Here is a 144,179-nt window from a genome sequence, read left to right as displayed (position 1 = left end):
CTCAATGTTCGACGTTCCACTCTCCAAGCGTTTTCTCCCATACCCTGGAAGTGAATTGGGTACCGTTATCTGTTAACAGGATACCCATAACGAGTAAAGATCTTTGCTTTTAAAATTGACAGAATTCTTCTGACGTTGCTTCTAGGATAGCGCAAGCTTCTAACCAATGGATGAACACATTGTTTCACAGTTACCATCAGGATATTTCTTTTGCCTGATGAACTCTCCATAATGTCAAGTGCGGCTATTTTTGAAGGTTGATAGTATCGACTCGCTCGCATGGATTGGTTAGCTTTCTGACTACTGGGTTTCGTGGGTGTTCCTAGTTACATACTGCACGTACTACTACTTCTAATACACTATTTACTTAGCTATGTCTCAGAAATAAACGCCGTCACATGGCCTGGTATATCTCCGTGATTCCTGAATGATCAGATTCTAGATCGTAATGGTATTTCTGAATTACTTCTTTAGTGTAAAATGTTACAATTACTGCAACAGAAGGAGTGTTTTTCAGACGAGACGAATATTTAAAACTTCGTTCTCTACTCGAAAAACTTTGTAAGAAATTCGAAAGTGTTTTACAACTCCTTCAATATTTGTCGTTCGTTTATCCATGCAAGCTTTCAATTGTATACAGTTTTGATCATTCTCTTGACATGTTTTTATTTTATCGATATTTGATGCATTAAGAGATATCAATATCGGGTCTTTTGTACTCGTATTTCATAAACGAGGAGGAATTTATCATTAGGTAATTCTTTCTCTGCTCGCTTTGTCTCACTAGTTCAATTCCTTGATAGACTGTCTGCTGCTTGATTGGAAGTACCAGGTACAACAGCAACGCCCAACGTGTCAATTTCGACTTAGTACATTGAACACTGTGAAGCTATTGAAGGGCGGAGTAATCAGTGTACAACTTGAACTTCCAAATACCCTTGATATTTCTCACAGCTTAAATCACAGACAAGACCTCCTTCTCAACAGTGGAGTAGCGACTTTCTGCTGGTTGAAATTTCCGGCTGAAATATTCTATTATATATTTCCGCTGTCACTCTCTTCCTGAAACACAATCGCTCCTAATCAGATATCGCTTGCATCAGTTTGAAGGCAAAGTTTTCTTTTTGGATCAATATAGATTAATAGTGATGCCTGATAGATTGCCTCCTTTAAGTCGGTTTAAGGAGCGGCTTGAGGGCGCGCGCGCACGTACACACACAAACAAATACATACACGCGCGCATGCACTAAACTTCACACATGTACATATGTATTATTGTAAACTAAAAAAATATATATATATATATATACATATATATATATTTCATATATTTTAGTTTATACCTGTACATGTTTTTTCCACGCTTCTCTATCCACTTATGTTCCATCCAGTTTCTTCCAGGTCTTTCCCTTTTCTCCTAAATTTACATTCCCATTTCCTAAAATGTTGGGGAATTGGGTTTCAGGCATTCTTCTAATATATACAAAATTAATTCTTTACTCTCTATGAAGTTAGTGAGAATGGTTTGATTGCGGTTTTTCTGTCTTAAATTGCCATTTTCATCGCGTTCAGTATCATATGTTTACAAAATATTCTTCCAAATATAACTTTCGTGTTAATTATTTTTTCTTTCAGATTTTTTGTGTTAAAAGTCACAGATTGATATCGGTTTACTTTCTCTTTGTGGAGAGTACTTTCTTTTTCATAATTGTAATTGTCACGTAATTTTATATGGAGTGTTTCAAAATAAAGTAAAGTTTGTTTGTTTGATATAGGTCACATATGCATAAGAAAGCTGCGAGAGAGAAAATAATACTTCGATATATATATCGTATGGGGACAAAGGCAGCTATCCATAAATAAATAAATTAAAAATTACAATTATTAAAAAGTACGTAAGAACAAAGTTCTTGAGTCATAAATTAAAAATAATATTAAGATCTCCCGTCGCAAAGCTAAATCAAAATTACTGAGCCAGTTTAGAGACCCATCCTCTAAACCACTCAGACCAGCCAGACCACCAGAAAACAATCGCAAAGGGCAGTCGTTTCAATGTGCTCCATTGTCTGAGAGTTTGCGCCACAATCACACGTCTGGTCGTCAGTAATGCCCCACTTAAATTTCCAGTGATTGCTTCTCCCAACCCCAGTACGAAAACGATTCAATAAAACCCATTCCTTTCGAGGAATTTCCAAGCCACCCGCTGCTTTCGTAGGATCGGATATCAAGAACTTGTTCCGTCCATCGAATGATTCCCGTATCGAATACTTCGATACCACGATACTACGTTGAGGTAGAAATTAGCTTATTTATTTTAGTTTATTTCCCTAAAAAACATACAAAAATATAAAGTAAAAGTAAAATAAAGATGTCTTATTTCACCTAAGAAGCCCTTTCTAACAATTAACCTGACTATATACAAATATATATATATATATATATATATATATATATATATATATATATAAATAAATATATGCAAATAAAATATGTGAAAATATAAGTACGATATTGCAACATAAAACGTGTTAACATTACAATGCAGTGTAATTAGTTGGTTGATATTATGTAAAGAGTACAACTAACTTATAAACAAATAAACTTATTTGAAGTCCGTTAAAATTTGAAATATTAGCATGTTAGGTAGTATCCACATGGGCCAAGGGAATATTAGTAATATCTAGTTAGAATATAAAATATGTCTGGCGTCTAATGATTACAAGGGGGAAATATTATAATTATAAGTAAAAATACAAGTTTTATATATATATATATATATATATATATATACATATTTACATTCATTAAATTTGTATAAGTGGCAATAGTATATATATATATATATATATATATGTGTGTGTGTGTGTGTGTGTGTGTGTGTGTGTGTGTGCGCGCGCGCGCGCGTGTGTGTGTGTGTGTGTGTGTGTGTGTGTGTGTGTGTGTAAAATTTAAATTTCAAGATTATAGAATTTTTTAATCGGATGGAGAGCAATAATGATGGTAAGCTCTAAAATACATTTATCAACTGATCAGTTATAATTATCAATAATCAATCAATGCTAAAAAGTAAATGTAAATGACTATTGTTATGCCATTGCTCATTAAACCATTTATCTATAGACTTTTAACGTCCTGTACTTGAATAAAATTCTCAATTAAAAAAGCGTTAATGGTCACAATTATTTCCGTAGTGAAGTTACAATTTATTTAGTCATACACGATTTTAAATGCGCTAATGTTTTATGAGCAAATGCTTTCTCTAAACGACAGCTATTACTGGTTTCTAGGTGCTTTTATATTCTCTTTATGCTATATATGATATTTAAAATCTTATAATTTAAATACTAATAGCCATTGTATTTTATTTTTGACATTGATAACCTTTATTTTATTGCAATGCATTGTACCGACAGTATAAATATTAGGTAAAAGTGTCCCAAGTTAGCGAAACCAGGCTTCACCGGAAGTCTCCTCAACCGCAACAGGAGGACTCGGGAGCGCGCCCCTCCCAAACTCGGAGCAACGCATAAAAAAAAAACAATCACATGCCACTAATAGGAAGAGACACAAAGAGAGGCAAAATTTCCAGTACATAATATAATTAATTAGGTGGCAAACATTTTCACACAAAAATACAATAAAATAAATCCCCTTGCCAACAAAGTAAATTAAATATTTAAACTGCAGCACCACGGTGCACCGAGTACCTTACAAACTAAATAACACAAATAAATAGAATTCAAATATTGAAAATAACCTAATAAATAGAAATTTGACATATAAATAACATAATAAATAGAAATTTGACATATAAATAACATAGTTTCAGGTACGGCATGTAGTAAATATAAATTTTGAACTGTTAATTATTATGAACTGAGGGGAGGGAAAAGGTTGTAGAATTTCTAGGCCCACTATTTTTTAAAAAGTAATTTTGTTTCAAGTTTGTAGCCAAAAAAAAAATATATTTAAAGCCGATTTTCGAAGGAGGCGGGGGCTTAGTTGCCTCCACGAATCTGAATTAAAGATGAAATCCTCCCCTACAGATCATGTCACTAAACTAAATAAATACTAGGTAATCTTAACACTGGCCCTCCTCCAGATATAATATCTGGCAGTGCTCCACAAAACTCAATCCTCTCAAGTCCAGTAAAAGAAGAAGAAGAAAAACATTCTAGCTCCAACCTTGTTCAAGACGAATTGAAGCACAGACAGTCCAGTTGGATGACGGTTACAATAGCGCTGGCAGGGCGCGGGCATACAATTTTGGGTTTAACAGTGCTGTTTCCATAGGGCAGGACTCGCCGCACCAGTCATGTTGACGGCACTCACGGGGATCCTGCAGAAAGTCGGAGAACTAGCCAGCCATGGGCATCAGGACGACCAGTAGACAGCACGAGATTCACGTCGCCTCTGCCGAACGTGTCCGACCGCACCGATCAGTAGCCGCTGCCGGCAAGCTGGTCGGTAATTAGTCAAGGTCAACCACCTGACTTCGACCAGTCAGTCCATCCAGGCAGAAAATAATCAATACGGTGATGGAATCACTCCCTCACCGACTGAAAAAAGTGGCTGAGGTGGGAAAAATAATAGACAAAATTATCCAAACTGAGCCCAGGCTCAAAAGTATGAAAATAACAAAATTAAAGGTGTGTTTAATTAATAAAGTAACCTGTACGAACGTAAAGGTATGTCCTTGTCCTAAACAGCCTGAATTAAATTATTGCTAAAAATTATAATTATAAAAGTAAAATTATAGATATTAACAACTTAATTAATGTTATGTATACCATAAACTTTATCATTGCTTTTCATTCAGTTAGTGATAAATACAGTCATGAAAATCAATCCATGATTTACGGTAAAATTGGTAAACCTACATAATGAAAAGACATACAAAATTCTCTAAGACACTTCTTTTTTCGCTAAAAAAGTAAAACATAAAGTAAAGGTCTTCACGATCGAAACCAAAGAAATGTACTTTTCTGCTAATAAATTACATAGTTAACTACCGCGTGCCCATTACGTGTCTTAAAAAATTTGACTAGGCACAGTAGACGAATTTATACTGCAATAGATCAGTTTAATAATTATTAAGCTAACTTGTTATATACTTATTAAGGTTACCATAAAATAACAAACAAATGACAAATAATTTCAATAAATAATAATTTTTTTAAATTTCATTTATATTTTTATAAATGAAAAAAAAATATAAATAAAAAAAATGAAATGAAATGAAATATTTTTTATTTATTTTTTTGTGCTGTTTAAAGTATTTTTCGAAGTTAAAGGTAACGGGTAAAAAATGTTTGTGAAAACCACTAGGCTATGCGGAACACAATCAGCTAAGTTCCGTTGCATGACAAACAAAACTGTTATTGTCTTATCTCTTAATGTAAATGATTTAAATACTGGGCAATGTTTTTATTGGCACGTAATATTCTTACACTTACCTTATATATACTTCAAGTATAATACGATTTTTATTACAGTGATAGGTTCACTGAGCATAAAACCTCTATTTATAAAAACATAATTAAATAATAAACATTTATAATATTTGTAAAATAAATCTTGTAATTGTAATGAAATATAAATTATCTAAAACTTCACTCAACGTAGGCGGATTTCGTCTAGTTTTAATAGAATATAAAATTGAATCTGTTAGAAAATAAAAAGCTGCATATTGAAAGAAAGAAATTAAAACACATCACAGAAAAGAACAGATAATTAAATTAACTTTTCAACTTGAGCGTAAAATATAATTAATTTGAGACAGATACTGCTTTGTGAATTCAAATTGGTCAACACTGCTCTTTAATAATTTGGAGGTATTATTTAGTTACACCGTTATTGTAAACTACACTTTTTCTTTAAAAAGTAATTAATTAAAATGTAATTTAAATATGAACATATACATTTTCATATTTAAATTCTATACATAGTAATCATAAAGTTTTCCTGATTATGTATAACAAAAATATCTTCCTTCCACCAAATAATTGTAAAAAAATAGTACACAGTTTCAGTTATATTTTCTCTGTAATATTTTAAGTTTAGTACAATATTAAAAATAGCTCTATTGGAATAATTGTTACATATTAATGATAACTGGAAGATTGTATTTAAATATCAATAAATAAATGTAATAATAAAAAATTGATAAGCTTGAGTTAGTGATTTTGTATTTGTGTAATTCTGTTTTCGTAAATGTACGAACACTCAAAATGCGTTTCGATGCAGATACTAATATTACAAAGGCAGATTTCCTAAATGGACAGTAAGGGTAGATGTACTGCACATCCAAAGTGTGAACTCGATATAGAATACCTAAATTACATTTTAAAACACCTATGGCTACTATAACGTTTAATCGGGTCAGGGATAGTTTTATAAAAATATATAACCCTAAGACACCGATAGAACAGTCGAAGAGGGGTAAAATCCAGGGTTCGAAAGGGAGAGGTAGTTTCCAAGTTCAGCTCAGAACCGAATTAATGTGAAACCAAAAGCCGAAGCAAATACAGCACCGATGATCAACGGATCAACATGCTTTCATCATCGCAGACTCGGAAACGAAAGGGAATAAAGGGAAGGCGTCAGCATTTGCTTTAGGATGACTGTTCCACTACCTAAACGTCCCCTAATACGACAGTTGTTAGTTCAACTGAAGCTCGAAAACGAGGAACGCTGGAGCCAACTTTACGACAAGCGACCCAGCGGCCAAAAAAAAAAGAAAATGCTAGCTAAATAAATCTAAATGCGACCACTAGTTCGCTCGAAATCACACATAGCTCGACTAGTGCTCGAAAGTAAAGAACGCTGGTGCCAACGTACGTCAAGCGACCCAGCGGCCTCGAAAAGAAACGATAAACAAAATATAAACTAAATGTAAACACTTGCTAGCTCAAAATCGCGCCCTAGCTCGCCTAGAGCTCGAAACTAAGGAACGCTATTGCCAACGTACGTCAAGCAACCCAGCGGCCTCGAAAAGAAATCGATGAACTAAATAAAAACTAAATGCGAACACTAATTCACTCAAATTCGCGCCTAGCTCGACTAGAACTCGAAACTAAGGAACACTGGTGCCAACGTACGTCAAGCGACCCAGCGGCCTCGAAAAAGAAACGATAAACTAAATAAAAACTAAATGTAAACACTAGCTCGCTCGAAATCACGCCTAGCTCGCCTAGAGCTCGAAAAAACTAAGGAACGCTGGTGCCAACGTACGTCAAGCGACCCAGCGGCCTTGCAAAGAAACGATAAACTAAATAAAAACTAAATGCAAACACTAGCTCGCTCGAAATCGCGCCTAGCTCGCCTAGAGCTCGAAACTAAGGAACGCTGGTGCCAACGTACGTCAAGCGACCCGGCGGCTTCGAACAGAATCGATGAACTAAATAAAAAATTAAATGCGAACACTAGTTCACTCAAATTCGCGCCTAGCTCGACTCGAGCTCGAAACTAAGGAACGCTGGTGCCAACGTACGTCAAGCGACCCAGCGGCCTCGAAAAGAAACGATAAACTAAGTAAAACTAAATTAAATTAGCCTAGCCCGAACTCAGGAACGCTGGTGCCAACGTACGTCAAGCGACCCAGCGGCCCTCGAAAAGAAACGATTAAACTAAGTAAAATTAAATTAAATTACGCCTAGCCCGAAGTTCAGGAACACTGGTGCCAACGTACGTCAAGCGACCCAGCGGCCTCGAAAAGAAACGATAAACTAAATTAAATTAAATATAAACACTAAACTACGTTCAATCCTAGTCCAAAATTCAGGAACGCTGGTGCCAACGTACGTACGTCAAGCGAACCCAGCGGCCTTGAAAAGAAACGATAAATTAAGTAAAACTTAATTCAAACTCTTTTTTACTAGTGATAGAATCTAATCCTATTCGTACTGATCTATTTTCTTGCTACACTTTATATCTATAATTATATTCCTGTTAGCAGCTTAAGTACGTAATGTCATGTACTTATCCTATCGTTAGTGGACTAGGCAAGTTCAGGTAAAAGCGTGTTTTGGCAGGTAAATAAGTACCTACTTACTTGCACCTTATCGTGGCGTGTGTGGGGGCGGCGACTCCGACTCGACGACTTCGACTGCTAGACACCGACCGAAAGACAGCGACCGAGAGACAGCGACCGAGAGAGCGAGGAAGCCAGGCACAGCGTACTTACGTACTGTAGTACTGGAGTCGTCCGCTGTAAGGCGCTTCAGCCCTTGAAGCGAACTCCGGCGGATGTATCCTGAAACTCCGCTTTACCCGGTCGAGCCGGACCCCGCCAGCTGACGTCTCCTACGTTCATGTTGGGCTACTGGAGAATGATTGTAGGTGGAAGAAATAAAAATCATAACATGTCATTAACTAAAAAATATTCTCCTCTCAAAAAACTAATAAATGCCTTATTTAAACCCCCTGTAAAAATGACATGTTACACTACTTGTATACAATTACACCGCGAACAGGGTTTACACCACTAGCTACTTAGAACAACAACGCTGCGGATCTGGATTAAAGACTGTATCAAACGACACACCCTGTACAACAGTAATACCAGGGGACGGTCAGCAATCATTGATACTGCATAGTTTATCACCGACCTCAACATTGATTTGGTTTCTCTCAACAAAGACTTATTCGGTTCTGTTCCTGCCTCCAAAGTGTTTGGTTTATTTTATGTTATACGCATTAATGGTTGCGACACAATACAAGTGTGTGCACTTTACTTTCTTGAAATAATGTTACTAATTATAGTATGTTTATATTCATGTTTAAGTGATATGTTTAGATTTTTTAAGCCGATATATAACTATAATAAAGCTTTTAAACAATTTAATCCACTCCAAGTTTATATTTTTGAAATATAAAAAGCATTTATTTACTGTAAGTATTAAAATCCTCGCTAAGTGGCCAGTGAGTTCGGGCAGAATAAACTTGAAAAGAATTCGGTTTTTTCATTCAAAAAATTAAAAAGTTGTGAATGAATATGAAGTATACACTTCTCTCTAAATTTATTATTGACCTATTACTTTAAGTTGATGAATATAGAACTATTTTTTATGTACATCAATAAAATCTGTTTATAACATTTCCTGTTTTTGAATATTTGCCTATATTGTTACTATGAACATCAGAATAATTAAAATGTAGCAGCTGTGTATTTCAAAAGTTAACAAATTTATGAGATTTTGTAAACATTATTCCCGACATCAAGTGTATGATAAGTATCTCTTTTAGTATATGATTCTAAACCTTTATATCAAGCAAAAGCTTGACAGAGTGGGTGTGCGTGGCTTGGCAAATCAATGGCTGTCATCTTTCTTGAGTCATCGTAGATAAGTTGTGGAAATTCCATACGTTGACGTAAATACTAGGAAAAGATGCTTTTCTGACGAGCAGATTGTCAAGACGGGTGTGCCACAGGGTTCCATACTTGGATCCTTCCTCTTTATTTTGTATGTGAATGACCTCAGCAGTTGTGTTTCGAGGGGCTTGTTGTGTTTGTTTGCTGACGACACATCACTTGTAATTGATGAGTCTTGTCGTTTTAATATGGAGATAAATACGTTTGTTCAGTGTAATTCAATAGTCCAGTGGTTTCAGAGTAATGGTTTGGCCGTGAATACTGATAAAACTACATTGCTAGACTTTTCAATTTCATCAAGACGCAATGACTCTTTGAGTGTTTGGGTTGGCAGTACAGAGGTTTGTTCTGAGCAAATGGTCAAGTTTTTAGGCCTAATTGTCGATAGGAATCTTAGCTTCTCCTTTCATGTAAATCATGTCGCACGTAAAGTCTGTGGTGGTATTTTTGTTCTTCGTAGACTTTCATCTTTCACGGGTACCGATGTGCTTCTGAATTCATATTTTGCATTAGTTTATCCCTACCTTTCATACGCTGTTGAAATTTGGGGTTTTGAAAATTGCAGAACAAACCATGTCTTTCTTTTGCAGAAGAAAGCGGTGAGAGCTATTGCTGGCATCCGTCAATCAGAATCTTGCAAATCACACTTTAAGAAGTTCAATCTGCTTACTTTTCCAAGTATATATATTTACCACACATTAGTCTTTTTAAGCAAAACCAGGGCATTTTCGAGTCACTAATTACGCAGTCCGGACACTATCTCAGGAATAGCGACAAATTAAATATTCCCCCCCGTGCAAACCTCTTTTTTCAAACATCACTGTTTTTATAATACCGTAATTTTTTATAATTCTCTTCCTGTGGACCTAAAGAATGTAAATGATATAATGGTCTTTAAGAGAACACTGAAGGCTTTTTTAATAGAAAGATGTTTCTACACCCTCAGTGAATTTATTGGAAATAAATAGTCCTTATGATGTAAAATTAATTAGTTTTAATAATTGATTAATTATAATATATAAATATTAATAATTGATTAATAATAATTTTATAGATATAAAAACTGTACATGTATTTTTTTAAATATTTATGACGCAATCCAATTCATGTTACATGTCTGATGGAAATGCAGGATATTTGATTTGATTTGATATAAGAGTGAAAAGATCATTAAATAAGTTATCTCGCAATGTTTTACACAAACCTTCGAAGGTTAAGAAAGCGTTTTGATCATATGTTTAATGTTTGTATAGTTTATTAAAATGAAGGTGAATTAAGTAGTTATACCTAAAGTATTGATTCAAACTTACTGTAATAAATAAGTATTTCATAACGGTACCTATATGATATTTACTTAAGTTAATTTTTTTAAACAGACATATTTTGTTTAGATGCTAAGATCTGGAAATGAAAATATACAAAATAACAAAACCATATAAACGAATAATAAATCTTTGTTTCCCAACAGGTTAGTACCGAAGATGGAAATACAATTTAACAGGATTTTTTCCGGACATTTGCCATCATTCAGTGAAACAAAAAATCAGTAACACCGTAAAAAAATAGTTTTGTTTCTATGAACGATGGCAAATGTCCAGAAAAATCCTGTTTCCTTCACAATCTCTCCATCGTCATAAATGAAATTCAAACAAAGAAACAATTTAACATCTTTAAAATCACTTAATGGAAGAGTTAAACTTAGATATACTGTAATAGTTTTTCGTATTTCCGAAAAAAAATTAGCTATCTATTTAAATATTTGGCTTACTTTTAGTTATAAAACAACGATAGAGTAATAAAAGAAGCAGAATTTTCCGGGCATTGGCCATCGTCCTGTGAAAAAAGACATCTTTAACACTACGTTTCGGTATCTTCAATCTGATATCTTCCTCAGATGAATAGCTAACCTAACTCATAACTGCAATTTACTTTAAAATAAACAAATCATATCGGAACAATTTGACACGAAAAAGTCATGAATAACAATAATGTTGTATTATGTATCAAATCCATGTACAAAATATTGTTTTTGTGATTCTTGACTTTTTAATGCTCCGGTATGGTTGGGTAATTTAAACCTAGATTGTTGTTATGTGTTAGGATAGCTATCACCTGAGGAAGAGTTTAGATTACTAATCCCAAAATGTAGTATTCATGATTTATTGTGTCACTAAACGATAGCAAATGTCCGGAGAATCCTATTTCCTTCACATCCTTTCATAATCAAAAAAACTTGTTTTTTGTAAACAAAGATTACAGTAATACAACAACCTTAGGTGTAAATGGTCTTGAAAATGTTTTAAAATGGCGAGATCGGTGTTTGTAAGTTTAGTAGAATAACTTGATACTGTAGACCATTATGACGAAGGTGAAATTTAATGAAAGTTTTAATTCAGGATACATGCAAGACTAAATCACAGTAATGATTAAAAGCCAAAAGGAGACTTTTAAAGATAAAAGGAGTCACGATAATGAACGTGATGTGGTTAAAGGTTTATATAAAAGGAGTTTTTTGGTCGTAATCTGTTTGTGATATTGCATATCAAATATCGTGTAATATATTCACAATCTATTCTCCATTAAATTAAGATCCCAGATTTTTGTTCTTGCTGACGATCTTCAATATGTTCAACCACAAATTATAATATTAGAATGATAAGGAGTTATATTTGATACCAAATTTGCATAAGAAGTATTAAATTGTTATTAAACATAAAAAAACTTAAATGCTTTCATATTTCCACAGAAGTTCTCAATAGTCAAGATTGAGTCAAAGTCAAAGAAAACACAACTATAATGTAACTCACATTCATGTTTTTTACTGCACCTCTGAGGACTTGCAATTTATATTTCAATGCTGAAAAGACTTCGATTTATATTTTGACTAAGACTTGTAGTGGAATAGATATAATGTTTACTTACTTAAAAACGTAGACATATAAACTATAATATGTGTATCATGAGGTAGTATTTGACTATATTGGGTTTACGAATACTTTATATATCATGGTTAGAATCTACAGTGGGGTATGGGTCTATTTAATAGCGAAGTATTTGTCATATTGCTGCAAAATAAATTGGTATTGTACATAAAGTGACTACAGATTGTCCCGTAATTCTCTGGGCAAAGGTTACCACGTTATTGCTAAGGTCAAGACAAACATATTTCACTATATGAACATGGGTCTCCGTTGTTTATTTTCTCATTTGTCTGTCTGTATGTGTTTTTTATAAAAACAATAATATCTTACAAACTAATTAATTAAATTATACCAAATTTTGCTCAAATGTTTATAATGACAATGCTAGATACTGAAAAATATATTATTAAATTATCTATAGTATTTTCAAAATTGCGGCCATCAAACTTATGATAAGAATAAGAATATGATAAGAACCTGCATTTTCAACAATTACAAGAATAACAGTTTTTAGAGGATTTTATCACAAATATAAAGACACAAAAGTGATTTAAATCGCATAGAAAATGACTGATTCAGAGTAGATTTACTGCGACGAGATATGGCTCATATTGGGAACTGGTGTTTATTTTGTGTTTGTAATGTTGGCTATTCACTTAGAACCGTGGTATAATTTTGTCCAAGGAGTTGTGGCTCACTCTGTATATCACAGTTTACAGCATTGGAAATCCCTAAATAAACTGCCAGTTCTAATGTTTGAATAATTAAATATTATAAGAATTAGACATATTTATGAATATTAGCTTCTTTTTTTACAAAATAAATCCTATATTTAAACCTCATAAATACATAATTAAAACATAAAAATAGCTAAATTTGAAAAGTATGGAAAAATAGTCACTAGATAATTTTTTTTCATTTAGAACAATTATACTATTTACTTTATTTTGTTTAATAAATTGTTTCATAACTATTGTTATCCTTGTAAATATGTTTTAATGATATGTTTGAAATGAATTTTTTAAAGTTGATTGTATTTTATAACTAGTATAATCCGATTTTAATATCAGGGAATTAACAAAAACACAGACACACACAAATTATTACTTTGTATTATTATTATTTTATGTTATTATTATTATTATTTTATATATATCAAATTATTACTAGTTCAATCTTACTGGTAATGTGTTAGAAAGGGATACACATGTCTTTTCCGAAAGTTAAACCAGATGTGTGCGAGATCGTAAGTTCCGCTCTGTTGATTTCCGGGTTTGATGTAGTAACATTCAAAGTTAGAATTTTCTTTACTTAATGGGACATTTCCGTCACTGAGATAATTTTAGATCAATATTTTGAAGTTAGATTGATTTCCCTACTGTCGAAGCAGAAACATTATACGGCTGTGCTACGGGGACGATTATTGTCTACGAGCCTTGCCGAAGTTCTTAGCTCACTCACTCTGAAGGAGTGTTGGGAACTCTAGAAATTTTTAACGCCTATTTTTAGATACTATAGTACGATATATTGAAGGATGTATTTATTTTTTCCGCTAGAGGAGTGGGCCACCGATTTCCTCACTAATGGACAGATCCGTTTTTGATTTTTTTACTTTTCTGTGCTTAAATCCCCCTTTAATAACTTTTTAATTTAATGATCACAAATACCCCTAGCTATCAGTTGCGGAATTCGAGTGCCCGCTCTTTTTGGTGAAAAAATAAATCAATCCCCTTTTATTAAGTGCATGTTTATAGAGTTAGTGGAGTTGACAAACAACATGTAGATTGTGATTCCTGACTTAGGCGTGCCACAACGCTTTGGTAAGATTTGTTTATTTGAACCTAGTTTGTAATTATGTATTAGGTTAGTTCTTTACCTGAGGAAGAGATCAGATTGCAGATCTCGAAACGTAGTGTTACTGATTTCTTGTTTCACTGAACGATGGCAAATGTCCGGAAAAATTCTGTTTCCTTCACAATCCCTCAAGAAGTAAAAAAAGTTCAAGCTCAGACCACGTTAGTCCAGCCTCGATGTGTATTGCATTAATTAATTATTAATGTAAGGTTAAACTATAACTTATAACTTAAGGACATACAATATATAGCTTCCTATATGGCGTAAACTTTTAATATTTGTGTAGTAAAAGTCAAAAAAAATTCTCAAGGATTACTTTTCGTTCATAATTTTGGATAAATATATTATTTTATTTTGTTTTCCAGAACCTTTAAATTAATACATTTTGTTTTGCAGAACCTTAATTTTGTCATGAATTTAAATACAAAAATTCATGCAAGCAGATGGAGTGACAGTAAACAATTGCTGGTATACTTTTACAGTTAATTTTTATCTCAATTAGAATATATAATACTAAGTACGTAAGTTTTGCAGTGCAAGCATCAAAGTCATGGGTCCTAGTTTTATTTGTAATAATTGTTCGCGTATGAAGATATGAGATGTAAGTCAATTTGTTTTGTTATTCAAGATAAATCTGTCTTAAGGTGTCTTGGCATACACTGGTTTGTTAAGAAAAAATAACAGTCTATACTTTTATTTGAACTGTACAAATTACAACATAAGATGAATTCTCAAAATATTAAAAATAACTATGAATTAATAGTAAACAACATATGTTTACTTTATAATTACCGTTTGATTTGATCTAATTATACTAAAAACGTTTAATTTAAATTTCATTAAAGTTATAATTAATCCAGATATGTTTTAATAAATAAAATATCTGATGTGACAGATATTATCTCAAAGATTATGTCGGTAAAACTCGTTGGCTGTAAAATTTGTTACTACTAACAGGTTGTTTGTTAAATAAAAACAATAACCAAGATTCACCGCGATAGCTTGATATTTAACACAAAATTAATTGCGTCCACAGTATTTAATTAAAACTTTCTTTAACTTTCTAAATGGTACGGAAACGCAGAGTTCAAACGGTTGGTAACTTTTTAACAGCCTAACGTTTTTGTAACGAGAAAAACAAATTATTTCTATAAAAATAGACATATTATGCTATTGAAATGCAGTATAATGCCTTAACGTGAATTTCTTTACGTTTATTAAATATATCCTTTACTATTTATGTAGTTTTGTTGTAAGCATAGAGGTTAACATTGTATTAGAATTACATATTTTTATACCAAATATTAAAAGCTAATTTTCAGTGTCTATATTTTTTATATACAGGGCGTCACGTAATTACGGACAAAACTTTACCAAGCCATAATGCAGGTGAAAACAAAAGAGATTAATCCTACAATGTATAGTCCTATCATGCTTAGTTTTTTTGTTTAGCTTGCTCTGTAGGGTTTTATAAAATAATTTGTACCTATAAACTTGTTTGTACCTATAACATTGTTGTACCTATAAAATTAAAATATATCAATTTTAAACTGTTGAAATTAAGTTACATTTTTAGTTTAAAACTTAAATACAATTTTGAAAATAATGTCATATACAGAAATAAAACAGTGGCCACTTAAAATTGTCAACCACACTGACACACTATTTCAGTGGACTGCGGCTAACACTTATTTGACCCCATTTGGTGTCTGATATGGACACGCATGCTTGCATGTTGAAATTCAGCTTGCAGCCTCAACAATAATAATAATACCTACCTGTAATATTTACCTATGAGTAACTGTAAATGTAGATGTATATATTATCTATAAGTGTAATATTTATCCACTCAATTGGTATTAAAAAAAACACTATGACAATCCAGTGCAGGTGTGTTTTTATTATATTACATTTTAAACTTCAATACAGCAGTTCTAAACATGCTGTAGATGGAGCTTATATTGGTCACTGTTTAAATTACATTAAAAAACATAAAACCAATATTTAATACATTTTATTGTTTTGTGAGGCCTTTCGATATCCAAGATATCTTCTTCAGACACGTCACAAAATAAATACAAAAAGTAAATTTGATAATTAATAATAGTTAACATATGTGATTTAATATTCATTTGTCCTGTGTGGCGTAGTGTGTAAATATAATTAAATTATTACTGGTATTATACTATATAAATTTTGAATGTTTATTTTTGTAGTCTTCGTTTAAGTAATATTGAATTTTGAATTGGTTCATCTTCTTGATTTAATAGATCATCTGTATTGTTTGATTTATGTAATATGACTCCCATGCATTTAAATATTTTGGAGTGTTAACATGTTTCAATAGTTTTAAGTTTTTCTGTGATATAGTGTGTCCAGTATTGATGCAGTGGTGTGCGACGGCAGATTTTTCTTTTCTGTTGAATTTAATGTGGGAGCAATTTTCTTTATATCGTGTATGAATTTTTTCTTTTCTTGTTTGTCCAATGTATTTTTTGTTGCAGTCATCACATTTAATTTGGTATATACCATGATTTATTAATAATTTCTTCTTCATCTTTTGGATTTTTTCAATTTATTCTTCAATTGACTTGTTGTTTTATATGTGACGTTTTTATTTGTATGTTTTTTGAATGATTTTTGTACATCTCTAGATATACTTGTCCATGTAGTCCTTATCCAATTTGTGTTTGTATCTTTAATAGGTAAAAGTGTTTGTCTTTGACTTTTTGTCATGTTTCTTTTTTGCTTCTTTAAATATATGTTCGACTAAATCTGTTTTATATCCATTAAAAACGGCAAACATCTTTTATATATTCAAGTTCTTTTTTGAATTTTTCTTGTGATAGAGGAGTGTTTAATAATCTATATATCAATGAATGGAAGACTGCTCGTTTTTGCGTTGGTGGATGATTTGAGTCATTTGTTATTAACGATCAGTGTGTGTTGGTTTTACGATATATATCGAATTCTAATCGCTTTGAAATTGTGTTTTTTATTACTAAAATATCAAAAAATGGGAGTGAGTTGTTGGATTTAAATTTCATGAGTAAATTTAATGCTGGAGTAAAATGAATTTAGGTGATTTATACAGTTAGTAAGGTTTTCATTTTTGTTGAACACTGCAAATATATCATCAACATATCGAATCCAAATTCTTGGAAAGTATGGCAGAGACTCTTTCACTAAAATTTCAAAGTGACTCATGAAAATATTTGCAATGAAGCATGACAAAGGATTTCCCATTGCTGTTCCATTAGTTTGAAAATAAAATAAGTTTTTGAATTGAAAAACAATTTTGATTCATACATAGATTAATTAGAAGCATGAACTCTTCAACTTCTTTGCTTGATAAATGTATAGACTGAAGCCAATCTTGTATTAAGAGAATCGTAGTGTTCATAGGTACGTTAGGATATAGAGGAAGTAACATCAAAAGATACTAAGTACTCATCATCTTCAATTTCAATATTTTTTACTAAATTTAAAAATTCATATCGGTTTTTTATTGCTATTGAAGGAAATTGTGGTAGCTCTTTAAGTCTGGTTTGCTACCATTTAGATAGTAAATATGTTGGAGAATTTATTGACGACACTATAGGTCTCATTTCCTTTCCAGGTTTGTGAACTTTCGGTAAACAGTATAATCGAGGTAGAATGGGGTTTGATATTGTAAGCTTTCTACATATTTCACTATTGATTACTATTTTACATTGTCTCATAGACTCTAAAGTTGAATGGGTAAATTTTGTAAGTGGATTTTTGTTGAAAGTTTGTATGGGTCCTTTACTTAACATACTGTTTACTCTTTCATAATAATCATCTTGATTCAAGATTAACTATTGAATTTCCTTTGTCTGATTTTAAATAAAACACATTTTTAATTTGTTACTTGTGTAATGCGTCTTTATTTTTCTTATCTTCGTTGTGGAATGTTATTTTTTTTGAACTATTTAAGCTATTAGTTATAAGCTGAGTAAAACATCAGATCTAATTAATGTTTTTTGATTTGAGTTTAAATTTTGAATGTTTGTTTTCAATATCAGTTACTAATGACTCATTGTCTTTTGAATCGCGGAAGTTGAAGTTGAAACCTTTATTCAAAAGAGATATTTCATCGTCTGAAAATGATGTAGAAGATAAATTTTTAACTAAGCGCTGATTTGGGATACATTTTTATTATTTTCAGGTTTAATTTGATTTTTTATTAAATTATCAAACTTCTTTTCAAGTGTTTTACTTTTTCTATTACATTTTAAACTCAATACTCTGAAGTAGTTTTTGGTATCGTTCTTCAAATATGTCATAATACACTGGTGACAATTTTTTGGTAATTTTTAAATGCTGTTCCATAGCTTCTAATTCCAAAGAAGCTTGTTTTGAATACATATTTTTCATTTCCAAACTAAGCCAATTCAATTTTGCATCATGAAGTACCTTATTAGTTGTCGTGTTTTTTAATAGGTATGTTTTATTTTGATAAATTTAGGAAATACTTTTGTTACGTTTGCAATTTTTTCAAAAAACGAATATCATAATCAATTAATCTTACTTTTTTGTTTCAATTTGTGAAGTTTGTTAAGCTCTGCAGACTTGAGGGTCATGTTGAAATGCTGTAGATGGAGCTTATATTGGTCACTGTTAAATTACATTAAAAAACATAAAACCAATATTTAATACATTTTATTGTTTTGTGAGGCCTTTCGATATCCAAGATATCTTCTTCCAGACACGTCACAAAATAAATACAAAAAGTAAATTTGATAATTAATAATAGTTAAACATATGTGATTTAATATTCATTTGTCCTGTGTGGCGTAGTGTGTAAATATAATTAAATTATTACTGGTATTATACTATATAAATTTTGAATGTTATTTTTGTAGTCTTCGTTTAAGTAATATTGCATTTTGAATTGGTTCATCTTCTTGATTTAATAGATCATCTGTATTTGTTTGATTTATGTAATATGACTCCCATGCATTTAAATATTTTGGAGTGTTAACATGTTTTTAATAGTTTTAAGTTTTTCTGTGATATAGTGTGTCCAGTATTGATTTGCAGTGGTGTGCGACGGCAGATTTTTCTTTTCTGTTGAATTTAATGTGGGAGCAATTTTCATTATATCGTGTATGAATTTTTCTTCTTGTTTGTCCAATGTATTTTTTGTTGCAGTCATCACATTTAATTTGGTATATACATGATTTATTAATAATTTCTTCTTCATCTTTTGGATTTTTCAATTTATTCTTCAATTGACTTGTTGTTTTATATGTAAACGTTTTTATTTGTATGTTTTTGAATGATTTTTGTACTAAACACCCACACCTTCCAAGCTAGCCCGCTTCATTAATCTGTTGATAATTTATTAGTCGAGAAGATAAATAATTCAAATCTATTTTCTTGTTTAATGCAATCATCAATAATACCTATTTCACTGTGATCCTATCTACTAAATATTAGTTATTATTATAAGCAGCCTGTATGCAATATATAAAGGTTGGCTAGTCCAAAACACACATTCAACAAGTAATTTCTATTAATTTAATTTCAGTGGTTTTATATTTTAATCCTAAAATATTTAAGCCTTATACATCTTGTAGATTTGAAAAACACAATTTGCTTCTGTTTTAACGAAATCACAAAATTCTACTGATCAATTAGCTTATCGTAAAAACTTTAAGACAATAAAACAGTATATTTCCATGATGATGTGTTATATAAAAGGGTCCAGGTAATTTTTTAGTAGCGGCTCTTTGACATGGCTTTAGGTCAAATATTTTCTCATAGATGTATATTAAGCTGAGTTGTAAAGGAGATTCAATATCATTAACTACTCATCATTAATAGTCATTTTTCATTTCATTTCATATACGGCAAAGTGGAATTTTCTGTGGAATTTCTCATACTAACAGTTATCTCAAATACATGTTAATAAATCTATTTCCGTATAAAACGGGGAGATGTACGTGAACATGCATCATCAACTAGTGATATATAGTCTTCTAATCTGAGGTTAGCGGCATGTACAATGAATCAGAAATAGTGCAGTGAGGGAAAGTGAAATATAATGAATTATAATAATTTATCATTTACATAGTCACAACAAAGTTAAACAGAGAGTGTTAATTAGTGCTTCTGTCTTTTCATTTAGTCATATAAACACAGCAAGATAAGCACTGTAAAAGTTTGTAGTCCGGGTAGACCGCACTTGGATTAACACATATATCTAGGTCAGGCTTATGTGATCCTGGGCTTTATGTTGGTTACTGGGATTCTAAGTCTTGACTCGCTACATCATTTAAGTTGCCCATATTATTACTTTAACTTTTGCTTGAAGCATAGTAAATACCCTTCACGCCAATTTATTCTCACATAATGGAATATATACAGCCGTCATAATAATGTGACCAATCTGAAAACAGTATTTACCGTCGAATCTCAACATTTATATTGGATACATAGACATTATACTAAGAATTGAATATGAATGAAAAATTTCTTTATTGTTGTCAGTTGTACATTTTACATACAGTAGATCTTAAACTAAAATCAACAATAAAGCCCGAGGTAACAAAATACCTGTTCGGGAATTACACTAGTACACATAAAGAAACAGCAACTCGAAAAAAAAGGACTGCCCTACCAGATCCTCGTAATGATACACTCTATAACAACTATAACTAGATTAACTTCTAAAAAAAGTAACATAAAACGGAAATATATGTGAAATGTTGATCAGATTTTCAAGTAAATTATAATATAAAGTTACATTATATATTGAAGGTAATGTAATCCAGTTTGCTATATTTCATTGAAATCTGTTTATTGCAATCATTCTCCACATGGAATTTCTATGATTTGCTACAGAACCAGGATCCAGAGTTCGTTATCCAGTTTTAACCTATAAAAAGTTTATATTTGGTGGATATTCTCATTTGCGCAAATATTTGACCTCGCCTAATTCCCAAAATAGCACCTACGTGACAAATAAAACGTAACTGGTAATTACAAACAGCTTTTATTATTTCACTTTTCATGATGTATGGTTTCAAGTGGCTATAAAAGTTTGGAAAAAGAATGGATTGTATCTCAGTTGTTATGAATTGTAGAGTAAAAAAGGTTTTAGAATTCTCAGATAATTAAAGCAAGGTGCAAGGACGCCAAATTACCTGTCGCGTAACAGGCTGCCCTGTCGTTGGTTACAAAAGTTCATATCTATAAAAATCTATAGCTCATTTCACTCGAGATGACCTGCTTACAGACAGGCAGACAGATAGATAATTATAAAGAAAAGAAATTTTGGTCTGTCCCAGACAGACGAAAGAGAAATTATGTCAGCATACTGAGTGATCGACTTTTATTGATGTTCAGACAAATCCCATCCGTGGACATGCACCGTAAAGAACTCATTATTGTTTATGTAAATATTAAGTTTCATGCTACACTTAAGTCGAGATGAAATATTTTTCGTGAGATTATCTTGACACATTATGCATTAAAATTGTTTTTCAATAAATTTTGTAGCAATATTCAAATAAGAATTGATCTGGTGAGCTTGTTTACTACTAGTGCTGATTTAAAATCTTGCCACCGCCTTTGAGTATTTAACTTCAACTCTGTTATGTTCTTTTTATTCTATTAATAAAATGTTAAATTTCATATGATTGACCTCAGTTTGTTTACAAAATATTTATTCTGCAATTTTCACTCTGCCATCAAGGTTACCCATAATACTAATAAAAGATCACTTAGCTAAATCACATAGGACATGCACCCATCTCAGTGCATGAATATAGCAATCATCTCTCATTCAATCTACAGGTTAGATTAATTTTGAACCATTTGTCCGGACAAGCAGGCCGAGATATGCATAGACGCGGACATGCCATTTTTAATCCTATCAATTGATAAGTTTTGCTAGTGGCACAAAATTATATTTGTTCTTATTTGTTTATATCTGGTCAAATTCCATGTACAAAGTTTTGAATAGTTAACGTTTGAATAATTTTTTACACGATAACATGCGTTATTCCTAATAGATTAAGGCTAAACTTATTACAGACACCGAATTTGAAAATATTTTATATGAGTTAGTTAGCTAGTTTTAACCAATAAAATGCTTCACGATTGCGGCAGTTTGCATTTGCAGAAAGATTAAAAATTAACTATTTTGCAGTATTACCTCGAAAAGACAAACGAGTTAAAATATTGTATGAATATAAAAGCCTTGTATTTATGCTCATCGCTTGATTATCTCTCAAGGTTTCAAGATAGCTGTTGTTTGTATTTTTGAAAAAGATGCTTATACCTCAAATGTTATGCATACTGTAGTACAGAAAAATAGTATTTTAGAATTCACAGGTCATTTCAATTAATGTTTATCCTTAAGTGTCTTTTTGTATCTTGGATCTAAGGATTTTAGATAGCGATCGTCCATTTTTTGTAAGTATTATAATTTTTTTTTAATAATGGTAAACTGAAATTGCCCAAAAATTAGAATAAAATTAAACTTCAAACTAAGTATTTACATATTGTTTGAAGGACTTATGTGAAAAATATGTTCCAACTTTGGTTTTGACCATGCGATTCCATTAACTCGTTATTTACAAAATTCGGTTATTTAGTTATAGAATTGCTTATGACAGTTTAAGGTTGAGGTAAGATTTTAAGGATGCATCATTTCTGATTCATTGCACATGCCGCTAACCTCAGGTTAGAAGACTATATATCCCGATTTCAATCAAGGTCCTTAGATTGAGTATTACAGAGTAGACCAAATCACTTTTTTGACTAGTGGTAAACTTGGGCTTTTAGCAAACAAGTTATGCTTATTAGCAATGCTGTTCTTTTGAAACTATTAATATCCTGTGCAGAGGTTACTTTACCACTATTGCTTTATGTTGTATATCAACTTACTACTAAACAGTTTTAATCAAATGACCAATTCGTTGTTTGAAGGTTATTTTTGACGATGGAAGGATTGTGAAGGAAACAGGATTTTTCCGGACATTTGCCATCGTTAAGTGAAACAAGAAATCAGTAACACTAGCTACAAAACACTAAATAACACAGTGCTACTGATTTATTGTTTCATTGAACGATGGCAAATGTCCGGAAAAATCCTGTTTCCTTCAAATGACCAATGTACTTAAAAGTCAAATTTGGTTGAATTGGAAATTAAGATTTACAAGTTGGCATGCTGTGATTAGTGGACGTGTGAACGGAGAAGTTACAAGCGTAAATACTGACCAAACGGAGTCTCGTATGGGGGTTATCAAATCGGATATTGCTATTATATTTAATACTCATAACTTAAGGAATAAAATTAGTAATAAAATCCATCATTATTTGATCTTTTCATTGTGTATTTTCTATAAAGATGTATTAACAAAATTTTACCTTTGAAATGGTTGATAAATTAAAATTTGAGATCTAAGTTTCCCGTGTTGTCTAAGGAAAATGATTCAAAAAGTGTTTTTGTATTACATTTAATACGTATGTGAAACCTATAGTCATGTTTATAAATCGCCATGAACAAGTTTAATAGAAATAAATATTATTGATCAAAAAGTACTTGTCCTGTCGAAACTGGAACTTGAATCTTTGTCAAGCTTCGGGATAAAATCTTATACCACAGAGCTCTTTCTTTTTATTCATAAATTATTTTGTACTTGTTTGTTTCTGTCACACAATTATTTTAATAACCAAGTGCAAACAAAGACAAATACTTCTTAAAAGAATTTTCACATTAATAAAATTGACATAATTTGTAATAGAGCAATTTTATAGCACTAAAGAATAATGAACGAAAATAATCGCTTCGTCGCGGCGGGAGTGTATTAAAATCTCCCTAATCATTATTAATAATATTAAATCCGTACTAATTAATGTTTAGCTAACACATATGCTCTTAGCAGGAAATTGATGAATTAATTTTCTATAGGATTTGAAAGTATTAATGCAACCGTAAATTGGCAACTAAATACATAATTGGTTATTTGCATTACAGAAGCGATTATATTGAACTAATAACTATTATACATGAACTGAACATTGTTAAAATACTATTGTGTTGTAAACGTAACGTGCAAACAACTCTCAGTAATAGCAATCAACTCAGCCATATTGTAAGTAGATACAGTTTAATATTTGCATTTATCAAGGGAGGCTTTTAACTGTGTGAAAATCCGGTTATTTCGCATTTTAAACAATCTCTACACGCATCTGGGAGCTTGAATATACTTGTAAGTGTAGTTTGAAAACGAAATAGCAATTCAAAATTTAGTAATTTAAACTAATTCTCTGATATCGCTGAATAGTTATTATTATTTATATTTATTAAAAAAAATTTGGTCACTGTCCACAATGTTGATATTGCTTTTCATAAAACATGCTGTTATTGACACGGATAGTGCATCACCTGCTATCTGAATGCTTCTGGAATTTACATCAACACAGACACACTCTAATTTTCCGGCCCCTAGGAACTTGTAGACCTTGACAGCCCCATACTTTGGGAAACTTCTAGCTTCTTAGAGATTACAGATTCCGAGAGCTTTCTTTGGAAGTGCCCGGCCGCTAGCAGGTTTATGCTACAAGGTGGTCAAAGACCAGAAGAGCTGTCGCGATAACAGAGGATATCTAATATGTTTACTGGTATCCTGGTCTGCTATCAAATTTCTCTGCGTTATCATTACAAGGAACTCACAGGCATCCTTTGACAAAATGCCATCCAAAGTATTTGTGAGATCTATGTTGTTTCTTAAAAAAGCCTCCATATACGAACATACGAGAATCAATGACTGATTTTAAAAGATAACTGGGAGTTCTTCAGAACTCTCAGTTGACACTTGGTCAAAAATTCTATGAGTTCGACGGTGTTAAAATGGCAGTTTATTATTTCTTCTTTGTGGAAGTTTCGATCATAGCTTTAGAGATAATCGCTAAGTCTTCGACTTTTGACTACTATCTCTCTGAAGGAAAGGCTTCAAGATATTACAATAATCTTTATCTGATGTCAGTAGAAACCATAGGGGATAGATATTTTGGTTCCTAGGCAGCATTTTTAATGGAAGGTTTACTGCACGGAAGGAATATTAAAGATGAGATACATGAAGATTTAAACACGCGCAACACACTCTCTGTGAGCTAAGGTTTACTGCACTGAATTTTGAGAGAAAAAGAGAGAGTGTGAGTGGGAGTGACCGCCGAGTTCAACGACACTTGATACATTGCGGCTCCGTGAGATGCGAACGACGCTTCCAACTCTGTTGTCCGTATAGTTATTTTGTAGAACCCGGTGGGAGAGAAATTTGTACATTTTGTTAGATCGTCCCACACGTACGTATTTTGTAATTGATTATTAGTGCAAATAGTATGGTATTTACTGTGTGAAATAGTAACACGCGTGATTAACTATTCGTAGTTTATTGGATTAGTTGGTGAGACATTTCGTTATATTTGTCAGTTTTTTAGTTCTTTGTTGGATCGGTTTATTTAGTTTTGTATGATATTCGTAATGGTTTAAATTGAATGAGCTTTTAAGTTTAAATTCAATGTTAAAACGAATAACGGTTAGTTCACCTTGAATTGTTTAAAATAGGCTAGGACATTGGAGGGAACTGCACACAGGAGGTGGGAAACGGAAGATTTAGGTTTTTGGTTTTTTATATTACATTTAAAGCTTAGATTTTAATATCACAGGGAATATGTGTTCTCCAGAATGTATAATACATATAAAGTATACCTTCGGTCCAATCTTTACTTCAGGTTGATTAAAAACCTCACCATTTTAGTATGAAGTTAAATTTAAATTATAGGATATATTTGTTATACAGTTTCATTTTTAAAACCTTTTTCTTAATATATACAAATGATTTTATTCCATTCCTTCTCAAAATTGGTTTTGTGATGATATTTTATAAAATTTTATATTTTGATTCTTTTCCATATAGCAAATATTTTTTTAAATATAGAAATATCTACTTATTGATACATCCACTGTGGTAATGCGTAAAGGTAGCTGGTACGATGTACTAGTAATTAGGAAAGAAATACTAAACGTTGGTGTGGACGCTTGAACAAGTTTTGTGTTTCAGAAATTTCATGCTTTCCCTCAAATAGCACTGAAGACGTTATTTAATTAACATTATTAACATAATTTTAATTTTATTAACACTCAATGTCATCTTTTGAACTTTTATCACTTATGGTAAAAGTTTACCATTAGACAAGACGAGGTAAAAAGTGTGCAAAAGCCATTTGCTGTATTCATAACGATAATGAGATTTATTTACAATATAAAATAAACATATCTAACTATATAAGTTATAAGTTACAATGCCATACGTTTAGAAAATTATAAAACTTAATACAATATAACCATTAATAATGAATGTGTTAAAACAGTAGTTAATACGTTTACTATTTGCCAGATTGTGTAACAACCACTGCAACGCGTGACAGTATCAAATCACGATGTCACTGATAGAACCGTGAATAGGCGTAGATACGAAGAATGAGCATTATTGTTGAATAGAACACGTGTTCATTATTACATAGAAAAAGGCAGCATTAACACGCTGAATATATTCGCATCCCCAGAATAGACCCAAAACCGCGTGGCCTGAACATTGCTAGTGGCTGAGTGTGTATGATTAGCTGCTCGAAATATTTACATTATAGTTTCTAGTTTTTAATTTGTTCTGTTTTTTATTGAAACATTCTAAATTAACTCTGATTAATTTTTCAAACATATTATCAGCAGCATCAAGAGGTCAGAAAAACTAAGACACCTAGTTTCGGTGGGCACCGTTGAGTATTGTTAGAAATTCCCATTCCCGTAAATCTGGGGACCACCGCACTACAATGAACACCTGAAATACTACCTTTAATTTTTTTGCAAACCAAGCACGTTATTGATTGTTTCCCATTGCTTTTTAAAATGAAATATATTTTCTTTAATGTTATGGTAATAATAAATTTTTTCTTAAAAATATTTTGTTTCAAACTTTCTATTAAAATTTAAAAACATGTTAAAATTTGAATCGTTTAAGCTATTTTTTAAAAACTTTTATTAGTCATTTAATAAACCGCAGATGCTTACAAATATCATATTCACTAACGGTTATAGCAGCTTATATTATGGGGTATAGCAGTTTGTCCTAATGTATCCACAAACAATAAAAACGAGACATTTGTATTTTTTCTTCATAAATAATGTACCAGCTATGCGTGCTAATAAATAGTAATTTTGACATGTTTATTTTAGTTTAATATTCTGGAAATAAATTATCCTTATTTTTTGGAAGATTAGGAAATGCAATTACAAATATTAGTAATATTACAAATTACTACATTATGATCTTGCCTAAAATAAATTAATACATCAGAATCAAAGATATATTAATCTCTTGGTCTAAAATTAATATTTTCTAAACATTTATTTTCCATAGCGGGTAAGTCAATCACGTGCTCAAGGCAATTGACATACTGCTTAACACCTGAGCAGTTGTCGCTTAAGCATGCATAAGTTTATGCCTCCAGTAAGAACTAAATTTCGATCTTTGTTTTTAGACAGTGATATATTTAATTCATCTAAAAATGAGACAATGGAATGAGAATGCAGCTTGTATACCGCCATGAATGCTACAAAAAGCCCAACGACTCAATGTCAACATTGACCTTGAGCACGTCAGCTCACTGCATAGAGACGCCTGCTGAACATCTGGCCTCGTATCGTTTACTCACTCTACCTGATCTGTAGCTGTCATTACAGTTTGAATTCTGGATGTAAGCTCTAAATACAAACTTATTTCACAATCTGTCAGAAATATTACTTCTGGTAAAGGAAAGATTATTAGATAAATTAAAAAGATTCAAAGTTTTCCTTCAGACTAGAAATATTATAATCAAATATAAACAAATTCAAGTTTGTCGGAAGCAACTGATTCTTAGTGTTTATAACTTTCTGCTGAATAAGTGCTCTCTTATAGTTTTTCAGTTTTTTCTATTGAAAAGGGATTACCTTCAGTCTTCCAAGGAATTTTCGGTGTCTGAAGTACTCTTCTTATTTACAATTTATACCTTTTTACAAATTTGTTTTTAAAACCATCCAATTTATAGTAAATGTTGTTGAAATTTTATTTTGGTCATTCGATACGGATATTAATTATTTTTTATGATATCATTATTTTGTTTTACTTACTTTAAGTAAAACTAATAATGGTTATACGTTTTGTATTAGTTTTAAATTTATATCCTTGGTCTACCACTGATTGATTTTACGCAATAAAAATTTTGTTCCTGTGTTATTTGATCATCCCATGTCAGTCCATCATTATTCCGTTGTAGATTTTCTCCCTTACAGTTACACACATAGACATGATGATACCTGGTATATGTATATTAATTATTACGATCTAGATATTTAAGTTTGGATTCGTAAACAAACCACTTAAATTAAAAACCCATACTTTTATGTTTGAATTAATAAATATTTGATTTCAGAGTCTGAAAGATAAAATAGTGTTACCATGCATAAGGTGAATTATAACCCAGGTATAGCTCAAAGATGGAATCCTCAAACTTACAGATAGCCTGGGGATAGATGTCACAGTAGAGTAGAACAGCGTCTTGGGCACAAGTTCTTGTGTTGGGCCTCCTACAAGGCGCAGGTCTCATTAGTTTTGTTAATTTCCTAAGTCTTTTGGTCCCAAGATAAAGCTAGAGTTGTTGGGCTGAGTAATGAGTTGATTGCACCAAACTGAGTCTAATTTGTTTAATTAATTATGGGTCTCCGAAGCATTTTATATTAACATTTTAATTTTGCCGGCCATTTTTCGACGAGGCGGAAGTCATAAAATAAATTACATTGTGTCAACGCGACTATCGTGTAAGACTACATAACTAAATTGAGTTCTTTATTATCTGTATCATATCGTATAGTAAGTGAATGAGTCACATATGTAGTTTTATAGTAAACTATATTTAATATAAGCGATATTTAAAATATCTCATTCTTAAAATGTTTCTCCGATTAGATAGTACGTGTGTATTGACTGACACAATTTCGCCAAATCGTAGTCGAGCCAGTAAAGCGTCTGGCAACTCCAGCATGTCAATTGATGTCAGGTGCAAGCAAACACTTTGTTACCGTTGTGGCTGTCTGACACGGGATGTTTCTGTATTCTCCACACAACGTGTCTCTTATGTTGTTGACTGGTGACATTTGAATGGTGAACAATTTCAGATTGCATTGCTGTGACGTTTTCTAAAGAATTACGTTTGCATAGTTTTTGAGGATGCTTTGTTCATAAACGCGTTTAAATGTGAATGTTGTAAATAATGATTAAAATACGATACGCATTGTACTTATATAACTGGAGTTCATTTAGAGATTCAGTTAATGAATATTTAACGAAACATTGTAAAATATCATTACAACGGATATAATATAATACTATCACGATAATGTAGATCATATAAACTCCATTCTACATATTTGCTGACTATAAACATCAGACCACAAAACCGATATATTTAGAATATATCCGTTTATGTAAATATTGGCCTTTGACTCAGTTAATCAGGGGTTATAATTTACGCAAGAAATTATTTACCCATACCAGGAAATTCCCGTACTGGAGGGAGAGTGAGGTAATTTACCGGTGGTTAAAATATACGTGTTATTTTTTTTGAGAGCGTTTTGTTTTTGATATCAAAAAGAGTAGTATTATTTATCATCACAATAAGTTCATAAGGGTTTAATTTACGCTAGAGATTATCTGACTATATTATAAAAATCAGGGGGGTTAATGTTACTGGTGGTTAAATAACAAAGGCTTATTTTACAGATATGTCTGTTATGAGATATCTCTGTTATTAAACAACTAGGGGGGCAGTTATTTTGTAAGAACTGGCTCATCAAACGGTTGTTTATAAAGGGTTGAATATAACAGGGGAAGGCTAAGTCATTACAATAGGAATTAGTATACCGGAAGTTATTTGAGTGAGAAGTTTATTTTATGAAGTTTTATTTTATGTGAACTGGTTAAAAGGGAACCACTGTGGATTAATATTCTCTACTCTTATTTACTAATTTCTCATTCATCAAGTTTTGACCATGCAGTTATGTTCATTAGTGGATATGGATTAGGAAAATGTTTTGATCAACCAAATTCAATTTTCTCCTCCCCTTATTTATTAATATTGACACCAAATATTGAGCAAGGAACACGTTCAAAAAGAGAGAGAACCACTATTTGGTGAAATAAAAAAAATAATAATAAAAAATAATAATTAATAAAAACACACTATGTCCCTATCTACTGTTGACGCTTATCTAGCAGCCAATCCCTGGGAAGTGTATCTATGGTCATTTAACTAAGTATTGTTTACGGGAAAACAAAGTAACCTGAAATTTGTATGTCCATAGCTTAACTCATTTTCGAAATACTGTAGGGCAGTAAACTTCGTTGAATTAAAGCCTAATTCTGGGAGTGACATGTCCCCTCATGAAACCCTTCCTTGCTTGCGTGGACACGAAGGTACTTGCCAAATTTCATGTCCATGATGGTATTAATTAATGAGATGTCGTACAAGTAGTAATGCTTCACTGCAGCTCAGCCAAATCCCATGGAGGGAGGTATACCTTATCTGAAATATATTTTCAAAGTATTAAACATGTAACGTGAAAAGTTTCAAGTTCACAACGCATTTTGTTCTCAAGATATTGCACGGGGAACATATACATATGGACAAAAACTCAGATGGCTTACTACGACATGGAATAGCTCAGACAAGTCTCTTGTTTACGTTGCAATACAAGCTCAATCTGGAACCGAATCGATTCGCACAGATTATAGTCGCAAAAAAATTTGAATTTCCTAAAATTGTCAATACATGACATGATTTTGCCACTGAAAGCGTATTTCAGGCTTAATTAAGGAGTTACGACCAAAAATCAGGATCTTTTTTGTAGATCACATTAGTTCGTAGTTGCCTCAAAAGTTTATATGCAAGCCAACCAACGGTTTTGTCACTATCGAGCCCAGAGACAAAATTCTCACGTAAAAATTACAAAACGTTTGCATTTAAACACGTTTGAGGATATGAAAAACATGTTTGGCAATGAAAATATGGCGAAAGGTTACTAAAAGTTTTTTAGACCACGTCATTCTCTAAATTTCATGAAAACTATATTATAGCTGTAACCAACGGTTCGGCCGCTATCGGGTCCGGAAATACATTTTCACGTGAAAATAGCAAAACTTCATTTAAACGTCTCTTGCGGCCAAATCGTTGGAGATAGTGCATAAAGTCACTAGACCTTTTTCATACATAAATTCATTCCCTACAGCGAATTTTAGAGTTAATTCTAACGGTTAACCTGCTTTTGGCCTTTAAAGAAAGGACCGGAAGGTGTCTAAGTGTATCTGCGATGCTGTTAATAATTTCTTTACCTAATTAGGTCTGGGGTTGGTTATGGCACGTCTCCCCAGAGTTCCGCAGAGTTGGGCGACGCTGATCATGCTGCAAATAAACTGCTGAGTTCATTTTGCATTCACTTTCTGGTCAGGAAAATATGAATCTGGTGACAGGTTAAAAGAAAATTCTTTTCCGGGTTGAAGTTCCATTCCAAGTAACTAATGCGGATTGTACTCAATCTCGTTTGGGAGTTTCCCATTCCCTTATAGGGGTACCCGAATTTAATCCCATATATACATCAGTTGTAAAACTTAGTAACGAGCAGTTTCATACCGAACTCGGTACTCAATTTTGTATCTAAGCTATTAGAAAATGGGTAAAATTTACATTGATACACTACTTGAATAGCGGAAATATCAATTAAATTAATAAGTACGGTTTTAGGAGGAAGATCAGATTCTCTTACTTATATGTAACAAAATTTAAGAACTGAGAAGTTTGTTTCGAGTGTCCTTGGGCCAACGTAATTCCAGCAACGTAACTCCAGCTCTACATCAATAATATAACTAATATCGATTTAATTAGTTTCTGATAGCTAAACTACACTGCGTTGGTATCCTATTTCACGTGGAAGGAGGCGTATAACACATGCAAATTGAAGACGTAAAAATCAGTGGAGAGATATTGCCATGTAAAGTAGTTTTAATCTCTGCCAACATGGCCATCTCATACAGAAACTTTACTGGAATACCTATATGAGATATAGATAAATTCAGAGGCTCGAAAAGACTTAATGCAGCATATTCAGTACCAAAATGAGGACAAAGTCATACTAATACACCTAAAGCGTCATGAGTAGCTAAGCTAGCCAATGAAATATAAACATCAAGTAGAGGAAGCGGGTCTGAAGGACGGACCTCCGCCTTCACCAATCAAATATATCCGTATTATTAGAAATAGTGTTGACGAAGAACATTGGTTTATATTTGATCGTGTTTTGCCAGACTATAGATAGAATACCATTAGTTTTATTTGTAGAATATTACAATTTATAACAGTTATAGAAGTAAAGTGGAACAAAGACATTGTACTGAGCTTCGACCTCCCTTATCGGCGACTAGAACAGGAAATACAGTGTGATATCAGTAAACTTCCTGTCAACTTTGCTGAAACAGACCAAACCCATATCGCTTGGCGCCGGGTAGATCAACCATAAGACGCGACGTGATGTGATCCCACTCTTTTGAGACAAATAAAACCCATATATCTCTTTTTGAATATACAGTAGATACTTTTAGATACACCAATACAAATTCTAAAATTTGTATGAAATAAAAAATTGCATGCTGTAGAACAGGTTATTAAAATATGTTTTAGGCGATAATCAAACGCCAATGGCATTTTAATTTATTAAATTAAACGACTTTAAGGAAGAAATGCTTAAATCAATTTCTTACCTTCGGTTTAATTTCCCGGAAATTGTCCCAAAATTATTTTGTTTGAATAGTTACTGCCTTATCCATAACTTACTGTACAGATTGATTAAAAATATTTATTACAATAACAATCTGTAAATATTTCGTAACATATGATCCAAAATCCAACCATATATAAAGTTAAACTAAAATGGCGTCTCAAGAACAAGTTAATTTGTCATAAACAACGGAATGAAATGGTTTTAAACCGTAAAAATAGGAATATTTGTAATTTTAAACTACTCAACTACAAAATTATATTTATAATATAGTTATATATTGCGTCTACTGTGGCAATGCTCAAAAATAAGCCATTATATTATTGAATATAGCGCGATTAAATATAAGTGAAAGAAAATGAGGACACTGACTGGCCGAAAACATTTCAAGCTAATCTTTCCTCTCCTCAGCCACTGTTTGATACAAAGAGCTCTTTCTCAGAATGAAAACCCTTTAGAAAACTGAAGAGAACTCAAAATCCTCAAAACATTATTCCACGAACCAGTAACAACTCAAAGATACGGAAATAGAAGTATGCCACTCTTAGAACATACCAAGAAGCGAAACAGAACAAACACCGCAATGCTAATATATAAGTTGTTGAACCTCTTACACAGGAGATCAATATTCGAAACTCATTTCAGACTTGGTTTCATCAGTGGTTTAAAAATGTTTAAAAATTCACGGGTACATTTGACTTTAATTACTGAAGTTTTGTTTAAGTACGATACTGTTTGTGATTTTCATTTGATCTTAGGTTTGTGTAGCGATGTTTTCTACTGACATCTATGCTTTGCATTTCAGATCATACCGTAACAACGTGACTCAGTCAACATTCTTGGAATAGTTTAGCCTTACTGTGGAGAGCTATCTTCAGTCAACAGAAATGTTGTCAACAGAAATGTTGCCAATACTGCTAGCAATATGCATCAGCCAGGACAGGTGCGTTGAAGAGCGTGTAGCTTTATCGAGATTGGTTCAATTTTAACTTAATTATCGATCAAGTGACAAAGAGTGATTATATTGGCTTCTTAATCACAGGTTGTAAGCTACCTTCTTTAAAGAAGATATTTTCATTTTGTATTTTTAAACGGCTTTAAAAATTATAATTGGATAACAGTATGGAAATTTCTACAGTTTTCAGTTGTTTCTCAAATTCTGATTTTGTAACTAAGTTTAGCTACGGTCGAGTTTTCGGTTTTCTGACATTTCTTGTGCACAATGTTTTCCCTGCCTCTTGCAAATATTAAACGTTTTCAGGCTCAGTCTCAGATTGAGCGTGGTGTGAATCAGAAAACCAGTTGATAAATTGAATAGCGTTTTTTACAGATACATTTCAAAACAATCCATAGACATAACACCATCTCTTGAGTTTTTAAAATAATGTATAACAATAAAAACAATATTTCAATTTATATTAAGGAATATAGTACATGTGCTTTTAGTTATAAAGGAACGGTTACATTATTATAAGTCTAGTAAGAAATCAATCAATTAATTCCTATCAATATTATAAATAATAAACATACTGAACCTTGATGAACGCTTTTAGCATAACTTAAGCAGCATCATAACATAATGTGGAGCTATTTTAAGTAATAAAAAGATTTCTTCAAAGATGAGCTTCACGTATCATAATTTGAATTTGTTTACTATAATTCGATATTTAACAACGCCAAGGGCTTCAATTCGATTATAAAACAAACCTAGCAGTGCTAGCTGGTTTTAAAGGCATATAGCATTCTATAATGGATATAATTCATGTCAAATTTGTTTTTATCTTTAGGTGTTAAAATACTTATTGTGAATATAAAGTTGGTTGCTGCATATTCCTATGAAAAGAATTGTTAAAACGTTTAGTTAACAAGTTAAATTATATTCTTTTTTAATGAAAAGTCTAATGTGAGGCTATTTCAGGAATTGAACTAAATGTGTCGTCTCTAAAATATGATTGATATACTTGTAACATAATAGTATCCAAAAAGGGGAGCACGATTTCTAAAAATTAAATTTGAGTGCAATTGCATGAAAGTGTGTCTTCGTTACTTTTAAAGTGTAATATTGGTAAATTTATTAGTAAATACGAGTAAAATCCATATAAGGTCTTGTATTATATTTCAGCTCCCCCTCCTTGATTTCGGATAAACAACCCCTCTCCTTGTTAATTGATAATCTTTCACATTCATACTTGATTATATTTACATCTGAGTCTTGAGTTAGTAACTGAGAATACAGTAACTTGGCACACAGTACCCAATATACAACATTAATGGCAAGTCTATTGTGTAACTACGCTATAGGTCAAGAGTAACTTGAAAGTTTGCCAGTTTCCAAGTGTGACATTTAAGTCTAGCTGAGTTATGGTTTGAGAGAACAATACCTTCTGTTTCTGATATTTTTCTTCATACTATAGAGGATTGAACCAGATTTCTTTTATTTACAAAATACAGTATCGATTTATATCCAATTCATTATTTTACTTAAACATATAACTAAAAATACTTCAATAAAGTCTGTATCCAAAGTAGTCCTCATACTCATTGTTTTCATCAAATTTAACAACGATATGAAGTTTAAAATATTCCCTTACTTAGGGCCAGAAGCTGAGGAAATTCCTTATTGAGCAACGAACTCCTAAAAGTAACTTTGCGTTAAATTCTGAAAGACAGAATTTTGAGGATGTTACGGTTGTTGGTAGGAGCCCTTTATTCTATTAGAAGGGGTAGCAGGCATTTAAGAATTAATATCTCTGTAATGTAAACCTTGGGAAAAGGGTAGGCTAGCTATGCTCTTCCAGAAGTTTTCAGTCAAAGAGGGTTGAGGATGTTACTCCCTCATGTTGAGGCTAGGAACAACCTTTAACACTAAGACAGGTTCCAGTAGACAATATTGATAACGGTCCAAAACACGCTTTTGGGTGTTTGAAGATTAGGGAATATTTAGGACTATAGAGTTTCTTTGTTCTATTGGTGATGGTATTATAGTTAGTCACCACTCAAATTAGAGAAGATCGGCCAGCACTCATGTACTGTTTTATAAAAGTAACAGTGATCGATTTTTTTATTCACAATCAGACAACATTTAGTATTAATTAAATGTATAGGATAGAAAAACTTTAAAAAGAGGGTAACTGCTCAAAGTCCCTAGTGACTCTAGCTAGATTTTCTTATAACTGAAACAAAAGTTTTTAATTTAATAAAAAGTAACAGTTAACCGGGTTAACCAAAGAGTTTAAAGAAGAGCCTTTAAATTTAATTATCTCATCTGTCAATTAAATATTAACCTTACAAGACGGCAGAAAAATAGGAGAATAATTTGATTTTTCAGGAGCTCTCTCAGTATATTTAGTTTGATACTATTAACTTCAGATGTAACATTAAGGTAAATAATAGTAAATTTGAGTTACTTAAACAATTAAGTTGTATAAATTAGAGTACTTATTGTGATTATTTAATACATATTTAAACTAACCAAAGAGCGTCCTTGCTCACCTCAAATGTTGATGTCTTAGGCTCTTGTTACATTACCTTGAGCATGGTAAACTTTATTAAGTACAATATTCATACAATATTTATAAAATTTAATATTTTCAAGGTGGAAATTACTTTGGTTCATAGACTTTTGAGTTGAAGCAGCTAATCTAACAATGGACTGAATAAATATAACTCCACTTAAATAAACCGCTGCTTTTACGTGTACACTTTATTAAATGAGGAAGTAAAATTGCTAACTAACCAAAGAGCATCCTTGCTCACTTCGATTGCTGATGTCTTAGGATCTTGTTACATTACTTTGAGCATGGTAAACTGTATTAAGTATAATATTCATCAAATATTTATGATATTTAATATTTTCAAGATGGAAATTACTTCGATTCATAGACTTTTGAGTTGAAGCAGCTAATTTAACAATGGCCTAATAAGTATAAACCTAAGTAAATAAAACGCAGCTTTTACGTACATACTTTATTAAATGAGGAAGTAAAATTGTGCTCCCTCATTTTTTAAATGTAACGCAACGCTGCGCTGTTTATTGCCTGAGCTTTAGCAAAGCCTATTGCCCGCGAGGCTGGAAATATTTCATTTCTCTCTGTCAGCTTGACAACACGTTATCTCGAAAAGGAATTGACCTATAGACTTGTTTGAAACTTAACTTCTACACTAGCGATACTAAATTCGATAATGGTATGTGACACTTCAGGGGATTTGAATGAGCGTTAGTGAATACCCTTGCATTGGTCTTATGGGTAAACACGATGGCACACAAAAATAACGAAATAAATAAATTTGTAAACAAATTCGGGTGGCTGTAATTTTTGACCCGAGAGTAGCAGGGCGGTAGGCGCGACAGATTCTCACAATATCTGTTGATTTACACAAACAAATGTAGCCTAAGTAACGGTAATACTCATATAACATATTATAGGTATGTAACACTCATATACTTATTATAATTATTTTCATGCTTTGTAAATATTTCACTGCCTCTCAAATCTTGCCGTCCTGTGCATGGGCACCGAGAAATGTAAAATGTGATACCACATGCCGCACCTTTATATAAAAAAAATCTGAAAAACAACTCCCTTCCGCCCAAAAATACCCCTTACAGGTTTTTTTCTGTTAAAAATAATTTATAATATTCCTTGACCACAAAATGGGGAGGGGAATAATATTTGAAACATAGTTTCTATATTCACTTGTTATACCACTACGAGCAGTACCCTAGGTGATCTTCTTCGCCCTGTATATGATAGTCCAACGTTATCCTAATTGCATATAGATATTTATATATCCCAATGTTTATGAAGATTAAATACTGTGTCTTCTTTTGTGAATGATGTTATTTAAGGGCGTGAATCATGTAGTATTATGATGCCTGCTGGGATAAGGGGCACGCTTTAAGGTTCGGCTAATCACCATACAGTTCCTCCACCTACAACTCACATGTGAAGGCTGATGTGATTTATTGGTAGCTTTGGTTTAATATCTATTGATTAAAGATGGGTTTTAACAACGAGGCCAAACTATTTCAGTGACTATTTGCTTATCTAGGTTTCGACGCAATGTGAATTATATAATATCATAATATTCTTAGGTCATTTTCCTTCAAAATTAGATGTTTTTGAAGCGTACTGTAACCAATATTCATCTAAATTATCATAAGGAAAATATACCCAAAGACGTATGTGATAATATTTAAAAAATGTTTTAGTACAAGTTATTTACAGCAACTGTCGGGAACCGGAAGGAAAATAAGACTAAGCTGTTGGAGTATAATTTGTCATACATTCTTGGTTCCGCAGACAAAAAGCTTACTTTGCATGTAGACAAAGTGTGCAAGACATGGCTATGTTCTCAACCGTATAGACGAGGTTTTCGTACTGGAAACCGTTGTTAATTATTCCACGTCCAGAGAGATGTACTATATATTTTATATATATATATATCTATATATATATATATATATATATATATATACTCGTATATACGAGTATATATAAAATAAAATTCTAGTTTAGATTAAATATAATAAATGTTAGAATAATGAATCGTGAACTAAAACTCTTTCTGAAAATTATTTAATGTAAATAAATGCTATTTATAGAATAATACATAAAAGAATAAATGTAGGAGTTCACTTGATGTTTAGAAATGTTAAGTACACATTCAAATTTATTTTGTTATATTTAGTTAGTTTAACATCACTTAATATGTTTTAATCAAATTATAATTATAATATATATATATATATATATATATATATATATATATGTATAATTTTACAAAAAGAATTCTTAACATTTATATTAGGGATATTTAAGTTTCAACGAAGCGAGATAGGTCATATGTTGTTCATATGAAATTTTTTGTTTGTTTTTTGCCTGGTAAACAGATTCCTACAGTACACATTCATGTTTTACACACCCTCTGGGCTACGCCCCACTGGTTGGAAAACTTCCTTAACACTCCATTACGCATGGCATTTATGGGCTTGTATTAATCGCAGATAGGTTATAATTCCTTTCAACGTCAACAATAACAAAGTTAATAATTTATACATATTTAAACAGGTGATTGAAAACATTTTTGTTATTCATATATCAGTTTCACTCTACAAATATCATGGTGCAAGCAGAAGCTTTTTTTTGGCTGGGTTTGTTTTTATTGAGATTTTAATCAATTAAAGTATAATACCAACATGTATTATATCATAAGTGTGTTGACTGAAAAGTTAAAGAATTTGAATTTAGTCTTATTTTAGATTTATGATTATAATTAAATACAAGACAGTAGTTCTAGAAATGAGAGGTATTTATAAATACAAATTTCACTCTTCCACTGCAAAGATCCATCTTTAAAATTTAATATAAAATAAAACAAGAGATTAGGATATCTTTCAGTGCTTAATCTTATTTCCGTTTTTAAACGAAATTGCGTTCAATGCCTGTAACTGAAGAACTGTAGTCAATTTTAACATGCAATTTAGATTCGCCCTTGGCTAAGAAACAATGTCTTAAGGGGAGTCGGGTGTCCCTATCCTTACAATGTTAAATTGACTGTATTTGATGTACCTTTTTGAAATAAGTACAAATACCATAATTCTAATTTTTATTTTAAATGAAAGCCTACTCCTTTCTCTATCATTTACATGGATGGTTTACTGTTTAAGTTAATATTGGTATTTTTATGATTTTTTTAAATTGACTTTTTAATCTTATGTAAATTAGTTTTTAATTCTCTAAAAAATAAAATAAAATAGTTGCAAAAAATATTCTCCATACAAATTAAAGAGGACAATGAGCTAAACAAAATTAAAAAAAATCATTCGGATATCTCATGTGGTTCCTGAGAAAAGGTACATTAAAGCTGAAAAATGTTAACTTCCGGAAAATGCAAAAAAAACGCGTAGGGCTAGAAATACTAGGTTCACAATTAGGTATGCTAGGCCTACGACTAACTTCACAAGTAGAGTTGTTTATACTGTCCTCCACTTCTTCTAGTCTAACTACATGACATTTTGGTGTACCAATAAACACCCTTTTACGCTTCTTGAATACTTTACCGACTGCTCTAGGAATTTTTGAACTAAAAGAACTGTAAAAATAATTCAATACTTGTTGGTAAGCAAATCACAATATGAAATGCAACAGACACACTTCAGTGAACAAATGTCAAATGAAAACAGCTGGGAATATTACAGGCAAAGGCATCCAAATGATAAATCAAGTAACTATAGCAACTAAGAATACAACTGTACTATAACAAAAGATACTGCTGGGAGTTGAGTGAACATGCGAAACTTGTTGAGCAAGCGCAACTTCAAAAATGTATAACTAAAAAAGTAATGGTCATAAATGAATGAAGTTTTCAGTAAAATACACAGTAATAATTCGGGAATATAAAAATAAAAATAATCTGGAAAATGATTTTTTTTTAAATTTTTAGTCACCTTTAAAAAGTTCCTTTAAACTATCATTATTGAGTTTATTTATACACAGGAGAATCAGGAATGAAAGGTGGCAGACGCATAGTTCCTCTGTACATGGTTTAATAAATCTTCAACGATTTTCTTTGCGCCTTCAAACATTGAATCGCAATATGTCTATCAGCTTTGTGCGTATGCTATCTAAGAGTCATTGGAGGGAAACTAGCTTTACGGCCATAAATAAAATAAATAAAAATGACTGAGTGAGAAATTTTAAGTGACAATTACCTTCATAACATCATGGAAAATTAGTTTACTACATACATGTTTCCTATATGAAAACATCATGTTTTATATATGGAAACAAACATGTTTTCTATAGCAAAAACCACAAGTACTCCCTTGATAAAAAATGAACTTTGGAAAATATTCGAAATCTACTCAGTGCCCAGTTTTCTCTCATTTTAAAATATGCAGCGTTACACAATGTTCTTGTAAAAGAAGATATATATATGTCCTACGTAACAAAAATATAATTTTATCCTAAAATAACTATTAATTATTATAAACAATAAATATTTTCTCGCAAGACCCATGAGTTACAAATACATAAGAGTATACGATAATATCGCAGTGATGTGAACTAATACTTGTATAAACATAATTTATAACAGACTGTAGTTAAAAATCTGGGTTATTTTACGATATTGACATTGTTTTAAATTATATGAAACAATATGCTTGTATATTCACACAATCTTTCTTGATCATTTCACGATATAAATGTTAATTAAAATTGTCTAAATGCTTTAAACTAAGTTACATTAAAAAATCATTTTGGTTATGATACCATATAAACTGTCTACAAAATCAAAATCTTAGACACTATTTACTTATGGAATCTTGTAAAGACGGCGAAGTTTTAAAGTAAAAATTTTAAAGCAATATATTGGCGTTCAAAATATTAAAAAGTTTTCATGCCATAAGTGTTATGAAAGGAAATATGCAAAGCTTTTATATACGTTAGTTTTATTTTATAAATGGTCTATTTGTAGACAGCAGTTTTTTTATAACTGACGGCACGAAGTTTTTGTTGTAGTCAATTCATAAATGACCATAGAGAAGTAAACTAGCAGAAAATCTTATTATAATTGAGGAGTCATTTTTTACTAACCGTTAAAAATGGATACTTGTAAACATTAGATATCTCAGTGAAAATTTAAACTACTCGTCTAAAAATATAGTATAGAGTGTTATGATTTTTCTCTTCCATCTCAAGAATATAGAAGATGCTTCAGTCCAAGTTGCAAAATTACCCGCAGTCGATGTAGGAATTCCGAGCAGAGAGACGGGTTTTGAGGCATGCGATCATCAGGAACAAGAACAATAAGTCGGAAATAGAGAACATGAACAACGATCATTAGGGACTGGGTTCCTTTCTTTTGGATATATAGCGCATGCCTTGTTTCCAATCCAGGTCAGAGGATACGAGAACTTCCCAGTCGATACTGGGATACTCCCTTCTTTACTTCCGTCCGTCAACATGGTTTCCGGGCAGGCCACTCATTAATATTTAAATAATATTTCAAGTAAGAGACTTGTAATACGCATTATGAATTACAAAATTTCTTATAGTGACAACTCTAATTACTCGAAACTAAAGACAGGTGCTACTAAAAAGTTCTTCCGTTTATATCGAGCAATACTAAAGATGGAACGCGTCCGTTACGAGGGAAAACGGAATTTCTGAAGTAAGTTTTTTTATGAGCGTTATCGTCCTTTCAGTAGTAGTAGTAGTATGCGAAAAAGTATTGTAGATGTTTTAAAGAAAGAAAATAACATGATTTTTAATACAAAGTTATATTATGTATTTATCATACTTTAAAATAATTCAACGAATCTTCGCATTTTCATGCATACAACCTATCGTTGGCTGTGATATATTCCAAGTAATGCACTGTAACATGAATATAAAGACTCTTTTTTTAGGTAAGTTAATCATTTTGCTTTACATAATGATCTTGTATGGACAATTAAAAGTAACAGACGCCAGGGTAAATATTACGCTGAACATAGGTACAGTATCGCTCTCAAAAAGTACAAGGAAAAATTTTAATAAGCCAATCAATTGTAGCAACTATATATTCCTACCTACCGGGTGGTTTATTAAGTTTGCAATGCAAAACAATCCTTTCTAAAAGATATTTATAACATGTTTTAAGCAATTAGTTATACTTTTTACTTCATTAAACATATTTTGATTAAGTAGCCTAAATCTGTCGAAAACAAAGCAAAAGAAGGTAGAATAAAGGACCAAATATTTTTCCAAGCTTCGAATGTCTTATCGTTGACGAGAAAAGGAAATGACGACGAGATATGAGACAACTTCCTGTCAACTTTTCTGAAACAAACCAAACCAGTCTAGCTTGGGATCTTGTACTCTACAGACATAGACAGGAGTTTCTTAGCTCATAGATTTTAAGCGATGATGGTTGTCTTAACTACATCCACATTTTACATTTTTTTGATCAGATAAGAGAAGCTTACATTTTTTGCTTAACTTTAATTCTCTGGTTGAAATATCTTTACGGATTAAACTGCACGCACTTTAAGTACCAATTTTATCATACGTTGGGAAGTCAAGAAAATCTCGAGTTTGGAAACAAATCTAATTTTAGAGAGTTGCGTAATTTCAGCAACATGCCTCCTTTTGAAACGTTGCTCCATATCAAAATATAACTCTGACAAGAATATGTATTCTAAAGCAGGACCAGAGAGCCAATTTCCGTTAGTTTTTATTCAAGTAGATAGATTAATTTTCACTGAGAAAAAAATTAACCATAGCCACGTTAGTTTTCTTGAAATTCAAAATGAGAGGGAACCAACAGGTTGATATATAGAAAGGCAAATTTTATCTCCGGTCATATCTTTTTAGATTGGCGCATTATTCCAGAAAATCCTAATGAGCGTTTCATATTAATCCTAATGATAATATTCCATTTCAATCTTCACGAAAATTAATGTGGCTGACGATTGATTTCTTTCATAGATTTAAAAAACTGGCTAATTGCTTATACAAACCAAGTCGTCCTCGGCTAGTAGATTATTAACACAATTACAGTTACCCTGAGTAGCTGGAAGTCAGTAAAATGTTTTTTTTGTTTCATTTTAACATACTTTCATTGAACATGGCTCTCCAGAGTGAGACCGAAAACTCTTAATAATTTAATCGTGTGAACTTTAAAACCTCGTCAGAATCCTATTTTGATATGAAACACAATTTTCTAATAAATATAAAACGGGTCGTTTCTTATTCATTCGTTTAGTAACAATTGGGGCATGTTTGTCATACACCTGTCATATGAAAAAATTTAAAGAGTCAACCATCTCATCAACAGTCTTTCTATTTTGCACGCGTATGAGTTCCATGGGTATGAATAAACATCCGCAAATAGTGCAATTTCATTCATATTTCTGAAAGTTATATTTTATGGGATTTAAAATCATTTATTATAAAAATCGTCTAGACAACATAATTATGTATACATAGTAGAGTTATGCTTCATCACGAGTTTTAACATACTTCGCTGAAATTGTGTGCAACATTTCTAATCTATAGTGTTTGATAAATACAAAATTATACACTAAGGGACTCGTTATTGTAAAAATGAAGTTACATAAAGTCTCCATATGAAATCTTTCTCGATATATCTTGCAACATAATACATTCACATATTTTTAAGTAGGGTTTCATACAAGTTTTTAAATAATAAACATATACTCACACAAGTCACTATAAAATTATGTATATTTAGGGATAGTTTGAATTGAATAACATAAATAGAAACACTTCTTTATTAAGGCGAAATTAGGATTACATTGTTCGATCTTACATTTAACTTATTAAATAAAAAATAATATTAATAGTACAAAAAAGGCTTATCTAACTAAACTTTACTAACACAATATTCCATTCACTCGTTCATTCACACAACCACTATTCCATGAGTAGCCCCGCCGCCCCCCACGATCATCCGGTCCAGGTATCTACGTCTCAGCTCCGCCACAAACCGTTCCCGGCTCTCAACTTTTTTGCCAGGATCTGGTAAGGAGTTCCATAATATACATGCAATGACGATGAAGGATTGGTTATAGGTCGTTATAGGTTGTGGTTCTGTGTATTGGAATTCTGAGCCTTAGTGCACCAGACCAATTTTTTCTTGCGCCACTCCTTGCAAAAAACTAAAAGATTTTAGATAAATATTTTGGTGAATTTGTATTATTAATACAGTACAACAATAGCAAACTAGGAATCCATCTTAAATCGGCAAATTTTAAAATTGGTAACCGGTTAATGCTATATGTGTTTATGTGTTACATGTTTTATTCTCTTATTGTGTATTGAGTTTTTTTACAAATGTATTTTGTTATTTTCTCGCTGCTATCATAGTTACCCATAATACCAATGGAAAAATAATTGCTAACGCTCGGCCAGATTGCATAGAGTGAAATGAACGACAATGAACTCATCGTTCCTTTTATACAAGTGAAACGTTATGCACAATTTCGTTTTTGAGGTATAGTGCGGACAAAGAGACAATAGAAATGAAATTTGTCTAAAAATATGACCTACTTAATATTTTAATATTTAATACAAACTTTTTAATAAAAAAAACAAATCTATGGCAAAAAGTTCAACATAGTTCTTTTAGGCTAAAACACAATGTCGTTTTACTACAGCCGGCTCTTAAGGTATCGCTAGAAGACAAATAAATGTCCTTGTGGTCAACTAAGAGACGAGGTGACCGTGGCTGGAGAGGCGCCAAGCACCAGGCAGGGCTGCCAACATAAATTTTGTTAGTTACTAACTAATGGTTACAGAACCGCTCCAAACAAAGTACCACGAGAAAAGCTGATTTATATTGAGCGTTTGCATTTTCAACTGTTCAAAAATATATGATTATATTCAGAATGCAACTTTTAATCCGTAATGAGAAAGTAGTCAGGCTAAAGTGTCCTTAAAAAGCAAATGAAACAATGGAAGTATATTTTGAATCATGTTGACTTTTTATATGCGTCGGAACCACAAGACTAAGAATTATACTTTTGTGAAAAGAAATTACTTGAAGAATTTTAATTTAAAATTTTTGTTTTATTATTATTATTATTGTAAAATGATTTGCGATTTTTTTTACTGTATGACTTTAAAATATTTTATGCAATGCAACCTTCTTATTGGTTGATACGCTAAAAGTACGAGTTCTATATTTTTGTTTTAAATAGTATATATAATAAATATATAAAATCAATAGAGATGTTCAATGTAGGAGATGAAGGGTTTATTATTTTAACGGGAAATTAATTTACTTCATCAAAAAGAATAAAAAATGTGACTTACGGTAATTTAGAAGAACGATAACGCTGACATTGCTTTTGCTCAAGGATAATTGCCGTGCATTGCGAGTTATTGTACTGATGCAAGTAAACATTTCATATAAGGTCTCAGCTCTTTGTAGTTTTTAAATTATGAGAACTCGCAATCTTATGGCAATCCCTGCCTTTAAGGGCTTTGGTTCTCTAAACTCTTTTAGCCTGAACAGATATTTAATTTTCTGAACTTTGGGAGTATACTTTAAAATTTGTAATTATATAGATACTATCTGTCTACAAATCCCAGACTTGTGGGATTTTCTGTTACTTGAATATATGTGCATCTAGGGGTTTCCAATCATAGCTGTAAACTATTTTGCCTTTATGAGCTTGTATGCTTGAACATTTCCTGAATAATTCCGGATTGAAGAAGATTTTTGGTCTCTAGAATTTAAGACTTTAGAAACTTCCAGACTGCAAAATAATTTGGTATATAGAGACTGGTAATACCCACCGATCGGAGCTTCGAACAATTTACGTGTGTAAAATTTTAAACAAAATATAACAATTTTTTATCTCAAAGTATTTATGCACAAAATAATATGTATATAACTTTTTCGAAGAAACATCAAAACATATAAAAAAATATAATAACCATCCAATTATTCTAATTGCCTCGTTTACATTGGGTGACCTTCTTAATTCTTGTGCCTATTAAATTTAAACCAAATTAGGCACATAAATTTATAGTTTCGTATTCTGCTGTTGAAATGAACATTAATAGTGGTTTTTATTTTCTTGGTCAAGTGGGATAATAAGGCAAAAAGGTGACGTATCTTTGTCCAGAGAGTGGATTCTGCTCAGTTGGCGTGCCCTAAGAAGACCTGTCAGCACCAGAGTGTGTCGGCTCTTGGATTGGAACAGTGCCAGTCACCACTGTTACCAACATAATCTTGCTGGAAAAAAATTGGCATCAAGCGAAAACAAAAATATATTCATTAAAAGGATGACTTTATGGCTTTATGGCTCCATACAGACAAATACATATTTAACAGTTGATCTCTACTATCACAAGTACGTTTCCTGTTAACGTAGTTTGTACCATAGCAATTACAACCTTATTTGAATAATAGACGCTTAAACACAGTTGTCAATGTGTGGATTATATCAATATGCAATGAGCAGTACAATTGCTACAATAAATAGTTTAACCCTTAGTAGCCTAGATTTTAAAGTACTACATTACAGTGTAAATACAGTGCATACTAATATGTCTATATAGCTATACACAGGTATTTAGGAAGAGTTATATTAACTGCCTGTCAGGTGGTGCGATTCTTCTTTTCAAATTTTACACACAGATAGACACAATTAGATATATATATATATATAGATGTCACAATTGTGACATTTACCATGCTTATTTGGTAGTAGGATATATCGGTGACAATCCTCTCTGGGTGATTTAACAAATTAACGTTTGGATAAATTTTCAGACTAGATTAAATGTTCTTGAAAACTATTAAATGGATGAGTCAGCATTTAAGAGTACAGATTCAAGATCTTTATTATATCAATAAAGCGTGGGAATCAGTTATTTTATAAAAGTGGCCGCTTTTTAACTCAAACAATATGCTCAGGCTAATGATAATGTCTTTAATTTATTCGTATGTTTATAATAGCTTTCTTATTATACGCTTATATTCAAGAAGCGCGCATTTAATTATGCACATATTTTAAAATTTTTACGAAAATACCTCATTAGTAGACGTTTAATTATTATTAAAATGCTTTATACTATGAATAAGTAATCAGGTGATAGTTTTTTAGTGGATTGAGAATAACTCACTGAGCTACATACGTTGTTTTGTAATCAACTGTCTTAAATATTTAAAAAAAATTTAATTACAACAAAAATACTTTTATAAGATTGACATTTGAACTTTAGAAGCCCGTGGGGCAGAACCTTGCCACTCAGCATCCAGTGCTAAAATATGTTATCACTTGAAACTTTGCAGTTTTACTCTAGCTAGCTGCAAAAGTGATTGTAAATGCATTACAGAAAAGTATTAATCATGCTGTAAAACAGTAAACCCTGACAAAAATAAAAAATACTCAAAATTTAAATATTTAGTTGTTAAGATTACGGTTGTTACTAAAATATTATAATGGATTAAAATTCAAAACAAAAGATTTGCCATATTAGCGCTACTTATTCTTTACGGAATACAATTCACTAAGTGGAACAAAATTTCAGACACACAAGCCCCATATGGATGCATGTTTAAAACCATCTGGGAAGTCAATACCTATAGCAAGACGTATTAGAAATCCACTAAAGACACATCTTGGCTGTAAGAGCTTATTGATACAAATTATGCACACAATACAATAGTGTTCCATACTAATATTGACAAAATATTTTAATTTACTAAGATTTAGCGAAGCATATCACTTGAACGGCTGGAAAAATATAATTTTTCTTTAACTCTCCAGATGATCAATATCAAAATTAAACAGACAATTTTCTAAACATACTGACCTCGTCCATGATGAATTTGTAGCATGTGATATTTAGTGGATTGGTTACGGTAATACTTTATTGACATTATCATTAATATTTTTTTATTTATATAATATATATTTATATATATATATATATATATATATATATATATATATATATATACATATACTTTGTTTTATAATATCATTTTATAATTTGAAATTTTATTTACTTGATTATAATTTTATCTTCCATTATATCAGTTTAGTTGTATTTATACAATTTAGAATTCGATTATGATGCATCACTCTCCATGGGATTTAAGAGAGCGTAATGAAAACCTATAATTCAGGGTGATATCTGAATTATTTAAGCACTAAACTTGAACGTCTGTCTAACCTGCTTAGCTAAGGGTTCTGGTTAAATATTCCTCTTCTGCATGTGTCTGTTTTCTGCCAGATATCTCAATAAATAATGAGCGATGGAGTTGAAATATTGCACGTCCTTTCTGCATAGGTAACGTCGTGCTTGATGATGGGTATGTAGCTGAATTGTTACCCAGATATCCGAAGGATATATCTAGAAGGATTTAATTTTCAGACTTCAAAACATAAATTAAACTTAATTTATTAATAAACAAGAATTAGTTCGATGAAGGTTATCTATATCTATGGGATTTTACTGTCATTAAATATATCTCTCAGCAGGCCTGTAGATTTTTTCATCTGTATACCTGGCGTCTCGAAAGTTCCAATTTTGCCTTATTGCCTGTCAAACTTCTCTTCACAGAATATCTAAATAATAAATAGACTCAAGCGGAGCTTGTTATGTGGCACGTGGTGTGGCGTAGTTCTACCTTGTAAAAGTAAAGTGAAATAAAAATGTCTTTTATTACCAGGCAAAGTTAGAGCTAAGAAGATGTGAAATATATCAGGTAACTGTGGAGGAAGATTATATTGTACACTTCGATTCCAATTACATCATATTGATCCTCTAGAAAGCTAAAACCGACATCGTAATTCAGGCAATCAGAAGTCGCTTGTCATGCAAATCAAGCTTTGCCATGAAACCAATTATTAACATGTAACTGTATTCTGTCGTAGTTAAGAACATTGCTATCAGATTTAATCCTATTATAAAGAAGGTGTTATATTACTGAGGAGCATATATTTCTTCGTGTCTTTGATATATACTCTAAATGTATCTTTTTTAAGTACTGTCTCATATTTTTAAGAACTTGTAGCGAGGTCTATCATCTTTCACAGGTGATTCTAATATAACTGATAGCTGCTTTATAACCCCTTAATATGTAACTCTTAATAATTATAGTAATTATCTTTCAAACATTTATAAATCTTTTACGGTAAGATAATAATATTGTTATAATTACAAATTTAACATCTTTATCAGTAATTTATTTAAAATCTATAGTCATTGACGTCCGAATCTGTATTTTAATATCTCACGATTCATAGGCATACTATTTCAACTGTGTTTGAAAATAATAATGCATGAATAGTACTAAAAATTGGATTTCACTAATGGTAGTATATTCATTATTACTTCCTTGTCTCAACGACAGTTATAAAATAGTATAAAGTGAAGGGAACAAATCAGTGAAAAATCCATTTTCATTTTGGAGAAAATGAAAAATTAATAATTTCCTTACTTACACCATTAGTCGCAGAGAAAGATTTGTGTTAGCTCGTTATGTGAGTATCACTCTCAAGAAATTTGCCTAATAACAGTGTTTGGAACAAGAACTTCCTAATAATCTACAGCAGTTTTTTTATCCCTTTCCATCATCAAGACATCTTTGTGGCTATGAGGATATTATTTTTACGAAAAGTATTTCAATACTAATAAATACTAAGACAAATATTGTAGATTAAAAAAATTCTAATTAAATAAAACTTAATATTATTTTTAATTTGAGGTATTAACCCTTATAAGTTTAAATCTTAATAAAGTATTTTATCAGATTATAAATAACTAGCCCTTGCACTACTTTGTTGTGTTAAGGATGACCGTATCCCTTACTGCTTATGCTTTAAAAAGACTTCAACCTTCATGGTGAATGGGGGAATAAAATGTTATTTATGTACGGATCGTTCAATTTAGTGTTCTTTGAGGGAAATTGACGAAAGTTTAATCCAAATATCTCTGCCAGGTACTTGGTTTGAAATGAGGAGAAGACAATGCATTGTCCTAAAAATATTTCATACATACATTGGTGGAAATGAGTGATAGAGATATCCTAGTAAATGTGTATTAGGTACCACTTCATATACTAATGTGTTAATTTGTTTCCAACATAAACGACATTATCATCTTACCATTTTGTTCGGAGTGGATCTGTAACTATTATTTAGCACTAACGCGATATACGATCGTACGAGTTTCTTGGCTCACATCCAGCTTTGTCTTCAGGATACCACAGACGTTTGCCTTTTTTCATCAACATTCTAGTTATTTTTATTCTGGATGAAGTAGCCCGCCAAAAGCTGACTGTCAATATAAGATACATTACTTCTTTCTACACAAATTTAGTCTGCAACATATTTAACATATAAGGTTTTAACTTAAGTTTTTTGAAATTAAATTTTATTAATTACATTTTAATAAGAAGTGAGGTAAAATTTGTAATGAAAAGTTCCATTATTTCTTTAGATAAATTTATGTAATTTAAATCAACAGTTACAAAAAAAGTCTGATATAAAATTCCAAATCCAAGGAATGTAAAACATTAAACTATGACTCAGTAATTCAGACTTTAAAGTTAAATTTATAAACGAACAAAAAGTTTATCGAAAATATCAAGTAAAAAAATCTTAAAATTGGACGAATTAAAAATATCTACTTATAGAAATAAGATAAATACTAAACGTATATTAAAAATGTCTATCACTGCCATTAAATGTCTATGTATATTCACTATACTAAATACTATACAGTTTGAAATGTCTCTACAATGTACAAGTATATTTCAATTAATATAATTTAAATTCATCTATTATATAAGTAGAAGTTAAAATAAGTAAAATGTAACATTCAGGGTTTTAGAAAAGAATTCACTTTTCAGATATACCAATAAAATTGGTCTTTCAAGTTTCTACAAATACCCAATTAAATCATGCTAATGTTCCAGTAGATTTTAGAACTATTAGTTAATTTTGTTCAAATTTCAAATAAATCTTTATACATCAACCCGGATTACCAATCATAAATCCTTTAGAAACAAATTGGATTTGCAAGAAAACACTAATATTAAATCTGAAAAAAACTAGATTATTATATTCTTATACGAAATCTCTCACGGTCCACGATTTCCAAACTTACTCAATCTTAGTACATTTTAAAACACAATATAAATCCTATTGCTATTGCTATTGGGACTATCCTATTGCTGGATCGATAAACTCAATCCTAATTACTTTCCAGAATACGTAATACTGAGCCCTCTCATGGGTCCAGGACCCAATCTTTCTGACAAGCCATCGCATGGCAATTGTTGGCGAACCAAAGTTTAATAACAGCCGAGGTAGAACATTCAAAGTAATTGTATGTCGCGGATGTTGATCAGTCTAAGTCAACGTTTTATTTAAACATTGCACTCCAGTTATTGCTTTAGGAATTCAATAACGTGTTTTACACATATCCATATACGACCTGTTATTACTTACACTATAGTAACTTATTCAAAATTCCATTCTTTCGATACTCTTTCATTTTAAAATGTAAAACATTATTTAGTCTTAAATAACCTAAGTAACAGAATGCTGCCTTACTCGCTCCCCATTTCCCTCAAAAATTTGAAAGACCAAACTAATATAGCTTGAAATAAACTTAAAAAAACTATGTGTTAAAATGACTGCAGGACATCTTTGGCCCATTTTCAACATGGCCCTTTCACACAATAGCACAGAGAAGTATTTAGATATAGGTAAACTATCGTTTTTTAATTAAATAAAAACAAAGAGGCATATGGAGCTATTGGGATATTACTTAAAAGAATTGAATTATCTCTGATATACTAGGGCAGTTTTACCATGTTTCCATTTGGCGCTCCTCTTGGCGGTCCGCTTTCACCAGAAGATTTCATATAGTTTTCAAACAGATTTAACCTTAATTCTTAATATTTAACATTTAAATAATAAACACCTTCTACCTATTTGTAATGTGGACATAAGCTATGACATCAACATAAATTTTTGTTAATTATAATTAAAGGTGGCAGCAACAACGAGATCGAGAGGAAATTAAATTTTTCAATGTATTTTAAGAAGCAATTAAACTAATAACATCCTATAAATTTGGGTGCATAATTCAAACATTAGCCGGATTTACTTGAGGTTAGGCCTACATATTTTTGAGAAGAACCTTGAATAATCCTACATAGTACAATTTATGTGATGTATTTTAAAGTAAGTAGAAAAGAAGGAATAAAAAACAGTTGTAGTGTGAATAACTTGAGAGGTTTATTTAACACGCATAAAGTTATTTGAGGACATATAACTAATATTAAAATGGTGGGACATTCACCATGCCTCATTTGCATGGTTTTATGACCCTTTGAAATAACATTTCATAATTAAGTGTCGGAGTAAAAGAATTTGAGATGCAAACTCCAATTGTAAAAAAATTCTCACTGACCCAAAATAATACGTCATTGAATGTTGTAGGAAAAATTTTTATTTTCTAAACTGAAAAACCTCTCTTCTAAACAGAATTAGGGATTATTTCATGTAAATCTAGATTTTTAGGAATGCCTTCTTCTTGTGGACAAAACTTTAAACAATAATGACACAAACGCATAATGAATTTTTGAATTACTTAGACAGCACTTGGAGGAAAATGTTATCCCTGTCGTACAATGTTATTAGTATAATTAGAGGCAAATAAAGGTTTAATATTAATGACGATATACAAGTAATAACAACTATCATTCAAAAATCTTTTTAACGATTATATCTTCCAACGGTATAATGCTTTATTAAGGTATATTAAATTCAACCATGGCGGTGGATACTGTAGTAAGTTGAACATTAGAAATCTTATCTTCCTTAAAGTTTGAAAGATTTAGTGTAATATACGCTTAGAAAAGATATAGAATGAAAGTAATTCCAGAGAACGAAATAAAATTGTAGAGTAGCCAACCCCTTTCTCCGAGGAGTCTTTGCCAAGTCCGCGTTCTCGAACTACAGTGCTTAGCTTGTGCAAACTTTCCAACAGTTGCTTCGACGCCTCTTACTTGTCTCACATTCAGAACTTTTACATTTCAAATAAAAATTAGTCACACAAACTACATTGTTTAGCAAGTAAAGCGAATTGGTTAAAAAAACAGACGTGGTGATATCGTATCTGTATAATAATTACAAGATAGTTCGGTCATAATATAAGGTTTATTTCTTATTAAGATTAATATTAAGTTCATGTGTAGGTTTACTAGTAAATATATTTCTCAACGAGTAAGTAGGAGCTGGCTGCATAATCTGTAATTGCTCGTCAATATAATATGCTTTATACTTTATAATTATCTCAGCGTGTTGTTCCTTCGCGGCGGACTTAGTTCTGAGTCGCTCTAGTTAATCTCGTGCGTTGAATTGCTGTTTTTTAGAGATATGACCTAGTTTCGCTTGCCCCCCCTCTCTGAAAATGTTTAAATTAAGTTTAGTTGGTCATTGAGGTAAGCGGTTTCGTCCCCTTGTTACTGCGCTAAAATGTAGTCGTTTCGTAGAAATTCCAAGTTTTCCCTCCTCCTCCTCAATGCCAAACGACTCAAGTTTTGTAAACTGTGGTTGTACTCCATTTTTTGTACTCTACAACTCTTAGATGCCCAAACAGTGTATCGATAATTTAACAATCCGTTGGTATGGAGGTGAACCTTTCCTTGTTCTGTGCTGTATAGCACATGAAGAGTTTGGCAATCAATCCTTAAATCTTGAACCTCTCACCATTTGCATACCTTCCCTCCTCCAACCCATAAGATTTTAATACACTCATTATACTTACGTACATAATGTTTTTATACACTAAGTCTCTAGTTTATCCGTTTTGCTCATTACTAGCCGGATTATTATTTGTACTTATTGTAATATTCTTTACATAATTAATTTTTGTTCTCTTCTTATAGCAGAAAATTATATTTTACTAGTGCAGATGTTCAATTCTGACTTTTGCAGGACAAGTAATAGCACAATTGCTATAAGTTCAAATTTAAGAAATCAATATTGAATGATTGGTTTGGCTGAAAACAATAAAATGATTTTACATTCTCGCCGATTGTATTTCAAAAGATTTAAAACACCAATCTAATAACAAAACTATCATTATTCAACAAATTCGTTAGTATAAATTAAATGTTAATCACTATATTTTCAATAATTAATTTTATTGAATCCCAGAGCAGGGGATAACTATCACAGAAGTTGGGATTGTATCAAACGGACTCTAAGCAGCCTATTTCTTAACAAATGTATTATACAGAAAATTCTTTAGAAAATCATTTCTAGGAATTTTATTGTTTACTGATAGTCTTAATAAAAATATTTAATAGTGTCCTACATACTTTTGAGTACAGTTAATTGACTGTGAGAACTATTACCAAGCGTAACGTGTTTCAGATATGCAACAATTACATGCAGGGCTGTCAATGTATTTTAAAGAAGATAGATTCAGATTCCGGAGATAAGGAAGTGATTGTAGTAGTGGTTGTACTTATGATATTCCTTAATAGTCTATTAACAAAAATTCATTTTGAATGTTTAACTGGATATGAACTGGAATTTTATGCTACGTGAAAGTCCACATTGTATAAGATTTGTGTAATAGTCTTTAGTTCCATTTAATGTACAACATTTGTCCAAAATTCAAAGCAAGTTCTATATATTGCGTCAATTTTAGTATGTTTTAGGACGTTAAAACTGTTTAGCTGGAATTTTAAAACAGTTAGTTATTTCTAATTCCTAAATCCTTTACTCCAGTAAAATAAAATTACTAGATTAGAGCATTATACGGGAATTTAAATTACCCAATGTGACAAATAAAAGTTTATTTGCCAAATCAAAATAAAACAATACAATTAGGTGCTACTATTATCTAATTACCTTAATCATAAATTAATGAATAAACTTATTAACTAATAATATCAACATGTTTACAGATATATGTAATAACACAATAAGACAATTAATTACACAGTCATACAGAATCTTACTATTTTAAGTACACAACCGGTACATTTATGTTAACAATATAATTATTTCCTAACAATTCAACAATTTAAAAGTTTTAGAAAAAAAACAAATAAATGTGACTTTTATTAAATGTTATATTGATTGCATTACATTAAAAAAACAATACTATTATGTTGTTATTGTTAATACAACAATAATATTAGTAATATATTGCATACCTATTATGTATAGGTGTAAAAAACTATTTTGATTCATGGCTTTCACAATTATTAGTAACTAATCATTATTAATACGCCTCAGAATTTCAATTCATTGTAGGAACTCCATTGAATAGCTAGTATGGTATTCACTCAATAAGTAAAAAGCAGAGTTATAGACTAGAGTACATCTGAAAACTCACAAACATTTAGCTGTTGGATTTCACAGGAAGTATGACATAATAATTCAAACCGACGTATTCAAAATGTTGGTGCGCTTAAGTAATAAAGTAATATTTAAAAATAAACACTAAAGAGTATTGAGTAGGCTTTAGGTATAGTTTTTGATTCTACAAAAATAAAGAGTACGTTATTAAAGCGGAAGAGTCACAGGATAATCTGTTCTAATTTTGGAATCGATAACTATTTCTGCTGATAACTTTAGTTGATGTGAATGAGAGAAAAAAGGAGTCAGTTTTCCAAAATGGTAAAGTCGTTGGTTGCATGACTGGGACAAAGCTATGTTGTTGGGAGGGTATGTGGGCAAAGACTGCTAAGGTTGGGTAGTGATATGTTAGGCACACGGTGTGTGGCTGTAACTATGGGAGGGAGGGTATATGAGGGAGGAATCCTGCATTTGCTAGGCAGAGATTAGGTTTGGCGCCTGGTGGAAGAAGACAGTAGTTGTGGCTGCGACTGGGTTATGTGAGAGTAGACAGCTAATATTGCTGAGTAATGAAAAAGTTACGCGACTTGCTGGAGGATGTTTGTGTCTGTGGTTAGACAGGAATGGGAAAGGCTAAGGTAGTTTGGATAATTAAAAAGGGCACCTGGTGGGGGATGGTTGTGGCTGATATTGGGAGGGTATGAGGAAGGAAGACTGTTAAGGTTGTTGGGTAATGACAACGTTAGGCGCCTGGCGGGGGTTAGTTGTGGCTGAGATTTGTGAGGGTACGAGGAAGGAAGACTACTAAGGTTTTTGGGTAATGACAACGTTAGCCGCCTGGCGGGGGATGGTTGTGGCTGATATTGGGAGGGTATGAGGAAGGAAGACTACTAAGGTTTTTGGGTAATGACAACGTTAGCCGCCTGGCGGGGGATGGTTGTGGCTGATATTGGGAGGGTATGAGGAAGGAAGACTGCTAAGGTTTTTGGGTAATAACAACGTTAGGCGCCTGGCGGGGGATGGTTGTGGCTGATATTGTGAGGGTATGAGGAAGGAAGACTGCTAAGGTTGTTGGGTAATGACAACGTTAGGCGCCTGGCGGGGGTTGGTTGTGGCTGATATTGGGAGGGTATGAGGAAGGAAGACTGTTAAGGTTGTTGGGTAATGACAACGTTAGGCGTCTGGCGGGGAGAAGGTTGTGGCTGCGGTTGTAAAGGTGGGCGAGGATGAGAGTTCCTAGACCCCCTGGAGCCTCTGGAACCCCTCCTCTCGATGTCGTCGGACTCATTACCCTCGTCGATGACGGTGATATCGCGGAGTGAGGGGCGTGAGCTGTGCCGCCATCCTGAAGGTGGTCCGGGAATCGTCTTGGTTAACATGCGTGGACCTGCGAGTGTGATGACTATGGCTCCCAGTGGTGCGGTCATTGCGATACTTAGCACACATGTAACCAGCAGATGCTCAGCGTAGGACTTTTCGATGCCATGATCACGCCCCAACTTGCGAAGAGTATCTAATGCCACGGGACACAGAGCGGCCTGTGTGCATACAGTACGTGAGAAAATAAGGCTCAAAATTGCAATATGTGTTATACAAAATTTCAACTAAAAAAAGAAAATGCATATAGAATAACAGAACATAACCAAGCGAAACAGAATTATAAAAAACAAAGGTCGAAAATTTTCTTATTGATAATTTAATCTATGCAATGTTCTTACGTAAATGTTCATTAGTTCTATCGAGCAATTATTTTTATATCTTGTTAGTGTAAATTAGGTATTTTAGAAAGATTATTGTACTTGTACAATTACTTACTTAACGAAGGAGATTATTGCATGAACGTAGTTTATATATTTAGGTACGTGAGTGAAATTTTGTTAAGCTGCATAATGTAACAACATAAACTTTTTGTCATAAAAATGCTTTAGTACAACGCAAATTTTGCTTCTGAGAAAGTATTTCTTATGCAATTTGTTATTTTGTATTTTTTAAATAATGAAATAGTTGTCAATGTATGGTTATTTAACAATTATTGTAGGTAGTGTCTGAAATATAAATTTTCAAAAATTATCTCGATGTAATTTTTGGGAAAGGGTAGAAATGTTTTGGAAACTGGAGCGTATTCATGTTCTCATGAATTAAAATAAGGTCTGCTTTACCTGTACTGAAGCTTTCGCCATCCAAGATAAAGCGACAAAGAATTTTTCCTTCGTATTCAGTGATCCTCCTATAGCGACAAGAACAGTGGAGAAAATTCTTATCTGTAAACAAGCAAAACAATATTTTAAACAGTAAACATTAAATATTGCCACTAAAACATATATTGAGTTTCCTATTTCAATCTTCTTGTGGATTTAGTCATTTTTTCAGATGGTGACAAGGTTAAAATGGAGTTCTACTATAAAAATAATGCAACATGTGTTTTAGACAATTTTTATGGAGAACGGGCATTTTAAAACTGTTATTACATTTTGTTAACTTTTCTTAAGGTGTTTAACTTATTCTGCTACATTTTCTCTTCATACAATGCTTTAAAATTAGAGAACACATCTCCATTGATAGTGGTTTCAGCAATATAAGAGTATAAATATTACGTCTATGACATATGCTAGGAAGTTATCTAAGCTTCTATCCAATGCATCCATTACTGGAATTCAAGTAAGGCAGAAATATGTCCGGTTTTCAGGTAATTGAAACGATGTAAGTTTCAAAGGATTCTGGATTTTAAGATAAATAAATTTAAACAAAAATTAGAATAGTGTACAAGATTTTTGTTAAACATAGAACACACGAAAACTCTGATTTGCTATAAATACTGCTCTTGCGGCCAGCTCAAAGTGATAAGATCAGCTGAGATCATTATAGGCACACTCTCTGACCAGCTTCAAAGATCTATTCGACATTCTCTTGATCACCTAATAAATTTATGTCTTATAATCCCTAATCAGTCAGTTGTATAACACCTTTTCTTGATACGGTGTTACACACCAAACTCTTTCAATTAATATTTCACAACGTTAGTGGCTAAAATTGAATTTTTCCCTACTTTATAAACTAGTTAAGCGTAGCTTGGATGAATTTTCTTAATAACAAGAAACCTATATTCATACCAGGAACGTAATTAATATCCATGTAAAATTTCAGTACAATCAAACTTAGATGTAAAACAATCAAACAAAGGCACTATTGCATTTTTAATATTATAAGAATTAAAATAAGTTACGTAGTTAAACTCATTTTACTAACGTTCATAATTTAAATGACCCTTATTCATAGATAGACATTATTATTGGCTTTTAAGAATTACAAAGAATAATACTACTTTTGTTTAAAAAAAGTTATATTCATTAAAAGTAATATCTTAAGAATCGTTTGTAATTAAATTCACACAGTTAAAAAAAATTGATCCCAAAGACCACAATAGTTTTAAAACACCAATCAAATTATTTAATTTTTGGAAATCAAGTATATAAAGTTAGTCTAAATTACATCCCACGTATAAATCTGAATTGCTATTGGTCTCTATGTATGTACCAACATTATTTTCAGCCGAAATTAAAACTTTTACTTAAAACGATTTCCAAATGCGTTTTGTTAGATACCTTAATAAAGTTCTTTGTTGGTATCTGCATCATAAGACAATATGAAAGGTAACTCTTATAAGAAGTAGTAAATAAAAAGTAATGTAGTAAGTAGGGGTCTTTTTCGTTTAAGGGCCAGCACAAAAGACCCTAGCTTGCCTATTAAAAACTAAGATCACGCGATGCTTGCTCTTTTAGAAAAAAAATTAACTCGAACTTGCAAAGTCCAAGCCCAGATCAAGTCACCACGCTTTATTGTCGTACCTGGCAAAATCGAGTCTCTAATACAAAACTCCAATGTTGCAGCTATTCTGTCAGGTATTGCGTACAAGAAGCAATCTTGAGTCTCGCGACAAATACCACCAAAACCCCACAGTTGTGGGTATACTCTCCCAACTTGATGTTTGCGCCTGGGGAAACAGAGTTCATCAATTTCTACAGTACAACCCGGACCTTTTCATTACAGGCAAAAGATAAGCGGCGCGCGTTTATCACTGATAAGATAAGACGAGTTTATACTAGAAGTAACTTAGTACCTGGAATACTGCCCTACGAACTAATAACACCAAAAAAAACGATTAAATGCACTGTCAGTCAGGTATAGTATGTTTGTAAGATGCTGGCCCTTAAACGAAAAAGACCCGTAAGTAGTTAATAAGGAAAAAAACAGAATATACAGGGTTTTCATAAATGAATGGTGCAATTTTGAATGCTTATAAGCAATTTGCTATGCAAGGTAGAAAAATATGGTTGGCACCTCTGTATTCTTCAGCTCAATTAGTTTTATTGCTCTAATGTCAATATGGTGTATTTTCAACAAGATGGTGCGCCACCCCATTATAAGGACTTTGTTCGTGATGCTTTGAATGACAAGTTTGGACAAAGATGGATAGGTCGAGGTGGCCCAATAGCATGGCCTCCTAGAAGCCCGGATTTTACTCCATGCGATTTTTTTTGTGGAGATACGTGAAAAACATTGTTTATTCTCAGAAGATCCGTGATTTAGCTCATTTAAAGGAAAGGATTTATGAGGCAGTATCATCGGTTACAAGAGACATGCTGCACAGTGTATGGGCCGAGATCGACCACAGATTAGATGTCTGCAGAGCTATCGGTGGTGGACACATTGAAATGTACTAAATAAAATTGTTTTTAACGAGGATTCTAATGAAATAAATATTTTTAATGTACTTCGTACGGTTCTCTTTTTATTTTATGTTTAAATTGTACCATTCATTTATGAAAACCCTGTATTTTGAAGTACTTACGACGGCAGCAACTGCAATGGAACTTCCTGCCACGATAAAGATCTCAGTCGGAATTAGGTCCAGTCTAATTTGAGTTCCAGTTAGCGAGAAGAGAATTGGCTCAAACACCATCCAGAATATTTCAAATGCCGTTTGCACCGGATTCTGAAATTACATTACGTTATTATTTGTTAATAACAAGTTAGTTGCATATCTATTAAACATTAGAGATGGATGTGGTATCTTTAAAAATAGCTTACTCTAAGAAAATAATTACTTTCACGTAAGAATAAATACGTTTACAACATGTTTCGTAATAGCTATAAAACGAGGTTTGATTACGTAACACCACTTGTCACATAATTCTCTGTGGTTGCGTGTAATATTTTAATTAATTTCATTGCGCTAAATTTATCAAAGTAAAGGTATTTATTCTATAATTTCCTCGTTGCATTTTGATTACTCACAAGAGCAATGTAAACATTTTCCCTAAAACTCAGCCGAGTCCCTTGAATGAACTAGATATTTCTCATTTGGAAAGATTAGATTAGTTCGTTCTTGAGATGTAGGGCAGACAGACACACACAATTGAAATTAATCCCGAAAATTGAGTGTTAGGCTTCACTAACGCTCAGCTAATTAGTAAGTGATAAATTTAGCTCTCCTCGAGAATATGACCATTATTATATTAGATTACCAAAATCAAAATATTAGATTCTAAGGAAGAAAGTTATTACATTCCTATCTTTGTAATGTTTCAAGCTCTCAAAATTTATTTTACACTTTTAATTTTTATGAATCTGTATTACATTAATTCACTAAATTCACTAACGATCTAAATGTTATATAAAATTATAGATTCATACCGCGTGTAAAACAAATGCAATCGACGAGGGATATTAAAAATAATTAGGCTATCAATTTTAAGTTGAATGCAGTTTGTTGTCATACTCTATAATCTACCACCTAGGCTACTGATCCGTTTGCAAGCGTAAAAGGTAAATAAAGTGAATATAATGTATACAAATAATATATAATAAATATATAGAAATGAATATTATAAATGTCATTAAAAAACTTTGTTTGCTGGTGAATTTATAGTTTTGCGTCTTACTCTATGATAAAAAGTATATATTAACGAGTTTGACATTTAATGATAGATTAGCCAGTAAAGATCTGGGGAGTTCTTTAAAAATACAGCTTGTTTATAGTTACGTTTCTAAAAAAGAAAGGAAACAACTTGCAAATAATAAAGTCTAGTTTTAATGTCAAAAATAACGAAAAAAGGTACCAATGTATGCTTTTGAACAAAATAAAATTTTAGACTATTCCTAACTCAGAAACCTGGTTAAAACAAAGCTTCTATAACAGAGAAGTAAAAGTGTACTGTTTATTAAGTATGTAATGTTAGAATTTTAGGATTAAGGGAAAAACTGCTAAAACTGTTCCCAAAACTCACTAATTTTACCACGCTATGAAATTTGTTGACTTGAAGCAGTTTAATTCATTATAATTGTTTGAATTTATAAACTTTTAATAGCTAAGATGCTATTAAAAGTTAGCTTCTTAATTCTAGATTGAGATACAATATATTTAATAATCCAAAAATACATATTATCTCCTGTTGTTTTGGAACACTGCTTAATATAAGCACAATGTGTGTTTGTTATTTTTTCATAATAAGGACAAATTCGAGAAATTATATAAGCTAAGGTAGGAAATAAAGTCATGTTTTATGAATAAGGGTTGCTCTTATGACATAGAATCAAAATACATTTAATATATAAGCTTACTCAAAAAATGTAAGAAATTTTAATAGGTTTGTTTTTGGATAGTGGTTTTATTTTACGAAACAGAAAATTATAATATATTTTATACTAGTATTTATTTGAAATATATATATTCATAGTCTTCTAGTACTTTCCCCTGTTCCATTAGACAGGTTAATGTCATTTTTGCATTACCAAATTTATTGTTAATTTCGAATAAGTTATATGCAGTATTTTATTAGTTTTTGACATCAGGATTTCAAACGCTTACCACAATTATATGCTACACAAATAGAAGACCACGTTTCAATTATTGGAATACACCCCGTCTCCTGTTGTAATACCCTTAATGCATAAGGTTAAGGAAAACACGCGTAGGCTATGTACAAGATATTGTGTTCTGAAAAAGGCAATAGATTTGTTATGAAATTTAAGGAATATAATTGTAAAGTTGATATTCATAGGTAGACGTACGTCTTCAATTTCCCAGCCTTGAGTGCTCCAGACCCAGGAAGAAACGAATGACGCCGCCACGACGCCCAGAGGTCCGGCCCCCTCCAGTCCTATCATCTCGCTGCCGAATACAGCAATCAGACCTCCACCCAGTAGCATGAGGATACGCAGCGGCACCACAAACGGCTGGACAAACAAACAAACGATAGTAATGGCACCAACAATACTCGAGCAATTGTTCAGCCTTACTCCTTTACAGCTGTAAATATTTTTAGGATAATGCGGTTTAGGCTTATATGACTTTATTTTTCTGTTAATTATAAACATTAATGCTGATCTAATTTACATTTTAAGGGCTAAAAGTATTAAAAATTCAAAATTTCAATACACTTCAAAAAGTTTAATACACTGTGTATTCGGGTGGTTATAAATTAAACAATAATAAAGATAATTCAAATAGTTTCATTCGTTTTACCTGTATTATGGGACATGCGTGCACTTACAAATAATTTATTTAGTTTCTCATTAATTTGTGTAAGAATGTGTTTATACACATTGTCCCAAAGTGTGTTTCAGATTGAACTTAGTAATGTTGACATAAAAATAATGGATGTATCAAACATAAGGAAAATATGAGGTATATTGTTAGAATATTATGGTTTATTTCATAGTTTTCATAATTTTAAGAACTATTTATGAATTTTTGGTTATATGTGTTGTGAAAATTCAAACTGACACTTACTTTATATCAAATTACTTGTTGCTTGAATCTTGTATCCTGACCAGCACCACTAGATTGATAGCGTCATTATGATGCAACAATGAAATATTTTAAAGTAACTGTATAAAAACTATACACAATTAGTGGTGTATAAATTAATTTATAAGTTTCAAAGTACTTACAGAGTGGCAATGGTTCATGGAAATGAAAAGAAAACAGCCCAAAGAAATAAATATTGTCGAGAAAGTAAAACCTAGTTCATTACAGTTGCTTTTATGTATTATGTGAAATATTTAAAATGCAAAATAACTCTGAGAAGGCATTTTTACGTAAATACTTATACAAAGAAAGTACCCGTTTATACATGTTAACTGGTTCTAGCTTCTGAGCTATGAGGGGACTTTTGTTATAGTAAGCGATAAATCATAGAAATATCAATTTTCTAGTTTATTTTGATCAAATTTTAAAGCTATACTTACATCTCCTTTCTCTGGTACAAACTTGGATAGCAGTCCCCACAGAATACCGAAACCTACCCCACCAAAAACTGATATTGGGCCCAACGCAATGTTATACAGCAATGAATCTGAAAGAATACAAAGTGTATGGGTTAAGAAGACATAGATCATGATGTACAAAGACGTGTATGTTTAGTGTTTCATTATCAATTCAGGAAATGTAATATATATTTTGAAAATAGTTTGTATTGTGTTAGAGAATATGGTTAAATATATACATCTGAAAAAATATCACTTAAATTATTATAATTGTTATAATGGTTAGTATATTTTTTTTTTCTAAAAAAAATAAAAAATAAACTTTTAAACAGAGAGAGGAGTAAGGCAGGGAAGCATATTGTCACCTTTCCTTTTCAATATTATAATGGATGAAATTATTCTAGAAGTACAAGGAAACAGAGGAGCAGAAGAACTTAAGACGATAGCATATGCGGATGACATAATGATATGGGAAAATAGGGAAGAAGAGTTAGAACGAGAGTTGAAAAAATGGGCAAAAGTGGCGAAGAAATATGGTTTAGAGATGAACATACAAAAATGTAAAGTAATGAAAGTAGAGAGAAGGGAAGGAAATAACAAAGACGTGTTAGTTGAAGGAAAAAGACTTGAAAAGGTAAAGAATTCTGGTATTTAGGAAGTATCATAACAGATAGGGGCACAATAAGAGAAGAGATAGGAAACAGAATATATAAGAGTGGAAAGTTTTTCAATATGGTGAAGAAGATTGTGTGGAGTTGGAACATTGGGCAAAAATCAAAAGTATTGATGTATAAATCTTATTTCCAACCAATTTTATTATATGGAGCAGAGACGTGGACGTGGACTAAAAATGATTTAAGCAGATTGCAAGCTGCAGAAATGAGATTTTTAAGAGGGATAGAGAAGACTACAAGAAGAGATAGAATAAGGAACGAAATAACCAGAGAAAGATTGAAGGTAGTTTCACTGCAAGAGACAATGAGAAAGAAGAAGAATACAGTGGATGGGGCATGTGAAGAGGATGGCGGATAATAGAATGCCTAAATAGCACTGGAGAAGGAGGAAAGAGGAAGAAGACCAAGAGGAAGACCGAGAGGAAGATGGGAGGATCAAGTGTGGAAAGACATAGAGAGAAGGGGACTACAGAAAATGCAGGTGGAGGAAGAGGAGACCTGGAATGACAGACAAAAGTGGAGGAGGCTGTGTAAGACGACCCGTGATAACGGAAACGTCAGATGATAATGATGATGATGATGATAATGGTTAGTAAAAATGTTTATAATACACTATGACGGAGCTCTATGGCATTTATAAAACGTATGTAGTCATATATCAGGTAAATATTATTTTATTAATCCTACTTAAGAGGATTAAAGTTTTACCAGACTCTTATATCACGATTCATAGGTGTAGGAGCATTTCTGGTTCGAATTATATTACCGTCGCCGTAGCTGTCTACCTTGTTGCCCTGATCAAGAAAATACAAATACTTAGGTCTCGGAAACATATTTTGGTCACAATTCGCTAGCTTCTAACCCTTGTCATATACTTTCGGTCTACGATATTTCCAGTACTGCAGTAGTTTGCCTCGTAGAGACACGAAAAAATATGTACATAATTAGGACTGAGAAGCTTACTTAGGTTAAAAAGTCTACTTCCGGCCGTTTAAATTCACTTACATATATATGTATGTAGTTCTTGAAAATCTACTTTGGTCAAAAAACACCTATTTCCGGCTTTAGTAAATTACATACCGTCTAGGAAGTTTCCACCGCTATAGTTTTATTTGCCTTGTAGTTCTTATTATATGACAATATACATGCATAAGTAGGGCTGAGAATTTATGAGGTTTTTTTATTATAAGTCTTGAGGTTTTTCCAATTGCAGTTCCGGGAAATGGATAATTGAGGCATGTTATTGTTAATTACAGTTTTCTCTTAAGGCACTATTGAAATAGCTATATCACAATTTCAAAGAATCTCACCTGTTTGGAATACCAACAAACATTCACGCGTTTGTTCATTAAGGTTGGTTTTATAACAGGGATTAAATAGAATTTACAATGCATTAGGTGTTTTTAATTCGTCACTGCGCAATCTTGAGTAAAAGTTTCATATTAACTGGGTCTGCTATCTGCAATACACTACCAATCAAGCACCGTGACTTTAATATTTTATAAAATTAAAACACAAACATATGTTTCAGTCTCTTTGTTCAACTTCAGTTAAAAGTTTTAATAGTTGTTTAGTGTAACTTAAATGCTGTTATAAAATATAAATACTATATTAATGTAATGAAAGTAACTAAAACCCTTTTACTTTCATTACATTAATATATAAAGATAACTTTATAAGTGGAGTTAATAACATAATAAATACTATAATTTATTTTTAAAATTCAATTTATTCTACGTAACTTTCAAACTTCCTCTTCATATAAAACTTCCGCAGACTACAACAAATATTTCAAAACAATTTATTCGGACTGGTCCAGCTGTTCTACAGATTTATGCTTAGCAACACATTTTAAAATTAGTTTTTATTTATGAGATTCCATGTCTCTAACAAAAAAGCTGATTGCATCATGTGTTTGACAATAAAGAACATAAATGTTCTTGGGAAGTTATGTATTACCAAGTATTGACTTATCCATTTCTATTTTTTAAAGTCTTCCAGGATAAGGTTCGGTAGTTAGGTATTCTTTTAATACATTAATATATTATTCAACGAAACGACCTACTAATTTAGTAGAAATTGATTAACTTATTATATACTAGAAGGATAATTCTGTATTCGAGTAATAAACATGAAGTCAGTGTTGGGACTAAACTGTAAAATTATTATGCAACAATTAAATTCACATTTAATGATTTTTGAACTATTCATATATATAATAACTCTATCATAAAATTTTAGTAAAGTAAAGTAAAGATGTCTTATTTTACGAGGGGACATATTTACTTTACTTTACATGATCTAAAAAGGTATTGAGTTATTAAGCTCGTACAATTTTAGTTTATATAATTTAAAGATGTATATTTATGTTCAAAATAAAACAGTTTTATACGTCTGTCAGTTAATACAAAATCTAAATTTGCAATTATAACATGAACTTTAATCTTCTTGTTCAAAAGTTAATTTCCAGCCGTTAATATAAAAAATTTTCGAATCAGTAGATGCAAAATATGTAAACGAGCCGCAGTAAGTTTGCAGAGTAAGATAATTCTCCAATTCAACTTTTATGTAATCTACAATAATCATTCGCAGGGAAGAAATTTCATGTAATTAGCAAGTTTATCTATAAAAATCTGCCATCAACGAGCCAAATTGTTCATAAAATGTAATTTATATTCAATTGTATGGTAACGTTTTTATAAATTACTCCGGAACAGGATAAGTACCTTGCTTTAGTTTTTACTTTCATATATTTACATTCCATTTCGTATCGTAAAAGAGTTCCACAATAATCAAGGAAAATAAATTTCAATTTTCTTAAAAAAAAAAAAAAAAAAAAAAAAAAAAAACAGTAGCAGTCGTGGGACTGCCGATAGAAGTGAAAACGGAACTATTAAGTTGAGAGTAATTAAAACTATATGCAAAAATTATATGAAATTTTTTATGTTTTATTTATTAGTTACATATGATGGGTTAAACAAATCATGAACAAAATATAAATACAAAGTGGTTGAAAAAATAATTAATATACAATTATCTTAACAATATCTTAATAAAAACAATAAATGAACATATTTCATAAAATCTAAAATTATAATAACATTTTTTTAATTTTCCAATTTTAAAATCCACGAAAAAATATTATCAAATAACTATAAATCTATTTTACCACGCTAGTAAGATAAATCTTATACCGTAATAATACTCATTTCATGATGAAGAGGTTAAATATTAATAAACATAGAATACAAGTGAGTAAACACCGAGTGAACAACAGTGAGTTGAACACCGTTGTAAATAATACAGTTATTGCTACGGATAAAGTATATAATTGCAATAACAATTAAACCCACAATATTTTTAAAACTAATAAATTAGTTAAATTAACTTGGTTCTTTCGTAAAGGTATTTTTATTGCACAATAAACTAATTTATTGAGTTAATACGGTATCAGTGAGCCAATGCGCCAACTACAGTTCCGGCAGAAACGTTTACTCATCACTTCATACGCTACTACAGGCTAAACTAAACTTCCAATAAAAAAATGATAAATTACAAAAAAAAATATTCATCTATTTTCACACAACTTTCTCGCTGACAAATTTTGTCTGACCAAAAAATAAAAAAAATCCTCGCTTACTACTTTTTTCTTGTCATTGTAAACGCTATGTAAAATGTAAACAATAATCAAAATTATTTCGAAATTTTTTTAATATTTAAAAATGTAACCAATAGATTGCCAATATTAAGAGCTTTAATTTGGACGCATCTTACAGAATTGTACGACATTGGCTTCACTTTTAAATCGCGAGAGGAAGCCGTAAAGGTCACTGATTTTCGCAGTCTGTTTTCATACTCCGCCCGGGACAGTTTTAACACAGCGAGACTGACTTTTTCATGCAGGTTAGTAGTCCGCGGCCAAGTCTACGGTTAAAAAACACAGCGAGACTGACTTTTTCATGCAGGTTAGTATCATTAGCATGTCGGTGACGCGAACCGAGGATTTTACCCTCTACCAAAACGCTCAACGCGCCTAAAGAAGTTTTCACTTCAAAAAAAAAAAAAAAAAAAAAACATAGAAATCAACCAGGTAGTCAAATAACGACACGATTCTATAAGGTTCTTTCAGGTCCTTAATAATCAATGGTTGGATATAATTTTGTTTTAAATAAGGGTGAAATTGCAATAATATTCATTTCAGAATTTTGTGCTAAATATTGGCGACTAATATTGAACATTTTGACTAATTTGAACAAGAGGAAATACTCACGTTCGGAGAACATCAAGCTTTGAATGATGCCGAAAGCTGCGACGGAGGCAGCGTCATCTATGCCAGAGACAGCTATTACGACTGTGGGTATACCCTTGGCAACGCCGTAGCCCTTACTGCGAAGTCGAAACAGACACGGTACCACCACCGCAGGCGACACTGCTGCTTCGATTGCCCTGAAAGAGAGCACCAGACTCATTTTAAATAAGAAGTAAGCATGTGGTCTTAACCGCATGGAAAACGTTCAAACCATTGTGCAACACAAGTATTACACAGAGCTCCCTCTCTACTACAGTTTAATTAAAACAATTTGTAAATCAGACGTACGAAAATAGTACTTAAACTCTAAAAAACCTCTCAAAAACCACTTGCTGGAAAAAAAAGTTGTTCATTAATATTAACTATGTTACCATTTTTAGTGGTGCTCTCTTTTGCTGCCCCTAATTGTGTTGCCAGATGGGGTGGCAATCCCGCTTTAATGTTCATGGGGGCATTTGTTCAGCAAGCAAAACAAACATCAAACTAAACGAAATTGCATCAATTCTTAAAAAGACACCAGCACACCGCCAAACTAGGACCATAATTCAAAGTTAAACTATGGGTTTAAAGACTCCTTTTACACTATTAAATATTAGATAATCATATACCTTAGATATTATTCTATTGCATATGTTTATGAGTGCTGTAATATAATTATATGCAAGTGAATTACAGAGTTTGAAAGTGCTTGCTCGGTCGAGACTCTTCTGTGAATGAAGCTTAATTACTTTATTACCGATTCCATTGATACATCTATTTATATAAAAGAAAGTCGTGTTAGTTACACTATTTATAACTCAAGAGCGGCTGAACCGATTTGGCTGAAAATTGGTAAGGAGGTAGCTAAGAACTGGGAGAAGGACATAGGATACTTTTTATCCCGTTCCCGTGGTCAGGATTCCGCCCCACTGGTCTCTAAAAGTTAGGGAAATACCTGTAAGAAATGCATTGCAGCAAAAATATGTTATGAAGTGAAAGAGCCTTTTCAAATTTAATCAGCTGGTTCTTTGTAAACATATATAATGCGACAAAAGAAATATATGTTTATATAATTTAAAGTTGGTTCTCAGAACTCCGTGCGTACATATTCACTCGATCGAGACAACAAAGCAAGCTCAATCATCGCATCTGAGATATAACTAATTCGATCCAGAAGTGATACACGCGCAAAGCCTAAAATAAAAACCATACACAACTTCGCTTAACATCTGAAGCTCATAATCATTAGACTGTAATATGTACCTACAATATGCCTATTTTCGTTTCAAAATTACATTTAGCGCCATCATTTATTACATCGTATGTGCGCTAATGAATTCGACTTTTTGACTCCTGTCCACGCTGGGCTAATATAGTTCAATTATATACAAAAATCATAGAATATTGGAGAAAAATTCCAGTTATTTCACAGGTGCATATTGAGACTGTTTTAAAATTTTTATCTTTAACAGATCATGAGCTTGGAGTATCTTTCAGCGACTACTATTTATCTCAGAAGGGTTATAACGACATTCAAAAGAAATGTGCCTCCTATATCCCAATTTTTCAGTAGGAAATCGCGTGCGAAGCCGTGGGTAACTGATAGTATTTAATATATAAATGTTGATCATAATGATTATAATCCACTATGACTATTTATACCAACCCGGTGAGAAGAGCCCACATCCAAGGCATGTTAAGGAAGAAATGAGCACAGAGCACTATTATGCCTGCCTCGACACACCAAGGAACCAACCCTAACTTCAGCGTGGTGAAGAAGAGCCTCCTCATAGCTCCAGGATCCAAGTCAAGACCAGCTCGAGTCAGGATAATCACAAGAGCAATCCTCCTGTAAATTAACGACAGTAAATTACATACAACACAGGTCCTTAAATCACGGATGAAATTATGAGGTTGATGATTGAGGCTATGAACTGAAGTTATGCGGTATTAATTGTGTGAACAATATTATAGTTATTGGTTAGCTACACTATTTAAAAACGTGTGACATCGACTTTGAACCAGGACCTCAAAGGCTCCACAATCACTCTACCACTCTACATTTTTGGGATAACATTGGATGATTAACAAATTTTCGTGGAACAAACATTTTGTTTGCACCTTGACCAAAACTCGTGAAGAACAATGTACAAATACGTAAATTACACGGTTTTCAGTTGGAGGGTAAAGAACTAAAGTGATTAATTTTAGTGCAGTATGAATTTGAAGTAAATTTTTAAAAGCCTTAACATTTGGCGTTGGAGTAAGAATTTCACAAATATTGAATCAGGTAAAAAGCAAAGTAGACCATTAGTTTCAAACCAAACAGTTAAAATATGAGACTATCTTGTCTATCTTGAGAAGTCCGATAAATCTCTCCCTAGCAAAGTCTTGATTTGGGAATATCAGTAAGAACAATTCACAACAAGTTTTATACAAAAGCTCCATCTTCGTGCGATATCAGATGTGAATAAAATATCACGATTTGTATTTTTCTTTTAATCAAATAGCTAAAATCTAGTGAATATTGGATAACTCTATTTTTATATTGGATCCACGTTTCTTGTTAATGGGTTTGCTAATAGGCACAGAGTACGAATTTGGGCTTATTGACATCCTTATTAAACTTTTGATAGGAAAGAGTTAAATCAAAATTCAACGTTTGGTTTGCTCTGTCTGACATGCGATTAGGCGTTTTTTTTTTTTTTCAATAAACGAAATATTACTGGAATGATGTATCTGCAATCCTAGAGAACTATTGATTTCTCTGTAGATAAAAGGGAGAACCCTCTAAATAAAAAAACCCATTATTTGAGATACCTCAAAATCTATAGTTTTCAATCAGGTTTATTAGCATGAGTGACATTCGAGGAGTCCACACGTGACTCCATATGATTTTTGTCATTAGGGACATTCCAGAAATTTAGATTATTCTCAATAAACCACAATCTGGGTCATCTAAGAGAAAAAATAAGACACATAATATTCGATGTATCAAGAAAAATGTTTTAAAGCACGTGGGCTGAAACAGATAACCGTCTGGCTATCTGTAAAGCAACAAACCGTGGCCATTTTGAAGTGTACTAATATTCAAGCACATTTATTTTAAGTCAAAATTTAAAAATAAAAATCGTTCTATTGTAACTCTTTTTATTACATACTTATTTATTAATTATTCCATAACATTAGTTTATGAAAAGACTACATGGTTATATGTCTTGCTTGCAGGAAACATTGCACGATGCTTGCAGGAAATCGTACACTGGTCCCAAACGTATTACAGTTATAGAATTATAAAACATTATTACTGGACGTTGCAGTAAGTCCCTTTTTGATCATAGACTATGAGATTAATTTAGACTATTAAATCGAATTAAAAGTTTAATTATAAATTGTAATGAATCTAAATGTAGTAAAACTACATCGTTCAGCAACAGTAAAAAAGGTAATGGACATACTTATTTATATTGTCCACAAAAATGTGATTTGACTGTTTTTTTAATTTTATAAACTATACAGTATTTACCACCTACTAAAAAGATTTATTTACAATCATAGTTTTAGGGAAAATTATTAAGACTTTATTTTTATTTACTATGGGCTTTCAAGTTTGTTCTGAAATATTGCAGACTGAAAAAAGAATTAGGGGCTTATTGGGTCGATTAAATTAAACTCGTCCATTAGTGCAGTGTTGTAGAACATTTTTTCAACGATATTGCGTGTATTTTTGCAAGAAATTGTCATAGTAATTATTAAGTTTTGCCAAAAGAAAGTGCGATACGATAGTTTTTACATATGTTCAAACCCGAACTCATTTATTAACTTCCTCCTTTCAAATTATCGCCACATCTTTCAATTTGCAATTTTGCATAGCAACATAGTGACTGAACTGTTCCATCCATAGCATAATATTCACCTGAGAATAGCTGTAAAATATTTGTAAGGCCCATGAATGTTGATGAGGCCCACATTTGCGAACAGAACGCCAACAGCCAACATTCCGACGAGTCCTGGAAGGTTCATCATTCTGAATAAGTACCCGCCGAAATGGGCGGCCAGAACCAACATCGCGATGTCAAAGAGTTGACCTCCGGGAGCGACATCCTTGCCGACGACGGAGTAGACAATGCCCCAGGCCAGCACCAACAGAAGAGCCAAAGCAAACACTCGGGCCATGTGGCGATATGTAGGGCAGAAGGGATAGGGACAGATGCTCTGCCAGAAGGATGGCTCCCATCCTGGTCCTGTCTCTTTCTGGCGGCACTTGAAACACAACGTGTACCACCAGGATCTAAAACATAAATATTGATTATTTCCAATATTTGCATATCAATTTAATTGATTGTTAAAATATATGTAAAGCGAACATTTTAGAGCAGTCGGTTTTAAACCTCCTGATTTTAAATTTAAACAATGGAATTGATTAAACCTACAATTGAATAGATGTGTCATATTGAAACGAACTTACTTAAAAATAATCCTTTGAAACAAAGTTTGGATATTTTTACAAATTAAATTTTTGTTGCGCTTTTGTTGTATGAAGTTTCAAGGCTAATATAAGTGCTTTTATATTCTTCGAGTGTTGCAAGTAAAATATTTTATTGCTTCTTGTGAGGAACAAAGGGAAATTTTAGTGTATGTAGCTACAAGAAAAATTTATTTGAAATGAAATGAAAAATGCTTTTATTAGCAAGGCGGAGTTAGAGATATCAACCTCACTCCAAAACTCATCCTCATATTATATTTAGTAAATTTACTACCAAATTAAATTTGGGTGTCCGTATTTATATTCCACTAACAGAAATCCGTGTAAAATACCATTAAGTGTTTTTATAATAATAATTAGTTATAATAATACTTCATAATATATTACCTTGTAAGTGTTTGTGAGCGAACAAGGAAATCAAAATTTATAAGCTAAGCCTAAGAGATCTCATACGTATCAATGGGTACGTTTTTCTTACGTAACACAGACTGAAAAAATATACACCGCATAAAATTTAAAACTGAATTGATTCAATATATGTTATTCACGAAACATAAAAATACGTTTTTGTTTAAAAGAAATTACCATTTCAATATATTATAATTATAAAATGTGTGCATACTACACACAATCTTTGAGTTATGGACAAATTTGTGCAAGTTGTGAAGTCCGAGTTGGTGAAATTACAAACTCAACTAACCGTACTCTGAGTTATTCATGCGTCTAAGATAATTATTATTGCATTTATTGCTTTATTAACCCTTTTAGGAGTATGGACGTCATATGACGTCTCTTTTGATAGGCTGCAATGAGTAATGTATGAGATCCAAAAAAGTACCTAAAGGAGGAAAAAATTAAAATCTCTTACAAATGTTTATTTGCATTTTAAAGCTTGATAAAAAAGGACTACGTGTTCTACAGGTTAATATTTCAGTACTTTTCAAAATCAAATATCTTATTTCCTCACTACGGCAGACTCAATCAATATTTCCTGCAATTTGGACAACAGTAACAAACTAGATATTTGCCCAACAAATATATACAAGGAATAGCTAGTATAATGTGGTGGCATATTATGACAGCAATGTGATGCGCGTGCAACGCGACCTTGAGTCAGGGGGCTTCTACCGAGTGTATACTGCGATCTGGTGGTAAAATCAGATTACAAGTGAATGCGAGCACAAACATGGAAGTTAAGTATATTGCCGATAGATGGAACCACTTTACAGACAAATCTATTTAAAGACAATCAGTAATAGCAATGCATTTACAATAATACAAAAATACATAGGCTAAACGTCATATGACGTCCGTACTCTTTGGGTCACTATAAGAGTATACGTCATATGACGTCCTTACTCATTATGTAGAGTTTACACGCACTCCTTAAAGGGTGAAATTTATAATCAATCGAGTTGTGACCTCAAGATAGTTTTACCCCTCACTATGATGTTTATCAATTTAATCTGACTTTATATTTAATAAAAAAATATACGGTTTTGTTTTAGAAACCTGCTTACACTTCCGACTGGGCCGCATACTTGTGGAGATGTTCCAGGTTCAGCCTATTAGGGTTCTGCTGGTCAGAGTGTGCGTAGCCTGGTTCTGCCAACAGAACAGTTACACACAGTCATCACGGCTGACAAATTAGGAATAAAACGTATTGTATTGTTACATTACAGTATGCACGAGGAATATATCAGATTATATTACGAAATAGGCTGGATTATTCCTTTTTGGTTTAGACATAAGCTAAACATGAAATGTCATCATAGTTTATCAACTAAGCCCTGTACATTACGTATTATTTTTAATTATACTCTTAAGTACACCCTTATATAGTTTCTAAATTTTACAGCTTAGCCTGAAAATACATAGCATATTTTTATTTTAGTTCAGAAGGTGTTCTAAAACTGCCTGTCATTGAATCACCTGTGTTTGTCCAATAATGTTCAACCGAATTCTATGGATGGTCTACAAATGAAAAAGGTTTCGCAACAGCTTGCGAATAGTAGGGTACATGTGCTACTATGTTATATGACAGTAAACATAACTCCTCCATTATTTATAAACTATTTTTTTAAATTGCAATTTCGAGAAAATGGCCTCAGTCCGTATTTGTGCAAAGTGGTATTATTTCAATTTTTCCGTATTACAAATCTGAAGGCCACCCGCCAACTACAAAGTTAGTTTTTTCCCATGATATCCTTACATAGATACACTAAGGGAATGTTTTTCTAAAACACATTTATTCAGTAAAATAGTAGTAAGCAATAACCAAATAATTCACTTTTATTTTATTTGCATTCTAAAATAGCTGTTACTTCAATTAAATAAGGGTAAAACAATAAACAAATATTATTTATTACCACAATGTGATAATATACAATACTTAGTATTTAATAGATAGAGAATTAAAACGAGTTCTTGTTGCAATGTTTTCTTTAGTTTTAACTCATAACAGATTTACTTCTTTGAGAAAACAGTTTTTATAATCGGAAAATCATACATAATTTGTAATAATGAGAACAGCATGATTTAAATTTTAATAAAAATGAAATAAAAAAGTACTTGCTCCACTGAGACTCGAACCCGGATCTCTCACTTGCCTGTCATGCTACCATTACACCATAGAGTCCTTACTTTTTGAGATTACGTTATTTTGTATTTTACCGTTTATATCACACATATTTGTTTTAAATAATCAAACTAACATATGATTGCAAGAGTATGTTAACAAGTATACTATGTTTAAACAACTAACCCACAAAGTGTTGACGGTCTCCATTGTGCAGAATGTTCTTGCGGTAACTACCGGTGCTGATCTTCCGCTGTTTATCCACATCAGCCTGTATGGCATCAGAGGAAATGCTGACCTTCCTCTTCTGTTCTTCATGTGCGAAGCCAGTATTGACAACACCAGAAGGGGTGTGGAGGGCTGAGTGGAGGGGATGGCCGGACGTTGGTGCTACAGGGTGAGCAGGGGTCACCACTGTAGAGTGCTCCTTCCCGTCCTCCACAGCGGTCATTCTGGACAAATTAAATATCTTTTAATATGAGGACAAATATAAAATTAAATATTTGCCGAATAAACATGAGTAGATGAAGTGGTCAGTCATGGCTACAGGGTGGCTAGGGGTAACCATTTTTCCCCTGACCTCCACAATTGTTTTGAGGCGAGCAGAAATTAAAATGGAAATACTTGGTGAATAACCCTCTTTTGTAGTTTTAGTACGGTGCAGCAATAAACATGAAACTAATCAGGTAAAATTCATTTAACTACCAAGGAACATCCTTGAGAACAATTCCAATAACTAAATCTTACCATTAAACCATTTTGCGTGTCTTATATTTGGTTACATTAACAACTCTTATTACAGTTCAATGTGCTTTCCTTGTACTGCACTTTGTTATCAACACAATTCCTGAATACATTATTTAAAGAAATGCAATATATGATGTGGATTTGTATTTCTTTTAACAGTTAATCGTAGAATTCAGATGGTAGAAACAATCACTGCCAAACAGTGCGTTCTGGTTTTCGAATGCAGCGCGTGATAATTACAAAGATCTGAAAAATTTAATATGATTTGGTACTATGGCCACTACACACACGTTATTTACATGAAATTCGTTAAGGTCACTACGAATAATACAATTATTTTATAAGTTAAAATAATGGTAACAACTTGATCAGGCCAAATCTTTCAATAGTGTTACTGGGTTAATCAATAATTACAAGAATCGTTTAGTTATAAATATTTTGTTATATGTGTCTATAAATTGCTTAGATCCTTTTTGTGCTAGAAGTAATTTTCTGCTTTGGTATAAATAAAGATTTTTTGACGAGTGTTGAAAAATTGACCTTGATATTTAAATCTTATATTTGTATCCTATAGACAAGAAGAACATTTATTTAAAAACACAAATGTGTAATATATTATATGTATCAGGCTACATTTTTAAGTTACGTCGTAATTATACTTTTCCAGATGTCGTGTAGAGAAGAACATAATGATGAACAAATGGTGTCTTAGAAACCATTATCACTAACAAGTTCATTACGGAGAGCTCTCAATGGTCTTGTTAAATCTCACCCGGTTCAGTGTCTTCTGTCAACGATTTCAATGTTTCCGTCCTCTTCTTTCCGGTTTCATATTGTCAGGATGTAAGCCTTAAACTGCAGAGCCAGATATTAAAATTTTGTTTATTTATTGTTTACAACTGAAATCTCGGCAGTTCACTTGATAGTAATATTAAAGAAAATCCTATTTGTGTGTTAATGCATACACAGTGTATTGAAGTCTTTTACATTTTTGAACCATGCACTTTGTTTTACGAGTATATTCAATTTTATATTTTATTCACGATCTTTTCGTTCAATATAAAACAACCTTTTCAAGGTGTTAATATCGCACCTGCATATGACAGATCTTTGACCAAAAGTTATTTATGACTTAGTTAATGAAGGAAAGGACTAAAAATAAAACACAACTAACTAGGCTCACAGGGATGCAAAAATATTACCAACGACTTTCATCGCTATAATGATTGTAATGCTCCATAAGAGCGCAAATATATACTGTTGGCGAGAGAAAAGAAGAGACCTGGCCCGTGCCGGCGCACAGCTGTGTACTAGTGTGTTGCCGCCCGGTAATTTCAGGCGCTTCGCCCCACAGCCAACCCTGCGAATTGTTTATCCTAGCAATGGAACAGTGAAACAATAATGGAATTACGAAACAGGGCGCGCGGCAACATACTAGTAGTAACGCCTGCAAATTTCAGATAGGCCAGAATCCAGGTCTCTTCTTTTCTCTCGCCATCAGTATTTACGAGGTTATTTCACATTTGCTATTGGTATTATGATAGAAAACCAAATACATTTGTTTATGGCCTGTGGTAGGTAGGGCAATCCACAAAACCTGACTCTGATGTAATGTTGTGGACAACAATAAATCTGCCTGGGCAGTTTAATTATTGTGTCAACCACTGAAAACCAGTGGGATTTGTTATCATATAATGAAATGCAAGGTGATTAAGAAAAATAAACCTTATCTTAACTGAGCCTTCCTTATTTAAAGGAAACAGGATTTTTCCGGACATTTGTCATCGTTCAGTAATACAAAAAAATCAGTAACACTACGTTCTTGACCTGCAATCTGATCTCTTTTTCAGGCAAATACCTAACCTAACACATAATTACAAACCAGGTTGAAATATTTGAATGTAATTATTTTATTATTAAATTATTTATTCTACCATTTTATCTTTGCAATCTTGGTTACCCATGCGATCAACGTAACACTATTTCTTAAGGCTCAGAAAAATAATGTGAAGTTACATACACCAGCATCAAAATTATTTTTGCTAATATATATATATATATATATATATATATATTTATAAAATTTGTATAAGTGGCAATAGCCTAATTTAATTTAATTTCAATAAACATTGAATCACAAAAAGCACTTTCTCCGCCGGAATTCGAACCCGGATCCTCTAACTGTGGTGTATTGGTAGCACATTCACCCGGCAAGTGAGAGATCCGGGTTCGAGTCCCGGCGGAGCAAGTACTTTTTGTGATTAAATTTTTATCGAAATTAAATTACATATATACACTTTATATAATATATATATATATATATATATATATATATATATATATATATATATATATATATATTATATAAAGTTTTTGAATTTGCATGGCCTAACCATAGACCAAAGAAAGATAGGCTATATGGGCAGTCTCATATAAGGGCCATAATACAAGTTGAAACCAAACCACGTTCCCATATTGGTGAAAACACTTATCCAATGTCCATAATTTTGCGCTAGTTATTACATCACTCTGATTTATTAAATTGTTCGTAAAGTATAGTTATAGTTGTATTAAAGTTTTTTACTGTTGCACATTAGTACATTTACATGATGAAAAACGTGTTAATAAGTCCAGTTTTTTTTTTTACTTTTATAATAATAAAATACAAATATTAGTCTCAAAACTCTTCTTAACTTACAAAAAACCATAAAAAGACCTTGAGTAAGAATTTTTTTTATTATTTGGTCAAGCGGTGTTTGTCATGGGGTAAAATAACAAAAAACATCTGAATACACATTTTTTATTAATTTTTTTTTAGTATTTTTTTTCAACATTTTTTTTAGGATTTGAAAAAGCACGCGAGAGTCGACCATCGAACAAAGCCTCTACGCGACTTACCCGGTATTATAAGTATATTAAATTCTTATTGAACTAGCCCATTAAGTCTTCTGCATTCAATTACTTTTATAGTTTCATTTTCTCAAATAAAGTGAAGATAAAATCTGTAATTATTATTTGATTACTTGGTTCAATAAAACTATTTTGAAGATAAAATAATAATAATATGATTGTGTATTGTCCTTAAATTATGAATTAGAGTATTGAATGCAACAATAAGTGTATATATTGTATAAATTTTATGCTCTGGACAAGTTTATAACATGTTCAAAAGCCTACATTAAATGTGCTATTATTACTTATCAAATGACCTAAGTTTTACGAATTCTGTTGTGTAAGAATACATAATATTAATGATGAGTAATAATTTGTGGGAGTGAAATAATGAGACTCGATGCTGAGTAGTGTGAATTGCTCGTGGATTTCTCCACCACTCATTATTGGTAAAACCACTTTAATCCCGTCTGACTTGCTGTTTGCCTAATCCCAGTTTACTTCTTTCTTTGGTCTATGGTACTTAAACACTCACACCTATTTGGTTCATTAAATATTTATTACAGAAATATTTAAAAACAAAGTGTGAATATGAGCTAAAATTTTATTTTAAATCACCTCAAGTACACAATGTCTCATTAAAATGTTTACTTAAAATATGCAATCTGTGTTTGGGTTTTTTATTGTAAATTATATAGGTATTTTTGTTACTACTTACGTTAATATTTATTACAAATTATATACATTCTATTTATTGTTGTTACTATATCGTTCTTGGATTACAAATTATTTATTTTCTATTTATTGTTATGTTTTTTTTTTGTATTAGTATTAAAGTCCAGTTGCACATTTGGCTTGACCCTTTATATTTAATTCAATATAGTCATCCTGTACATGAAATTATGTTTATTGTGAATTGGTCTTTTGAACGTTGGAAGGAAATAAATAAATACCTATACATGTGAACCAAACTACTGTACATTTCGAGGAAAATATTTTCAACGCAAAGTTACTTATGTGGAATTCGAATTGGAATTTGTTCAATAATTCAATTTATAACAGTTACGTATGTAGTTCTTTACTTAAATTGTACTATACGATAAACATAAAGATACTTAATATGACTTAATTCCAACTTCTACATATAAACAGACTAATACTAAATCCTCTAATAATATGTCTATATGATATTTCGCATAATAATTAATGTTAGACAGGAATCTTTAATATTATGTGTAGTAATATTTAAATTATATTTATTAGAAAAATCAAAGTTATAGGTATAGGACACGTTTGATGAAAGTACTTGTTTCAAAAATTATATCTGAAAAATAAATATGTAAGAGAACTGATTCGTTTCATTGCTGCTGAAGTACAGCGGAACCCAGATTAAAAGCGATAAACAATAACTTTTTAAATACACTGCAGTAATCTAGAAAATGTATTGCAGTAACTGGGTTTTATTGAATAATAAAAAGCGATGGAGGGTTCTACAAACATTGATATAAGACCACGCGATCAAGGTCAGTTACCTTAGCCGTGAAGGAATTAACTCTATCAGGCCTTCATCTCAGGCAGTAAGAGAGTTCTGTCCTTTAAACCCATTATTGTACCTCTGAAGTAAATCCCGTCTAGTCAGTCCCATCTAGGCTTATCGACATACGCGTAAGATATTTTTTTACCTTAAAAAAAAATATATAAAAAAAAATATTGCGATATTTAATCCCAATCCCTCTAGGAAATATGAAACTAATCTGCATGTCTACTTTGAACCTCTGATGGGTTTTTATTTTTAACCTTTTCAACCACAGAGAACTTTTTCTCTCACTCATCCCAATATTTTTATTTTTTAGCATGAATTTAGTATTTTTCTACCAATAATGGTGGAAGAGGCAACAGTGGGACTATATATTCTGAAACCGAATCCAATTAAAGGGATATGAAGAATAAAATATTTAAACAGCCATTTCTGACCTTCTTTAGAATATTTTAATCCTTCTGGTAAAAGTGATAATACATATGTATTTTGCACACAACATCTTAATCCATTTAAAATGCTAAAAATTGAGATGAGGAATGTAATTTTTTATACTGCCAATGGCCAATGTACGTAGCCATCCATCTACACACGAGTATATATAAATTCTCTGTGCGAATGAAATAAATAAATGAATGGAGAATGAGAAAAAGTCTAAAATATTTTAACATCAAATATATTTTACCTCGAAAATAATATTACTTTCATGAGCAAATTAATAACATTAAACGATTATAACATTAAACACTTTTAACTTGATATTACTTTTATGCTCATTTTATGATTGTTTTAAATAATGTATTTTACCATAGGCTATAGCGCTATACCTTCTAGAAACTCATGTTTTTGCATATTTTAATATATTTTCAAAGTTTTTCTTGAAATACAATAAATTATTATTACACAAAAGTCAAAGTGTTATCTTCATTTAAACCGAAAGGAATGTGCTATCTATCACATAATAAATATGAGATATTTATGTGCCGTAATGATGAATTTAATATAAAAATGTAGGATATTTAAGATATTATTTTCATAGTAGCATCATTTTTTTTATTTATATATCAAACAAAATATCAAACGGCAACACAGCCGTTGATTTAGAGAGCTGACCAACTCTGCTGTGATTACGAGCATGCATAGAAGAACGCTTGTGCTGGAAAGGTCCATATTATTTCAGAGGCTTCTATGGATAGAGTTTATATTTCCAAAGAATAGAGTTTTCATAGCTTAAGTTGCTCGTAAGAATTTAACTTATATTAATTTCAAGTTTAGTATTTCTTGTACTTTCTACTAAATACTAACCCATGCCAATCTTAAAAACATATTGAAAACGTACAATAGACAAATGAACATTTAGACATAGAGATTTCTTCCCATACGAAGTTGTGGACTTAACTTGGTTTATGTTTCTATAAACAGATTTAATTTTTGGTTGATACAATGGTAGTGTGTTGATGGCTGTGCGTAAGAGTATCTGCATGTACTCGTAAGTATTACCCCCGCTTTGTTACAATTGGGCAATCGTGGGTGTTCAGATTGTCTCGTATTGCAAATTGTGGAGCGGTGCGATTTTGTGCAGGAAGTCTGCTCTCTCTGGTGGCTGGCTGTGGAATAGTAAACAGCTGTCTGCTACACAGTGGTGGTGCTGTTCACGTGGTCAACAGCTGACTAGCTGCAATTGTTACATGTCCGACTAGATGTATCTAGTATCCTTCTCCACTACACGACACAACACTGCACCTCTCTGACACTGAATCTTCACGTTTATGTAATATTTTATTCACTGAATATTTCTGGTTGTATAAGTAAGTCTAATAAGATTTATAGCTTGGTTATGCGATCTATTACAAATAAATGTAATTTTAGAATACCAGTATAATACTTTAAAACTATACACAGGTTTACAACTCTTAGAGTTATAGAGAATATATCTCAGATTCCACACTAGTAGCCTTTTAAGAAGCGGCTAGTTTTGGAGGTTATATTTATCAGCCTAATGTAGAATATTTCTTCCTACACGTTACGCATCTTAATCACATTGACACCATACAATATCTTCACATCACGAAATACAATAATGATGTTTGTATCACATGACTTCCTGTTCTACACAAACTCACGCAAATGAATCATAGGAACCGATTGAGGAGTTTCATGTGTAAATGTTTCAATTCAAAACATTTCAAAATTAATTGATCTAAAAGATGTGACAATTAGTTCATGAGTTTTACCGTACCTCACTCCTTTCATTGTACGCAAACTGTAATCGTCTTATGGTACATTTTAATAGTGAAGTAATCGTTTATCCTATATTACTGTTTATACAAATTTATGTTTGCTTCTTTAATTAAGTTTCTTTGACGGGAGTGTATAGCTAGAGAATACTATTCTATCCTAATTTTTTATAGTCATAAATCATTAACAAGTTCAGGCGCTACTGTTTCCACGTATGTAACAGTAACGTAACGTACGTAACAGTAACGGCAGTAACATTTACTGAAGTTGAGTTTCAATCATAGAGTGCCACTGAGCTTAAATAAATCAGGAAATTTAAACAAATATTTGCATAATTAATCCACAGTTATAAAATGCTCATAAAATGAATGCCTTTTACAATGAACTGATTGTAAACTAGTATAAATTTTAATGGAAATGAAAAGATTACTTTAAAGGTTTTAAAATTTCCATTCGAAATGGAAAATCTTATAAATTACGAATGTTGAGGTATTTGAGATTAATGGTAATCAAAATGTATACATACAAGTTGAACTAACAAAAAATGGTAAAAAAATGTTTTCATAAACAGTGACAGCCATCAAACCTATGCATAAATTTTGACATATAATTTAGAATACTTTTAACAAGAACAAATGTTTACCCCGCATATGTGATTTTCATGAAAAATAAACTAATTGATATATTATTTAACAATTGCCCTGTACATATATTATTAAAAATATAACAATTCGAATTACTAAGCGAAAGTTTGTTCAAATTACATTTTATTTAATTAACAATATAAATAAGTTTAAACGGGTGATTATTTAACACAACAGCTCAATATGTTCTATAAGTGTTATACATTTTAAAGTCAAGATAATATCGTAGGTACATGTTCAATACACAGAATTTTGACGATTGTTATTTTATCTTAGTAAACTTTATACTCGGCTAAAGAATATACTTAGATGTGAATGAGAAACGATACAGGAAACTGTACATTTAAAATGAAATCAGTACAAACGCTTCCTGTCGAAACTATTATTAATTTATTAACTGCACACACACACACACACACACACACACACATACACATACAAATATATTTTTATTTGGTATGGAATTTATATTAATGTAACCCGAGACAAGTTTGAATGTTGAATTTAACTCCAGTTCGCCTTCTTTTTATTGCAGCGTCTGGTACTTGGCGCTGTCTCGAACTTGACTCCTGGAATCTGGAGTCATGTTCGTCTGAAGAGATGGGTAGAAATTCGACGACGATGAAGTTTAAAACGAACCTTTACACCGTTTCGACATCAGAGTCTTCTATAAATAGGTGAATGGCAGTCTCTTTGTCCCATCAGGTGTATAATTGAGTGCACTGCGATGTTCCGACACGATCTCTAAGCACGGTGGAGCAACCGAGCTTTCTACACGTAACTAAGCTATGGTAGTAAGGGTATATTTATTCTGAATTTTGAATTTAGCTCCAGATTATATTACTACTATTGCAGCGCCTGGTAGGTAAAGCCGTTTCAGACTTGGAAATTAAGTCAACTATGTTAGTTGTTGTTTTTTTTATTCGCTACATTGAGAATACACCAACCAATACTAATAACTTCAGTGATGTGTCTGATGAAGATAGACTTACTATCGAAAGGCCTTACAGAAAGAAAAAGGTATTAGTATTGGTTGATATGTTCTCAATGTAGTCAATAAATTAAGAATAGCCTATACAAGCTCTATCTACAACGTGCCGTAGTTGTCTATTAAACTAAACAAAAATAATTGAGAATTATTATTATATTGTGCGTATATTACGTATTAGATATAATTAACGATCTTGTTATGTGTTCATCGTAAGCCAATTATTAACTTTATTGCAACAAAATACTGTTAGTAATTATATGTTCTAACGCCATATGGCGTTTACTACATCTTACTAGTCACGTGATTCCGACGGAATATTAGGTATAATAAATGAAATCTCGTAACAAAACAAATTAGTATCTAGCATTGCCTTAAAATTACTTCGTAATAAACCATTTAAAAAGTGGGTATGATTTTGATTTAATCTCTTCCGAAAGCTCCTGCTCTAAAAAGATAAATGTTTTGGGTAGTAAATATAAGCAGTAAACTCCTCTTTAGATTTAATTATAAAATGTTACCTGTACATAAAATACTTCTTATAGTAGGTTTATGAAATTCCCATGTTTTTGGCATCCCAGAAGTGGTGAAGGAAACAGGACTTTTCCGGACATTTGCCATCGTTCAGTGAAACAAAAAAAATCAGTAACATTACGTTTCTAGATCTGAAATCTGATCTCTTCTTCAGGTAAATAACTAACCTAATACATAATTACAAACTAGTTAAAATAAACAAATCATACCAAAGTGTTATGACACGCCAAGTCAGGAATCACAACCACCATGTTGTGTGTCAACTTCATTAACTCTAAAATATGCACGTAATAAAAAAAAAACAACACTAATTAATAAACTGAACTACACAGTAAACAATGAAACGTTTTGTTTTATATTTTTCTGGTTGTGTTGTGAAACAGGTCACAACATGTCTGCATTCGTATACCAACCACCAAAGACCAGAAGAGGTATCTGTAACTGTATTTGAAATAAATATTTACCGTCTACTACTATAACTCAAAAAACAAGGAGTCTAGCTAAGAGCCAACCAAAACCAATTATCTTTAATCAATAACTTGTGACTTATAACACAACTACTGTCAGCAACATATAAAAATAGTTAATTATTTTATACAAATATATTGTTAAATATTTTATGTCTTTTCATTTATAGTCAAATCATATAGTCGTGGCCGATGGCCACACGGTCCAAGATGTCGGACTTTAAATCTGAGAGCTGACTGAAATCCCTTGAGTATAATCCCGTTAAATGGACCTTTTACAGCTATATTCACTTCCAATACTGTTCCAGGGATGAAGATACTGGATGAAGATATTTATAAATAAAATCTATCTAGTCCGTATGCTTATCTATAAATGAATGAAGATGTAAATAAATAGTAGGGAATAAAATAAATGGTATTGATGCGATTATTGGATTCTATGAACGTCACTGCCTCTACTTAACTAAGGTCTTTATTATAACTCAGAGAAAATCACTCCAGTCGCTTGAGATTGCCGTTAAGCTCTTGAAAGAAGCAATATTAGTTATCAAGAGGAGTCTGTTCCCACTTCTTCATTGCTCCCAGAAAATTGGATTGGGATTACGTCTCTCTGTCATCTTTTTACACACTTTTCTTTTAATTTTAAGTAGTTATTTTTATCTTCCATTATACTCTAATGTGATAATGATAGATAATGATTTAAAGTAAGTACTGATGAAACATCGAAATAATTCTAAATAGATTCAAAACTGGTTTGGAAATGTAGCACATATATTTGTTTATAACATTTTTGAAAGAAACCCCCCCCGGGAATGTGTCACCTTATTTGAGATACTCGAGCAAATTTTCAAAATTAAATGTAGCCACAACGCCAATGGGTAAACGATTTGTTTTTGCGGTGAATTGGTGTTGAATTATTGTACCACAGTTACATCACAGTACAAATATAATTATTGAATTGTGCTTCAGGACACGTTTACTCATTTTACTTTTCTCACATACGTTTGTAATAATATTTATTTATTACTTTTTCTAGTAATCGCAATATAGCTGGTTAATTGATGTTAGGTATGATTTTTAGCATGTTTGATAGTTTAATTTAAATTAAAGGTTTGGTATAATAGTGCAATAGCTATCATATTGCAAGTTTCTTCACAATTTGGTTACAATTCAACAATTACACAAATAGCAGCTAACAAATTATTTTCAATGTGCTGATTTATTTACTTACTTTAACTGTTGAACTTTTATCTTAATATTGACTTTAATTGATAAATTCGATCGAAGTTTGTTGTAGGTGGATTAAAACTGATTGATTCTATTGTTAAAATATCACGAAAAAACATAAACATAGACAGACGTAAAGCAGAAAGAGATAGACCATTGTTTGCATTTGAACTTTTGCTTCATTTCACCCAAGGAACAATATCGTAAAGTTTCTGTAGAGAGTTTTCTTACACTCTTTGTAACTACTTTGTAATTGTTTGGCTATAGTAAGGAACCGGCAAGATCCCATGACGTGTAATAATAAAAGTAGAGAAATGCCGCTGTTAAAAAATATAAAATAATATAATACTTTAATTTCTTATTATAGTAACTATTTTTACGTAAGGATCTCAAATAAAATTATTTTTCTGTAATAGATACAGATGAAAAAATACTTTGACCACGTCATATCCTATTTAATTGGTTCCATTTTCTTGATCTGTAACCTATTTATGAAATATGAGTTACCATTTATTGGAACGCTGTAATGTACTACATGATTTATAATTTTACAGCTATGAATTTAAGAAACTCAACTGTTTTTATCCGTCCCAATATTTTTATTGTTTATTCAAAATGGAATATCACAAAAGTTTTCTAAGAAAATACTTCTAATCGTTAAATACACAAATATTAACGATTTCAGAAGAACATAATCATGAAGTGTATAATAAGTAGACACAAAAAAGATATATACTTTAAATTGGTTCATAAATATAAGTTTACATTTTTCTTTACCAATATGCACATTCTCATTTGAGTACGAGCCTTGTACAACCTCAATCCTTCATAATAGTGAGCTTTTACGGTTAATTGTTTTAATACAACCTTAATCGTTAGTAAAAGATACATGTTAAATATGCCACACAGAGGGCCTTGGAAGGAATAGACACATAAATAATGTCTGAATTCGCAAGCCACATAAAGGTAACTCCTAAATGTTTATTAGAATACATAAACTAAAACTAACTGCTAAAATATTCAATTCATCTAAGGTTTATGTCAATAACACTTCTGCAAGTAATAGTACTAGTGAATTGCATAAAGATTATTTTCTACCTGGGTTGCATTATTCACGATGTGGTAAAATGTGAAGTGTACGAAACATACCTTAACACTCAGGTAACTGACAGAACTTGTACCAGCCAAAACTAGCGATTCGAATTTAAGTGGGAACTATCATAAAACCTGCAATAAAAGTTTTGCTGCGGACCGCCTTGGCCTGGCTCTGGGCACTAAACTTTCGCTAGTCGATTACCGGGCCTGGCGTTAATGGTTCTGAGGTCATCCTGGACCTAGACGCGAGTTAAACTTTTTATTAGCATTGAAATTTGAATTCCACATATGTAATTCCTAAAAGCCTTTACAACTTACGAGATTCTCATGTTATTGCCCTCACATGCAATTGTGCAAATGTGATAAGCCTAATGGTGTAGTTTGCTGGGGTTCGATTCGATGTTACTAATAGATACTCAAAAGAATGCTCCCTTTCCAAAAACAAAAAATAACGAAATTGTTACAATTTTCAATCTTAGTGATTGTTCTAGGATGAAATGGGACTTAATCTTTTAAGAAACAATATGTTATTGTTAAAAATAAAATAAACTGAAATTATCAATAATACAATAAACTACTTAATTATTAATGAAACTAATAATTACAGTTTCCACGACGATATTAGTTTTCTTAATAGATGATTATTTTATCAAAAATCTTCATTATGTGTTCAGGTAGCTACAATAAAAAATACTAACTTTATAAAAGGACGATTTTTATATTTTAACATCGTCCCATTTATGAAAAAAAAAAAACAAATCATGACAGTAAGAAACTGCAAAAACATAATGATAAAACTAAAAATATTGTAATTACAATGCAAAATTTTTAGTATTAAAGCAATTTAATAATACTTAATTTTCATTTCAAATCGTTAGTTTTTGTGATCAGGTCAGACAACAGGTGAAAGAGTTCGTTTCAGGACGCGATCACTCAGTATTCAGCTCGCGCCGACGGGAGAGAGTAATGCCTCCTGTACAAGAAACGTCCCGTCGATTTGTATTCTGGAACATCATCCACATGGAGTCACCCGCACTTAATTTATAGATTGAACCTTCACCTTCGCTACACACGTCTGCTCCTAATGTGTCCACGATGTTTTGTCACACTCCCTTTAGCAATTCAGCTAAAACTATTCTTTCTTTTGATGTTTAATTTCAATTGTATGATTCCTTAAAATAGGCATTATACAATGAAAAAGTAAATATATTTACTTTGTAATGTAACCAATAAAAGCTCTTTAAAATCAGAAACGGAAAAAAATATATAATTCACTAAAATGAACTAGACTATGATTGTCATAGTGGAGTGTTTCATTAGAGTTGTGTTTAACAATTTGAATGTCAGGCGTTAATTGCAGTAAGTTTAAATGCCATAATCATAAAACTTCACGTTTGACTGAGAGATTTAACATTGTTTAATTTAGCTAGTCCGTCTACGTAACTCTAAAATAAGTGTAAATGACATAATCATAAAACTTTACGTGTGGGTGATTGATTTAACATTGTTTAGTTTAGATAGCCATCTTTGTCACTCTAAAATAAGTGTAAATGCTATAACCTTAAATCTTCACATGCTGAGTGTTAACTTCTAGCTGGTTGAATACAACGCACATTCGTTGTTAAATTCACTGCTTAGCTACAAATAAAATGTACCAGCAATGTTAAGTTAGAATATGTTGTTTTCTACGTCACTTAAAACTTTTGTGGATGATATGTTAGAAATGTGAAACCACTGTGTAGTAAAGGTGGGGCCGGTATGGAGTTTGAAGTTGCATATGGGGATCTAGGATACCAACAGCGTACTTAAGCACCATCCACAGGATTCACTGTGTTGAGTTGAGTGTTGAGAGTTTTCACGTCGTATCAAGTACTTAATATTAGAATTAAATTCGTAGTAGTAGAACTCTTCTTTAAGTTCACATTTTATCATATTATTTAATATTAATTATATCTAACTATACCATATTATTTAATACTCTGTATTCATATATTAATAAGTTCTTGGTTTGCCTGTCTCTCAATTTGATAGTAATAACTTTAACACTAAATCTGTGGGTTTTACAGTTTAACAATAATATGAAATTAATCGCTTACAATCTCAGTACTTTCTTATTTTGAAAGTAGCCATGCAAAGAAGAAACATTGAAGAGGATGCATGGCTATGCAAGAGACAATGGCGTATTGACTGCGACAAACGGCCAGAATAGCTGTAAAAGTCGCCGTAAGTAAGTAAGTTAATAAAAAGTAAAAATGTTTGATAAAATATAGGCTAATATAATTTTACCTCTTTAATGCAAACAAATGTCAGAAAAACAGCAAACATTCAACATTAATTTGGTTACTCTACTGCATAAAAATGTACAGTGCTTGAAACAACGTAGTCATGTATTCATTTCATAAAAAACGTAATATATATTTTTTGCTCAAAACAGCATACTGCATGAGCTTATGGTGAACAACACAAATGTATTGTACGAAAAAACGTCCTGCACAAGAGTATTGCACAAAATAATATACATGAGTGTAACACACAAATACGTTGACAAGAGTGAACTATACAAAGCAAAGTTCTACATAAGTGTATTGTACAATACACCAGACTAAAATGTTTAATGCACAAAATAAGTACTATATTAATGAATTGCACAAAAAAGTACTGCATACTATTTAGCACAATACAACTTACTAAACGAGTGATTGCACAAAGCAACGTAATTCACGAGTGTACTGCACAATAGAGTATGGAACAATATAATGGACGGCAGGAGATCGCATGTAACAATTGGCTTATATTGATTTTAACCATTCCCTTGAATGGTTTGACAAATCCAATAACATTCGTGTTAACTGGCCTGCTGGTCTCATGCGTAGAGTTGTATCGAATTGCAATATAATGTGAAGGTAAGAAAATCAGACATTTGAAAACCAACCACTAAAGGCAGCAAAATAGTTAATTTATTCCAGTATAATGTATGGAAATATTTACTCTTCAAAGAAAACCAGTATTCCAGGAAAAACTACTTTCGCATATTACACCATTCAAATATAATTGAATCATATTACTATAGCTTACGAAGTTGTACGTTTGTATCTAAAGTGATGGAAGTCCAAACCAATAGACCTGAGATATGGAGTCCCTCAATGGTCTATCCTCAGTCCTGTGCTTTTCCTGCTTTACGTGAACGATATAAAATCATCGCTTCTGCATGGAAAATTGGTGCAGTTTGCCGATGACACGACTCTTATTTCAATGCAATGTCAAGCGAAGTTTTGGAACAACAGGCTTTTGTTGTCATCAACAACTGTGTCCAATACTTCCACAGCCTCAATCTAACAACAAACTCTTCAAAAACCAACGTTTTGAATTTTGCCTTGCGCACTGCAGGCAACCAGGGTGAGCCGGCCATTTTGTTAGATGACTCCACACTGGAAGAAGTCTGCTCTTCAAAATTCCTAGGAATGCACCTCGATCGAGGGCTGACTTGGAATGAGCAAATTGACCATTTTTGCGCAAAAATCTGCTCAGGCATTTTGGTTTTTGAGATCTTTAGCCAAATACTGTCCGAGTCAGGTACTGATTACGGCGTATTACGGCTTGATTTACCCCCATCTTGCCTAAGGAGTGGTCCTTTGGGGAGCTTGCGCAAACACTCAGTTTCAAAGAGTATTCAGACTCCAAAAAAAAGCAATTAGAGTAATAGCCAAAATCAAATTTAGAGAGTCGTGCAGGGAAGCTTTCAGGAAATTGCACCTGTTGACTCTGCCGTGCCTCTACATTTTGGAAACAACTTTGTTTTGTACGAGTAAATGTGCCTTAACCAGAGGCCAAGACATACACATGTATGAGACGCGTGGCAGAGCAAACTACCGGACTGGGAGACACAGAACGTTAGTTTATGAACGCCTACCCTCGCAAGCGGGTGTGCAGTTCCTCAACAGACTGCCCAATTCAATTAAACATGCCCCAACGCCTAAGGCGTTAAAGACTCGCCTCAAACGCTTCTTGGTGTCTCAGGCATTCTATAATGCGGCTGAGTTTTTGGCATTTGACTGGGAGACCGCCCCAATTAGAAGACTGACTCTGCTGTGCTAAGTGGGCTGCATTGGCGAAGAATGAAAGAGACGTGATTGTAAAATTGTAAGTATGAATGTGTATTGTGTGTATGAATGCCTGGAATTTTAGAAACCCCGTATTGACGTTTGCCATACAATGTATATACAATGTCGCTGCAATAAAAAAGATTTTGATTTTTGATTTTGAAGTAAAACAGACATTCAGGGAACCAAAGTGGATCACAATAAAAAGTCGAAAGATTGATTTTCGTGCCGAATTTCGCCTAGACCTGTGAGCATTAAAAAAAAATGAAAAGCTCTTTTTTACGAATATATATATATATATGCATATATACATATGTATTTGTAAATATATATATAATATAAATATATGTATATATATATATATATATATAATATATATATATATATGATGTAGGTAATTAATTGAGTATATGATCCCAGATACATTTCCTTACTGTGTTATTATCCATAAAACTATAGAAATAAATGACGATTATTTATACAAGTTGATGTTTTACAATAATACTGTACGTCACCGGTGTTTTGTCACTTCACAATTATATTAGTGACTGAATACATCTTACATAGTATTGGATGGTCTGTAAATTATATTTGTGTAAAATTGGGTTGGCTGAATATTATTCCTCGAGTATTAGAAGTCTTATATTAACACATCCTGCACACTGGTCCAAAATGGCAAAACCAATACCATTGGTGTTAAGAGATTGCTGACTCCAATACCGAGTGTCAGAGTTCAATACAATTCCAGTTGAATATTAGAACTATGTTATTAGATGGAGATTGGATTTCAATGCAACAGTTGGTAGTAACAGTATTGATTGCAGCCTCTACTAACCAATTTGGCTTTTAAACTGAATCGGCTTGTGCAGATTTGATTAACAACAACATCGCGTTCCACAATGTATCCGGCGATTCGAATATTTTTACAGTTTGTGATATTTATTACTGCATCAATAAAACTTTGCGTTCTAGTGCTACGCAAAAATAAATTACAATGGGCCTTGGATGTTATAGATTTAGGATTGTATCAGATTGTTAATTGAGTTTTATGATTCAAACAGGCCAATTAGTATAAATAATGGTGCATGATACCTATATTACAGCTGGAAGAGATGTGTACGTTACACCAGATTAACTACAAAGTAGATTTGTATTGCCGTTATATGATTTATCACCTGAGCACTGATGTATGTGAATTTATGTAATAGAGATAAATAGGAGATTCCATATAAACTATTCGTTACCACAATGGACATTAGTAAACAATTAATAAAATACGAACATAAAGACGATGTTAACATCATTAATTTTATATACGAGTATTACATAGCTACATAGTTTTGGATCCACAATAACTTGTTAGTTTATTTGTTTATAAGGTACACACTTGATATATATTATTATATATATAAACGTAGCTATGTTGTGAAAAGGTTAAACGTGTTTAATTCAAATATATTATTTGTCTCATCTAGTGTAAAATTAAGTGCACCATAATGATTTTAGACACGATCCCAAATCACCTCTTCATCTAGACTACATGTATTACTGTTTAAGTGTATTTGATGTCGAAAGTATTAAATAGCTCGTTTTCAGTTTCTTAGTCATTGAATATTTTTTGATTTGTTTAGTCAGAGGTGGAATTTAGATTCCAGGATTCAAGTCTGTTACAGCGTCAGATTTCAGACGCAGGTCGAAGAAAAAGGCGTAATAGAGCCTAATTCAACATTCGAATTCAAACTTTATATTTTTCTTTAAGCTATACCACACTTCCTGGTGTAAATGTTATGTATAGATATGTACATTGAAATCTGGGTTTTACTGTCCATTTTAATTTCAATAAATAATAGATATGCTTAATAATACTGCTTAAAAATATAGTGACTTAAATATCCATGATACAGAGAAATATGTATATAAACTGGGTAAGTCAAAATATTTGATTAAATTTGATAAATAACACAACTATAGCAAATTTTGTAATTTACATCATACGTTTTGCGGGAGATATACAACAGGCACGAACTATACTGGTCACAGACTATTGACTCCTAAAGTGGTCGCAGGATGTTTGAATTTAAATTTTTGAGTTCCATTAACGATCAGTAAAGTGAACATGATTGAGTTAATGTACTGACCATGCGACCCCGATGTGATCCAATAGCAGTCAACCCAATAATGGGGTCATAGTGTAAAATTTCATGAGACACCGGCCAATTGGCTCCATTTAGCATAAAGTGATTTGAGTTAACCAAACCAAAACAAGATAAGTTACAATGATTTTAGTTTATGACTGGTTATTTTATTGTCAAAATCAGGAAACAGATTCCAAAAGAAAAGTTAAATGAGTTTCAACTAGGTACTTTAAAGTTAGTTACTAAGTTTAAACGAAGAAGCTAAAATTTGGTAATTGAATACAGTTCTGCCCTAAAATCCTGTATGAAGAACCCATTCACTGAGAGCATGGTCATTGATGCTAATAAGATCTCCTAAGTTAATACTCTATTGAAACAAACATGCCAGACCAGGTGTTCTGGAACAGTTAGTAGACATTGAGTAACATTGCTGATGATGAGGGTCATATTCAGTTGACTTGGGAATGCGGTAAGGCCGGTTCCTACACGAGCGAACGATGTGAACATGTGGCAAAGAATACAAATACACTAATTTCAGTGGCTGAGCGTTAGAGAATTCTACCACTGAGGGACTGAAGAATGAAATTTCTGTATGGGAGTCTATGTGTATAAATCTGTCTGTTTCCATTATATTTCAAAGCTAAGTGATCTTTAGACGTAAAATGTTGTATACAACATTCCATTACTTCATTATAAGAAACAAGAATTCTACTATTGTGTATGACACTCAATGTGATTTGGTTCAACGTTAGCGGAAAAAATATAGATTTTTGATTATTCCTATTTCACTGTTATGGTTATCCATGATAGTAACAAGAAAATCATAGAGTAAACTAATTTTTAAATAGAGATATTTCAATCAAATGCAATTTGAATACCTGATGGTTGCTAGATTGGCTGGTAAGAATTTCATTACATTTTATCGAGTTCTTTGATGGCCCGTTTTATTAGTTTAATAAAATACAGCAGGATAAAGTTCGGTTATGGTACATTTATCCATGGGATTTGACTCAGAGTTGGCTAAGAAAATATGTTGAGAATGAATAGAGTTATAAAAATCTAAATTTAGTTTAATATGCTTAGATGTCACTAAGGGCCCTGAAAAGATGCTCTTCTCTCTGTCTATGATGTATCTGTCTGTTTTTGTTTTGAAATGGATAGTTTTAGAACTATTTGAGCTTACATTTTGCATGTAACGTAATTTCTACTCTGAAAATCTATTGTTTGAAGGTGAACATGTACCTATATGGAATTTTGCTAGTATATAATGGAGTCTTTACGTAGTATAACCAATATCTCGAATGGTATAGTTTGTACACTTTAAATTTTTCACAAAAAGTTGTTATATGCAGAAGAAAAAGTGCATGTCTATGTAAGTGGTTTGATGAAACTTAGTCAGTAGGCTGATATTTCCTCTTATGTCCTCTAGGGGTCTATAACGAGCCACGTCGCGGGGCCTACTCCTACCTTGTCAAACCTAAGTAGTTTAAGTAAACATAATCTAGAATATAAGTTCTTAAACAAATGTTTTTTAGAAGGATTTGAGAAATAGAAAATGCCTATTAATAACAAAAAATATTATATAGCAATTATATAGTGTGTTAGTTAACCACCACTCACCAGTTGTCCTTTTAACCCTTCATTTTTTATAGCAAATTGTATGAAATTTTGATCAAGACAAAAATCAAACGTCAGACGTGCTAGCTTTGTGGATATAACAATGGAGGTTATATAAAGGGCCAAAAAATATTAAACATTAATTTTTCTTTCGGGTATTTTTCTTACTTTCATACGTTTCACGTTAAACTGAGAACCACCACGTTGATTGATAATTTCTTTCGTACTTACGTAAAGGAATGATCAATCAACGTTAAATAAATACAAACGGACCGAGTATTACCTACAAGTAGCGACTTTCTGTATCTTTATCTAGTTGTATAATAGTAACGTAACAATTATTTATTTTTGTATATTGATTTCAAGTGTGCAACGAAAAGAAAAACATGATCAGAGAAAAAAGCTTTGTTTGATATTTTAACCTTTTTGATATCTATCATTTCGACATCCAATAACGTTGTATTGGTGACGGTTGATTTATTTCCGAAGAACAGTTACTGTATAGATTTCAGTTTGTTAACAATGCTAGTTGGTACACATAGCCTAGAGTATTTCGTTTAAAATAGGTTTTTTATTTGTTCGATTTCAAAAGCATGAACCGACCCATGTGGTAGGCTCGTGTCCATAGCCGAATTATGAGCAGTCTGCCACCGTTGAAATCTAAACCTCTTGTTCTATTGCAGTGGTTCTAATAACAATATTAATCATGTTTTTAGCGTTAATTAATGTTAATCATATTTGTGTGGTGGTGAATTGGAACTGATAATTTTAACTAATAATAAGATCGTTATTAATATTTATTACGTGTATGTCACTCCATCATACATGTGAATATTCCGATGCAACTGAGTATCAAAGGATCTATAACCGTACGAAAAGGTATCTCACAGATGGATAGACAGACAAACTGGTCGCCCTTTGATCTTCTGGCCCCAAAATTTAATGTAGGACTTTTTGTAGTAAAAGGAATCTATGAAGAAATTTTCAGTCTTTAGGACTTTTCCACCAAGATATATCAACCTACAAGCAGACCGCCCCTAAGAAATTAATATGGTTATTCCTCGGGCCAATATAAACGTATGAACCCAGTTGAAAGTTTCTAGGGCCATTCTGTCAATAGTTATTACACAGAAGAGCAGACGGAAATACAGCGGACAGACCGACTTCTATGTGTTCTTTTGACCCTTTTTAGGCCTTTCTATAAGGAGCTTTTTCACATACGAACAAGGCACACCGACAGAAATATTACCTTGACCTGAAACATTCATGGATAGTATTCTTCCTTACAACCTAGATGAACCTGTGTACACAATGTCTAGTCTAGTGCTATTCTATCAAGATTAATGTACAGACTTGCATACGGCAGGAAATATAAAGGGTCTGCCAGTAGATATTTGGAATACAACATCATTACAGTATTTAATTGTATCAAAAGAAACCTGTACCAAGTGTCAAGTATCTAGGGGTTTATATGAAGAATTCTTACACGTATGGAGAGACAGATGGACATACGAGCTGCCCTTTGACCTTTAACCTCAAAATTAATAGGGTTTTAACTTGACCCAAGAGGGATACGGACACAGACGGACAGAAAAACCAAAAATAAGACGGATTGACTGTCTTTAAAGATTTGGACATGAAATCTATACGTTTTTTTTAATTTTTTTTTTGATTAAGAGGAATCTGTGACTCTAGTTTCTAGTCTAGGGCCATTCTATAATGAGTTTTGAAACATAAGAATAGACAGGCCTACATATAGACAGATTGACTGGCTTTTGACCTTGGTCCCCTAAATATATAAGATTCTCACTTGGCCCGAGAGGAACCTGAACCAAGTTCTTTATCTCTTCAGGTCGGACGGACGGACAATCGGGTGGACAATGACGGGATTCAATAACGTCCTATTGGGTGCTTAATAAATTTGCAAGTAATACAGTGTTGGTTAGTTTTAATTAGTAGTGAATGTATTGAAACTACATCTATGATTTTGGTAGGTAAATTCATTGAGTTAAAACACGTATTTAGATTGAAAAGGGTTATCGGAAAGTGGTTTTAATCACCAACCACCATTAACGATCATGGATACGACAGCAAAGGTGGACCGTCAGCGGCTGTAACGCCAGAGGCTGTTACTCAACTGTTGCCATGGCAACCGTCGCTACGTGGGTTCCACTCTACTCTTGACCTTTACATGCCTCAACTTCCTGTCATTTACAAGCAAAACTTCTGCGGCTTGACCTTTTTTCCGAGTCACCATTTAGTTAAAGAATGTTATAGCTACATACGTATATACATGACAGGAAGTTGATATATTATATCATTATATATTCTCTTGCAAAAATCAAAATCAAATATTGGTAAACTCTTTATGAATTTTCGTACGTCTTTAACGTACTTCTTCAGATGTAACAATAAATAGTGTATAAATATTTATAAAATTAAATTATTAAATTAACTAAATATAAACAAGAAAGAAGAAGTAAAATAGAACAATAAACAGTGGAAAATACCTCACATCTGATGTTTTATCACAAATACCCAAAGAGTAAAACTACCTAATTTTAGAAATTAACGAATGTTCGAATCTAAAGGAACTATGTACCCTGGAATGTACAGCGAGGGGCTTGTCATCTCCATGAACAATACTGTAAGGGTGACTTGTCATTCTGATACGAAGAGGGTTAGAGGTTTGGCCAATATATTGTTTATTACAAAAATACAATTTAGCTGATATGTTATATTACTTGAATTACAATCAATAGTTTCTTTAATTGGATACGTTTTGTTGGTTATGTTACTGCTAAAATTCTGACTAGAGGACATAAAATGTGTACACACACACACACACACACACACACACACACACACACACACACACACACACACACACACACACACACACACACACACACACACACACACACACACACACACACACACAAACACACACAAACACACACACACACACACACATCTACGTATATATACGGAGCAAGTACTTATTGTGATTCAATGTTTATTAAAATTAAATAAGGCTATTGCCGTTTATACAATTTAACGTATATATATATATATATATATATATATATATATATATATATATATATATATATATATATATATATATAAATATATACATATATATAAATAATGTACATTATATAATTTATATTTATAGCCAAAGGAGTTTCATAAAATCAATCTAATTTTTTCCATTCGTTTGCCTGTGGCACCCGCACACCTGCACGCGTACCAACCACATGGAATCTTTGTTTGAATCAGTGTCATACACATATTTCTACTGAAAGCGACTGTTTCTATCATTACCCTGGTTTTACATATACGTGCATATAAAGCAATCAAAATGTTCTTTATATATAAGCTGTACAATACCCAGTTATATTTTAGGTAGGCACGTTCCTAAATAAATAATCTACTAAAACGTCCGACTTTGTAAGTGATAGGAGAGATGTAAAATTTGTATGCCTTATTTTTGTGAGTATTAACAAAATACTTTTATTGGATGTTAAGGCCACTAGTTATTAGATATTTAAGCCAGGTAACGTTCTACAGTATATTATGTACTTGTATGTTCATTCTTATTGTTCAAAAACATGTATTATGTAGTGAACATTTATTTAGGAAGTTGATAAGCGAGAATGAAAAATAAATTCCATTGCATTATCTATTACACAAAAATGTATATGTTCTAAGGGGCGTATGTGTTATTACAAATCTCGAGGGACTGCATCAATGTTAACGAATTCTACAGAGTATCTTTGCGTTGAAAAATATTTAAGGCATATCTTTGCTTTTACACTGTTATAAAGGGATCTGCGTGTTTAAAAATGTCTAGGAACTGTCTATGTTCCTAAAAAAAATGAATTTTATAATTATTGGAGTGTTTGTTCATAAATTAAGTATTTCATTTCAATAAGAAGAAGCTGGTAGAATGTACATGTATATAAGTTTACAAAGTTCTGAGCGTTTATAAAGGCAGTGCGTTTTCAATTCTTCTATACGTGATTTTACAATCCAACCGGTGTTTTAGATTTTTATAATAAATCAATAAACTTGTTAAGCAAACAAAATGTGGAACAGAAATTTAATTCTTATTCACTTCAGTAAATGGGAAACACACTTAATCAATTTCATGGTTACACTGGTTAAACTAAATCTACAGGAAGGATGTAAAGGAATGAAAATATTAATTCAATCTCAAAAGAGGGGTATTGGAGCCTACTGTATCGTGTTTAACAATCTACTCGGTTCCAGCTACCACGTATTGACCAGTTACACTTTACGCCTCTTATTCTGTTCCTGTATTGAAATCAACGATTATATTATATCTTTTATATAGGGGTTTTTGTGAGAGGTTGGTAAACCTTCATAAGACAGTAGTAATAAAATGTTTCATTTTAAAAATAACATCTCAAAACCTGTTAGTACAAACAATTTAAAACTTTGCATTTATGTAAAGCTATTAAAATGCACATTACCAAAACAGTAAACAAATACTAAATTGAATTTCCATAATTTGAATGTGAAGTAAAAAAATATCAAATGGACAGAAATAATCTGAAAATAAATAAATAAGGTGAAACTGGGATCTTCGTTTCATTTAAATTTCTTTTTTTGTCCTATATATGATTATGACTAAAATTACTTATACGTACATATATGAACAGCGGCATGTATATTTTGCGGGGTTATATTCTTGCTAATCTCAATTTTGTACCCTTTAAGACAACATATCGGTCATTAATTACAAATAAATAAGCTAGAATATATAAGTGCTGTATTTTGAGGGTGTTTTCTCATAGTCAAATGTCATTACAGTACTCATTATTGTGAACATCACATATCAAAACTACAATAAAATTAATAAAGTTTGATTCCAATGCTTTGTAGTTCCACGAGGTAATATATATTGTACTACTTATACGATTAACACTATTGAGGACTTAATTCGTAGCGAAATGTTTATTAGCTTAGAATTTTTATTGTTGATTAGCAGTTACTTCCGAATTTTTACGCGATTTCCTATTGAATAACACGTAGCTACATTATTGGTAAGTCCTATATAAAATATATAGTAAACACTCTTGAACATAAATAATGGTCACTGGAATATATTCTAATATTCTGATCCTTTTAGAATACTTAGACTTTAAATTTAAAAGCCAATGTCTTTTATTCCTCAAGTCAAAATGAAACGTGTGTAATAAATACCAGTGAAATACGCAAAATTTCAAAAAAGTTTATACAATAGCTCCAATAATTGCAGTAAAACTTGAGATATTTTAGACTTGAGTGAAGGACTATTACTTCTGTAACCTTATTAAAAGCGCTTATGATGTAATATAATGGACGCCTATCATAAATTTCATTCAGAAGATGACGTGTTTTAGATTATTTTAGTTTTTATTGTTAGGGTGTTAAAATCGAAACATATTTTCCACTAGCTTTTAATTTCGGCTTAGCTCAAGAAAAAGCGTTTATGGTTTGAATCGATTATATTTCACAGTAGAATTTGCCTTGTTGATGCCGTCTTCCCTGGGTACATAGCTTCATCGCAAAAAAGAAAGTAAAGAATCGTGTAACATCCCGGGCGCGGTTCCACGGTTAACAATTTAATCCTGGTTGAAAATGAAAGGTTGAATGTAAGCTTAGAATACAATTTTACTATTCGCTCAATGGTATTATATGACATGTTATTGCTATATGCAGGCTAATAGTTAAAATGACAGATGGGATCAATGACAGCACAACGGCAGTTTTGCGGTCTGAGGCAGTATATTCCAGTACATATTACTTAATCTGAAGTTCCGATTTCTGCCACTGTACTCTATTTCTACATCAATCGTTTGTAATAGGTAGGTACCTTAACAGATTTTCCTCATGGATTTTACTTACAGTGGATGCTTCTTGCTACTTCTCCAAAATGAGTGTAGGGGAAAACCCAAAAAGTTAAAATGAGTTGATCATTAAAAAATATTTGAAATAGAAGAACTTTACAAGGAAACCCAAGGACACTAAGAAAATAAATTTGTGCACAACCAATCAGTACATTCTGCATACAGTTAGTTTACATGCTGAATAATAGTTTAATTGGAAGGGATGAAGTCAATTTAGAAACCTCTAATTTTGTTTGTACTTTCATCAAAACGATCAAAGTGAGGTACCACTGGACGGGATTATTGATAAAACTATATTACTTACTACTACCTAGGCCATATAGTCCAGTTACGAAATATTTGTCTATAACCCAATCCTGTGAACACTCATTAGAAAAATTAAGGAGGTGGGATGGAACTCTCTGGCCACTCAGAACTTGTGTGTACTAAATCATGTATGCCACTTAATGGTAGTTTTATATTCTTAGATATCATTACTTGTACTAGTACGTGATCCTATCTCATTTCTTGGTTCTGATTTATATATTCTCCAAACCAAAATGGCTGTAGCAGGAGCAGTGGAAAAAAACAATTGTGTCTCAACTTTAAAAAAAAAAAATAGGATGTTATAATTACAACGATTGAAATCTGAAAAAAAACTGTATGGTGGATCTAAACATTAGTACTGTTTTTTAATAATAAAAATTAGCCGACAACTTCTACAGGTGGCTTACAGTGGTTTGTTTGATCAGTGCTTTTAGTACAAATTCGCCTATTAATATTTTAAAATATCATGGAATATAAATAGTTTTTAATTTTAACTATATTGGATAAGTTACTGTGTTAAATAACATAAAAAGGTTAAATTTTATCTTAAACTGAATTTTAAAAACTGTTACGTCATAGTTAGTGTTGTTTAACATAAACACTCGAGGTGTTGCATTCAAATAAACAAAATAATAAATATTGGGAAGGTAATTTGATTTATTCGGATATTTTCCATTGTTTTAAGACACAAGAAATCAGTAACAGTACGTTTCACGATCTGCTTGCTGAACTCTTCCTCAGGTGCATAAATAGTCTAACATTCAACTGCAATATAAATATTGCATACAATTTTAGTAAATATTGTTATAAATTAATTTAGTTCATTTGGAAACATCTACAAAAATTGCTCTACAAGTTCATGCCGTGTCCAATAAGCACGACCATAAGTTGATAATCCAAAATAAACAAATCAAAACAGAATTATAAGAATATGTTAATTAATGCTAGTATAACATACCTTGTTATCACGATTTCTGGGAGCATCTCGAGAAGAAGAGTGTGAATACTGTCAGGCCTACTGTAACTACTGCCAGAGCTATGGGACAATAAGTGGATGACCTCACTACTGACCGTTCACAGTAGCCTACTAGCGCTTCCTAACCACAATTATTATCGTCGGTAGACGGCAAGTTATCAGGGATACGGACAACCGCTGTCATAGACCAGCCGTTAGTGATGAAACTGTGTTTACTTATCGTGGTATTCTATCCTTTAAAACAAATGAGTTACTCAGTGTTATCACTTTCTAGATAAGGCATTTCTAGGAGGTCATAAGTAAAAAATAGTAAGCGGCATTCTCTCTAGACATGCTGATTTACCTGTATGAGACATTAAGGGGTAATTATGTGTGTTCATGCAAGAGCTCTTATACTTAGAAATCTAACTACTTACTGTACTACTGTAATTTTATTGGTTCATTCCTTAGTCATTTAATAATTCCCTTTCTTAATAATCATTTTTAACGCCACCTAGATAACACAGAGAGGTAGAGTGAGGTTGAGTGGTAGAGAGGGCTAAATAGCCCTAACTCCGCCTCTTGAATAAAGGCATATTTCATTTCATTTCACAGACACAAGTCTTCTTTTATATCACAATTGTAGGGAAACATATTAAACATATATGAATCATATCGAGATCTTGCTCATATTAGCATATCAAGCAAAGACTTTTAGCTACTAGAAAATGCCTTCTTAAAGTCACTGGGTTAAAAAACTTCACCATAAACATAAATTATGGTGAAATGATTGTGACATGAAATTACTTATAACTTGTTTAGTTTTTTAATTCGAAGAAATAATAGCTACTTAGACAGTAAATATAACCACAGTCACTTTACAGAATACTGTTAATTGTGTTCTGCGACTATTCAAAAATGATATCAATGACAAAAGAAAGTTCAACACAAATATTAACCGTCCATTATACATTTGTGTATGTATTATGAACCTACAATTAAACGCTTCTAAATAATTAGATTTTTTGAAATTCACGTCGAGATATTTTTAGTTCCATATGCCCAATTCCACCATTTTTTTGATTTCGAACTAAACTTTTATGTTCTTCCAAGTAAATATTGTCATCATTGATAGCTCTAAATCCTAAAAGTTAAAACATGCTGTACTATCTATAATTACATGATTATTTTTTAATTTATATTTTTCCAAGAAAGGATATAATTAACTAAGTATATCATTTAGAAATTAAATACGCTTGTGGTTCAATTTTGGTTTCCCTCTGTTTTTAATTATTTTTCCTCTATAATCCCGTTGTATTTAAATTTTTAGAAGATATATTTTTATGAATACTTTTTTGAGTTCTAAGTCCCATTTTTTGTTTCTGATTAATATGAATTTTCTTATCATTATGTAATGTATTCAGAATATTACGGACAACTAGCCAGAAAAATAATTAACCACCGGGTAGATTTTGAAACTAAATGGAACAAACGGAGCTTGTAATTATGAACTTAGTTTTATAATTGTTTAGTTAACACCGAGGGCAAGGCGGAAGCATGCAACTGGTAACCTTTGACATCCACTTTAGTGTAAGTGTCCTATTAAGTTTATACGAGCAATAATAAATTTAAAGTGGGTTTTGCCATTGAAATATTTAACGGTTTAGAAATGCAGTAATGATGTAAACTATACTAAGATTTGGCCAAATGTAGGATAAAAATGGTAAAATGAATTTTGCATGTCTATATAATATATAAAAGAAAGTCGTGTTAGTTACACTATTTATAACTCAAGAACGGCTGAACCGTTTTGGCTGAAAATTGGTAAGGAGGTAGCTAAGAACTGGGAGAAGGACATAGGATACTTTTTATCCCCGTTCCCGATTCAGGATTCCGCCCCACTGGTCTCTAAAAGGTACAGAAATGCCCGTAAGAAATGCATTGCAGCAAACGTATGTTTATTAAGTGAAAGAGCCTTTTCAAATTTAATCAGCTGTTCTTTGTAAACATATATAATGCGACAAAAGAAATATGTTTTTATAATTTAATTATTATTTTAAATTTCTTTACACTTATAGTTTGAAAGCATAGAGTAAGCTTAAGAGAAACAGCAAATTTTCTGTTTCTGCAATCACTGTTAAACATAGACTTTACTATCCAGATAATACAATTCAAATTTGACGTAAAAATCCACCTTTAACTGCAATATTTATCCAATATAAACCATGCTTGATTAGAAGAGCAATGAAGATATCAAAATTACTATCTTACTTTGGTTACAAATATAAAGAATGTTATAAAACCAACCTTAGTTGTTTTTTTGACAGAAGTATGGTTCTCGAAACTCCGTGTGTACATATTCTCTCGATCGAGACAACAAAGCAAGCTCAATCATGGCATCGGAGATATAACTAATTTGATCCAGAAGTGATACACGCGCAAAGCCTAAAATAAAAACCATACGCAATTTCGCTTAACATCTGAAGCTCATAATCATTAGACTGTAATAATATGTACCTAAAATATGCCTATTTTTCGTTTCAAAATTACATTGAGCGCTATCATTTATTACATTGTATATAATTGTAACTTTTTGACTCCTGTCCACGATGGTCTAATATAGTTCAATTGTATACAAAAATCATAGAATATTGGAGAAAAATTCCAGTTATTTCACAGGTGCATATTGAGACTGTTTTAACATTTAAATCTTAAATAGATCATGAGCTTGGAGCATCTTTCAGTGACTATAATTTATCTCAGAATGGTAATAACGATGTTCAAAAGAAATATGCCTCCTATGTTCCAATTTTTCTGAAGGAAATCGTGTGCGAAGCCGTGGGTATCTGGGTATTTGGTAATTTATTTAAAATCAAGAGTTTTCGTTATAAAATACTACGAATTTATTGACGAACTAGCTGTTACCCGCAGCCAATCGCGCATAATTGCTTTTACTAAGTAATATAAGGACTTCGGTTCTTAAGATTTGCGTGCGAAGCCGTGGGTAACGGCTAGTATGAAATAAACTAATAACTCAAACTTATAATCATATTTTAAATTTCACCCCTAATACTAAAAATGATCAAGATATATGACAATAATGAAATTTTATATTTGTGTCTATTCAAATATGTTTATGGGGTTTATGACTCATTACTGTAAAATGAAAGAGGAGAGAACATTATCATTTTTAAACTTCAAATATGTTATGTTAAAAGATTGTTATTTTTATATAAATAATTGTGCATCAATTTGATTTATGCCAGGATGCCAAATGAGAGATCAATACAAGTAAATAGATGACGTTAATACCAATTAGGAAATTACTGAATTCTAACATAGACTTTTACACGCTGTTAGTTTCAATTCCCCCCTTAGGAAAGTTTTTAATTAAATATTGGTATATTATACGTAAGCCCATAATACTACATATTTACAAAACATTTTAAAACTTGTACACAAATTTAAATAATGTTACACATTATTAAAAAATATCCCAAATATAATATTGAAATTAAGAATGGTAATTTATTGAGGACATATATAGGAAATAATACGTTATATTAGAAACTATTATATACATTATATCCATAAGGATATTTATATAGCTCGTGTCTGTTTTGGAAAAAATTTGAAGACGGAATAGCTCTGGTGTGTATTTTAATAAAAAAATGAAAAATGTCTAACCTTGATGTTTTATTGTTTATTGTTGGATATTTACAAACTTTAAAATTAAATTTTGTAAATTATTTCTTGGATTTTAGTTGAACCTTTCATTTGTAATACGACACTTAATACTATGCCACATAGTGGGTATACACGTTTACGATGCATATCTTTAAAAGGATCATAAAACGGAACCACCAATTTTATGACACTTTCCTGTCAATATCCAATTATGGTATCAGCCAAAGCAGCCTATGAAGGAGCCAGATTAAACGGTTTATTACACGATTTTATCAAACACGCCATCATAAGTGCTCCTCAGGAAGGAAACGCTCTCTCGCTCTTTCAGGAGATAAACATTTTACGGCTTCGGATCCGTAACCGTAGGATACTTCCTACAAACATATAAAATCGCTTGTTCTTACACCGGTTTATACCGTTGGAACAAACTCACTCCAGGATTATCATTTACACATATTGTGACCTAATGTATCAGGCATAGATAGGCAATAAATTTTACACAAAAAAGTAAAATTTCTTAGAGCTCAGGATTAAATATTAAATTGTCATTTGAAATTCAAAATAAGTTCATTACTTTAATAAACATTTATACTATGGCTGTTTACCGCACAAGACAAAGAATAAACATTGTTTAGTATTATATAGAAGTGTTATTTCAGTTCAGTCTTGTTTAAATGTTATTGTGAATGTTTGAACTCATGGCTTCTGGCACGGTTGTTTTTACAATCCTCTAGTTTTAAAACTAAATTATAAATTCAGAGTGAAATATTCGTCAAAACTACAGGTATTTTTTAAAGGGCTTACAATATTTTACAGTATATTGATAGTAAAATTTGTAATATTTTGTAATAGGAGCTAAAGGTTAGAGTAATATTAACTAGTAAATATTTGTTGTTTCCTCTATTAAGATCTCTTTTTTAAGTAAATTAAAGTATATCCAAACAGGCTTTTGCCTTGGAGAACTGTTTTCCATTAGTATTTGAACTTTGAAATATTTGATTTTATATCCTAACATGCTCAGTACCCTTATGTTTTGTTTATTAGGTTGATTAATCTTATGTACCCACCAAGTATTCTGATTTTGTTTTACTTGATTTAGTACCTACTTAGATTTGTTATTTAGTTTTTATTTATTTAGTGTTATTAGTATTGTAATATGTTGCATATGTGTTTTCGTGTGTTTATAGATATACAAATGTTTAGTATAATATGTTTGAAAATTATTTATGGTATGTATTTTGCACAAATTAAAAGAATAATGGTTTTGAATAAAAATTAATATAAATAATTAATATGTTATGTATTTTACCTATAAACATATTTACATCAACCCTTTCAGTAGCAGATCTTAGTTAGGTGTAGACTACTGAACTACATTATACATTCCAGCTCCAGCTGGACTTTTACAACGCAAGGATAAGCATTGTATACTACCTACAACGATATTAACGAAATCTAAACTACATCCTGGTTGGGATCTAGTATTGACAGAAAAGCTACTATGACTTATTTACACTCAAAAATTACTAACAGTTACCAGAAGTAACCGAACTATCCTAAAAGAAATCCTTAGTAGATATCGGACAACCACTAAAGTAATTTCAATCTTAAAATAAAATAAATCAGAAAAAAGTCTCATCCACACTGCACGGCAATAAATAACTTCGTATCCCCCTGAGTGAAATACTTCTTAGTGTTCAATAAAATATCATGTAGGTGCATGCAGGATTATTTTATTCTATTTTGCCTATTCAGTAAAACATACATTGAAAATTCGGTCTTAAACGTCCCCTTGATTATAACCTTCCCTAACACTTAGGGGAATTCCCGTTGAACGAACTCCCTTTCGCCTAAGTGGAATTTAAGTTAAACCTAATTTTTAAAAGCCTGTGGCTCAATTTTATACGTTTTGTGGCTCTTTTCCTTTAAGTAAGTAAGTAAGTAATAGGCTTCCCTTATACTAATGAACGCTTATGTAGAAGTGAATGATGATATAAAAGTTCCAATCAAAAGTTCATTAGGTTCTCAAGATATCCTGCAATGAGTCAGGTTTCGCTGGCATTTAGCCAATAAAGCAAGGGACATTTAGGACCATAAAATTCAATATTGACCATGTACAAAATTAGGTTTAATCTATAAAACTCCAAGTCTGTAGCTCAAATCGTTCTACATAAGAGTATACTCGTGAAGGAAATAGGATTTTTCCGGACATTTGCCATCGTTCAGTAAAACAAGAAACAGTAATACTACGTTTCGAGATCTGCAATCTGATCTCTTCTTCAGGTAAAGAACTAACCTAATACATAATTACAAACTAGGTTAAAATAACCAAATTAGGTTAAAATACTTAGGCGTGCCACAACGCTTTGGTAAGATTTGTTAGTTCTTTACCTGAAGAAGAGATCAGATTGCAGATCTCGAAACGTAGTGTTACTGTTTCTTGTTTCCCTGAACGATGGCAAATGTCCGGAAAAATCCTGTTTCCTTCACAATCCTTCCATCGTCAAAAATCACCTTCAAACAAAGTATACTCGTAATCATCTGAGTGATAACCTTCGCTAACAAATGTCCACCACAGTCAAACTTAATCTTGAGTACGTAAAAAAAGCTTCACAAAGGTCTGAAGCACATTTTGCTCTAGATATAATCTGTGGAATACAGACTTCATGATAGATAAACGAAGATAGACTTACGAATTCATTAATAATTCTATTGAATGATTACAAACCATATACTATATTTTTAAATATATAGCTTGTTCCATTCTTGTGTAGATTTTCTTCGAAATATTATGCTTCGCTAATGATTAGCCATGACGTTTGAACATTCTGTATGAGTACATTCTCGCACACGAGCATCAACATTGACGTCATACACACTGAACATATACCCGAGAGTTAATGCATTTAGTACCATGATACAGGTAGTTGATATAGATCTATCCGATTGGCATGTCTATATTCTATATGTACTCTTAGCATACACCTTATTACTCATGTGATATTCACAATGATAAAAGCGAGAGCTAATGCTCTCATGCCATGTTGCACGTTGATGCACGAGAGAGAGAGAGAGAGAGAGAGAGAGAGAGAGAGAGAGAGAGAGAGAGAGAGAGAGAGAGAGAGAGAGAGAGAGAGAGAGAGAGAGAGAGAGAGAGAGAGAGAGGAGAGAGAGAGAGAGAGAGAGAGAGAGAGAGAGAGAGAGAGAGCTATCAGATTGCTGTGTCCACACACTCTATATACTCGGCACATACCCACACATGTGTATCAACACTCACAGCATATACATCCATCTAGCCAAAAGCTACCGTACTCTTCTCGCGTCTCCGGTCATGAAGTTATAGAATGTATACTTTGCTGCTATTGAAAATTTGTTTAAAACTTGCAATACAAATTATCAGGCAATGTACTTTCGTGTAAATAATTATGACGATCTTATAGATACTAAATTATAAGCATTGTTCAATGGTTTGTATCCATCCTGAAGTACTTAATTTAAAATAATGTTAATATATTATAAAATCAATAATAATTTTATCTTTTTAGAACTTCCAAGAGTATATAACCATATGATTAAACCGTACACAAACAAAAGAGTACCAAGACAATCCTATAAATGGTATAGTTACTATGTAAGAAAATATCAAATTCTTTACATAGCGAATCCTCTATTTTCTTTTATAATACATGGATACAAACAAATATTTAATGAATATAATTGAAAAACGTAGAAATTGTAGTGAAAATGTTTTGCGAAGCAATGGGGAAAATCCATAAGCGTAAGTATAAACTGATTTAATTCGTTTAAACTCTTTGGTATTTAAGGGAACACAGACAAAAGATTCATTTGATAGCTATAGAGTTGTCGGTCAAAAATATAATAACAATGAAAAAATGTGGTTCGCGAATCGTATGAGGGGAAATAATAAAACAATTCTTATTAATTTAGACAGTAAGTTATGCTCTCAGTAAATAAATTGGATTTGTGTTTGTGACGTGATATCTAGTTAACTCCTGTCTTTGACTGCAGTTATAACCCTGACGTATTTTATACAAACAAAATGATATTTAATACTCTTTATGAACTCCTTATTCTATTATTCTCGTAATTGGCATTGCTTGAGTTCAAAATGAGTAGTTATGTACTGCACTCATTATTGTGAATACATTTACTATGAAACCATATCGCAGCTCTGTTTCCGACTTCGGAGCAAATTAAAAAGGAAAATTGGGGAATTGGGTCAAAAGAATAGTCATTTTTATGAATAATGTGTAAAATATAATTAAATAAATTTTGATAAAAAAATTCAAAAGATGCAAAACAGTTTATAATTTTTAACTAAAGTTTTTGTTGCACTGGATTTTTTAAATTGCATTTTTAATTTTGACTTTTACCATAATTAGTGCAGCTGACAATAGATGTTTTTGAGAAAACATTCCTCTATCGATTTAAAGACAAACCATGTCGTATACTTAATCAGTGAAAATGGGATTTCGGCTTTTAGACTATAATATGATTTGCTTTATTCAGTTTTCCTCTGCTACATATTAATGATGACAATACAGTTGCAAGTGATCATTACTGCTGAGCGTACCTCGAGTCCTAAGCTAGCTAGGAGTAGCATTTCTCTGTAGGAGTCAGCGGGGGCCAGACACCGGGAATTATAGTGGGATGTGTCGAGATTGAGAGGAATGCAAATGATAACAGCTCCTAGCATTGAGCCTTCTCCCCCCACTCCCACTCATTGCTCTATGGAATATTAAACAGGATATTGGCACTGCCAGGTGTTTCATCTCTCACTTCCGCCACGCCAAGCCGGGTCACGTGACTTATTCATACCAGCTGATTAAACAGCCGGCTATACAATGAATACTTCACTCGGGGATCTATTTACCTTTTTACGATACAGTGCACGTGATTTTCGTATAGAAAAATGGTATCAAGAATTTTATAAATTCATCAATTTATAGGTCCTTACTTGGGTGTATCCAAATAAATATATTTAGGAACTTAGGGACTGTATTCAAAAGCTACTGCAAGGATTCTCTAATACAATTTTACAAAATTGCATTGTTAAGTGGCTACAGAATAAAGTTTGAATAAATAATCAAAAGACCTTCTAATATCTAAGGAATTAGATCAATTAAAGTACTTTAAAGCGATGGGGGGATAAGTCCAGACCTTATTTGTTAGGACTATTGATTGATTTAAAAACAACACATTATAAACATTGTTCAATCTTTAATGTATAGGGTTTTAGGCTACTTATTATTCGGATATGGTGATTCGAAACTCGAGAAAATATATTCAACAGGATATTTACTGTAATGCATTTTTCATGGGATTTGTAGCAACTTTATATACTAGTGAGATGTAGCCTGAAGAAATGAAAGAAAATGGAATATGCTTATAAATTAACCAGAGATCCTATGAATATTAATGTAAAGTTTCAGTACAATCGTTCAAGTAACTTCTATGTGATTGAATAACGCACAAATATACAAACACCGTTAAGTTTTCATATAATAGTATACACATGCAAGTAGAATTGTACTTATAAACAGTCGGGATTAATTAATAACCGGCAAAATTTAAATAATAGAATTGGTAAAACCTTTGTAAGATAAAGTAAACCTGTTTGTTGAGTTCTCATATTAAGTAGCGATGTAACATATCTTCGTACTCAAACGAACCGTACTGATAGTTAACAAGGATTGATTTAAAGTTTATATTTCTATTTATGAGTTTATCAGTTATAAAACTTGGATATTCCGTGGGTAATACTATTTGTTGAATTATGTTACCATCCTTTTTATAATTAATAGATAGTATAAGAGGAGTACTGAATAATCTAATCTGAATCGGGGTGAAACGGTGAGGTCCCATCAGCATATATGATATAATATAAGCTTCCATTACTTTTTTAGGAGTGAGGCCCAGATAACTTAGTTTGCTTACATTTTCAATTCCAACGTGAACTGAATGTTTCTTCAGAGCTATGTTTGTAAAGTATTTTTTATTAAAGTAAAGTAACAGTAAATAGTAGGAAAGGGGCTGTACGATAATACTTTACGTACTGCAAATTAGATTTAATCCATCGCCGAGTGGGCTAAAATTTTATAAAAAAGCAGCTTCAAATCAATTGTAATTTACAAGTACACTGTTAATGGGATCTTTCCACAGTAAAATCTTTCCTAATGTCAACAAAATGCAGCGACTTATTTAATACAATTAATATGAACTGGTAACAATATAGAGCGAAGGAAACTCCAACTGAAATTCCTGGGGAAATTGATGTTCCCCGTCTCGCTGCCAGTCGACAGTGATGGGTTCTGTCAGCGGAAGACGAGAGAATCCTGTCACGTCGTTCATTATTTTTGTTGTCATCTCTCCTTTATCAATTTCAACCTTCATAAGCGTTCATCTCGCTCATCTCGGGAATATTCAATTGTTTAATAGTAGTTGACGTTTAGCTTTACTCATCATGCCGTTACTCGCATTTTCTGCGTATCTCTTACGTTACGGTATGCTGGTAATTGTTAGTGATAATGTTAGTGATATTTAAAGTATTATAATCCAGTATTTTAAGAACAAGATTTATTTATTAATTAGTATGATTATGATGTATCGTAGTCCTGCCTTGTTTTATAAAATATTGTGTACTTATCATGGGTACTTATCAATTTCCTCAGATTGAAAATAACACTCTAACATTTCGTCTATAGCTAACTTCATTCGGCTACTATGTCACAAGTTATAATGCCATATGACTGTACTAATGTTTTTAAGAAACGTATTTATTCTGCTATGTCCTCGTTCCTATCATTAAGACTTATAAGACCAATGGAAAAATATTATATATATATATATATATATATATATATATATATATATATATATATATATATATATATATATATATAGATTTTCTCAGCCCTTTCAGTGACAAGTTTGACTATCGTTTAGCCAATTAGATATTGTAGACTTTATATTATCTAAGTATACACAAAGGGAATGAACATTTTAAATATTTGTAAACACTTCTATTATTTGATTACCAACCCAAATAAATCTCACAAGGACCTTTTTTGAAACGTTCATGTTCATTTAGTAGGTATGATTGTACACAATTTTATGAACTTTTACACAATTCTGATTTTCATAGGTGTTTGATGCTGATTGAGAGAACCTACACAAAGGTCTGTTTGAATGAAATAGTTTGCCTTCTCTCGCGTCCTCATGTACAAAGTGAGGCTTTGAAATGGCAGCTATGAAATGTTCTCCAACCAAGTTTATGTAGAGCGAATTGAAACGCGTTGACCGACAATATGGGTGTTTCCTAGACCTATTGCAAACGAAATTGTCATAGTGCATATAGTCCATTTTAGGGTAAATTGTGGTTACCTTAAATGAATTGCAAACCCTAAAATGGGAAAATGTTATGAAAAAGTATCTAAACACAAAATTTAAATTTAAAAACTTATTGTGAGGTGCTAAAAGAATTTACTCACTTATTTGTCTTTCAATTCTAGAGTAATATGATGCGTCATTTTCGTATGTTTAGAACACAATAAATCTCACTTAACACTTTTGACTTTATTGTACGTGGTGTGAAATTCGTATTAGTAATTTCGGTACAAACGCCATTTTGAATCACCGAGGTACATGTTTTATTCCTCACAAACTCCGAAGCTAATAAGTATAATAATAGAGGCAAATTAAAAAGTTGTATAAACGTTTTTATTAGCTATGAACGTTATACTACAAAGTATTAAAGCTGTGGTAAAGATTTCATGATAAGATAAATGACTACAAGGCAAAAAATCGGTGGTATAAATACTAAATTTTTGGCCTTTCTGCTTATGCCAAAGATTTAATCTGGATCCATTTTAAGACAGTAAACTTTATAGTGCCCAATCTCTTTTAGCTTAAATTGGAATATATAATTTTGAAAATGGTAAACAAATTTCAGAATTCATACTGTTGAAATGTTTAAGGATAAATTCCTAAATTTTAGGCAGTACCATCCATTTAAAAAAAGAAAGAATTAATTATATCTTACTTGAGCTGTTTTGGAATGAGGTTATATTTTTTAGCTATTTATAAAGTTAATGTTTTTCCGTTTTCAGGTTGACTTCCTGGTAAAACGATTAAACGTTAAGAAATTCTTATAATTATGACCAATTATTTTGGTTGATATGACAAACTGACGTTTTTAACAAGGAAACGAGTTAATTATGCACTTTTGATATTGCATGCTATATATAGGTAAAGAGAATCCCTATCAAATGTTGTATTAAACATACTTTAAAGTATTAAATGTACTTTCGAGGTCAAATTTGATTAGGAATAATGGGTTTGTTTTGTAATTATGTAAAACACTTTATAACGTTAAGTTTTAATCTAAATGTCCTAAAAAATATGTAAACATTCGATGCTTTTAACATAGAATACATAATAATAACTACCCGAGTATAGGCTGCTGTTTTATTGATTGTTGATCTAAAAAGGGCTTCTGAATTTTTGTCGTCCGTCCAGCTGTTCATATGTACGATAAACCTTGAGTCCTAGATATTTGAAAAATAGCCCCATTATAGTCTAAGAAAGAACCCTATGGATTTTGGGGGAAAACGTTAAGGGACATTCCGTTTGTGTCTATTCGTCACCCTTCTGTGCTTTAACTCTGGATAGGAAGGTTTTAAGTGCTTGAAACTTGGTACTTAAGTTTCTATATCCGTAAAAGACCTTATTGACTTTATTGTTAAAAGTTAAAATAACTGCCGTCTGCCTGCCTGTTTGTCTACATGTGCGATAACTCTGGATAGGAAGGTTTTAATTGCTTGAAACTTGGTACATAAGTTTCTGGATCCATGAAAGACCTTATTGATTTTATTGTTAAACTTTAAAAGAACTGCCCGTCTGTTTGCCCGTTTGCCCTCATGGGCGATAACTCTTGATAGAAGGGTCTTAGATATTTGAAAGGTGGTGAAGAGGTTACGGTTGGTTCAAGCAAGAAGTCTAATGGTTTTCATGTAATGATTTGTCAGGGAAATCAATACGTATGTTTGTACTTATGTGCTAGAACTCTTACGTTATGTTTACAGATCCGTCGATATTAGATAAAGAGCGATACTTTTTAATCTTTTTCTGCCTGTCATTATGGGCCACTGACCTGTACAGGGATCTAATACAACAAAATAAGGGGGAGAGTCGATACAGTAAAAGGTTGACGGTACTGATAGAAAGAGCTATGGGCACATATAGGATTTTAACCTGCGCCATCTCTCTCAGACCATCATCATAGTCGTCAATGATTTATTCGCTGAGAAGTTATTAGGTTATTACAATGGTATAGCGACATTTGAACCGTAAAGACAGTTCTTCGATAGTACTATGATTAGTTAAAATGTATAAGTACTTTGAATGATTACAATATACTTTTACTACTGATGAGCTTAATATTTTAGCTTGAAGGTAATTTTTAATTATGCTTTAAGTTTGCTTATATGGATCATCGTGACTGGTTTTTCTACATTAGGTGCCAAAAACCAGCAATGGGTGGATTATTAGCCACCCAAAGTCCCACAAGAAACAGCTAATGGAATATATATTCTAAAGCATTCGACATACTAGTACCTTGTGTACCACCGTTTACCATTACTTCATATTTTATGTATAAAATGGATTGGGAAAGGTGTTTATAGTTTTTAACAAATTTTAACAATTTTACAAAAATCATTACACTGCTTATTGTAACAAAATTCATTTTTACTACGATGTGGACAACTCTATACTATATAGTGTACGAAATCATTTATTATTAGCTGTATGCAAAATATAGCAATTAATTGTTATTTCACTCTTAATTCTATTTAAAGAAATGTTCAGATCATATTAAATTGTTCCTGGAAATGGGAAAAAAACTAATTCTTATTTGTATAGCAATGAGCAAAAATGAAAACAAAACGATACCTTTGTACTGAAACAAATAAACGGAAATTGTAAGTGTGGTGTAAATAGATTATATTTTTTATGATATTGATGAACTTCATACTAATGGTGCAGTTAATGTAACAAAGATAAGTGAGTTAATTCAATTTATTTGTCTTTATTACTTTTTATAACTGTACACTTCTAACTCAAGAATTCTTTAAGACTGTTTTTATGAGTAGAGAAGCTGTGGTTATGTAATTAATAACATTGATGTTGCCAATTATTCACTTAGTATACAACTTATTTTTTATATTTAATTTATTTTGATAATAAATATATTCAAATATATTTTTGATATATAAAATACTTATGCTCCTTCTATGTAATTATTAATATTTGGTTTCTTGAAACTATTTAGATTATTTCAATTTAACTTCCATTGTTCATTAAAACCAGAAGTAATGGTTCCACATATAAGAGTAACACAACATTAGCATTGCTAGGTTAATGTATTTCTTAAATGTTTAAAAATGCGATATTACTACTGAAAAAAATGTTGACGGTAACACAGATGCTGTAACATTGTAGCGTGTACCATGTTAGCAAAGAACGATTTAAAAAAATACAAATATTTGATACATATAGGATTATTTAAAAATATAACAATTAATAAGAGTAAAAAGTAAAAAAAAAACTGTTATATTTAAAAGCGATGTTCAATAAAAAAATTATATAAATTATAGTAATAATATAAGTAAATCTATATTACACAGTTTTTTTAATAAAAAACCAATTATTCCATAAAGTAGGCTGTGACTATAAAAATACAAAGAATCTGGGAGTTTATAGCAGTATTCTTGTAGTATTTAAAATATAACTAATGAAATCATCGCGATGAAAAAGTTGTACAACTTTTTAAAACATTCAGTGAACCCCAAATAAGGTATTTGAGTGGTGCAAAACTTACAACTAAGAGGTAAATAAATAAAAACAAATTGCAGCACTGTAAACTAGAAAAACACTTCCCACGCTCTCTGTTTTCGTCGCTCACGCTTGTTCTTCAAGGTGCCGGATCATTAATCACCCCTAAAGCGTTCTTTATCGTAAATCGATGTGCTGATATTCACTCTATCGCTTTTCCATGAACCTGAGCTTGGATACACCAGCGATTCTCCTGTTGTCGTCGCTCACACTTATTCTTTTACGTTCCGGATCATTAATCACCTCTTAAGCGTTCTTTATCGCAAATCAATGTGCCTATATACGCTATATCGCTTTTTCATGAACCTAAGCTTGAATACAACAACTATACTCCTATTTTCACAACTCACACTTGTTCTTCAAATCTTTAGTCACCAATAAAACGTTCTTTATCGTAAATCAATGTGCATAGGCCTATATACGCTATATCGCTTTTCGATGAACCTAAGCTTGAATACAACAACTATACTCCTATTTTCACAACTCACACTTGTTCTTCAAATCTTTAGTCACCAATAAAACGTTCTTTATCGTAAATCAATATGCATAGGCCTATATACGCTATATCGTTTTTCCATGAACCTAAGCTTGAATACATCAACGATGCTCCTATTTTCATCACTCACACTTGTTCTTCAAATCTTTAGTCACCAATAAAGCGTTGTTTATCGTAAATCAATGTGCATAGGCCTATATGCGATATATCGCTTTTAGATGAACCTAAGCTTGAATACATCAGCGATGCTCTTATTTTCATCACTCACACTTGTTCTTCAAATCTTTAGTCACCAATAAAGCGTTTTTTATCACAAATCAATGTGCATTATATACACTATATCGGTTTCCATGAACCTAAGCTTGAATACAACAGCGATACTCCTATTTTCACAACTCACACTTGTTCTTCAAATCTTTAGTCACCAATAAAGCGTTGTTTATCGCAAATCTATGTGCTGATATTCACTCTATCGGTTTCCATGAACCTTAGCTTGGATACACCAGCAATCCACCTATTTTCATCGCTCCCACGTGTTCTTTAAGGTTCCGGATATTTAGACACCGATAAAGCGTTTTCTTTTATCGTAAATCAATGTGCTGATATACACTATATCGCTTTTCCACGAACATGAGCTTGGATACATCAACAATGCTCCTATTTTAATCGAGTACACTTGTTCTTCAAGGTTTCGGAACCTTACGAAATGTTAAAACGTTTTAATCCAGGCTAAATATATTTTGGATGTGCCATTCGTAATAACTATGGTAATAGTAATTAGAAATTGATGAAGCATTTTGAGTTTGGTTTCTCAAAAGAAATTCTCTATCATTGGAATTCCTATTAAAAATTACTTTGTGTGAAATTTACCTAGTAATACATGTTACTCGTGCTGTGTATAAGGAGTTGAGGTGTGTAATTAGCTGTATATTATGTATGACACGTGAGGCATCAGGTACCGTGTAACCGTTTACCATTACGAGTTTGTCGAGTTGGTAATACGTTACGCATTACGTCTGTTGTAGTCTAACGGAGCAAATGCCAAATTGTAATATAAAAGCACCAACGTGTATTTCTTGAATTCGATACAGGAGTTTTTTAAGAAAACAATCGTTAGCCACACTATTTACTGGTCAAAAAGGGGGAGTGCCTAAAATGTTAAACATATGACACGAAAAAAGTTTCTTTGAATTTTCTATAGCCTAATTCACTTAATATTGACCATCAGACACATACAAATTATTAATCGTTGTATTACTGACAGATAACTAGATAAATTGAGTCACCATTTTATGGTTATTTAACTGGTTTTTTCAAGAAAATATGACATTTATTTACGTTTCATGGTTTACTTAAGTGTGAGTCTAAAAAAAATTATGACCAGAGTAAAAAATTATGTTATAATATTTTAAACAGTTTCATATTGTCCAATTTTGACCTACACCATAATTAGCGTTGCTGGTGGTCGATTTACTTAATAAGAATAATTTATCTATGGACTCCAAGAACAAATGAATTGTGTTCATATATGAAATCGAAATAGGCTCCTCGTCATTTTGACAAGATATAACTAATTTTCATTATTTTAAGTGGATATAGAAACGTATTTTGTAATTTGATTAAAGAATAACACGATGAAACAAGCCGTTAAATTAAGACATTGTTTGAAGTTAGGCGAACTTTGCCGATAATCTTGATTATATTGGCGGCTCTGAACTAATTATTTTAAAATAAAAAGAACGATATTGTGGAAAAAGAGGTTTCCTTAAACATGCAGTTTAATTCTCAGGCCATCCCTCTCTACCCAGAATTTGTGCAATTTGACTGTTTTATTTTAATTATCGCTTTATAAAACTCATGTTTGGTACCTTTTGATTAAATCCCATTAAAACAGCGTAACTATATTGTATTTGAAGGTAATGAATATAAATATCCCCAGCTATATTAATGTATGTCTCATATTATTTATACCTGTTTTCACGTGTAACCATGGATTTAGGTCCCTCTAATTTTAAGGTTACCTACTATATTTCATGTAAAAATGTTTACAGAAGAAAATAAATTATTCGCAATATATTTTAGGACTTTAAACTCTTTATGTATAATTACACGTAGTGAACATAATAATAAAATTTGTTTTACTATATTAATTTTTACTTGCTTAATTTATTTTTAACTTTTCAACAAGCAAATTTAAGTCAACGACCATATAAACTTGTATATACCAACTAAATTTAACACTTTACTACATTTATGAGTGTATATTTTAAATACATACATAAAATTAGTACACAATTGACATGTTTTTACTTACCCATGCATTGTATCCTCTCGATCTTCACCGAAAAGCTTTGCCCGAAACCTGAAAATAAAATATTACTTCTCGTAACACAAATTATAACATATGTATTATTACTGTATATGTGTTTATTTAAAGCTCATTTCTTCACTAAATATTCTCACTCAATTTTTGTTGTAATTATTCAGGTAATAAATATTAATACTTTTAAAATCAATAATGAGAAATATCTCTTATTTGGACAACTTATATTATTGTAAAGCGTACAAGATCTGTAATACCTTTTTTGAGTTCAAAAGTATTTAGTATTTTAAGTATTTTCTCAAAGAAAGGATAATATGAGACTATGCAATTGTAATAACTGATCTCACCTTTTACTACACTCGATTTTTCAAAACTATCTGTCTCTTCCTTCTTACCCCTATTCTAAATGGGCGGTGAGAGAGAGTGAGACCTTTAAAATATCTTATCAAAAATGTATATGGCATGAAATGACTAAGGTCTTCAGGAACATTGCAACATATAAAACCTAAATTACATATAAAATACAGCTGTTATAGAAGTAAAGAATTAATACTGTTGTATCCATAATACATGTAATACTATATATTTGTATATGTATTCACTTCAGCACTTTCAAGCAACACATGTGAATCAAACAATTATTTATTAGACATGACGTTTCACACCAGAGCAAGTACCTAACATTTATCATTAGCATCAGTTATTTAGTCTCTTATTTAAACTAAATAATTGCTCGATTGTCGCGTGAGCGTGAAATCAAGTTGAACTCTCGTAAAGAAAGTTATTAATGAAGCTCATACTTTCTCATTAATAATGTTTCTTCTGAGGTGAAGTGCACATGGCACCAAAAAAATACCAGTTAGTAAAAATTTATCCTTATCAACCGAAGACACAAAATCCAGGCTTAATTCAAAATCATCAACTACAGTATAAACCGTCAACTTAGTAACTGAGCTTCCTCTAACTTCAAGATTTGGAATATAATTATATATTATACACTTGTTGTTGACGGGGTAAAAGGGGAGGGGTGGGGATCGAAATAATCCGATGCAACTTACAATTTTGACTGAGCGCACAGGACATAAGAGAAAGAGTAAGAGTGATGTAATGAAAAGGCCCACTGAGCTGAGTAAGAAATGTCCGTTGTTTTGTTGATAGAGTACGATATTTCCTTGCCAAAATCTTACTAACGGTTAGATTTGATATCGAAACAATCTTATTATTTAACAAATTTATAAAAATTTATTAGCAGTATGGATAAAAATTATATGTACATTATATATACAGTAACTAGATGTATTCAACTGTCGGTTGGTGGAACACGTGCGTTGCACTGTAGGAGTACACATAGTCATATTATAGTGAAGGTCTCATCAATTGTTTTATCTGGAAGGTAGTTAAAACAACCCAGGTGTTTAGTGAAGTGACTAGATGTAGTCAACTGTCGGGTCGGTGGAACACGTGCGTTGCACTGTAAGAGAACACGTGGTCATTATAGTGAACTTCTTATCAGTTGTTTTGTCTACAAAGCAGTTAAAACAACTAAGGTGTTTAGTGAAGTGACTAGATGTAGTCAACTGTCGGGTCGGTGGAACACGTGCGTTGCACTGTAAGAGAACACGTGGTCATTATAGTGAACTTCTTATCAGTTATGTAGTCTACAAGGCAGTTCGAAAAACTAAGGTGTTTAGTGAAGTGACTAAATGTATTCAACTGTCGGGTCGGTGGAACACGTGCGTTGAACTGTAAGAGAACACGTGGTCATTATAGTGAACTTCTTATCAGTTATGTAGTCTACAAGGCAGTTCGAAAAACTAAGGTGTTTAGTGAAGTGACTAAATGTATTCAACTGTCGGGTCGGTGAAACACGTGCGTTGAACTGTAAGAGAACACGTGGTCATTATAGTGAACTTCTTATCAGTTATGTAGTCTACAAGGCAGTTCGAAAAACTAAGGTGTTTAGTGAAGTGACTAAATGTATTCAACTGTCGGGTCGGTGAAACACGTGCGTTGAACTGTAAGAGAACACGTGGTAATAATCACGTCTCCCTGTTCCCTAACAGTAAACAGCTCTTTGACGCAAGTCTCGGCCGTTACTGGCCAAACCTTTGTGTATACAGAGATCCTTTGCTCTCCTACACACGCTGTTGGATAATTGAATGTTTTACCATGATTGCAAGATGATACAATGTTTTGAAAATAGTGCGCCATCCCTCTTGCGACCGACCAAAACAGTATAGGAACCGTTATATAATTGCCCTTGTATCTAATAATTGGATTATTTTTTATCGTATATTATTTAAATGCCTATCATTAAGGCGGTATCATTACTTTTTCAAACCTGTTTTATACCTAGTTATTTTTGCTTTTGAGATTTCACAATTAACATTAAACATCAGAGAGACAAGACTTTGGACCCGAAGAGTACATCCGTTTGATGTGAATTATCTACCATTAGTTACTGAGTAGTTAATACCCAGAAATACAAAGTTATTTGGAGGCATTTTAGAATTCTTTGCTTATAGCATAAAGTAAGTTGTTATTTTTCACTCCAAGTGCATATGATTTATTGTATTATTTGGTAACAATAATTAGGTATTTTGATAAAATCTTATTAACTATAAATAATTTTAAATGGAAACTTCATTTCTTATTGGTATATTTCCACATAACTAGTTGATAGCAAGTGTTAAAACTATATTTTGAAACAGTTTATATTTAGTTATTTTATGAGAGTTTAAACGAACTTAACTCTAGAAATAGTTAAAGGTAAAAGCTGTAAAGTGATGAAACACTAATGCGGCGTTTATTTTAACGTGTTGGAGAATGTGTTCTGCTAGGTAAACGTGTATTAGCGAGTTATGATAAGCATCCTAGCATTGGAATGAGAACCTGAGGCGACCGAAATCGTATATGTACATATATATACGTACATATATTAATTTTGTACATATATATCGAAATAACGTATATAAATAAACTATATATATATATATATATATATAATTTATGTATTTATATATGTTAGATTATTATATATTATCCAAAATTAAATAGCAAGCATTTCAAGTGAGCTTGTATTTTTTATGAATCAATGTTCGTTCAATTTAATGAAAATATTTATTACAGTAAAGTAAACAAACACCCGCAATCACTACTGATTTTCTAGCATGCTATCTGGATAATTAAATTCAAAGTTTTCTTGAATATGATACGAATTTAACATATCGAGTGAAATGCCAGAGGGGTTTCGTAAATCTTTGTTTTGTTCATATTTGTTTTGGCATTTAATTTTGTTCGTCAAATATTAACAATTGTTCTTGGAAGAGAAAACATAGTAAGAAGTGAAGGCTTGACAGTCATTCTAGCTTATTTATAACACCTAAATAAAGTAAATATTCACCACCGGCCATTAAAATACTCACGAGAAGTCAAAGTAATTGGTAGTTGTAATTATAATGCTTAGTTCTCATACATATGAACATATCAACGGAAAATATATTATATAGTAAAATTAAGTTCCTGCATAGATTATATTAAATTTTTTATAACAGAATATCTTGATTTGTAAACAGCAAATCAAAAAGGTAACAGCAGACATAACTTTGTAAGTTGCATGGTAACATTAACATTGATTTAGAAAAAAAATAACAAAGAACTGCTTTAATAAGCAATACTTACTTATTAACAATCTAGTCATTGTTACCAAATAATTAATTTTTAGATTTGTTACTCTTTAACTTGAAAGCTATTAACCACGATAATTGTATATTATATGTGTGAATTAAATATTAGTTTTAAAAGATTAAAACATCTGTTATTTAAGTAGAATAATTTGTAATCTATTAAAGAAGATTTTATTTCTTTACAACTACAAAATTGTATATATATATCCAAAATTATATGCTTTATTACGGATTCTTGCCCACACAATGTTTTGTCTTTATTGACACAGTTTCTACAACTTCTACATTCCCCCTCGAAGTAAAAAGTTCCCGAAGTTACTATTCTGTCCACGACGGTTAATTGGCGTACAGCCCATCGTCTCTGCACTGTCACGATGAATGGTTCCAATTTTCGGTCCAGACTGCTCCGTTCCTATTACCATTAGCTCAACTAGCTCCCAATTAACGCTAACATACCGTTGAATACTCTCGTAATTAGTCGCTATGGCTTTACGTGTTAACCGTGGCACCAGTTCCATTGAATGAGGTGGCTTGGAAAATTCAGATTCCAATGGACAGATGAAAGCATTAAATTTAGAGACATTTCAAGCTGTATAAAAAATGTATTGGGGTCATTGTAATTAATTTAAGTAAATTTAAAAGAACATTTCAGGAATAAAATAATAAATTTGTGGACGAGAACGAAATAATTGACGGAACTATTAACAAAGCACATAATTATAATTGAATAAACTTTTTCGAAGCATACTACTAGAAGAACTGTATAAACCGCACATGAGCAAGTCTGTCCGTATATTATGAGTAAATATGATAGGAACGAGAAAATTTCAGAATAAATAAGTTTGTTAACAAGCTGAGTACAATCATTCAATATGTGTAATGTACCCATATGAAACGAACAACAGATTTTAAAGCGCGCATTACATTATATATCAGTATAGGTTTGTCACTCCATACCGTATATATAATTTTTAATTCTTAAATGGACCACAACAATCTGAATAACAGGTGAATGATTCAAAAAGTGTGTTACTTTGCAATTCATAGGGAATGCTTAACCTTGTATAGGGTCCTAATCTCAAGCGAAATGCTCGTAAAGATCATAAAACTAACTACAACATTGTAATAACTTGTTATCCAGGATACTCCAAAATACTACGATGAGTCTTGTTATCTTTTTTGTTATAAATCAAGTGATACTATAGCTATTCTTCATGTTCAAGTAGGAAATAATTATTTCAGTGACCAATTAACACACTAATTGGGTCGTTTGAGGAAACTTTTCTGTACTTCACGCTCATTGTTGCTATCGTTCGATAAGCCCTGACAAGTCATCAAACTTTGCAAACTACTATCAGGGAAAGATTGCATTTCCTACTGATCAAATATGTATTTAGTTTATTCAATGGGCTGGTTTTGTTAAAAGTTTCGTTTGATTTTGGTGTAAGATTATTTGACGATGCTTTATATCATAGTACAATAGAACTTAAGAAACAATTATAATGTGTTTATATTTATATTGGTATAGTTGTTTGAAAAATCTTATTTAATTGAAAAATAAAAATTCATTGTCAAAATAGCAAAAAAACAGTAACTGAACCTTATTTTAACTAAAACGGTTCATTATTAGTAAATTAAATTTATTTATTTTTAGTTTAAAAGTAAAAAAGAAAAAATATTACGTTCATTGTAGTTTCTAAATAAACTAAAGCATTTAATTGGCTATTTCTGATTCAATTTATTCTATAATACAAGAAATAGAGGATAAAAATTCTTTTATTTTGTACGATCCTTAATTACTTTCTTGTAAGAATACAACGTTTCAATCCACTAATATTAAACTTACTGTGTATTGAATATAATAGTACTTATTACAAGATTTGCTTTACCTTCTAGCGCCTAATTTTTTATTCTGTTGTAAAGTTATGAATAACATTTTGATCAAAATGGATTTTCATTGATGAATTGGAGAGTTTAAGTTTGGCATCAATACAAAATATCAAAGACAAGTAACAGATATCAAGACACAACAACGATATCATTCAATTAACCCAAATTATTTTTTATCGTCTATTTGTTTATATATACATATTGTTTAATTGAAATGTTTATATATAGAAACGCTACATAGCATAAACTATTATTATTTACAATATGAAATCACAATATATTTTGAAGTGAAACACGCGTTTTAGAATCATAGAAAGTCTATATTGTTAAATAATAAATTAAAATGAGTTTCTCTGCACTGTTATAACTGGATTAAAACATTTTAAACATTTTGATTAATATTGGATATAAATATATTTAATTGAATCATTAAAATTGTACGGTTATCCTTACAATACCTGTATTATGAGTTGTGTGCAAATTGTGAGGCTTCAGCACGTCTCATGGAGTCGATCAACAGTAAAGAAACATCTGACCTCATATGAGACCAGCGCAACCACGGAACCGGTAACCGCTTCAGTACAGCTTAGTTAATGGTGAGTATTACCTAAACTTCATCTCTCGCTTCCAGAATTTACATTCCGTTGCCGCAATGCAATGGAGTAATGGGCCCAATAATTCCGACTTTCTCAGCTGTAACTGCGGTGAGGCGCGGGGGGCGCTGTTGGCTTGAGGCGGTATTAAAATATTCTCTTAAGCAGCTCATTTCCTTCCTTTGATCTTATTCGCAGCCTTTGAAAAATTCATGCTTTATCTGGCAATCCGTTTTCTCCCCCAAACGTCCGCTTGTTCACCAGCTTAGCTTTGTGACACAAGCAGATATTACTTTCCGTGAAATGTTGTAATTGTTGAGTAAGCTAATGTAATGCTTCTCAAGTTAAAAGTATACGTATCGTACTTTTATCTCAGTAAAGACAATATAAAATTAAAGAAAATGAACATTTAAGATTGCATATTACCTTTAAGCAATATTGTATTAGTCTAAAAAAAAAACACAATTATATTATAAAGTCCGTTTTACGTGTGTAAAAATATTTGAATGAAGTGAGACACGTTTTACTAAAAATTATCATTACATTGATATTGTGAAATATCTTGGTAATAAAATCGTATCACAGTTTTAAATTTTTTTACCTGAAGGATATACTAATAGAAATGTTGCAAAACGTTGGTTCCCTAAAATTTCTTTAACCCAACCCAATCAATTTTACATGTTCATTATGCTATTTAATGAGATTAGCATGAGAATTACTAACTTCACTATTATCTTATTTAATAACCGTAACATAAGTGTTCATAATGATGAATACATAATACATATCCAATAGGGTAATTTAAAAAAGGAAAAATGTTTTATAATTGATAAAATACGAAGTTAATAAATCATGAAAAGTTATAGCTAAGAGGAGAACTAGAAACGTGATTTAGGGAGCTTTGATTATATTTAATTCTATGAACTGAGAAAATATTTGAAATTTTAGTGTCGAAATAACAATTTTGCTGTATTATAAATATGTTGTTTAGTACATTTATAATATTAGTTTTAAATTATTTAAATAGCCCATATACATTTTTGTGGGAATTAATAAAATTACTTTCACTAGCTTAGTTTCAGACATTGTTTTGTCATTTCAACTACTCAAAAATGTTTTATACGGTATGATCACATATAAGTAACAGTTCCAGTCACTCCACACGCAATTTTCCCCGAACAACATGTTCGGTTAAAATATGAAGCGTTGTTGAATTAGGATACTCTGGGCTTTCAGTACCATAAATGTACGTAAGTTAATAAAGGTACTTACATTAATTAAGCATATGATTGAGTTGTCACATTATCATGATTACAAAAAATCATATTTACTATTTTATGATTAAGCTAAAAAGGGAGACCAGGGCTTGTGAGAGATTTTATAGATATGAATAGGCCTATACATTAACTATAGGTACTAAGAATGTCCACGTAAAATTTAAATACAATCAGTTAAGTAGTTTTACGTTATTGAGTAGCACGCACACCCAGACAGACAAATACCATTAGACTTTTATACACTAGTACGGATGAGTATACATGCCATGAGCTGTCGTATCATTAATTCTAGAATAGTTAAAATGGTCAATGATTATTAGCTCGGATGTGCCTAGAGGTAAAGGAGTTCTTAAGTAAAGTTCTGGTCACGTGGTGACATCACCCAGCATATGGATGCCACTATGAACACAGTCACTTCCAATCTCAAATATAATTGACTCCCGAGTAGCTAAACTAAAGAACACTACCACCAGTGCCAATTTCCATGTTAAGGTATGTGTTCTATCTCTGCCAATATCGGTAAATATTTATTCAACAATGTTTACCTTTGAAATAGAGCTGTTTATCAGAAACATTTGTGCATATAAATTCACTTCTAAGATTTGTTGGTTCTTTTGAGCGTAATTAAGAGAGGCGTCAGTATTTTTACTGCAAATATTTAATAAATATCCTTATTTAAACATGAGCGGTTCTGGAAACATTATTTCATCAAACTTGCAGACGAATGTTAATTTTAGAGTAAAAAACAAAAAAAAAACAACAAATGCTCTTTTACCTTTTGGCCACAGAATCAATGAAGATTTTCCTTGTGCCCAGATGAATCTATGTACCAAGAATTAAAGGTTACATGACTTTTCTAAAATGTTATTGGACAGACGGATATATAGAAGGACGAAATGTTATTTGACTTTTTTCATTCCAGAATTGATAGACATCTTGCTTGGCCTAAGAGGAATCTATGTACATGTTTCAGTTCTCTAGGACGTTTCCATTAAGAGATATCTCATAGGCGTGACGGATGGAGAACGGCACGAATTTAATAATGTTTGCCGGGCCGTTAATAAAGAAAAGTAGATAAATGCAGTCCCATGAATACTAATAAGTTAAATTTTTGTCAGTATTTGTGATTGCTATAGTACTTAAAAGAACTTTTCATTCCAAAATAAATATTTCAATCTATAAGTAACTAAATTGTTATTCCCTCAAGTGATTGAGTAGAAAATGGAATATTTAAACAATAATTTTGTTTTTTATTTTTGTTCACATGGAATATCAAAAAATTCCATTCCTATAGAAAAATTACTCAATATATGTTTTTAAACTTCCTAAGAACAATTAAAGCACTTCTCGTAAGTGCAAAGCACCTACTTATTATGTTATAAATTAGGACAGTGAGATACTTTAATATACTATTTACTCTTATGTAGTTTTGGCAAATATTTACCTTATAGTGTATATAAAATAATTAAAGATAAATTGTCTCACTCACTTTTTTCTCCTTAATTTTAACTTACATGATTTATCACAGATATCTTAATATTTTTCGTACGTATTAAAATACTAGTCTTTCTAGGGTTAAATAGTAAAAATGAAATGTATTTTAGCATATATACTCGTAGAGTATCTACTGTTAATATTTGAAACTATAAAAATATATCAAATAAGTGTAGTAATACCTGCTTTCTAAGTAAATGTCTCTGTTGAAAAAAAGTTTAACACTAAAATTATAACATACTTATATGTGTGGGACTAAAATTACCTTTCCGGCGCCAACCAGGATATTGTTGCTCTGCTGTTACCAAGAACAATTGTGCTAGGATTCCAACGAACCAGTTATCTTACCTGGTGTCCTAGAGTGGTAGAGTGCCACACCGCGCGCCGGTGGCAGATGTCACCTCCACTCGCACTGTCACTGCGTCGCAAGTCAACTGTCCTAGTCCAACCTTCACAGCTCTTTAGCGGAACCTTTCTAATTTTCCTTGTGCTACTCGCCCGAGAATTATCGCCCCGAAACCATTTGACTGCAATTCACACGTCCGCATAGCTCATGCCAATTAGATTTGCATGATTCGCATATAGTGTTAAAGAACCTTGGTAATAATATTAATAACACTAGTAAAAGTGACTCTGCACCAGGTTTGAAAATTTTGACATGATAAAAAAAGCAACGATAAGGTGTTCTAATTTTAAACCAAAGTATAAATTTATCTTAGTTGTCTTCTGCGAATACTATTTTTAGTCTCAATTCTATACCGGTATAAATGAAGGGTTAGCGCTGTTTTTCATAGTTTTATTCTTTTGCACAGTTTCCAAAAATGTGTTCAAAATTAAAAAATTCGGAAAATACATAGCATTCTGGAAGGCAATATCATGGCCAATCCCCATAATTTATTTATAATTTTAAAACTAGTGGTATTCAACTGATGACCGCCGTAGAATATCATTGAATAAAGTAAAAACCCACTTTAAATGAACAGACATGTTCATGTATGCACATAAGGTATTTCAAACTGATTGGCTTTCTTCACATTATGATATGAAATATTACAGTAGCTTAAAAATAACAGAGGAGTGGACTTTAGTTGCTATGAATGTGCGAGCCATATTTTCTCGTCCTAAAACCTACAGGACTTTTATGATGCAACACGTATTATGAAAAATTATTTTAATTTGATACATGAACTTAATAGGGCTTTCTACTATTTGCCTTACACTAAAAGTAGAGTATGAGAGCTAAAAGCAGATGATTTTAAGTGACCGAAACACTTCTTGAGCGTACGTATTTATTTTTTTCCTCGATCGCAAAAGCAAAGAAAACTAAAATATACCACCCAGAGATGTATTAGACCACAAGTATATTAAAAAGGCCAGAATTAAACACTTTTTCGCAAAATTTGCTTTTCAGGACCTACGTAAAAATATATGTCATTATTGGAGCAATAAGATAAATTCAACTGTTGCACTAAATATATTTAGCCGAAAGTGAATATAAACGGCTGGAATAGACACTTTTTCACTGTAATGATTTTTGCAAAACTACGTATATAGTTATATAGTTTTATTGACAAGAAAATACAAACTGGACAAATCTAGGACGAAAGTGACTTTCAAGGGTAGGAAGAAGACACTTTTTAACTCAAGTAAGTTTCCGAGATATACATGTGTAAATATCGTCGTGAGTAGAAAAACATGGCAAACTCAGCAGTAGCGTCATGTAAATAGAGATGTCCTTGCAGAAACTAGTATAAAAGCCAATCGCATTTCTTCTTCACCTCTGATCCTCTTAACCATGAACACTAAAAATTATATGTGTGTGATATATGCCTAATTTCAATTGAAAAATATCATAGGGCTTTATCAAATCACATCGTAAGCGATTTCACTAACAAAGTAACGGAGTTTAGTTTGGAATATTACGTGCTAAGCCGTGAACAACTGGTTGCTTCAAATAAATGTAAATTTTTTGGGGTTCATGTTTATCTTATCTATGTTATTATCGTAAATACATGTACATGTTTTGAAAACTTAAACTATGTTTGCATAAAGTTCCCACGGACTTATCGTAGCCTGATCCCTTTTGACGTAGAGATATAAAAAATGCTTATGAAATCTATAAAATCCGTACACGTTTACATACTGTGAAAACCCCAACATTAATTAGTTTTGAAAGTTGAAATAGGTATACAAAGAAGGATAAGCTGTTTACATAAATGTCACTCGCCTATCTAAGTAGGCAGCTTCACTTTTTTGGATTTTTAAATGCCAGTTTTTAGTTTGAAAGTATAATAATATGGCGAATTATTTAAGCAGAGAGATTGATAAAGCAATATGCCCATAGAGTATTACAGGTTCAGTAAGCTCAGTTTGATATTATTCGCTGCTTTGAATTGATTAGAGGTTAAAACTATATTATTAAGAGTTGAGTGATTAGTTTTAAAAGTATTCATAAGTAAACAATGATACAGGAAACATTTAAATTACAACGACCCTGAAATTAATACGCGCATAAAGTTGTTTATAGTATAAGCTATTAAATTAACGGTGTTATGTCTCTTAATATAAAATTGAAAATTAATTTTAGACAGTGGAAACTAAAAACAGGACATTTGTATACGTTGAGTTTTGTTCAGTGGATTTTAGTTTTTTTTTTAAATAATATATAAAACTAATAGCTTTCATTGCCCCTATGGCTTTGGAACAGTTAAGTTTCAACCCTATGCTGAAACATTGTTTACTTAACATTCTATATAAAAATAAAATTAAACAATCATACATTATTTTGGGTTAGTTTTTCGTAATTTGTTAATTAACGAATTGGTAGTAGTTTTAGTTGCAATAAATAGGCAATTCATGTTCATGCTACGGTTTAAATTTGTAAAAATATGGAATATTCACTGATTGTCATTAATGAAATAGTATTTTAATTTTATATACGCTGAAATGCAACTATGTGTTATTTCCCATGCGCATAATCTGTAATACCTGTGCATAAGAGTATATTAGTTGCATACTGTATTTATTAAGATGAATTTTAGCCAGAATGGGATGTAATAACGGGATAAAATAATTAACAATATGATAATTAGGATGCCAAAAAATAACATGCAGTATACAATTGCATGGTACACTGAAATAGCACCCTTGGTTTTCTGCTTCAATCATTTGAGGTAAACAATATTTGTCTGTTAATCACATAATCGTTAGTACAGAATGAGAAATAGTTTGGAGCAATGGGAACTTGGAGTGAATATAGGGTTATTAAAGTGCTGGATAGCAAAAAGAACAATAATGTAATTCTTAATTGTAACCTATCAAAACTTGTGATTAAGAGGACCATTTATATGGCCTTCATGGTTTACAATATACAAAATACCATTACCGTTTCCACGATTTTACTTAAATCTCGCATATCACAATTTAAAAACATAGTATAGTGATAATGAAATAAAAAATGATTTATTTTCCAAATAAGGTGCAAGATAACATACTGTGTAGAAGATTTAAAGACTCGATAACAAATAGATTACAAAACGTGTTAACTTGTGATCTCGTGGAGGCCAACAATGTAATCGATTTGACCTTGGACCAGATTGTTTCCGTGGATAAGTGTTGTTTGTAACAAGTACACAAGTAACTAAAGAATTAGTTACTGCTGTCACTAGTTCCGTGTAGTAATAACATTAGCGAGTGTTGAAACAAAAACTTATTGATGAGAGTAGAGTAGTACGTAATGCAGTTAATTCTCTTTTATAATACAAAGTTTAACATGGATATAACTACTGAAAACGGCTTATTAATAAAACAAAGTTTTTATTTGACCAACTTAGACAAATAAATCCTACAGATCCGTATTTGTACATTTATGGTAATGATTGCATACTTTGTAAAGATGAAAATTTAGGCATATTGCTAAAAAAATAATTTCTTTTATGGGTGATTGTGTAAAATTTATTATTATTATATATTATATTATAGCCTACTATTAATTAATTTATTTAAAACATGTAAACATCTTTAATCCGTTTTATAATGAAGAAAGTAAGTATAGATAATAAACAATAATATAGCAGAAAAAATATGTTCTTGAGATATCACTCTGAAATATAGAATTTGCTAACGCTCAGCCAAATTCAGTCGAGGTCACATTCACATTCACAGCCATCGTAATCAAACCTTGTGTATATAAAAATAAAATGATTTAACAGAGAATCGAGGGTCCGACAGACCGTAACAAAGGACTTACCAAGCAATCAAAATAAAATATGCATATAAATGTTTTACTATGTCACAATTTAACATGTCAGCTGCGATGTGTCGTCACACGTTTTTTTCGCGGTCAGGATTTCTGCACCGGCGCACCGCAGTCCAGAAAATACGTTGCAGACTTTTCAAACAACGTGACCTTAAATGGTGGCTTAATTTTAATGTTTCAATATTTATTTAAAAGGTAGAAAAATAAGATGTGTGCCATCTTATTTATTGTACCTATGAGTTCTGTGAAGTTTATTTTTTGAAAAATAAACATCACCGAAATCATACTTGTAGAAATGAAGTTTCATGCAAAATGTAAAGTATACATATAAAATATGTCTCTACATATCTTTCAACATGGTACATTAAGGATTTTCCATTAAATTTAGTTTAATATCAGTGTTTAAATAATAAATGTTTATACACCTTGTCACTATAAAATTACGTATGTATTAGGATAGTTAGGCTGCACGTGATATATATGTCACATGTTTGAACCTCCTATGGGTGTATTGAGTTTGTTTACAAATTGATTTATTTTGCTATATTTTCGTTACCATTATGGTTACTCATAAAACGTAATCCATAAATAACGTGTTAATTTGTAGTGTAACATGCACCATAATCGAACTCATATTGAAATAGTGTCTCAAACACAATTACGTATATTGGTTAATTTGTCCGAAATATATCGTGAAATATATATACCGAAATAGACATACACGAATTTCCAGTCCTACTTCGCCAAAGCTCAGCCAACTATAATTTCGATGTCATTAAATATGCGTTGTACTTTGTGTCTTAGTGTTGGACAGTCATCTTGTAATTAGGTGTTGGTCGCGCCTGTATGTTTTTTGATAACTTGTTCGTCTTGGAGATTCCGCCGATGATTTGTTATCAACAATTCTTTTGGGCTAACGTGATGGCGAGCTAAATTCCTAAATTCATTATTTCAATTGGTCAAATATTCAATGTTATCTACAATTTTAGTTTTCTTATCATTTCCTCTCTAAACAGCCAGTTACTCTAACCTTAACCTCATGTGCTCACTTACACTATAGGCCGAACAAAAATGTGTATTATGACTAATTGTCAGTAAGGTATATATTTTATCTTTGTTAAGTAATATAAATTCATCATTTAGGTTATCTTCTACAATAAATGTTTCAACAATGTTATCTGTTCCTAAGAACTGAAAGGCTTATTTGACTTGTTTTCTCATCTTGTTCTGTCAATAAATCTTTTACTGGCTATACAATTATCATTAAAGATAATTGTTGGCTTGTAAGCCCATAAGACATGAATTGCCTTAACCTAGATGACTTTTGGCAAGCAATGTTTCTTGTTTCCAGGATTGGGACGAGCTATCTTGTCCTGCTTGTGCTTGTGTGCCGCTTGACACCTTGTGCCATCACTACAGGGGTGATCGTGTGTCAGTTCCCCGCATGTGAAGATGGGTTAAATTTTTTTTATTTTCAATAAACCTATAATCTTACAACGAACTGTAAGTGGCGGAACTTACGAGAATTTGTTTTTGTTATTATATGTAAACTCAAAATGTTGAAAAGCTTATGGAAACATAATTAAAAATGTAGATACAAAGTACATTTGGTGTGTGTATGTAGTCTTATTTATTATTTGTTATGTTATTTTGGGTTAGTGTAGGGATTCGGAACAAAACTTTTAAATACATGATGTAATGAATTGGTTAGGTACGGTGCAAGTGTATTGGTACTATCGTTTATACTATGGTCCTTATATTGCTGTTGATGGCAGAGAAAAACTTTTCTTTTAACTGTAAACTTTTACTAGTAGCTCAGTTAGATTTGTTTTATAATTTAAATTATTTTGGGCCTTGTTTGACACTTTAACCTTTTAAGGGTTATGCAAATTAACTTTACCTTCTCAAAGTGTACTAGAGTTTTTTTATTACTCTCCTTTATTCTACTAGTGTTTTAAAATCTTTTTTATTTTTCTGACTCTGTTTTCTACCAAGTGGGGATCACGACACACAAAAGTGTCGTAGTTTCTCTTCTGCAGTCTCTATGTGATGTTCAAAAATTATTTGTAAGGTTTAATAACCTTACGGTTTGAATTAGTTAGTTGTGTACTATTTATTTATCGTTAGGTGAAATTGTAGTAGTTAAATCTTTCATTTATGCCCTTTTCTTAAATATTTTTTATTTACTATTTATATAATATAAATGGTTTCCATTTATTGCCGGAAGTGCTATGTTTTCTTTTATCCTCAACATGGCAGAAATATTTGTTTAAACCTTAAAACCTCTCTCTTTCACATGGTACCACAGCTGCTTCCAAGTATTGTTTGTGAGAGCAGTGGGGGAGAGGTTGTTATCAGCATGGTATAACTCATTTTGTTCACATATGTGTTTATTATGTGATTTTCTTGTTGCCATGATGGTTTCTCATAAGACCAATGTAGTAATGTTTACATCCGCTCTGCCAAAATCCATAGATTGGCATGAATCATCATCGAGTCGATGTTGCTTATAAAGAAATGAAGCTACATACAAAGTGTAAACTGTTTAGGCGAATTCATTCTTAATATATCGTATGTATATATATGGATATACAGCCAAGTTTATTTATATAGTTTAGTTATATATGACCAAGTTCTACAGCCTCCATGAGTCAATAAGATAGTACTTATTCTGATAAGGACCAACCAGTGAAAAGTATCAATAAAATGTATCGAAGTTATGGATAATAACCGTATTTACCGCAAGAAGAGTACTTCTATTAGAGCTATGAGACCTAAACTTTCTGAGCATACATTGTAGTAGATCTGTACTAATTCATTTTACATTAGTCATTAAACATTAAATAAATATGAAATCCTTGAACAATATTACTTTTATAAATTTTGATATCTTTAAGATTGGAGACAATAGTTGAATGTATTTTACTTTGAATGTACTTAAAGTGAGGTTGAAATGAAATTAATTAACGGTATTATGACGTTTCCGTTATGAGTAACGTAATACCCACTTGTTTGTTCAGTACCTAGTGATAACAATGATGACGTTGTAATTAGAATTAGTGTAGTCTTAACCAATGATTTGATTTGCGTTATTAGTACAATTGTGATAACTGTGTTAGAGATTCAAACATTACCAGAGACAGTAATACATATCCTCCTGATGTCTGACATGTTTACTGGCCAGTAATTATGTGTGATTCGCACACTCTTGTTGATAACAAAACTCCTTGAGTTTGTCACGTGAGTGTGACCCAAATACATCACGATTCACGATTTCAGGACGTGATTAAGGTATTTTTAGAGAGACATACCCAAATCAGATAAATATTTGCCTATATTTCTTTGGTGGTGTTTCATCTACGAAGCCCTTCTTCACTCGTGGGACTGGCTATCTCACTATCTCTCTCTCTCTGACTGTTGTCTGCCTTATGAAATACATCCCAATAGCGAATTGGGTATAGATATGAAATTTTGTCTGTTATGATACACATGGTCTAGTTTAATCCAACCTTATTTAATATCACCGCAACTATGTTCTTCTCAAAACTTTTCGAATCTTTTAACGTAATCATCTAGCATTGGTAGATTAACAGTTTCCTAGATAATCACTTACAATATCCTGAAGCAAAGGGTCGCAGAATACACTCCACACGTAATCATAAAATAAAATACTTTCAAACACAAAAACACATTTATATTTCTATTATTTTAACCTACTGAAACATGACAATGAAATCTGTGTATGTTTTATTTCACGGTGTTTGCGTTTCTAGGTGATTTGTATTATAAAATATTATCTTACGAGTTTATTTTGTCAGATATTGTTTACTAATATTGTTATTAATTTTTAGCCGTACAATTATTTGCTATTGATGCATATTTAATACTATTTAATTAATCACACGCTAAAGCCTAATTGTACTTAGCACACTTAGTTAAATTAACTATTTGATGTAGACAGTAAATGAAACTGTGTATACTTCCGTTTCTCACACTATGAAGCTTTCGTGACTGTCTAAATACTTTTAATCTATTATAATAACAATTATATTAATGCTGATAGAATAATTAATACATCCATTTATATATATATATATATATATATAAATATATATATATATTTTTTATATATATATATCCATTTAGAAAACATGATGTAGCATAAGTGCCAAATTGAGTTTGATTGTTCTGATATTTATCAATGATGTCAATGTATAGTCTCTTGTGCAGAATTGATAGGAAGATCTCATTACAATTTGCTTATTGAAATTGTTTTCATAATACATGTTCAGATATACTACTTTATAAGTACGCCTATCACAATTTTGAGATTAAAAATCCGTGTCCCTTTAAATATATCGCAATTTAAGAATGCCTTTAATCACATTTGGGACATCCTTAGGACTTGTACAATGTAGATGAACAATAAACGTATTTATACAATTACAGTATTTATAACCTCTAAGCTACTTAGAAAATCTTTCGTATTTATATATGTTTTAATTTTTCTTCACAATTAATGATTTAGGAAAACTATTTTAAGTAAAACGTGTTCTTAAAGTCTCTACCAAAATTTCATTACGCATTATTTATGACCAAAGGTAAACCAAAAGATTATATGATTATATTAAAACTTTTAAAGACTAGTCACCTAAATAACCACCACTTTGTTTTTTTAAACTTAGCCATTTTGCATTTGAGAATGGCTTATTGCAATAGGTTTAAATTCAATATATATCTTGATTACACAAACTAATAATCTCAACGAGAAATTAAATTTTAAAATCTTTTTTTAACCTCTAGTTTTCTTAAAAACTTAAAATTTATACAATAAAAATCGTTACAGTTACGATGTAGTATTTAGGAAATTTAATTACAGATTCAACAAAATAAAGAGAACTGGTATATCATGTGGGAAAAGAGTTTATTCAAAAATAACTAAGCAACAAAAATCAACTATCATTATAGTTCAGAAACTGCTATATAGTGAGCAAAAATCATCCACTGTTGTAATTTTTGCTTCTATAATCAGCTGACTACAACATTAAGCTGCAATCGTAATATTATCATTATCAGTTGCAGGATGCAGTTGGCTTTTGATGAAAACATAATGAAATAAACACTCTGTATGAAATTGTGCAATAAAAGATGAAATTATTTACTATGTGCAATAAAACTTGTGTTGAGAATCTTAATCGTAGCTTGTAACTGAAATTGCTCAGTAGCGGTAATTGTTCTTATAATTCAAAATTGTTTTTAAATCTCTTTTACAAAAAGCTGTTACGTTAAATATATTAGAAACGCTATGTAAATAAATTAGATTTTTGTTGTTTGCGTATGTTTTTCATTTTGCATATTTTCTAGAAGATGATATTTTGTAAATAATATTTGTCAATTTATTATATTGCTGTATTTACGTAATAAAACTTAAACTTAAACTTTTTACATCAACCGGTTCTAAAATCAAAAATTGTAAGTCAAGTAAAGGTAAAAATTTAATGGTGGCTATTCAGGTAATAATAAAATTTTTGAGTACAATATTTTCGTTTATCATTGGTCCAGAAATAATATCTGAAAGATCGTCGGAGGCAACTTATATCTCAGACAAGAAAAATCGTAGAGAAAACTTAGAAATGTTTTGAACCTTCGTCCTCCTCGTAACGACTTTTGTGGATATGCCTTAAAAAGGAATTATTCAAAAGTATAATTAGAAACAATTAGGTTTGAGAAGTGTACAGTTGAAAGCAGTAAGGAATATGAAATAACTTCTACTCTTATACATTTTTCGATGTCTTTTAAATTTTGAAGATGTAGTACCTTCAAAATACGAAAAAGAAAGTTATTTTTTAGGTATTATGACGCTGGTAAAAAATTTAAAGATTTTTAAAATTTTGTGATAGCTGACAAAAACCAAAATGTTATGCGTTTTATTGCTTTAAGACAGCGGCTGTACTATGTGTAAGGAGTATAATATAATATAACGGCTGTATGGGTGAAGACTATAATTATTGCACTATCTAAGTTGACTCCAATGATAATCTGAAAATCGTATTTAAAATAGATTAGGGATTGAGTCTAATTAAAACAGATTCTAAATGGTAGCCATGAAAATTGACCATCATTTGATGTAGATTCTTTTCAGTAATACTACTTTAAAGGTAAAATAACATTTAGGAAAAAAATTCTACTTTTATATCATATCACAAATAAAATATCACAAATTTATCAAGATAATCATTAATTATTAGAAGGATTTCTTAAATATTAGTATATTAGTATGTTATTTGTGTATAAATCAAAAAGAATAAGACGAAACGACGCGACCCGACGTTCTAACACATTGTTCCACCGACTGTGCTGGAAGAAATAATTTAATATCCTGTACAGTTGAAGTTAGCAGGTAGACGTAGTCTTCTGAAGTATATATTGACATATAAGCAGTATGTGAAAACTGTTCTAATAATAAACCGATTGTATCCGTTACGGCCAGGATTATATTTCAAATATTTTAATAAGTTTTATCTATGCACATTCAACTCTACACATTTATAAAGTGAACACTTCGACTTCCGTCTGTGGATTTTCAGCTGGCTCAATTAGTATATATTTTAACGGTAACAATCAAAGGTACGTGGTGCAACTATAGCGTCAGAATCTAAGCCCAGAACGAACTAAAAATATTCCGGGACCTCAGCACACTAATACAATCCAAGATTGTATTCTATAAGTGTCAGGATTTTGGTGGCCTTTCTACATTAAGTTTTAAGGATATTTTATCCGTTCCAGTACGATTTGAATTGTATCTTTTTTAAACGAAACCCTTCTGACAATGAAAGAAATACATTCAACAGCGTTTTAAACAGGGAATCTTTCATAATATTTAGCAATTTAAGAATATGCATTTAAATATTTTTAAAACTGCTAAATCTTTTTAATAAAGCAGACATCTTAGTTTTTTATTGTAGAACACTCTCTTTTAATATTAATTTTAACAGTTAAAGTAATTTTAAGACTCTCTGAAACATTTTATATGTCCTTTAATACACCCGTTTAAATATGCGAGTGAGAGTGTTAAGATTCATTATGGAGTTTAAAATTTCCAAAGCAAACTTTTAAATGTTTGACGATCTCATTATTCTAAACTCTAAATCTATTATCTTAAATTTAGTAATTTTCCAATGTTAAAGTATTTGAATGAGCATTAAAAATTCATATTTTTGAAAAGACAAATAGTGCTAGGTTTATAAACATATTAAGGAAACTGAAAAGATTCAATCAAGCAAAACGTTATTTTCTTCTATTAGTACATTTTGAGCGTTATGAAAACGCCTAACGGGTGACTGGCGTACCTATCTTGCGAATAACTATATTTTGTTTTTATGCCCCATTATCTCGGAACCTATTAGTCATACATCCTTCAAATTTTCACTTCTACTTTTGTTGGGTATGGGAAGTTTACTGAGCAAAAATTAATCATTTACAGCAGTTATAAATATTTGATTAATTTTTTGAAAATTTTTAGAGAACAAATTTAATTTTAAAACACAGAATGTTTTACCTTAGTAAAATATAGAAACTTGCTTTAAATAGTATAAAAGTATATCAGTAGAACTACTATATTGGGTTTTTTGTCACAAAATCAACCTTCCGGAATATACAAAAAAAAAACACAAAAATGACAGGACATGTTGATCATTTGCTCGCTAAATTGAACTTAACTCAACACCACATCCAGGTTCTTCATCTTGATCCTCTAGCATCAGTCTTTTCCTCCTTCTTGCTGTCCTGGCTTCTTGTGTTACTTGTTGCCCACACTGCTTTTACCGTTCCATTTAAATCACTGAAATGGTTTCTCATAGCTTTAACACAGTAATCCTCTTGGATTAGTATTTTCTGTGAATTCGTGGTTCTTCAGTGGTTTGCAATAGTTATTTTTATAGAGAGAAATATGTTATTTTTGATTTTTTTGATTTATTTATTTTAAACTGTCGGTTTAATACAGTTATACAGTTTTTGTACTTTACTTATGTGTAAAGTAAAGTGTTTTGTTGTGTGTATGTGTTGTAAAATAAAGTGTGTAAAGTGCTTTAGATTTTTCATTACAGTGTAATTTGTCAGTGACGTTTGCTATTTATTTGAGTTAGTAGAAATCAGAGTAGGCTAGTAGATACCATGATGTTTCCGTAATCAATACGAATACTTTTACCATTAAATATTGGTGTAAGCCTTAATTACTGGTTATTACAGAAATAAGGGGTTAACTAGTTAAGAATGTGTAAAGCGTCTTTGGATTGTTGATATCTGGTCAGGCTATATGTACCTTGCTTTCCTCTGGAAAATACCTTGGTAGAATGTCCTGAAGCGTCCTAACTGGCACAGCATTTAGAACAAGTTTTCTCACTATCATACCTAGAAATGTAGTTACCATAATGCAATATCGTCAGTATTTAGCTACCGGTACTAATTTGTTTAGTAATTATGTTCACTATTTTTACTTTTTACATTTACACCGAAATATCAAAATTTGAATAAGTAACACATGTTACAACTACAGTTTAATATTGTTTTCAAAATTAAATACTGTAAAAGATATAATATATCTTTTTAAAATAACGTAATATATACTAAAATAGAACTATTTACCTCATTATTTCTGTCAGCTTCCCACTAAGATGAACAAGTCTACAATCCGGGTGCTAAAATTTTAGTGTTTAAAAATGGAAGTCTCACATGAGGCTACTCAACGTTACACTGAGCAGGCAACAACAAAGTTAGCATCTTGTTGTCAAAATTATCACGTCATTTAAAACGGCACTAAAACTGTTTACGACAAGTAGAATAATCTCAAATAATATTATATTCTTACGAATATATTACATGTATCTTTAGGTCAGTCATTGTAGACACAGCATAGTTAGCAAACAATCGCGTCGTTCCGATTTTTTTGTATATTGATAGGATTTAACGTTGAATTACGACTTAGCCATTTCGAAATACCTGTGCTCACTGCGTAGTAATAAAATATCTCATAATGTTTTGACTGTAATTTTGTGTAATCGCTCCTAAAGAGGTAAGCGATTACCTGTTAAATATTACCTGTTATAATTATAGCACCGCGGAGAGAGTAAATCTCTTTAGAAGTTTTTAAACTTGGTTATAGGCCAACTTTACTAATACAGTTTTTTATTGATAATATACGTTTTGTCAGTTAACTTAAACGCTTGTAATAATTGAATTTCGGCTAAAGGAAGATCGTAAATAAGAGAACGAAATTTAGTAACAACGTAATTATGGAATTGTTAGAGGTCAGACTTAAAATAAAATAAAACTAGAGGGTAAAATCTACTGTACATATGATGAAGTGTAGAAGGGTTCTGCTCTATCAAATATTTTTTCCAATATCCTTATAAGAGAATTGGCAAAATGCCCTCGGTTTTTGTCAAACCGAAGATCTGGTGAAGATACTTCGAGGATAATTTTGTCGTCTTTATTCATGGAAACACTGAATTTAATGAACTTTTGTCCCACAAAACAGAATTACAGCCCAACCGTACAGTTATAATTTGAAGTCCACCACACTCTCCTTTCTGGAACAGTTTATAGTAAGGATGCACAAATGTGTCTATTTTGATCTATCGAAAAATCAAATATTTGCATACTCTGTGTCGGACAGAGCAAAGAGCTTGTGCTCAGACAGATAAGGGTTAAAAGATGAAAAGGTTAAGTTCAGATATCCTTTTGGAGGGATAACATGTCAGATTTTGAAGAACGTTGTTTCTGGTACAAATATTTCAGTGAAAAACTTATGTTTTCTTATTTCTATTATGTTTATTATGTAATGAGTTCGTAATATTTTTGTACACAGAGTTAGTCAAAATTGAATGTTTGTGGTTTCAGTATGAAAATGTTCCATAAGAATGTCAATAATTGGTTATGGACATAAACTGTAGTTTG

At 31.7% G+C, this 144,179-nt stretch overlaps 1 protein-coding gene across 4 annotated transcripts; it reads right to left on the bottom strand.

The window, feature by feature from the left end:
• Nucleotides 1-55,390: 55,390 nt before the first annotated feature.
• On the bottom strand, nt 55,391-142,951 carry LOC124364947 (sodium/hydrogen exchanger 9B2). Of its 4 annotated transcripts, none has more exons than XM_046820792.1 (12): nt 142,869-142,951; nt 121,019-121,066; nt 76,394-76,659; nt 75,150-75,234; nt 73,060-73,434; nt 70,810-70,992; nt 69,126-69,301; nt 64,164-64,270; nt 62,985-63,149; nt 60,763-60,906; nt 58,073-58,174; nt 55,391-57,451 (listed from the first exon to the last, which is right to left on the bottom strand). In XM_046820792.1, exons 1-12 carry the CDS (start codon nt 142,871-142,873, stop codon nt 57,062-57,064), a joined length of 2,046 nt encoding a protein of 681 aa, XP_046676748.1. In that variant the 5' UTR covers nt 142,874-142,951; the 3' UTR covers nt 55,391-57,061. The 4 variants fall into 4 exon arrangements, with proteins under 4 accessions (XP_046676748.1, XP_046676750.1, XP_046676751.1 ...); XM_046820794.1 differs by lacking the exon at nt 142,869-142,951 and adding an exon at nt 130,316-130,452; XM_046820795.1 differs by lacking the exon at nt 142,869-142,951 and adding an exon at nt 130,233-130,382.
• Nucleotides 142,952-144,179: the final 1,228 nt, after the last annotated feature.

This window comes from Homalodisca vitripennis, chromosome 6 (assembly GCF_021130785.1).
Source record: "Homalodisca vitripennis isolate AUS2020 chromosome 6, UT_GWSS_2.1, whole genome shotgun sequence".
In the NCBI taxonomy this organism is placed as follows: Eukaryota; Metazoa; Arthropoda; class Insecta; order Hemiptera; family Cicadellidae; genus Homalodisca; species Homalodisca vitripennis.
The sequence above is the reverse complement of the archived record's forward strand: the minus strand, read 5'-3'. Positions and strand labels throughout refer to the sequence as shown.

Excerpts from the sequence above, each read along its gene's own strand:
- LOC124364947 (XM_046820792.1), bottom strand. Across the intron at positions 73,435-75,149 it reads TATGCGGCCCAGTCGGAAGT|ATCCTGGTGGTACACGTTGT; the intron begins GTAAGCAGGTTT and ends TTTATGTTTTAG. Across the intron at positions 60,907-62,984 it reads AAGGCTGGGAAATTGAAGAC|AATCCGGTGCAAACGGCATT; the intron begins GTACGTCTACCT and ends ATGTAATTTCAG.